The sequence below is a fragment of the Nelumbo nucifera genome, chromosome 5, assembly GCF_055504915.1.
Source record: "Nelumbo nucifera cultivar China Antique chromosome 5, China Antique-T2T, whole genome shotgun sequence".
Taxonomy (NCBI): Eukaryota; Viridiplantae; Streptophyta; class Magnoliopsida; order Proteales; family Nelumbonaceae; genus Nelumbo; species Nelumbo nucifera.
Genome location: NC_142653.1, coordinates 26,556,565 through 26,699,999, shown reverse-complemented (window position 1 = coordinate 26,699,999; position 143,435 = coordinate 26,556,565). Strand labels below are relative to the sequence as shown.

The following is a 143,435-nucleotide window of genomic DNA, read 5'->3' as shown; positions in this document are numbered from 1 at the left end:
ACGGTATACCTCGTAAATGCAATTTATTTGATTTTCAGCTAATTTGCCACGTGGAAAACCAAATTTGTCCAAAGTTCCCTCTCTTAATTTGTCATTTACAATTTGGTGAAAATGATGGAATATGATATTGGAAAAAAAAATAACCAATCAACGGGTATGATAATAACAATCCGGTGGTATTTATCAAAATTGACTGTCGATTTCGGACTTTGAGATCTTCTCTGAAGTTCTGTCAATAAAATAAGTTTCAACCCTCCATCAACTTGATCTAATACGTTCTAACCGCAAGGTTATATTGGTAGGAGATAGGCTTTCATCTGCATAAATTCAACAGCCTTTTGTAATCTTGTATTGAGAATATTTTATGGGAATATTTTCTCATAAAATAAAGCATATAAGTAGATAGATTTTCTCAATGCAATGAAGTAAAGGCTGTTCAAATGGGTTTTGCCCTTAGTGAAGCCAAATTTTGTTAGTAGAGGGTTCGAACGTGTTTTGCCCAAGCCGAACAGGGCGGGTTCGGAGAGAGTTTTGTAAACTTTAGACATACTTCATATCCTTAAACTTCCCAATTCGTACCAGCCCCAAAACCAGAATTGAGTTGGATTTTAAGAATTCAAATCCAGACACATGAAAATGTAAAACTCTCCCCACATTCAAGGATAATGGAGTTTGGGTTTAGAACTCACACATAATTCCCTATTGTTGTTTGTTATATATAATCAATGAATAAGTAAAATAACACAAGCAAACAACAAAATTTTCAATTATTTGATTAAGATAGGTAAAAAACATGTAAACTATCAATTATCTTTCACATAAAATTCAAACACATGATACTAAAATTTATATGTTGCCAACAATATGCATGTTGGTGAGGGTTAGGTTTAACTTACATTTAGTCTAATACCATACCGATCTATACCCATACAGTTTGTAGAATCCCAAAACCAATTATTCAAGCCAAATAAATAAATAAATCTGCTCCATTGGGATGGGTACCCATTGCATATGATAGAAATTGACATCTCTAGATGAAATTAAGCCGCTGATTGGTTAGAGAATGCACATAAGCTCCCACTACTAGTAACAAGTTCATGGATGACAAACTTAAAGGTTATCTGATTGATGATATCAATGATGACTTTGATGCAGAGCTACTGACTATGACGAATGCACTGATTATGTATATGACACCGAAAAATAGACCGATTTGATATCACCCCTCAATTTGAATTAGCAAAAGCAATGTCTCTTTGCATAACATGGATTCCAAACATTCATGATATGTATGTTGAAGCTGACTCTCGTCGTGGCATATCTTTCTTTCTATTGTGTTAAGATATTCTTATTGTATAAAAAAAAAATTGTTCCCACATCCATATCTCCCTCGTCATTCAAGGGGAGATGTTCTCCATACACTATAATAGCGTTTTAGGGACATGGACTTGGGAAACAATTTGTGATAGGAAATATCGAGTGTTTTGAGTAGTAAAAGCTATTCTTGCATCATGTCTTTTTGCCAACATAGTTTTATTCTAAAATGAAATCTTTATTCACTTTTATCTTACACAAAATCAAAGTGCCAATGGTGAGTACGTAGTAGTGAATGTATCATGTATAATTCACTCTTCATGGAGGAAAATATGCAAAGATAGGGGTTATTCCGACATACTCCGAAGTAGTGAAGTTCAGATTTAGGGAGTAAAAAAAAAATAGTCGCAATACAAATGGAGTGAGTTTTTACGATGGATGGATAATTCAATATTTCGGTGATGTTTAGCATCGATGATGATTTCTCAGAAATCGGCGTCACATAGGATTCACATCAGCATTTTGAAGAATCAATTATTTTTTTTTATTGTTTGGTTGGCCAATTATGCTGATTTATGGGAAACCAGCCAAAAATCAATTATTCAAATAAACCCATTTCAAGGACCACATTTTTCTAGGGATTTACTGATTTTTAACTTAGTTTGATTTATTGTGTAGGTACATAGTGATCGTTCAGACCATCAAAGTACAAAGGATATCGAATTGATACCACATGGATGCCTGCGATGAGTTCATAATTCGTCAGTTGCCTGTGATGAGCTTATAACTCATTGGACGACTACGATGAATGTATGACTCGTCGCACAGTCGCAATAAACCCGTAATCAAGATGAATCATGATGAACTTTGGCTAGCGCAAACCCGTGATAAATCCTAGATATGCATAAACATGCAATAAACCTTAGAAGCACGCGGTTCTGCAATGAACTTCAGAAGTGCGCAAAGTTGTGATGAATTCAATATCATTACATAACTGCGGAATCATCGTAGACTGTTAACAAATATCAGTTACATATGCGCCTTTAAATTACACGCGTGATAAGGCGCCACGTGAGTTTAATAAAAGAGCGTCCGTCAAGCGATTATGTCACCCTACCACGTTGGTTAAATAGATCATGAAAGGAATTAGCATACGCAGATTATGAGAATCCCTGGATGAAAGGAAAGTTTGTCCTTAAGAGATCTCATAAAACACGTGGCAAAACCTTATAGTGCTCCTTAATAACCAACAGCAAATCCAATATTCTCTTTCCTAGTGGGAATCGAACACTTATGGCTCATTCCTTTCGGGACCTCAGGATCTCTCCCTATAAATAAGAGTCTGTCTCATGATAGCAAGACTCGTTCAATCATTCTATCTTACCCTTTTATCATTGACATTTGCCCTAGCCTTCTAACTTACCTCCTGCATTCGGTCTTCCTTTGTCTTTCAAAGAGACCCTCGTACACAGCCTAACCACCGTACTTACATCTTGAGGATAACATGGCATCCAACATGTCATTGAATAATAACTCTAATGCAAAAATAACTGGCCCTTGAAAATCAATACCAAACAATATTTTTTTTATGATTTTTCAAAACCACTGATTCAAGAAATCATCGATTTTTGGATAATCGACTAGGAGAAATCATCATCAACGCCAAACATCACCTTCGAGGCTGGTTCCTCCCTCCCTCACGCTTTTTGTTATGACATAAGGGGAAATTTAAATTGTGACATTTAAATTCTACACCAGTGTTTTAAAAAATGACCTGAAGGCCAAACCACTTTTGCCTTCAGGTCATGGGTCACTAGTTCGACCGTTTGGATCAAATGGGCTAAACCATGCCACAACAAAAATATATAAATTCATATATATATATATATATATATATATATATATATATATATATATATATATATATATATATATATATATATATATATATATATATGCATGTACGTATATGTGTATAGGTATGTATAAGTATGTATTTTATCAACATATAATATGTATACTTGTTATTAGTCATGGACCGGGTAGGCCAATAGGTCGGCCCAATATTTTTCAAGCTTGGACAAAAATTCAGGTGCGGGCTCGAGCTCGGGATTTAAATACCAAACCCAACTATTTTTTGGGTTGGACCAAGGCTTTCTCGAATAAGTCTAGCATGATACTATTACATATAACAAAAATATACATTAGTTATAATATATATATATATATATATATTTGTTTATTAAATTATTATCAAATATTAATTTACTACCAAATTAATATATTATTAGTTTATTAAATTACACAAAATATAGGACATTTTATGTATAGATCGGGCTTCAGGCTTTAGGCTCGGGCTCTGGCTTTGGGCTTTATATAAGGGCCAGGCTAGGGCTCAATATATAGGCCTAATGGTTTGGTGGGGCTTGGGCTTGGGCATGGGCATTTTCTATTGAAAAAGAGACAAAGCCCGACCCATGAATAGGTCTATATGTTATACATGTAATATATGTACTATTTTATATTTTGTTTATGTTTTTAATTCAGTTTTTATTATTTTTTTATTTGTAAAAAATTAAAATTTGCGATTTGAGGCCAAAAAATGGGATCTTTTGGCAATAATAGGGGGGCAAGGCATCCACGACACCTCACGACACATAGATCTCGAAAAGTTACCTAAAATCAAAAAGAAAAAAATCACTTCAATCAGACATCGGAGTGCAAAGTTATGGCCTCTCGAAGTTTGCGTGTACATTTAGTGTGCAATCCATGACTTGGTCACCAGGTCAAACAAGTAAACAATTCAACCATTTGGGTCAGATGGTTTTTTTACAAAGTCAACGTTTTTTGTTTTACTATTATTCGAGTTTCACTAAAATTGGACCTAGAATCTTAGCCTGGTGACCATTTAAACAATTAAATCGTTATGATCAATGGCAGGTTGAAAACATGGCTCTTGACAATCGAGGATAAAACAATGAATTAATCATCTAACCAATCCCCTCTCTCTCTCTCTCCCCCTCTACCATAAACCAAACACGACCTTATTTTTTGCAAAACAATATTCTTTGAGCTCCTTATAAATTCATTTATATTGCACAAATGTATAGGGGTGCAAATAAATAATGCTCTCTAAGCTTGTCTATAACTTTGTTTATAATATGAACACATTTACAATAGTAATAATGTAAAGGAGTGCAAATTTCAGTACATTGTTTTTTTTTTTGGCCTTTGCTTTGTATTTTACTCAACTCAATTTTCAATGTAAATGAACAAAACATGCAGGTTCTGTTCACTCATATTCTTTGGGAAGGCAATTCAACAGCCGATGTCCTAGCTAATTATGCATGTGACCATACTAATAACTTTATCTTTAATTGTAAGGCTGACCTTCCAGCCACTTGTAGGCTCTGTCTTTCCAGTGATTGTATTTATTTCCCACGCCTGTATTCGATAATCGCAAGAGGTAGACAGTTTATGAGCTACCCCCCTTGCTTTGTATGTTTCAAGTACAGGCTATTCTCATTCATGTTAAATTAATAAAATTTTAGGTGACCCCTCTTCACTTGGAATAAAGTTTGGGGTTAAAAAAGAGTAAATTAACAAAACAAAATAAAACCTAAAACAAAGAGTATAGGAGAATTTTCTGACAATTTATTTGCACTTTAAATCGCAATGTGACCCAAGTTATGTATATTGATGCATTCAATGTTCGTTTTGATCCATGTTTGCTAACATGAAAATAGAATCATTTCCATTTGTAAAAGTAGGGGTGCCAAATTGGTGGGTTGGGTTGGGTGAGGGTTGAATTCCAATCCACCCAGATTGACCTAGTAACCCATTTGCCACCCATGTTAGTGGGTCCGAGTTGGTCACAACCCACTTTGACCCCGATCCACCCACATGACCCTCTAATTCAAAATATATTTCTTTTAACCTTTTTTTTTCTATTCTAATTGCATAAAAACATAGAATTGCATATTTCAACTAAAAATAATAATTTCTTAAAATAAAATAAAAATGCATAAAAACACATAAAATGGCAATACCCACTGAGACATGACTTCAACTTTCTTGAATAGAAGAGGCAATAATTTGGAACTATTCATTTTTTGTATCAATGTTTGGATGGTTGATAAAGAGAATTAGATGATACTCGGAAGGACATTTGTGTCTTTTCAAATGTCACTTAACAACTAGTTGACGGATTGATTAATGGCAAGTACTAGAGCGGCATGTTTTGAAAGTTCGGGTACTGAATTGTCGCATTTTAAATTTCAGGGACCAAAGTGGCAGTAGGCCCAAATTACATGGTACTAATTGGGAATTTTCCTAATAAATAAATACACAACCAAAGCACCATAAAAATGGAGGAAACAAGAAGGGGAGAAAATTATATTGAAATTAGGGATTTGGAACAAATTTGTTGTGATTTCACTTGTTGGAAAATGAGTTGCCTGGATAGAAAGAATTCTCAAACCAATTTTTTGCAGCCAGTAGAGACAACTATGATCCCAATAACAAATCTTTGTATATTATTTGTTGGAGAAAGAAAAATCCCTTAAAATCCCCTAACTCTGCCCTTTTTATTTCTTTTACAAGAAAGCGATGAAAGGGAAGGAGGTTGCAGGATTTTAGAGAGAGAAAGAGAGGTAGAAACATTTGTGTTTCCTTTTCAATTGTTGGGGTTTCCTCCACCAGTTGGAGAGTCCGTAATGAAGCCAAAAAACACGATTTTTTTTCCTGGTAAAAGACATTCACAACAAAACCACTGCGCACCTTTGGTTGATTATGAGGATGATGAACAATGCCTTATTTTTAAGGGTATTTTTACATTTTCATGTCATCACATGATGGAGATAATTGGACTACTAACGATAAGGGCTAAATTGGCATCTTTTAAAAGTTTAGATACTAGATTGCCACGTTTTGAATTTTGGGAACCAAAATGAGACTAGGCCCAAAATATAGGATACTAATCGTCAAATTTCCCTATTTCATTTTATTTCATATGTGTTTGCAACATACCGATTTTTTGGTAGAAAAGAAACATTCATGAAAAAGAAAGGACTACACAACAGAAGAAAAAAAAAACAACAACAACAACAAATAAGAGAATAAGAAAAGCAAAAAGGTAAACTAAAGATTACAAAAGGGGGGAATTGAGTCTAACACTCCTGTAGGGGGGATTTGGATGGTGGAAAGATCCCTCGAGACAAAAGAAGCCAACCACCTTGGGAATACTTCAAAATAAAAAAGAAACTTGCTATTTAAGCCATGCTTAGTTGTCTCATGAGCAGCCTCATTCACATACCTTGGAGTCCAACTGAAACTAAAGTTTTTCCTTCACCAAGGGAAAGGATCTCTTTACAGATGAAGAGGATATCCTTATGGCAAGAGACACTAAAATTTCTTAAACTATTTATCAACTGCAAGCTATCAGATTCAAACACAACTGAACTTAAGTTATGACTCGCTGCAAAATGAGCGCCTTCTAACGGGCTATTTGCTTTTGCTATCAAAATGGAGGAAGCCAACAAAGGGCCACCTCTAATACACCAACAAAAACCAAAAGAATCCCTTGACAAAAAACCAAAAGAGGCTTTTCCATTATATAAAAAGCCACAATCAACATTGAATTTTAGATATCCCTGGATTGGAGGATGCCAAGAAAATTGAGAGTCTTCATTTGTTATAATCTGCGAACAGCTTGTTGATCTCTTTTGCGTTTTTCCAAAGCTGAGATATCTCTACTATTGATCTACAAATAGAAGAGACCACAAACTAGATGTTAGGGGATTCATTATAAAAAAAGAAAAATATTCCTATCTTTCCACACATGCCAAATACAAATGACAAGGTTTATAACTATTCCCGATTTGACTTCCCTAGGTCTTTGACTGTACTGTTGGACCAACTATGGAAGAGGGTTTTATTTGATAGACCATGAGGTTTGATTTTCACTCCAGCCCCAACCAAATGCACCCAGCTTTGTCACAAAGCAAGAGGGCATGGGAAATGGTCTCAAGATCTCTGTTGCATATACAACAAGAAGGAGAATTAATGTTTTTATCTTTTGAAGAGGTTATCAGCTACAACAATGTCGTTATGAAAACACCACCAGATGATGTGTTTAATTTTTGGTTCCACAGGTAGATGCCAAATTATGTTCCAAACCTCTTTATCAGCTATTGTGTTACCCTCAATTCAGTTGGAACCTTTATTCATCATCACATGCTAGTTAGCCAGGAAGTATGCTGATTTCACCGTAAATCTGCCTTTATCATTTAGAACCCAAATTAATTTATCATCCCATTCAGAGTTAACCATATCTATTTCTATGATCTTATTTTCCTCAAAAGTGGTGAATGAATTGTTGATTTTTCTGACATCCCACATTCTCTCTTGTCGAAGAATCAAATTTGCCACATCAGCAGGACTAACGGGACCAGGCCTCAAACCCATTGGTTTAAAGCCCTATAGGCCAGGAATCCAAGGGTCATCCCAAGGGTCTATTCCAACTCCTTTGTTAACCTTCCAAACCAAACCTTTTTGAAGGACTTCCTTGCCTTTTTGGACGCTTCTCCAACCCCAATATGGTTTTCTCCCAAATTTAGACTGAAGATAGGGCTCTCTTGGAAAGTACTTGGCTTTTAAGGTTCTTGCCCAAAGGCTTGATGAATCTGTACAAAGTCTCCAAGCCAATTGCTAGCAGAGCAAGGTTGAAAGTCATGGGGTCCCTAAACCCCAGTCCACCATTCAGTTTGTTTTTACTAATTGTATCCCAAGAGGCCCATCTAACTTTTTTATTGTTGTCTTGATTTCCCCACCATAATTTTTTTTTGAAGTTTTACAATGTCATACACTTTTTGGGAGGAGAAAGCATGACATACAATGGGTTGCGATTGCTAAAACCACAGATTTCATGAGAACTTCTTTCCTTGCCTGTGAAAGTAGGGTTCCTTTCCAATTCCCGATCTTATTTGCAATTCTTTCCTTCAGAAAGTTAAAAAGGTGACACTCCCTTCATCCTAGTTCAGGAGAGAGACCCAAATAGATGGAGGGATTTTCTACTATCTTTACCCTTAAGAGTCTTATCATTAATCTTTGGAGTCTTGGGTGGAAGTTTGAACTAAAGAAAACTTCAGACATGTTGTAGTTCACTAATTGACCGGAGGCTCTCTCATATAAGGATATAGCATTAAGGATAGCTCTTCTTTCTTCCAGATTTGCTCTATAAATGATGTAGCTGTTGTCAGCAAAGAACAGGTGAGAGAGGATAGGAGCTTGCCTGCAGATTTTGATTTCATAAATAATTGCCCTACTCACAAAATTATTTAGTTTAGTTGACAAAACATCAAAGCATAATAAGAATAAATAGGGGGAAAGGGGGTTTGTCTTAAACCTCTTTGGGGGTAGATTTTTGGCGAATGAGAGCCATTGATCAAAATCTGGTAGGTCATTAAAGAGACACCTTTCATTACCCAACTGATCAATGTATTTCCAAAGCCCATAGTCTCTAAGGTTCTTTGAAGGAAAGATCACTCAACCCTATCATAGGCCTTAATCATATCAAGCTTTAAGGCCATAAACCCTGAAGAAGCTTTTGTGTTTTTCATATAATGCATCACCTCATGAGAAAGGAGGATGTTATTAGTGATAACTCTTATAGGGATAAAAGCACTATGGTTTTCATAAATTATTGACCCCATAATTTGTTTCAGCCTATTTGCAAGGATCTTTGCTATGATTTTATACACAGTATTGCAGAGACTTATAGGCCTAAACTAAGCAGCTGATTCAGGGTTTTTAACCTTTGGGATTAGAGTAATGAATGTGGTGTTTAGGTCTTGGTCCAAGTCTCCATTTTGGAAAAAGTTGCAGACCTATTTTATCACATCCTCTCCCACTATTCCCTAGTATTTATGGAAGAACAAATTAGGAAATCCATCAAGCCCCGAGGCCTTCCTAGGGGCCATTTGGAAGAGAGCTTCAATAATTTCCCTAGAGGTGACACCCTCCTCTAAAATGTAGTTATCCTCACTTGTGATTATAGGTTGAATATGATCAAGAGTTGATTCCAGATCTATAGGATTACCTGGAGTGAATAGATTTTTAAAATGATTTACCAATATTTGTTGATGTTATCTTGACCGGCCATCCACTGGCCATCTTCATCCTTCAGTTTTAAAATTTTAGTTTTTTCTCTCCTTCTGACGGTGGCATTGTGGAAAAATCTGGTGTTCTTATCTCCATAGGAGATCTAGTTAACCCTGGATTTCTAAGCCCAAAGCATTTCCTCTCTTTTCAGAATTAAATCTAATTTTTCTTCAATTTCCTTCACTCTCTGTTGGTTGTAATTTGATCATCCTTTTGCCTATTCATGGCAAAGCTTTGACTTAAGACTTTCTAATTGATCCTTTATGATTCCAAATTCTATCATGTTCCATTTTCTAAGAGTTTGACTAAGTTTCCTACACTTATTGTACACAAGTTGAGAAGTTAGCTGCTCATTCCGGCACTTACTGATGATATCTCCGCACTTCTCATGCGTGATCCACATTTCCTCAAACCTAAAGGGTCGCCTGAGTTTAATCGGAGGAGGATTTGTGGTTAGGCAGATGGGGAGGTGATCAGATCCTTAGAGATAATGGTGGATACCCTTGCCTCTAGGAAAATCTCCTTCCACAAGATATTTCCCAACCCTTGGTCTAACTTTGCTTTTATGTGGCTTTTCCCTTCCCTTTTATTTGACCAAGTGAAAAGAGGTCTATAGTTTTGGATTTCTCCCATTTGTATGGATCTCAAAAAAACATTATTCTTCCTCAAAGTCCCCATTTTTGCTTGTCTTCCTCCCAATTTTTCATGCATGTGGAAAATTAGGTTAAAATCTCCAATGTAGCACCAAGGATCTCAAAATATTATATTATTTATATATTTTATATAATATATAATGTTGAGTCAGGCCGGGCTTTTTTGACAAATCCCGAGCCCGGCCTGAAACACAGTTGGGCTTACTGTGTTAGGCCCGAGGTCAGGCCTGCGGGCCTAATTACATGACCAAGCCCGACCAGGGTGCGGGCCGGGCCATCGGGCTACTTGGCCCATGAATAGGTCTAGTAATGCTACAGGACGTTTTTGATAGGGTTGCAGAAAAAGTAGGACAATATCTGATCCGTTAAGAGGTGGGTCCAAAAATTCCTCACCATCCTAACAAATCGGATCAGATTGGAAAAGCAAATCCGTTAACTTAACAGATCGAATCTGGATATCTCTCATGATCTGCCGCACGGAAGCGTATCGACCATGGTTTCAAAGAATGAAGAAGCACATCACCATAAAAAAGATGGGTAGCGTGACTTCAAACTAAGATGGTTAATACCAAAGTGTGCAAACACCTTTAACCATAAAGTCATTTCTTATTTCATGTCAATAAGTGTAATAAATTAACTTTTCTTATAATTAATGTTTATACAAACAAAACAACATATATTTATTTTCAACAACTCCACTTACAAATTAAAAAGAACAAAATTTAAAATTAGTATTTTACAAATCAATAGAATAAATAATTTATAAAAACCACACACACACACACACACACATAAATGAATTTTAATTTCAAAAAAGTATACAAATAAAACATTAAAAATAAAATAATTATTTATTAAGAGTAATAGTAGAATAATTGTTTTAATACTTACATTTTATAAATTTTCACATGATATATATCTTAAAAGTTTTAAAAATTATTAATTAATATTTTAATTTGCATTAAATAACAATGTCTCTATTATTTACAAAAAATAACAATATTGTTTACAAAGTATTTGAAAATATAATATAAATTGAACCTACCAAATCCATTAATCTACATTATATATATATATATATATTTTTTTTTAATTTCGAAATTTTACAAAAAGAAAATATTAATAATGGAATAATTATCTTAGTAATTAAAATTTATGAATTTAAATATTAAATGCATCTTCAAAATTTTAATAGATTTGATATATTTTTATAAATTATTAATTGATATTTTAATTTACATTTTATAGAAACATATTTATTATTTACAAAAATATAAATATTTTTAGCAAACATTTGAGAATTAAATTTTTAGTTGATTTTTTGTTAATATTAAAAAATAAAAATAGAAAATAGAAAAAATTGATATAATAATTCAAATATAATAGTTGCATATCCTTTATGCCTTACTCTTTAATAGATAATAAAATAATATTGGCTTTTTCATGTATTAATTTGTAAAAATCTATATCATGTGTGCCTTGGAATCTTGATTGATGCATTATTAATAAAATTGTATAATATCCACGTGTCTTGTTATATTAATTATAATATATCATTTAAATATACAATTTCTATGTATTTATACATTATTTGTAATTATTTTGACATTAAACTTAATGCTCTTAATATATTTATGGAATTTGTATGCATTTTTTAGCGTATCTAAGTGTTTCTATGTTTTTTTTGTCTGTATCCATATATTTCCCAAGAGTATTTGTATTCGTATCCAAATTATCTGATACGATATCCCATTCCAATACTTTAATCGTTGATATAAATAATATAATATATTTTTATATTACATAATATAAATATAATTCTAATCGAATCGGATTCGAATCATTATTCGATAATATATTCAAATTCAAATCATGCTCTCAAAAATCCAATGGATCCTTATCAAAATCGGATCAGTCAAGATTTTCTTAACGGATCGGATCGACTTACTGAATCCAATCCGATCTGTTTGCAGCCTTATTACCTCTTTTTTTGGGGCGCAAATTCGTGGGGGACAGATTCGAACTTGAATCCAGCCAACCAAACTTAATCAGTTTTCCCTTTCTTTACCCAATGCATGATTTCACATTCTCATTATATAATGAGGTTGCTTTTGAAAACAAAAACGGCCACATCAGAAAAATAAATTTCCTAATTTTTTAATATTTACGCAACTTGTAGAACAAATGAATGTTGCAAGATGTATGAATCAAGAGGACTACATCTGTTGGGATCTTCTTTTGGTAGAACCGTAGAAACATCTGTCTATCATGACTAACAGAAAATTAGAACGTAATTTTTTGGTAGAAACTTGTCATATATAGGGAATATTATTAACCACCCATAACTTGATAATCTCTTTTACCTATATTTATGGGCAAATTGTAGAACTTCCCTAAGCGTGGTAATTGCAATTATCTCCCTAAACTGTTTTGATATAGTTATAAGTTATAACCTATAAGTAATTTTTTCGGTTCATTCAAAGGGCTACACAACGGGTGGGGAGCCCATCCCTCAACCCATGTGCAGGCGAGATTCGATTGACAACTAGCAAAAAAATACCTTATCAACCAGTTAGTTGGTACCTTACGACATGATTGCAAGTAAAAGAAGCCCTTTATAGAATCCTCAAGGGACTAAAATATCCAAAATACCTATGCAATTACAGTTTTTTTTAATCAACACCCATGCAATTACAAATTTACAATTGAGACTGGTTTTTATATAAAAAATAATACAAACTTTATGAATAACAAAAGAAGAGAGTTTAAAGCTATATAGCTTTATCTCTGAGCAATTAATATAAAAAGTAAAATTGAAAAATAAATCAATTTCAAAAAAGAGATAAAAAGGCTTAGGGTAACTATTGATATGAAGAGAATTTGAAAAATAAACATTTTGGTAAAAAATAACTGCACATGTAATTTAAACATTTTCATCCATCTTGTTAGAGATTTCTAAGAGAGTAGACTACTTGCAACTTTGTTAAAAAGTTTGGGGAGGTGATTGAAACTACCGAAGTTAGGGGGAGGTTTTCGCAATTTACCCTTTATTCAACAAGACAGCAACCTTACCTCTTCCCCTCGAGCCCAAAGCCCCCTAGTAGAGAGGACATATAGCATCCATATCAAGTAAACAAAAAAAGGAAGACGAACTAGATCTCATTTAATTGAAAATCAGTTGACTAAAGCCACCGAAACATAAATGTTACGAACTTCAAAGGAAAATGGCTCAAGATGGCCTATTGGCTATTAGAGAACACAGATAATCCAGACATAAGATACTGCCCATCAAGGTTGCAGGCTAACAGCGGGTTTCTCGTATCAGTACCTTCGAGGTCCACGGTCCAAAAACCTACCAGATGGGCACTCAAACGCCATGTGTCCTCGGCCGCCACAGTTGTGGCAGATCATCAATGGACCCATACAGTCCCTGCTCATGTGACCTATCTGGTGGCAGTTCCTGCATACAACATCTCGGTAACCAACACTGCGAGCCCCAATACCCCTATCTGCAAGAATGTCAGCCTTGGGGCACTGCCTAGCAACATGCCCAGAGATATTACACAAGTTGCATACAGGTTCATTCTGGCAGTCTCGAGCTAGGTGACCTGTCTTCCTGCAGTTATTGCATGCCTTCTCATTTGTGCAATCAGCAGCCGTATGACCTTGCTTATAGCAGTTGTTGCACAGCCTCAGGTCACCAGGTGGCAGCTCAGGAGCTGAACATTCTTTGGCACGATGACCGGCTTTGCCGCAAGTGTGGCAAATGCCCTCATTTGGACAGTGGCTGGCCATATGGCCAGGCTCTCGACAGTTCCAACATAAGGACTTGGTGGTGCACTCTGATGCAATGTGCCTGGCACAGGATTTATGTACATTGTTGACATTAAAAATTTAAGTACAAGTTCAAGATAAAAATGAGAAAAGGGGGAAAAAGTGAAATCTTCTCCAATCATGTATGCTTATATGTCGTGTGTGCTTGTATTTGCAAGTCAATACACAAGCGGTATTCCTTTACCCGGGGAGACCACAATTGTTGCAGATTGCAGCATTGGGGCATTCTCTTGCATAATGACCTGGTCGCTTGCAATTTTTGCACAGATTGCCCTGGCTGGAAGAAGAGGGGATGCCACTAAAGTTAATAGAGGCAGAACAAGAACTTTAGAATAATCACAGATACAAAATGACTTCAATTGGCCATTATCAACTAATATGCTTTAGTTTAATAAGGGCGGTTTCTGCGTAGAAACTTCACATTTAGAAAGGAAGAACTAGTTAAACAGAAGGCTTACAAGCAACCAATAATTCATACACATACATGATGCACCATTATATGACAAGACTGAAACAAATATATCTAGACTTTCCAAAGTTAAAGGATGAGTCTAAAGTAATTTAAACCAGATAGATCTGGGGCTAACTAGAGGCAGTTCTGCAGTTTATGAATGCATTCCACAAATTACACAATTACTTTATCCTATTTGGTTACACATCTTTGTGCATCCTTGCAGAACATTGAGACCTAAACTAAACAAACCAAAGAGTGAAACCAGTCATTGATGGGGAAGACATTAGCTCCTTCCAAAGTTCTTTTTTTTTTTTTGAATAATAGAAGCTAAAATTTATTTATATAAAACCATCCAAAATAACAAAGATGAAGAGAGGATCTCAAAGATACAGCAAGGGACTGTATTCACTCCCTATAAATCCAAGCCAACAAGAACAAAAACTACAAAGAACCCTTAACCATCCCCAAACAGATTTTGCCCACTCAAGTATGTATGCCCAAACATCCCAAACACTTGTTGTCTCCCATCCCAAGAACCTAATCTGTCCAACCACCTTGTTCACCAACTCCTCATCAAGCTTCTTCCAAAGAATTATGAGAGAAAGATACTTGCATGTAACTGAAAATATAGATGTACAAGTTAATCCCTACATCACCATCACCCAAGCCTTTCTCCAACTCTATGGGATCGGCTGCATGAAACTTGTTCCACCATTCCATCCTGTTCAGTACCATATCCAATGTCCTCTTTGCCCTGCCCCTAGCTCTTCTAGCCCCTTCAACTTATAATAGATCATTTCCTTTTACTGGTGCTGTAGATAGTCTTCTCTGTGCATGTACAAATTATTTGAGCCTACTTCCAATCATATTATCACCTATTGCAGTACTCCTAGGTTATTTCAAATAAGTTCATTTCCGACCCTATCATTTCTAGTCTTACCACTCAACACAATTGCATTTCAGACACAATCATTTTTGGCCATGTTTCGTGATTACCTCTTGTCTCCATACAACATTGCTGGCCCTATAACCGTTTTCTAAAATTTTCCTCTTAACCCAAGTGGTATTCTCCCATCATATAAGACTCCAAATGTGCCCCTCCGTTTTGCCCTTATAAATTAATCCTTGCCTAAGATATTGATGTATTGATAAACCACATCTAAATACTGAATTGGATATTTGATGCATGGTCACATCAAACTGGCCGTTAAACATCATGAGTGAAAAGGCACAAAATGGCAACAAAACAAAAACTGTCAAAAAGACGAGGAAGAAATTATTACTATTCCACAAAGAATTATGAGATAATTACCACAATGTTATCACAAATGTACCCATAAACAAAATAAAACCCAATAGATTCAAATCATGATATAAAGAATTGAAATGGACACATAAAAACCCTGCCTTTATCTTCATTGATCACTATTTCTAACAAACTAGTAATTCCTTCAATAGTATGTGGATTAATATTTTAAGGGTTAAGTCAACCCAATCCAGAGACCCAAAAAACTCATGATGTTCCACATATAAAAGATTAACTGGACTCCCCTCGGAGAGAACACTTCAACCAAATTACCTTGTTACTTTCTTTAATTAGGAATACTTTTTTTCCAAATTGTCTTTAAAAGATTTAGTTACAAACATTACACTTGATGCTTGATTCTCATTAAGATCATTTACCAATCCTCATGCTCCATTAGTGGCATGATCTGAATCTCGAATAAAACTTAAATGCAAAACATAACCTCAAAGTATTCCAGGTACTGAGAGAGCACTCCTGGAAGAGTGGCTGGTTCCCATAATGACTAAAAAAGGGAAAGTGTGCTGGTCATCTATTCCACTGACAATCATATGGGCTTTTATGGTTTAAAAGAAATTTGATCAGAAACGCACAACTGAAGCAAAGGTGATCAATTTAGCAGTTGCAACAGTTAGGGACTGGTTGGCTGTTTTTTTTGAGGTTATTGTGTGGGTTACACATGTATAGCAACTAATTGTACAGAGAACCATATGCTTTGAGTAATAGAATATACTTTACCTTCTCTCATAATCTCAAAGTAATCAATTATTCATTGGAACTATAAGTAAAGCTTCAGTTACCAATAAGAAAAACAAGCCATAAGTAAAGCCACAATCTCTGAGATAGTGGAGTCTTAAGTCCATTTATCAATGAACCAGCAATATGCACGGAGTGCATCTATCCCAATTAACACCCCACCAAGGAGACTTCCAACATATCGGCCAACCCAGAGAATATCACAGTTTTACATGTTTATCCCCATGCTTGGTGCTCCTTGTTGGACCATTCCAGCTGATTTCCTGTTATCCTGCCAGAGCATCTGCAAGACCTGGCAAGATAGTTGCTTCTTCAATTCATCTGAGGGGCAAGCAAAATCTACCCTTGAAGAGAGCTAGCCAATCATCAATTGCCATTCTCCTTTCCTCCTAACTCAGTCATTCCCGTACTTAAGATTCAATTCAAAAATTCTAGACCAGAAAAGTTTATTTATTTAAACCCCTCAATTTTTCCATGCTAATTAAGATCCATAATTACAAAGGTGTCCTATGAAGATACTACCTTTTCCTACAAGGTAAAACAAAATAGCCTGCTCTGAAAAGTACTTCTTTTTTCCCTTTACTTTCTTGTCTTCATTCTTCTTAATCATTTTCTTTTTTTCCCCTTTTCATGTAGGTAAATCTATTGAAAGTGACAAAAGAGTACACATCACATAGAGAAAGAGACAGGGATAGGTTCTGTACAGTGTACATAGCTGACTCCACCAAGCAGTAAAATATCAAAAAGCAACATATGGGATTTACATCAGGTTCCACTAGACAAAAAGGTCTCAACAGATTTTTTGGAGGAAAGAGCACCACTGGAGTAAGGACATATTAGCTACTGTCCACTACCAATGATTCAGGGGCGTCAGGGCGTCAGGAGTTTCCTGGTAGAGGGTCAGGAAGCAACAGATGCAGAACAGGAAAGGGGAGGGGAGAGAGGTTCACCCTCAGATCCTGCTAAACCACTTGGGGGTGACACTCTCTTCTTGTTTCGTTGGTTGTTTGGGTGATGTAGGAAATCATGATTGTGCACTTATGGATGTGTCACCTTTGTTTCCTCACCAATGTTCTTTGAAAGAACATTATACCTGAACACATTACCATCCACTCGGCAACTACTGAAACTTACAACCTTCTTTTCTTTATTGGAACCCTATTTCTTTGAGTCCATCATGTGTGATCCTATTGACCAATATAAAAAGTTCTTGAATTAATGTTTTGATGACAAAAAAATATAGCAAAAGAGGGCTGATAAGTGATCAACCTGAGAAAGAATCATCTGATTTCCACTTCCAAATACAAGCATTCTTAAAGAGGGGGAATACCTAGCAACCTTAACGATGGTTGATAAACCAGACTAATGAACAAAATCTCCCAACCATAAAAAATTACAACAAAATTTAATCAAATTGCCAAGACAGCTTGAACCAGCAGAGACTGGCAAGGTAATAGCAACTTTTCCCTTTTTTTTTTATGTGATTGATGAAATTACCTTTCTGAGCCTCAAATATCATTACAACTTACAAGACATAAGCACTCAAGTATTGTTGCCCTTCTTGAATCATAGACTGGCAATGTTTCCCTCTCACCATATTGTCAAGGTGACGCCTAGGCAGGCGCCCTTGGAGGCTGGCCTCGCCCAGTCACCAAGTAGTTTTGTGCACTATGTTATAAAATACTTTTATATTTTTTATTTTTTGGCATTATAATTATAAAATAATGCATTATTAAACTAGAATACTCATTTTATGTGTTTATCTACTAATTTATTTTTATTATTTTCTTATTTGTTAGGGTTTAATCAACACAAACATTGCTAACTGCTATATTGAACACATGGTTCAAAGTATTAGAAGCCTTTGCACAATTCGCTTCTGATCTCAATAAAGCTACTCAGAATCAATTGCCGAGAGGCCAACGATTACGTAAATTACTCAAACAATCCCAATCAGCCCCTCTCACAGTGGATGAGCAGATAGTGACTATTTATACCGAAACGAATGGGTATCTTGATTCGTTAGAAATTGGGCAGGTAAAGAAATCGATACACCTCTGTGTATCGGTAGAGGTGTATCAGTACTTATAACAATACTCCCCTATTTTTTTATTTATTTGGTTTTCATTTTCATTTTTAAATATATATTATTTTAAAAAATGGGTTCCCGAAAACACCTGTAAACATGTGTATTGGGGCGCCAAAGATACAATACAATACACCAGATACGGGGCGTATCGTATCAAAGTTTTGATCCTTGATTGAATCCTCAAAGATTTCAGAACCTGAACCAATAAGCAAGGGAAGAACTTAAAATTGTCTAATCAACACATTTTCTTCTTACAAATCTTCCTCTTCCACCTTTTCTTTTCTTCTTTTCCTTTAACAAAAGTAGGGGGTTCAGCCCCTATATTTTTTGAATTTTCTTTCCTTTGTTCCTTTTTTTCTCATAAAATGATAAAATGTTGATTTTCTAAACTTAAAACATAAAATTTATACTTCTCTTATGAAAATTATGGATAACTATTAAGGAAAGATGGTTACAGAACCTAGGGAACTACCCTAGGATATATGGTTTTACTTAAAAAAATCCATCGCCTAGGCGACTAGGTGACAAGGCACCCCCTGTCATCTAGCCTCACCTTGGCGCCACAAAAACTATTCCTCTCACTTCTGTTCTTTCATGCTGCTGACAAAGTTACACTTATGACTCTAAAATATGAAACTACACAACCGTATGTGCATACATATAGCATGCACATTAATACATATATTTACATAACCTAAGCCTAATCCATGCAATGATGATAATGATGGGGAAGGAAACAATATTACAAAAATATCTAAAACAAAAGCATTAAACAGGGAGGCTACAGGTCTTGACCAAATTATAAGACTGCCACTGCAGTTGTGTGTTGATTCTGGAAGGATGCCATGGGCAACCAAATGAGTTGCTGATTGTAGAAGATCTTAGGGGCTGTTCAAAAACAGCTGAAATGGCAGAACTGGATTACTTATTACTTTGTCTTTTAGTAAATAACATTTTAAGGAGGTTGTGAGCTACCTAAAGGCTCAAGCTGAAGTTTGACAATTATTATGCCACTGTTTTTTATTTAATTATTTTATCCACTAAAATACAAGGCAATAAGCCATTCAGTTCAGCTACTTTGGCTGCTCTCAAATAGCCCATTGAATTCGAACTAATTTCTTTGGGATATGTAGTTTAAGCTCCCGATAGTACCCCCATCTGTGTCAATGAACTGCTGCTCTGGCCCTTATGTCATTGAATTAAAAATTTGCCAAAAGTCATTGTTATAGTACGTTGTCAAAATTTAAGAACGTGTTATCAGCTCGATCTCCCTGAAAGATTGCCTACCACCATCTGCCACATCTCAGTATCTCAGAAATTCTTCTACTTTAGGAACATGAGCAATCCATTTATCTCTCCAACTTCTAACAAAGAAATACATTCAAGAGATCTTGACCTCCAATTTATAATCTTCTCTTTCTCATATTACCATAAATATTTTTTGATTGGTGTACCAAAATAGAAATATAAACTAATGATAATTTGTGCTGGTCTCACACTGAAGTAATGTATATATTAGATTGTGGCTCACTAATGCTTTTTCTCTTCCACTACCACTGCCACTTGGCCAGTCCCCACACACTGCCAACATTGAAACAATGAGCATGTGTTTTTAATGTAAGGCACTGCCCCACGTGTGAAACCTTCTGACATACTCCTCAAAAACAAACAGTACTCAAAAGAAATTGCAAGGACAAATCCAAAGACCAATCCCTTATGCAAGCATTCCCAAAGACATTGTCAACACACATGCATGTTTGTGTTTTTGTGTGTATGCCACTTGCCACTTTCAGACTTGAAGTTCCAAATAAGCTCTAACTGCATTGTAGGATGAATAGTTCAGATGCGCAAAGGGCCTAAAACATTGGATTACGATATTAAATCACTGGACTAATACACTACTACAGAAAGCCCTGGCATACATCCACATGAAGACAACATATCAGAAAAAAACCTTCATTATACTCACCATCCAAATACTACCATAGTTCAATATTGTGCTTGAGATAATATAATAAAAACTAATAGATTCAAAATGCTGCAATCTTTTAGGTATAATAATTTTGTAAGAACAATTCTATTTACAACTGGTATTCTTACTGGTTGCTTTATAAAACTAGGAAATTAACCGAGAATTTAGATTTCTTCCTTGTCAAATTCCATCACTTAGGTACCTAGGAAACTAAGTGCTCCACTGTTGCCTAGAATTGCCTGTATACCTTGAGAACTATCTTAAAACAAAGGCAGCACTTGGAAAAAGAAAAAACAACTATAACAAACATGAATCTTTACACTCGAATCAAAAGTACAAATTCCACCAAAAACCTCAACCAAAACAAAAACAATATTAAAATCAATAGCTAGCAATAAAAAATTATTAAATTCAATATCCATATTGTAGAAAAATATGCATAAACTGCTGTGCCCTTCTTTTCTTCCCTGCTTCATGCAGGGAAGTGACAGAGAAAACAAATATATGTGTTTAGAAACCAAGAAACCTGAACCCCCGACGTGAGTCTCTCCTGTAAGGTGCATCACGGTAGGAAAATCGTTCAGAGCGGATCCTGCGATCCCGTGGACTCCTGCTCCTGCTGCGCTGGCTCATCTTCAAATCTTTCCCTAATCACACCAACCACAAGTGCTTGGCAAAACCACCACCACCACAACCAACACAGTCCACAGCTGCTGCTTGCTCCCTGTCCACATTACAACCATACATCTAAAATCATCTCCATGAATCCACATCAAACCCCCTAGCTTTCTCTTCAAAACAGAAAACGCCAAATTCCAACACTACGAGAAAATCCCTATGTAAAAAGCAAACCACAACTTTCCGTTTCATAAGCAATAACCACCTGCCTTCATTTCACCATTGCATACTACACCTGACACTCAAATAGCCCATTTCTTCAACTATAACACCTCATCATTAGATATCTCCAGCAGACAATCAATTGCCCAAAAACACTAGTCATTACCAGACTTAGACAAATAAGCATAAAGTAATACTGCACAACATCCAGAAAAAGAACATAGCTCTTCAGTATTCCCATTAATTACCCCTTTCTCAATTTCACTGCAAGATCCAGATCCTTCCTACTAAATCCAGAAGATGATTTCAAGACTATGTATATATGCATAGACATAAGAAAGAAGAGAGAGATTATATGACCAAAAAAGGGAAAACTTGTAACTTGTACTATTATTTTCTAATAGAACGTTTTCTCCAACTTCAATTCTTTGTGATAGAAAGGAAATAATAAAACCCTGTAATAAGAAATTAACTAATAAATCTGTAGTTGCATTAGCTACCAATTATTTCTGCTAAAGGCTTTCATCTTGATTCCTTTAAGTATTTGATTGTCTAAATAAATTACAATGTAAAACCTGTACCCATCACTCAACTAAATTCTTGGAAGAAACTAAAATATTCAACAGAAAAGGTTTTTCCTCTTCTTTTTTTTCCTGGGGGAGTAATTAAGAACGATTACATCATATCGTTAACGCACAATGAATTAAATACGATAGTATCTATAAAACTAAATATGAGAGTATAAAGAAGAAATTACATAATATTGCTAACCCACCGTCATTACAGATGTTAGAAAATTTACATTAGGGAGAGGCAATTACATAAATAAATTGTAAGGATTGCATTAAATGGATACCTTAAAAACCTAATCCCATAGCTCTTCCTCAGAAACCCTAAATGTCGGATGAAAGGAAAGGCAAACCCTAAAAAAATGAAATCGGAGAACCCAGCAGCTCACTTATATAACACTCCAAACATTGATCTACAGTTAAAACATTTATGGAGACATGGATCCATGTACCAGGAGTTACCATAAAGTCACTCGAACAATGATACTGAGAACGGGAATATGCAAACGTTGAGAGAAAAAAAAAAAAAAGGATTACCTATTACGGACCTCTGGTGTCAAAGGTGTCTATACCTTCCTCGCAGGTTTATCCACAGAAAACCAATTAGAACTATGAAAAAAAAGGGTCCCTCGCTCTTCAGATATAGATCGAGGTAGAAACAAGCTAGGGTTTCCGCCCTTTTCACCGTTTTTCAAACAATGGAGATAGAAATCGTATCTAAATATCAGCGTAAAGCGGTTTTCTATCCGGTCCGGAACTGCTCGAATTGATCCGTTTAAACCGGTAAGCCGACGACCCAGTAAGCTTTCTGCTTTCCGATACGTCCGATCACGACCTAACAAGTTACAATAATACCGAATCTGCTGCCCAGACTCAGGACGCTGACAAGTGACAACAATGCGTGAACATTTTCGGGATCGTGCGCTTTTTCCTGCACTTCCCAATTCCCATTCATTTTATGACAGGTAGACATGTTTATGGGTCGAGTTTTGCCTCTTTATCAACATGAAATGTGGAGGCCCGAACCTGAGTTCTGGCTGATTATCGGGCCTAGATATGGATTTCGATTCCGGTCTTTATATAAAGTTCGAAACCTGACCTATACATAAAATGTCTTATTTTAATATATTTTTATAAATTAATATTAAATTAATTTAGTAATAATTTAATAAATTAATAAAGTAATTTGTATTTCCTAATAGTAAATTAATATTTATTAATAATTTAAGAAATAAATATTATATATTTACTACATATAACATAAATGCTTCTTATTATATATAATAGTATCGGGCCAAGCCTGAGCCCGGGTCAAGCTTATTTAAGAAAGCCCAACCCAAAAAAAGACTGGGCCTGCCATTTAAAGCCTAAGCCCAAGCCCACAGGCCTGAAGTTTTGTCCAAGTCCAAAAAAATAACAGGTTGGGTCAGGTCGTCGAGCTACCTGCCCATGAACAAGTCTAATGGCAGGTGTGCCATACATGTTCAAATGCATGAGCTGTTCGGAATCCAATGGATTTGGACTCAAATGGACTTTCCTTTTGAATCCAATAAATTTGCAACAGATCTCCACAAAAAGGTTTGAACATTTGGAGATCGGCTTCCATCAGAGCAAGCTCGTGCCCACGCCATTCCAACCACCTTTTTCACCTTGTATTGAGAATATCTCTCTAACAAACAAAGCACATAAGCAGGGAGATACTCTAGATGCAAGGTTGTAAAGGCTGCTCGAATGGGCTTTGCCCTCACCAAAGCCAAACTCAAACATTTGAATAATGCAAACGTGAGTTTAGTTCCGTCGTGTATTGGGAGAGCGTAGATGTGAACTCATCAGTGATGGGCCTAATGCCTTGATGGTAATGGAAATACATAATAGTAAATACATTTTTTATATTTTCCATTGTAACACTATGAACTAATATCATCATAGGCAAGGACTAATGTTTAAATTATATAATTTATAATTTATAATTTATATGAAAAAACAAATGTATTTTAAATACACTATGAACTAATTACATTTATTCCTTGAAGATTATTGATAATTAGTACATATTTTCAAAAAGTAACTTTAATGGTTATATTTTTTAATTTTTGGTAATTGATCATATTTATTAGAAATCATGTTAATCCATTTTTGGTAATTTCTTGTATAATTTTTGTTAATTATGACATAATTATTGATACTTTAATTTAAATATAATTATTTTTAATTATAGTTGGCTAATTAAAAGTAGATTATTGGCTAAATATAAAGGTACTTTTAATTTAAATATAATCCATTATTGGTAATTTCTTTGCTAATTTTTATTCATTGAATGTAATATTCTGCTATTTATAGCTTAAATTTGATTTAAAAATAATTATTTGTAATTACAATTTAAAATTTAATTATGTTACTTATAGTTTCAAATACAATTTAAATTATAACTTACATTTTAACAATTTAATAAAAATACTAATATTTTTTTAATAAATACAGTATTTTAAAAACACTGCTAATTTATAAATATTATAATTAATAATACTGCAAATATTGAAAATACTATAGAAATATGGATAATTATTAATACTATAATTATTAAAAATACTTTTAATAAAAAAACATTATTTTTAATAAATAATGTTATAATTATTAAAAATAATTTTAATAAATAATGTTATAATTATTGAAAATGCTGTAATTATTAAAAAATACTATATTAATTAAAATACTGCTAATTAATAAATTATTTTAATTAATTAAAAATACTGTAATTATTACAAATATTGTATTAATAGTGTGCAGCTTTATTAATCTAATCAAGATAAGCAATGATTACATTTCTTATATTTTCAAACAAAAGAAAATATGAAAAATGCAAAACTTTGAGAAAATATATAAATAGCTACTCAAAAAGTAATTTTAATGGTTATATTTTAAAAATTTTGGTAATTTATCATATTTATTAGAAATCATTTTAATCCATTTTTTGGTCATTTCTTGGATCATTTTTGGTAATTATGATGAAATTATTGGTACTTTGTTTTTCTTATTTTCTTTACTAATTTATTTTCATTAAATGTAATTTTCTGCTATTTATAGCTTAAATTTAATTTAAATATAATTACTTTTAATTACAATTTAAAATTTAATTATATAAATTACAATTTCAAATATAATTTAAATAATATTTAAAATACAAATTAAATTATAACTTACATTAATTTAAATATTATTTAAAATTTGTTAATTAATGAATTAATAAAAATATTAGTATTTTTTAATAAATACAATATTTAAATAAGCATTGTTAATTAATAATACTACAATTATTGAAAATATTGTAAAATCTGGTTAATTATTGATATTGTAATATTAAAAAGACTGTTAATAAAAATATTGTAATTATTAAAAGTACTATATTAATGAAAAATACTGATAATTAATAAATCCAATGTTTTAATAACTACTCTTAATTAATTATTAAAAATATTGTATTAATTAAAAGCATAGTTAATATTGTTAACTAATAAAATACCGTAATTATTTCATTGTTGTTAATTATTACAAATATTGTGATTATTATTAATACTTTAGATTTCATTGTTTTCATGCATAGCATATTGCTTCTTAGTTTGAGTTTTTGTTATCATTCTTCTCTGTCAACATAACCCCTTGAATATCAGAGCCCTCAGTTGTTGCCAATTCTTGCTCTCACTCCCCCATTTGGCATCAAAGTCAATGATCCATTGATCAATTGACCCATTGATCCACCCTTAGTCCATTGTCCTTCCATAACCCTTTATATTCCTATACAATAAGCATAGAATTTGAACCTGCAATCTTGAGAGATATCTTTTAATTGGACATTACCTATAACCTCCTCGAAGAGATTACTTAGCTAGAACCCAAGTTGGATAAACTAGACATCTATCAACGCACCAAGGCTGGGACCCTTGAACTTAGGTCGAAGTCGCATTAGGTCATAAAGAGTTGTTGAAAGGCCGTTGAAGTTGGTTGATTGTTGAAGGTGAAGTAGCAAGATAAGATGGGGAGATTGTTTAGGTCAGCATCTAACTCTAAAGATAATTCTATATAATGTAGCACTAGTTTTCCCCTTACCAAGTCCTTATCCATAAAAAATATGGAAGAGATAAACTTTAGCAATATAGAAAAATCCCTTCAAATTTGGACGATACCCAAGATAGCACCTTTGGAGATATATAAAAAGAGAGTTTTTAGTCTAAAAACATACTTCAGTATTAGAACTATTAGAACTGTAAAAAAAACAATAACACTAGGCAATGAATAAGAAGACTTCCACCTTATAGACCAAAAAATAATAGCGGCCTATAAGAGAAAAGACGAATGTCATTTCATCCATTTTGGCCTAGTACAACTAGCCATCAAACCATTCAACTGCTTTGGCATGTCTAAGAGATTCTATACATAATAAGTTTAGTGATTCCTTAATAGTAGTTGAGAGTAGCCTTAGTCAAGTACCTATATATTTAAATGCATTCCCTAATTTCACGGTGTCTCTAACAGACCCCAAAATACAGGAAGCCTTAACCTTGAGGCTGCAAACCCAAGGTTACAAAATGAAACTAGGATCAAAAAACGTAGCATTAGTTTACAAAATTTACTTCAACACCATGAATACCATTTGTCCTAATACTATGATAACGGGAACAAGAGGAATGATAACTTTGTTCCAAACAAATTTAGGAAAAATGTCACGATTCCTAGACAAATTATGTGGAAAGATATAAAGTTGACAGATAAGTGGCTAATAGCATATGCTGAGCTTCCTAGACCCGTAGAATACATTGAATTAGCTTCGGTTTTCAGTGAGCATGACGGATCTATAGAGCTACGGTTTAGAAGAGCCTCAACTTCATCGAGACCTTCATATACAAAACCATTAGAAGTAAGATCTTCTTATTCAAGAAGGTTGGTGGATCTAGCATAACCACTTCACCCCCCCCCCCTCAAGGTATAATATATGTTGCATATGAAACACCAATAGTTGATGCACCATTGCCGACTTATCACAGAATCAAGTCCCCGCTATAAAGTCCTATGAACCAACAGAGGCTGACTTTGAGATTAATCTTTTAAAAATTGAGGATGAATTCCAAATAGATAAAAACCTTATTAAGTTAGACTTTAATTCCCAATCAATAAGAAAGAAACACTTATTTGAAAATCTATCTAAATCAGAGAGAAATCATACTAGATAACTCTAGTACGAAATTCCTTGTTGTGATTGGTTTATATAACAAAAACAATTTAAAAATATAAAACCCACATAAGAAAAATTAGATTTATGTAAAACAAATAAACTTTCTAAAGCATAGAAGACTACTTCTACATGTAAAATTGTAGAATCAGAACATCCTCCTTTAGAAGCAATAAAAATATGGAAAGATGAGCTAATAGCTAGCCCAATAAAAAATTATTCTATAATAAAAGAAGCTGAAAAGGTAAAAGCAGAACATTGTTCCCAAATAATAGAACAAAAAAACTATACCAACATTTGCTTGAATGTAAAACAAACAAATCAAATTGAAACCCTATTAAGTTCCCTGGAAGTTTATAATAAAAAAACAACAATAATTGAAAAAGAAAAACCGATGGATATGGTAAAAGACACTGAGACATGAGAATCAAGCGAAATGTGCTAGAATTGTCCAAAATGAGCTACAAAGATGTAGCAACAAAGATGATCTCATTCACAATTCCCATCGGAAAGAGGGAAAATCTTCAAAGACAACCTCTAAAAATTAAAAGAAGAAGAGGAAAAAATATCTAACTCACTCCATAAATTTATTAAGCGAGGAATAAAAATTTGAAACGAAATCATAAATAGAAAAAATCTGATGCACCCTCAATAGAACTGAATAAACTCTCATATAAGAGCAAAAGGCCTTATTATCCTAAGCATACGCCAGTAGACTTACTGAGGAACCCGTAAGACCTTAGGTAAATTATGATGGAAATGTGTTCTATGAATGCAATTTGGATGAATTATCCAAATATCAAGTTTATGAATTAATCAATCGAATGACACTATACGTCAGTGCCAACAAGTTGCATATAAATGAAGAAAAAATAATTGCCATTGTAATGACTGAATGCTTTACAAGGCAACTCAAATGATGGTGGGAAAATTATCTTACCATCGAAGAAAAAGATTTCATCCTTAATTCGGTAAAAATATATGAAGATGGATGGAGAAGTTGTATTAACTAAAGCCAACCAATGCAAGATGAAGTCCCTACCTTAGTATTGCATATACTAAATCTTTTCATAGGAAATTATGATGATATGTCAAAAAGAATAAGTGAACAAGTTATAAATTTGAAGTGCAATACTATATGATTTTAAATGGTATAAATATGTCTTATTGTCCAAAATCCATATGTTAACTAATTAAAGACAAGCCTATTGGAAAGAACAATTTATTTCAAGCCTTCATTTGTTGTTTGCCGAAAAGGTAAGAAACCACCTGAAAAATTTAGGTGGAGGAAGATTATTATACCACAACTATACATTTGGGAGTTTAAATTGTCCAACAAGTAGGTTTAGACCCATGTGATGACTTACGCATAAAAAGCGAAAAAAAAAAACTCTAAAAGAGAGTTAGGAGACTTTTGCTACCAGCTTTGAGCAAGTCCTGAGCCTACAATTGCTAAACTAGTACATAAAAAAAGAAAACCTAAATTTCATAAAAAAAAAAACAAATGAGAAGAACGAAGAAAAACAAAATATTTTAATAAGAAAAATAATAAAACTACCACCTGCATTAAATGCGGGAAAATGACTATTTTGCTAATGAATGTTTTAAAACCCCAAAAGGAGTTAATTAATTAAATGAACTAGTTGAAGAAGCCACATATGAAGAAGAAAGAGAAAGGGAAACTTTTGCCTCTTCGGAAGTATGTTGTAACAACCAAGGGCTCTGTACTTGTAGATACAAGACAAGTACACAAGAAGAGTCGAATAGCATCAATATGCTATTATTAGATGAAGAACATTTATTACAAGTATTATAAGATATTCCTGATGAGGAAATTAGGAGAAAACATTTACTGATGGCAATACATGACCATAAAGAAAATGATAAAAAAACAAAAATATTTGCTTAAAAAATAAGATATAATGTCATACAATGAAATTATAAAGAAAGCCCAATGAACCTTCTATTTGACACCTACCTTATCAAACCCAAAGAAAGAGGTCAAAAATTTTAAAAATTAAGTTAGATCTCCAAAGATAACTGAAATATTAGAATCTTATAAAGATTCACCTTACCAAGAAGGATCTAATAGATCCTAAAAATATAAAATGTAGAGCCTGCTGAATTTGTAGGAGATTATGAAGAATTTGTATATTCAATCAAATAAGTCAAGTACCAAAAGTGGTACTCAAAAGTTACAATTAAAATTAAAGATTTTAGTTTCGTGGTAATAGCCCTAATTGATTAATGTGACGATATAAAATGTATTAGATAAGTAATTGTGCATTTTAAATATTTTGAGAAAACCTCACAACAAGTGAATGCGGCTAATGAAAGAAAAATGGGGATTAAATACAAATCCCTATTGCCCATATTTGCAATAAGGGAACTTGCCTAAAGACTACGTTTCTCATGGTAAGAAACTTAAGGCAATATGTTATATTAGGAACTCCCTTCCTACTGGCTAATGCCAATTCTTCTCTGCCAAATAGATTCTATAGGAATTACCGCCACCATAGGTGAAATAGTCACCTACAAGTTATGTCAAAAGCAAAAAATAATGACAATAAGTACTCTAAAATAAAACTTAAAAACTAAGTCAAATTTATCTCTGAATTTCAGTCATAAATAAAATAAGTACAATTAGCTAAATCCTTAAAAGTGCCAAAAACCCAACTAGAAATAGAAAAGTTTCAAATAAAATTAGAAAAGGAAATACGAGCTGAAATTCCCAGTGTATTATGGCACAGAAAAAAGCATACGATAGATCTTCCTCATGAAGAAGGATATAGTGAAACAAGAATTATCACTAAAGTCAGATTAATCCAAATGATTGGTAGATTACTATAAATATACAAAAATGAAATTCAATAATTATTAGCTAAAGGTCTAATTAGACCATATAAGTCTCCTTAGAACTGTAAAACGATTTACGTAGAAAACACAACTCAAATAGAAAGAGGAGTACTAAGGCTAGTGATTAAATATAAACCACTCAACAAAGCCTTGAGACGGATCAAATATCATATCCCTAATAAATAGGTTGTATGATGCCAAAATATTCTCCAACTTTGACCTAAAGCCAAGTTCCAAATAAGTGAGAAAGACAAGTACAAAATAGCCTTCACAGTTCCTTTCGGACATTATGAATGGAATGTTATGCCTTTTGAATTAAAAAATGCTCCTAAATTCCAATCAATTATGAATGAAATATTTAATCCTTACACCCAATTCATCGCTATCCCCGACACGCTAAGACAATCTCCACCCTTGCCCCGCCTAGTAAGGAAAGCTAGATACTTAGTAGGGGATGAGGAAAATTATCATCCCAAGCAGATGATTAGTAATTAATGCATTTTCTCTCCCATAAAAAAAAGGAAAAGTTAGCTCGTGATTATTAGGAACATTAATGAAATTGCATGATAAAACCTCAAAATATGCCTTTCAAACATCAAAGAGATAATTGAATTCTCTCCCATAAAAAAAGGAAAAGTTAGGTTGGATTTGGGTTGAGTTCGGGGCATGGTTCACCTAAATGCATGAAGTTTTGGGCACAAGCCTAGGGCTACAAGTTGGGTCGGGTTAGTTCGGTTAAGGCCAATCCTAAGTTATAAGCCCCAACCCTAACTATACTCCTTCAGCCCTAACCCAACCCAACCTTCTTCCCATTTCTTAAAATATTGTAGAACTTCTCAACATCAGATCTTATAGCTCAAATTTCACTACATATATTAATCATATGCTTTATTAGTATTTGTTTGTTGATGTTTTTAATGTTTCCTTTAGTACATGGGAAATGACAAAATTCTTAAATTACTCATATTGTTTATGACAATTGACTAACTCTACCCCTATCGTAAGTATCTGTTAATGTTCTGTCAAAATCCATACACACACGTGACACCATGTGACGTATATTTTGTTAACCCGATATTACCTTTCGCCCCTCTCCCTGACAACAACTACAACGAACCACTCCTCGATGGCAATTGGCAACGCAACCATTCCACTCCCCGTCTTTCATTGCGGTTGAGTTGAAGAATTGTTGCAATGTTCCTATGCCGACTCTGTTAAGAAAACACCTACTTGAAGAAGAAAACGTCGATTTTTCAATGTTCCAGATTGTTCATTTGCATATTCGACTCCAATCCCGTAGGCTCACTAGAATCTAAAGAATAAAGCGACTACCTCTCTCTCTCTCTCTCTCTGACACCTCCTATCAAATTGACTACGGCGGCCAAACCAACTTCACCAATAGGTTCAATGAGACATGGCTCTCACACTATTTCTTCACCGGTAGCTCAACTTTCCCTGTTGTCGAAACTCATCTCTTCTACATCCGTACTTTTACCATTTACGATAACTATGACGTGACAAGCTGCATTCCCCATCTTTGGTGTCTTCGTCGAGGGGACCCTTGTGTTCAATTGGCGGTTGCCATGGAGGGGCGATGTGAGCATGACTAGGGCTTACTGAGCTTGAGTTGTTGTCACACGCTAGAGATCTAGGTTTGAGATATAAGATATGGACTAAACATCGCAACTCAAACTATAACTTAGTTGGTTTGTATTTGATCGAAGATCTCAGACCTTTGAAGTGGCATGAGTCTGATACAACATATTTTAGACTAATGCTGTACATTGCAACAAATACAATCTAGATCTTAGACCTCCGCTATGGAGATCCAACTCATGTTGCACATCACCGGAGATCTTAGACTCATAACTTAGTTAGCTGATATGCACATCACAACTTAGACATATGCCACTCCATATCTTAAACTCATACTCATATGTGCGAGAAGAATCGACCTCTGACTTGTTCAATATTGAATGTTCAAAACAGGGGAGGACGATAAGAGAGAATACACGAAACATGGAATAAGAGGTTGGGGTATGAGTTTTTCTCTTAACTCAAGTGCAAAAAGGACATTTCATCATTTTTTGTTATGATGAAACAACATGGGTGATTTAAGACAATAGTTAAACAATAAGGGTAGAGTTAGTCAATTAGCTAAATAGTAGGGGTAGTTTAAGAAATTTGCCCATTAGAAAAATAAGTGTTTATAATGACTATGGTTTATTATGAGTTATGACTTATGATAGATCTTTTATGGACAATAAACTTAGGATATGAAGAATAAAATATTAAAAAAAATGTTGTTTAAGGTTTTATTCTTTCATATTAAGATAAGTGAAGCTATTATCTTAAAAGAAAGACATGACAGTATGTGGTGGTGGCTGTACAACTATCATGCTTCTAAACAAATCAATATATATATATATATATATATATATTAGAGTTGGATTGTTCAAGGGTCAACCCTAACTCGAGATGAAGTAAAGTCGGATTCATGAATTTCAACCATAACCTTAACCCGAAAATCAACCCGACCCAACACAACACGACTTTACGAGTTTGGTTTGGGCCAACCTGACCCAAGTTGCAGCCTTTTAGGGGAACAAACCGTGGGCATATTTTTGAAACCGAATCAATACTACCGGTTTATGGAAAACTGGTAATCGAAATCGAAACGAAGCCGACCAATTAACTGGTCCGGTTAATGGTTATCTGGTGGTTTGGTTAGTTGGTTTTTCGTTTTTTTTTTGTTTTCACAATATATATATTATAAAAAGTATAAATATATAATAATAAACTAAAAAAATATATAAAATTTTATATTTAAATAATAAATAATAAATTATATATTATAAGTATATATATTTATATATAATGCATATTTATTAATTTAATATATATATATATACAATATACATAAATACATATAAAATATATAGAAATATATGTATATCCGTTAGTTCGGTTAATCGCCGATTTTCTATATTAGTTAACCAAAACCAAAGTGATACCTTCATTTTTTTAAATACTAAATCGATACTAAACTGACTGATTTGATTAACCACATTTTCGATTCAGTTTCGGTCAATTTTTCGGTTCAGTTCGATTTTCCGTTTTCTCTTGCTTATAGCCTTTGCACAGGCCCAGCAACAAGACCGAAAATGAATGTGGCTAAACCGATCTGCCTTCAAACTAGTCCCAAACAAGCTGCTAGGGGCGTAAATGGACCAGTTTTGGGTTGGACTCCGTCCAAATCAAAATCCATTTGGATCGATTAGACAGACCAATAATACATATTGAATATGAACGGACTGGATGGACTAATATGACATATTGGATTGGACCTGGTCCATCCATAATGAATTTATATTGGATTGAGCCAATATCTAATCCATTGATAGAAGATAAGAAGAACATGGGTGTCAATGAACCATGTTTGAGTTGAAACCAATCTAAATTAACATGAATTTGAACAAATTCAACAATCTTTCAACTGGTCCAACACGGTCCAAAATATCTATCGGACTGGATTGGACCAGGTCCATTTGTAATGGACTCACATTGGACTGAACCGGATTGGACAAAATCCAGTCCAATTAACACCCCTACAAGCTGCATCCCTAGTAGCGACTAGCGAATTCAACTCACAGAGTCACAGTAGACATCATGGGACCCATGCCATGAATCATGCATGATAAGTAACAAGGGTGTACTGGCACGGTTCCGGTGGGCTCGAATTTTGTATTCTGCACTGCAAACACGATAAGAAACACCGTACTTATAACTTGCTTCCGTGTTCGGCGAGCTAATTTCTGAGTTCACGAATCGTTTCGGATACAATACAATTCACATATAAAATATAAACAAGACGTATCAGACACCCCACGAAAGGATCGGAGAAAAGGCAGGCAAGGAGAGAACCGAAGGAGAAGAGATGTTGCAGAGACCCAGACGAAGGTGCGAGGGTACGGCCATGGGAGCCATAATTCTGGATCTCCGTCCAGGTTCTGGAATTGGCCCTTTTGATCTTGGTAATCCTCCATCTTTTCCTAATTACATCTTTCGTCAAATCAATTTATTTGAACTTGTCAAATCTTTTTGTTGATTTGATCTTGGCCAGTTTCCCCTCATCAGTTCGCTGTTTTCATCGGTCAATTGGGGTTGTTTTAGTTTTATCGAGGAATCAATTGTTTTCTATTGATACGCATGAGTCATTGTGGAGTTGCTATTTTATATTCCTAATTTCATTTCCCCCTTTTCTAAAGATTCCTCATCAATTTATTTCCTGCGTCTCTCCTTGCTTTTGTATGTATTCCATGTGTCATCTCCACCGCTGCACTGCATTGATAATCTCTCCTGTTATGCAGGGATGCCAATATCTGAAGCATTTGCTCAAATAGAGCAGCAGCCCAACATATATGACGTTGTCCATGTGAAGTACTTCGACGAGGTGAATTAAGATTTTGAATTTTATTGAAGTTCTTCCATTTACACTGTTTAGCATGTTCACACTAGGCAAGGCATTCCTTATACCCATACAATGAAAACGATTGACAAGTTTGTCTTTACAGGTTCAAATATCTTTGCTAAAGGAACTGATCACTACTTGCAAGTGTTCTGTATATGCATGATAACTAGGGTTTCAACTTGGGCGGGCTCGGCTGAGCATTTGTTAAAATTTGAATGGGCATGGGCCTTCCCTTGCTTTGTAAATTCTTCAAATTGGGTATCCGACTTACACTCCTAATGATAACCAAAATTGTGGACAGTCGGTTGAATCATATTTGAAATATTTTAGTTCAGTGTCAAATTGGCCTGATAAGAACAGTGACATGAATTTAGTGGCTTTGATAAAGGAACAAATCATTTTGTCATCAAGTTCTAAAAATGCTAGAATTTTGACAAGGAGAAACAGTTAGATGATATTATTGACTTTATTAAGGTAAGCGTGGCTCATTGAGCCTTGACAAGGGAGAGATTCAAAGGAGAGGCAATGGATGATACTTGATTCTGGGAGGGTGGTCCACAATTATTGGTTTTGCGTAGACAACAAACAATTCAAGCTTAGGTAGATCCTGATATGGGAAATATAAAATTGAACTTTGATGGATGCATTTTTGGTAATCCAGGACAATCAAGAATTAGATGTGTGTTAAGGAAATGAAACTGGAGTCAAATTTTTGTGCTTTTCAGGTCAAGTTGGAGAAGGCAACTTTTTGAGGGCTGGCCAGCTGGGATTAGGGGTGCAAGTTGGGTGGGCTGGGCCAGGTTTAAGGTCAACCCAGGCCCAACCCTAAATATTGGGCCTACAGTTGGGCCCAATTCCATCCTAGGCCCAGCCTGAATTGAAAATTGGAATACTTGGGTTCGGCTCAGGCTTGGGCTGAACTTGGTTTGGTCAATTGGGCTCAAGTGGGCCTGTTATGCTCAATTTTCTAAAAAGTTGCATGAACCTATTTAATATCACTAATTTAAACATTTAAATAGGAATTTTATATATTTTGCGTTTAAGCATGCATGCATGCATGTGTATATGTATGTGTGTATGTATGCATTTGTGTAGTCAGGCTAGGCTTGAGCTCTGCCCCAAAAATAGAAATGCCTTGGGTGTTGGGCGCAGACCCAGCCTGAGGACTGAAAATCCAATCCTAGCATGTGCAAAAAATGCGGGCTCGGTCAATCCGAGCTTGGGTTGGGCCCACCCAGGTTGCACCTCTAGCTGGGATGTTTTCTTTCCTCAAAGTCCTAAGGATGGGTTTTTTCTTCTAATTCTTCCCATTAGGAGGCGAAGGAGATTACCGGATTGTGATATATTGGTTCTCATGTACAACTACTGGTTTTTGGGTTCCCAGACACTTTATTAGTCTCAAAGACTTTGACATCCAATATGAACTTCTAGTTCAATTGGATTTCTATATATGCCAATGACCTTTCTAATTCTTTGACAAGGGACGAGGATACACGAACCGAGTAGGTTTGGGGCTCCATGCTCGTGGTCTTGTAACGGAATTGTGAACGTGATGATACAACAAAATAGGTTGGTCTTAGGCTGTTCCCCTGCACTAGTTATCCTGTCCTTACAGATGGAGAATTAGGGGTTTTATACTTTTATCTTGTACCTTGATAAATATTAGGTATTATTTTTTTGATAAGTAAAAGTTCATTAATATTTCATTGAAATCAGTAATATTAGGTATTATTACTGATAAAAAGGTTTTTTTTTTTTGGTTTCTTTATAGGCTTATAGCACATTCCTGGTGCCTTAGTATATTACACTCCGACAGGTCCTTGGCTATCCATCAGGGCTATTGGAACTCTTGAATGTGACTACATGAGCACTGCAAATACAATGGGATCTTTACATTAGAAAGATGCACAAGGTCCATGGTTATCCATCAGGGCCATTGGAACTCATCAACATGACTACATGAGCAAACACAAAGGGATCTTTACATTAGAAAGATGCACCGAAAGAAACTACTGTGCCTTGAGCCTTGTTCCTCATATATGACTAGTGAAATTATTTGTGTTTTCACCTGTACATGTTAAAATCTTACGAGGCCCTTCATTGTTTTAGATGTGATTATGTTAGGTAATCTGTTGGTTAGAGATGTAAATCAGTCCTCTAATATCAAGATTAAATTTAGTGATTAGCAGAATAGAACAGATCTGAATAACTGTATAAGAGAGGAAGATGGCGAAGAGAAGAGGTAAGAGAAGAAGAAGTCAAATTATCACCCTTCTCTTCTAACCCTATTTTTTATTAATCTCTAAAAAAATGATGATGACAAGTATACCCTTAAGTGGGCGGCCAACATGGCAGTTACATAAAGAAAGTAAAATAAGAACAAATAACAGGCCCATTAAGTGAGGCCCATCAACATAAAATAAAAGATAAAATAAAGGATATCACATGAGAGGCTGTCAGGGCCCATTCGGCCCAGTCTCTTTACAGTTAGCACCTTATGCAATATAGTTTCTGCAGGTAAAGTGGTAAGCTTCTGCTATTCTGCTACCCATATGTGAATCTTATATTTGATGTGCTTCATTATAATCATAATAGGCTCATCTGATTATTTTGTTCAATGTAAACTTGTTTAGTTTAAGTATGGTATTTAGATTTTCCTTGATTGCCAGTTCTTTTTTTGTTTTAGTGTTGATTGGTACAAGAAATTATTGTTACTGGTAAAATTGCTAATACTGAATCTGATATTCTTAATGGTCATGTTTTATGATATTTACAGAAAATTCTTTAGGTTCAAAATGAGGGGGGCTTCTCATTGTTATTTCCTTTTATTTTTTATTTTTTATTTTGCAGGAGCCACTGAAATTGGACATTGTTATTAGCTTTCCTGATCATGGATTTCATCTTCGATTCGATCCTTGGTCACAGGTATGCTTTCCTCAACATATAGTGAATGTGATGCAGCTCCACATGATCTTTGACTTTCTATCTCTGGAAAAGGGAAGATCATGTAGAGAAAATCTTATCAGGATGGTTAAACCTGTATTGTCTTCTAAACAATTTAAATAAATAAGACCACAAGAGCAGAATGTTTCACCAAGAAATACATAAACAAATCTTTTATTTATTTTTGATTTATAGCAACAAGATCTTTTGACCATGTTTAATTTGGAGCACATTTAAAACGTGTTTCCTGTCCATAAAAAGGTCTACATTATAATAGAATGATTCAATGAGAAATTCATAAACAAATCTTCCATTTTCATGTCTTGGATTTGTATCAAGTTACCAAGACAAGGTTTGGAATTTGGAGGGATTGGTGGCGTTGGTAAATCTGTCTCAGACTGGATTTTGGTGTGGCCTGAATGTGAACAAGTCCAGAAGACTTTGGGGACAGGGTTGGGGAAGTATTGGGGTTATTGTTTTGTATTTCGGATGATTTGTTCTGATTTGTTTTTTTCCTGCCTTGTGATGTTTCAAGGTGTTGCCTTAACACCTGGTCAGTCTGTAATATATTTTCTTTTTAGTGAGATCTTTACTTTTACTATAAAAAAGTTGCTAACATGATCTCTAGATCATTTTTGATTTGGAAGACTTTTTTTTTTTGTCTTTTCTGAAAAAGGGAAATAATGCATTGTTGTATAATCTTACAATGGCAACATGTACAAGTATGGTTGCATTCCATAGTTTAGACCCTGTACAGTAAGGCATTATACAGCAAATGGTTCTATATGACAGGGAATAAAAACCACAATCAGAACGGCATTTAATACATTCTATCTAGAGAAATTGTTTTTTAACTTGCCTAAATTTTCAAAGGGAAGTCTAAAACCCAGACTGTTGTTTGTTTAGGTAAATAGAGTTTTGCTAACAATTGTCACTTCACTGCCAGGAAACAAATGCTAGCCTAAATCTTTGGTCGACACATTTTTTTCATGTAAATAATTCTTTTGTTTTTTGTTTTTTTTTTGATCAGCAAAGGTAAGTTTTATTAAGCATTATATGAAAATTGAGGTTACAAACATTGTGGGTAGTTGACCCACACCCATAGGAGTAAACAAACACAGCTAGAGTTACAATCCCCAAAAACCAGCCTTACAATTTAGCCCAAAATAAATGCTGCCTCTTTGCCTCCTGTTTAGCTATTGTATCTGTCATGCCATTTGCAGTTCTTCTCACTCATTTAAAAGTAACACTTAGTTCCCTTGTTATCCTTTCAATTTCCCTAATCCTTTGCCTGTAATCCCAAGGGGTTCGGCTGTGAAATTTTGTCCAGGAAATCACCACCTGACAGTCCCCTTTCACTTCTTCTAACCTTTGAAAACCAAACTGTTTTGCAAGTTTCAGCCCTTGAAGTAGAGCCATTAATTATATATTATACTTTTATCAGGGAGAGGGGGGGAGAGGGGGAGGAGCTGAGATGGGAGAGGAACTGTGTTTTCATCTGGTGCCATTGTCTGAGATGGTGAGAGGGTGAGAGGGTGAAGCAAAGAGAAGGTTGCTGAGAGGGTGAGAGGGTGAGAGGGAGAGGAACTGTGTTTTCATCTGGTGCCATTGTCTGAGTTGGTGAGAGGGTGAGAGGGTGAAGCAAAGAGAAGGTTGCTGAGAGGGTGAGAGGGGGAGAGGGGGAGGAGCTGAGATGGGAGAGGAACTGTGTTTTCATCTGGTGCCATTGTCTGAGATGGTGAGAGGGTGAGAGGGTGAAGCAAAGAGAAGGTTGCTGAGAGGGTGAGAGGGGGAGGAGCTGAGATGGGAGAATTCGTGGAGGTAGGCCGTTGGAAAAAAGTTTTGAAGATTGAATCTAAGGAACTCCTATTTGAGGAACAGAGATTAAATGGTCAGCTGAGCTTGAAGATCAGGGAATCAAAGAGAGGGATGGTGCTGTTAGAAGGACTGGGGGTAATTGAAGGGCTCAAGGAGTTTGTGGAAGGTGCAAGTAACAAAGGCAAGCAAAATAGTTGGAAAGAACTTTTCTTAGAATCTGGAAGAAGGGTTGTTGTAGAGTGTAAGAGAAACCTTAAAGGTTATTTCATCTCCTTGACAGAATTTTTTGGCAAGGGTAGAAAGCAGATGATCTGCTTTCCAGAAGGAAGGAAGAGTCAGGGCTGGAAGGCAGTTCTTGACGCCTTATGTGAACTGCTGAAACGTATGAGTGTAAAAAGAGAAGCATTAGTAAAAAGGAAGATAAGCAGGTCTAGTAGTATGGTGAACAAGACTAAGCAAGAGACTCCTTTAGTGTTAGCTGGGGCAGGTAATTACAGAATGGGAGTAAACATACAGAGAGGGGATTGGGAAAGTAAATTGATAGTTGAAGCTTCAGCTCCCATTCTTGACTGGAGGAAAGTTGCAGATCTGTTAACAGCAAGGTTAAAGTTGAAGAGCACATTTATTTTAACATCCTTTGAGAAGAACAAGGCTTTGCTGGATTTGCTTGAGAACAGAGTAGAAGTTGAGGCTTTAAACATCCAAGCTAAGCTTGGAAATTTCACAGTATCAAGATGGTGCGGGTTCAAACTCCAAAGATTTCTTTGTTGAAGATGGAGTGGTGGTGCGTCTGCTAGGTCTTCCCTTTCATTTGTGGAAGCAAGAAACTGCTGAAGCCATTGCTTTGATGTGTGGAGGATCACTAGGAGGGGCCTTTTGGGGAGACCTTCGTTCAACTTCCATTTTATTGAATGGAGTAAAACCTGAGGAGATACCTCGGAAGATAGAGGTGCTAGTCGAGAGGCAGTGCTACTCAGTGTGGCTGGCTTCATCCACTGAATCGATGCTCTGGAAAGAGGCTCGTATGGAGGGAGATGAGAAGGTTGAAGAAGAAGAGCTGCGTGGCAAGAAAGGGTTGGAGGATTCAAACAAGAAAAGCACTTTCACTAAAATGGAAAAACATTTGCTGGAGAAACAAAAGGGTAGTAGGCAGGGGGTGGGATTTTCGCGTGTGGAAGAAGCGAGCAGTTTGGAGGGTGGCAGGTCCTTTGCACAGGTTGTAACTGGTGCCAAGACTGTTCTGAACAGGGAAAAGGGGCTGGGCCAAGGAAGATTTGAACTTAAACCTGTTAGAACCAAACCGGGGTCGGGGCTGGACGCGCGTAACCTTCTTAAAAGTCACGTGAGCTCGCGGGTGCTTACAAATGGGCCAAAGCAAAAGCCCATGTGGGCTGCAAAGGGTATTCTTAAAGGCCCAAACAGGCCAGCGAGCCCGACCCAGATTGTTTATAAGGCGCGTGAGCCACTAAAGAAACACGTGACTGGGGTTTTGACTAAGATTTCGGTTTCGGTCTATCATCGTCCCCAACTGCAAGCCAAAAGGGGGAATGCGCGCAGCGTCGGAAACCAGGAAAGAAGAGGGCATTACAGTGGGTCTCCCGGCACAGTTTGAAGGAGCTTAGCCCCGTGCGAGGCTTCTAAGAGAGGCCGGAGCTAAGTTTCACTAGGGGAAGAACTGAAGAGAAGAAAGAGAAGTTTGAAGGGTGGGTGCAGTGCAGTGAAGACGATGGTGAACCGGAGGACCTTTCTGTCGATGGCTCTAGCGTGGGCAGTGTAAATGATGAAGGCAGCTGTGCTGGAGGTGATATGGAAGGGTGGAATATTGCAAGATTATTCCAGGGTGAAGACTGCAATCGGATTATCTCATTCCCAAGACCACAGAGTGCACAAGGTTTATCAGAAGGGGAAAACCGGGAGAACCGGAAGCAGAGCAGGAATATGCTTTCTAGGGGTGACCCAGGAGTAGAGTGGAAAGATCACCTGGTTGACCAAAGGACAGAAGTACTTCCCAACCAACTCAGGAAGATAATTATTTACCAAACTTCGGAACAAGAGAAGGAGGCCGGGAGCAGTCCTATTCTAGCTTGTCCTTCAGTCCTAGGTAACCATGTGATTTCGGTTTGTGCTACTAATGTGTCTCCTGTGTCTTTGGTTCCAGATTTCGTTCCTGTACCATGTCCTGTAGCCCATGAATATGCAGCTGAGCTAGTAGGCGGGCTCTCTAAGGAGGGGGAGAGGGGAAGGAAGGATTGTGGGAAGGTGCGGGAAGAAAGGTATAGAAGTGGACAAGTGTGGGAAATCATTGAAAGAGTGTTTAAGGATGTGGAAGGGCAGCTGATATGGAGGAGGGAAGGGGAGGAAGGAAGAGAGGAGGGATAGGAATGAGGGTAGAGATGGAGAGGTTTACGGGGAGAAAGCAAGGAAGGAGGGAGGTAACAGTAAGGGGAGGAAGGTTGGAGAGGAAAGAATTGAGGTGGGAATAGAGGAGAGGAAGGAAAGGCAGGTGGACAGAGATGAAGGGGATTCTGTAGGAAGGGTAGGGGTGGCGGAATCGGTGAGAGAAGACATGATAGCAGAATCTGTAGGGAAGTTGGGCTGTAGGCTGGAGGATTTGAACGAGTTGAAAGAAAGTTTATAGAAGAGGAAGATGCAGATCATAACAAAGAAGAGGAGGTTGAGTGAAGTAGAGAGACTAAAGAGAGATGTAGAAGGAGACAAGAAGCTCGAGGTAAAAGGAGATAGAAGGAAAGGGGGAAAGTAGCGGGTAGGTGGCAAGGGGTTTGTAAAAGAAGCGGAATGAAGATTCTTAGTTGGAATATGAGGGAAATTGGGAGTGCGAAGAAGAGAGCAACAATAAAAGAGGTAATAAGACGGTATGACCCAGACATTGTGCTGTTGCAAGAGTCTAAGAGAATGGAGTTTAGTGACAAATGGGCAAGGAGTGTATGGAAAGCCAGGGGGATTAGCTGGGTGGCGGCTCCATCGTGGGGTGCTTCCGGGGGGATTGTAACAATGTGGAAGAGGGATGTGGTTGAAGGGATGGAGGAGTTGATCGGAAAGTACTCGGTTTCCATGAAGTTTAAGCAGCAAGAGGATGATTATATGTGGGTGCTAACAAATGTTTACGGACCGAATGATTACATAGAGAGAAAGGAGCTGTGGGAGGAACTGGCTGATGTTAGAGGGTTGTGGGATGGGCCTTGGTGCATGGGTGGGGACTTCAATGTGATAAGGTTCTCGGAAGAGTCAAATAAGATTAACCAGAGGGTGACAAAAAGCATGAGGAAGTTTAACAGTCTTGTGGATACCTTTGAGCTTAAAGAGATTCCCCTAGCGCATAAGGCATTTACATGGTCAAATCTCCAATTTAGACCCATTTGCTCTAAGCTGGATAGATTCCTGTTCTCTTTGGATTGGGAAGAACATTGGGGAACCTTGGATGCTAGAGCTCTCCCAAGGGTGACATCGGATCACTGGCCCATAGTGTTATGCAAGGAGGAAAGAAGGTGTGGAGGTCCTACCCCCTTTAGATTTGAAAATATGTGGTTATTGCATCCAGGGTTTACTAACAAAGTGAGGGAGTGGTGGCATGAGTGTAACCCGTCGGTGGAGTGGGAGGGGATAAAATTCCATAAGAAACTACAATTCTTGAAAGCAAGAATTAAGGAGTAGAACTTGATGGAGTTCGGGAGGACAGTAGAAAGAAAGGGAGACTTGATGAAGAAGATTGAAAGCCTTGACTTTAAAGAGGAAAGTGGAGAATTTGGAGAGGAAGACAATGACCTCAGGAGAGAATTGAGAAGACAGTTAGAGGATTGCCTGCACAAGGAGGAAATTAGCTGGAGGCAAAAATCTCGGTGTAAATGGTTGCAAGAGGGTGATAGAAACACTAGGTATTTCCAACTCTCTAGCAGATGGCAGGAGAAGGAAGAACTTTATCTCCAAACTGGTAGTAGATGGAGTTGAGTTAGTACATCAAGAGGAGATTGCCAGGGCTTGTGTGGAGCATTTCAAATCTATTCTAAGAAGGCCTGTGAGTAGAAGGTTTGGATTGGCCAGATGTAGGGGTGGAGAACAGGAGAAGGATGGAAAGAAGCTTTAATATAGAAGAGATCAAGGAGGCTGTGTTTTCTATGGATAGAACAAAAGCTCCTGGGTTTACAATGACTTTTTATCAGGATTGTTGGGATATTTTGAAAGATGATCTCTTGTGGGTGTTTGAGGAGTTTTTCAGGAGAGGAATTGTCAATCTGGGTGTGAACTCTACATTTATAGCCTTAATTCCCAAAAAGAAAGATGCATCCCACCCGAAGGATTTTAGGCCAATAAGTTTGGTGAATAGCTTGTACAAGATCATTGCAAAAGTGTTGTCTTTGAGGCTGAAGAAGGTAATTCCGGATATCATTGAACACTATCAAGGAGCTTTTGTGAGTGGAAGACAAATTACAGACCAGATTTTAACTGCTAATGAGAGTGTGGAGAACTTTAAGAGGGATAAGAAGAAGGGAGTGGTCTGTAAGCTGGACTTGGAAAAGGCTTATGACTTGGTGGACTGGGAGTTATTGAGGAAAGTTTTAACCAAATTCGGGTTTGGGGCTAGATGGTGTAAGTGGATCATGGGCTGTGTCCGGAATTGTCATTATTCAGTGCTAGTGAATGGGATAGTGGTAGATTTCTTTCCAGCCAGTAGGGGTATAAGACAAGGAGACCCCCTTTCTCCTTTCTTGTTCATTTTAATTGCGGAGGTTTTGGGGAAATTGATTCACAGAGCAGATTCTAGGGGGCTCATTAGAGGCTGGAGGGTTGGGAGGATGGAAACCCCCCTCACACATTTACAGTTTGCTGATGACACGATTCTGTTTTGTGAAGGTGGTAATGTGAGGTTTATCAGGAATTTAAAGTCAGTGATACAACTGTTTGAGCAACTATCCAACTTGAAGGTTAACCTTGGGAAAAGCTGTGTAGTGGGGGTGAATTTGGAGGAGGGAGAGATCAGGGAGAGTGCTGAAGTGCTAGGGTGTGAAGTCACGGGGTGGCCTCTGAACTATTTAGGATTACCATTAGGTGATAATCCCAAGAGAGAGAGAGAGCTTCTGGAACCCGGTGATGGAAAGGTTTGAAAAAAGATTGGTATCTTGGAAAAAGAATTACCTCTCTCTTGGCGAGAGAATTACATTAATTAAGGCCACGCTTGCTAACTTACCCATTTTCTTCATGTCGGTGTTTAAAATCCCAGTGAAGATTGCTAACAGATTAGAGAAGTTAATGAGAGATTTTCTGTGGGAGCTGGGAGAAGAGAAGAGGGATCATAGAGTTAGCTGGGGAATAGTGTGCAGGAGTAAGTCGTGTGGTGGTTTGGGGCTTGGGAGTATTAGGAGAAGGAATATGACTCTGCTGGGGAAGTGGTTGTGGAGGTTTCCTTTGGAGAAGGAGAAGTTATGGGCTAGAATAGTGGCAAGTATTCATGGGCTAGAGCACAACGGATGGGACGCTGAAATCGGAGCTAGGATCACAAGCAATTCTCCTTGGAAAGCCATTCATGACCTGCTACCTTTTTTCATTCCTATTATCAGGTATGACTTGAATTCCGGTAATTCCATAAAATTTTGGGAACAAACCTGGGTGGGGAGCGCCCCTCTAAAGGATCAGTTTCCGTCTTTGTACGCTCTTTCTGATTTGAAAAATGAGCCGATCTCGTCTTTCACCACCCCGTCCTCTTCCACTTCTGGGATTGGGTGGAACTTGGGTCTAAGAAGGGATTTGAGAGATTCAGACTTCGACTGTATTTCGAGCCTTCTTGCAATTCTTGATAACGTTGTCTTAGACCCCACTAGGGTGGATTCTAGAATTTGGACACCTAACGCCAATGGCATTTTCTCTTGTGCTTCTTTCTTCAAAGTCTTAAGTCAGTCCACCAGTCCTACCCTGTCCCCTTTTCCTGTTGGTGAGGTTTGGTGCAGAGCTATACCTCCTAGGGTTGGTAGTTTTTGTTGGGAAGCCTATCTGGAAAGAATCAACACTGGTGATCTACTCCAAAAGAAGAGACCCAATACTTGCTTGTCACCTCAGTGGTGTGTTCTATGCAAAGCAGACGGGGAGACCGGTTTTCACCTAATGGTGTCGTGCCACTTCGCGAGGTCGTTGTGGGTTTGGGCTTTCTCCTTGTTTGGATGCAGCTGGAATCCCCCATCAGACATGCAGGGCCTTTTTGCCCCCTCTTTCTTCAGGTGGCGGTTAAAAAGGGGAAGGACAATGTGGAGAGGGACAACAGATTTGAGGACAACAGATTTGAGGGACAACAGATTTGGACACTGTGGGAAGAAAGGAACTCCAGGATATTCTCAGAAACTCAGAGAGGGACAACAGATTTGAGGACTATCATACAGTTTAGGGCGGTACAGTGGCTGAAATCTCTGGAAATATTCACAGATTACACTGTGGATGACATGTTGAGGAAGTGGGGTGAAATTGCAAGTTGCACGCAGACCAAGTCAGTAATGAGTGTGGCTTGGACCCCCCCACCTAGTGGATTCTTGAAATTAAACTTTGATGGATGCAATAGGGGAAACCCGGGACAATCAGGGATCGGGGGTGTTTTTAGAGATGAAAATGGGGTCATCTCTGCTTTGTTCTCAGGCCCAATTGGAGTGGGTGACTCCCTTAGAGCTGAGATATGTGCAGTTATGGAAGGAGGCCGAAAAGCTAAGGAATTGAACATCAAGAAACTTATAATTGAAGGGGATTCAGAGGTGGTGATAGGGTGGCTGACCAAAGAACAAAATGATCTTTGGAAGTATAACAATGAGAAGAGGAAATTCAAATGGCTGGTGCGGGAGATGGAAGTTAAGACACGTTGGATTAAGAGATCAGCTAAGTCTCTAGCTGACGGTTTAGCAAAACAAGGGGCAGAAAGGGATTCCTTGTTTTGGGCTAAGTTGTAATGTTAGTGTCCTTGTATCTTTGTATTTTCTTCTTTCCTTTCTTGAAGTTCTTTGTGACTCTTGGAAGATAAGTGTGTTTGTCTTCCACTTGTAAATTTTCTACTGATGAATTAATGAAAGTGTTATTGATCAAAAAAAAAAAAAAGTAGAGCCATTAATTCTGCTGTCAGTAGGGCTGTTCATAAGAAGACCCAACCCGATCAAACTGACCAACCCGGACCAACCCAACCCGACCCGAACCGACTTAGTAGTTAGTAGTTAGTTCCTAGTTAGTACTTACAACCTACTTAGTTCCTACTTAACTAAGTTGTCTCTATCCTAGTTACAACCTAACTTAATTTATAGTCTTCTAGTCAGGAATGACATTAATGGCAAGTATTGTAAGACAACTAGACAAGGAATTTTATTGGAAAAGTTTAAAGAAAAGAATCAAAGGATCCTAGTTTTTATGGTCTTTTACACCAAATAGGCAACCAATTACAATTAGAATTAGGTGTCCTTTTTTACTTAGATTAGAAGGTTTCTTGAAATATACAAAATTCAGTCTTCTTTCTCTAATACAGTTTGACTTTCTATTTTCTTGATAACTTCTATTCTAACTTGGTCCGCCCCCTACCAATTTCAGTCTTCTTTCTCCAATCTACCAATTTATTACCATGGTTGAACTTAGAGCCGAAACCGACCCAACCCGACTCAAATCGACCAGGTCAGTTTTGCTTAACACAGGGTCAGTTTCGGTTTCAATTTCAGGTAACCCGACTAGGTCGGGTTGGTTGAAAAAATCTCAGTAAACCGACCCAACCTGACCCGTGAACAGCCCTAGCTGTTAGTGAATCCCCTTGCTGTACAGGACCCGAATAAAGTGCTAGTACCTTCTTCTGTACCTCGAAATACGCCCCCTAAACCAGCCCTTTGTTTCCCAAGAAACTTTCGACAAAATTTAGTTTCACAGAATTAGGTGTTGGCAGTCTCCATTCCATAACCACCCTTTCTTTCTCTTGGCCTGAGTTTGCCACTTCCTTCCATGATCTTAAAATATCATTGAAGGAGAAAACATGGAAGATTTCCAAGGTTTTTACCCAATGTCCAACTTTTATCTTTATGGCTTCTATGATTTCCGACTTAGATCTAGACCTTTCATTGAAACCCTCCCATTCCTTTCTTCCAAAATAGTCCAAATCAGTGCTGCTCTCATTGCTTTCCACAGAATCCTTACTCTCTTCTTTCCCTGCCTCAGGAAGTTTGGATCAAAGAGACCCACCACATCATGGAGAGGAGTCCACCTGCAACCAAAAAGAGAACAGAAATACTGTATAAACAAATGAGATACTTTTTCCACTAGCTTTGCAACGACAACAAACATGAGGGGAAAGGCATTTATTTGGCCTTCTTTTTTTGCAGCAAGTCATAAGTATTAATCTTCCCAAGAAAGACCTCCCATCAAAGGGCCTGAATTTTTGGTGGAATTGGCTTGCTCCAAATCCTTTTTACTGTGAGGTTCAAACCCAAGGTGGTAGACTGAATTAAGTTATTGAAAAAAGAAGTACAAGTGAAGATGCCATCAGTAGAAATTGCCCAAACCCTTGTATCCTCTGTACTTTGGTCCAGGTAGGGCTGTTCACGGGTCGGGTTGGGTCAGTTTACTGAGATTTTTTCAACCGACCCGACCTGGTCGGGTTACCTGAAATTGAAACCGAAACCGACCCTGTGTTAAGCAAAACCGACCTGGTCGATTTGAGTCGGGTTGGGTCGGTTTTGGCTCTAAGTTCAACCATGGTAATAAATTGGTAGATTGGAGAAAGAAGACTGAAATTTGATGTAAAAAAGGACACCTAATTCTATTAGAGAAAGAAGACCGAAATTGGTAGGGGGCAGACCAAGTTAGAATAGAAGTTGTCAAGAAAATAGAAAGTCAAACTGTATTAGAGAAAGAAGACTGAAATTTGTATATTTCAAGAAATCTTCTAATCTAAGTAAAAAAGGACACCTATTTCTAATTGTAATTGGTTGCCTATTTGGTGTAAAAGACCATAAAAACTAGGATCCTTTGATTATTTTCTTTAAACTTTTCCAAAAAAATTCCTTGTCTAGTTGTCTTACAATACTTGCCATTAATGTCATTCCTAACTAGAAGACTAGAAATTAAGTTAGGTTGTAACTAGGATAGAGACAACTTAGTTAAGTAGGAACTAAGTAGGTTGTAAATACTAACTAGGAACTAACTACTAACTACTAAGCCGGTTTGGTTCAGGTCCGTTTCAGTTTTCACATATGAAAACCGACCGGTGCTGAAGAAAACCCGGCCGATTCGGGTTGGGTCGGTCCGGGTTTGTTGGTTTGATCGGGTTGGGTCTTCTTATGAACAGCCCTAGGTCCAGGAAAACGGAGTCTAGCTTGGCCAAAAGGATTATCAGAGACTCACGTTCCAAGTCCTTAAGACCCCTTTTGAAACCACAATCCCAGTTCGGCCTTGAGGCATTGAAAGTCACAAATTTTGAAATGGGCTCAGATTTATAGTTTGACAAAGTAAAAAGTAAGGGGAATTGGGTCTTTAGAGGTTGTTCTCCCAGCCAAAGATCTTTCCAAAATAAGACCTTGATCCTGTTTCTCACGTCAAATCAAATATTCGTTGAGGAAGGAAGGAAACACCTCTTGAATTGCTTCTAGAGAGATGATGATGATGAAGCATTAGGGGCTACTTTTGCATCCCAACTGTTGTATGAATGCCCATGTATACTTACAATCACCCTTTGCCAGAGCCTTTCACGTTTCAGGGGAAACCTCCAAAGCCACTTCCCCAGGAGGGCTGAATTTTTCTTGACTAAGTTACTTATTCCAAGCCCCCTTTATTCTTTTGTCTACATACCAGCTCCCATTTCACCAAATGATCTTTCTTTTCCTCTCTTGGTTCCCGTAGGAAGTCCCTCATTAACTTCTCCAACTTTCTTGCTATTTTGACAGGAATCTTAAAGGTGGAAAAGTAGTAAATTGGAAGGTTAGCCAATGTAGCTTTGGTTAAAGTTATTCTCCCCCTCCCTTCCATGGACATATAATTTCTTTTCCACAAAGCTAGCTTACGAGCAAATCTCTTCACCACTGGTTTCCAAAAGTCTTCCAGATTTTGGGTTTCCTCCCAAGGGGAGACCTAAGTATTCCAAAGGCCTGGTGAATAGACAATGGTAGCAGGGAGACAATGATGCAACACCAACCTGTGTTCTCTCAGTTAGAAAAGGAGCAACAGAAGGATAAAGTGTGTGCTGATGACTCTGCTGCCAGTAAGAGTGCGACAATGCAAAACAACGGTGGCGTTGACAACAAGACAGTGAACGAGACTCTTCAGAACCTGGTGAGTAGAGAGGTCGCGGTTGGTAAGAGCCTGGCTTTATTTTTCTGGGGTGGTGAGGAGTTTGCCATAAGGGCCTTTGAGGAGAGCTTGAAAGAAGGAAAAGGGAAGAGAAGATGAACAAAAAACCTAATCGGGATGGTGACATGCGCTGGGACAAGGATGTTTTAGGCCGGGAGGATGTATTTGTGGTGGAAGATTGAGGCTTGGGTTGTGAGGCAAGGAAGGTTTAAGTTTTCAGCTTAGGGGTGGGTCTGGTTACTTTTGCTCCGTTGGGGATCTCTTGGTTTGTTTTATTGGCTTGCACTCGAGATTGTTTTGAGAAAAGTTGTAAGTTTTTGCCATTTGGTTTTAGGGGTCTTAGTATGGGATCTTTGAGATCTTTGTTGAACTCTTGGGTTTTTTTCCTCTTCAAGTGATGTCTTATCACCTTCCTTTTGTATTCTTTTTCCTTTTTAATGAATTTTAATTTATTCTTCAAAAAAAAAAAGTATTCCAAAGGCCAACTCCTAACTTCACAACCTAAGAGACCTGCAATTGTATAGATTTCCTTCTCTTGTAGATTTAGGCCCACAGCACAGCTTCTTCCTAGGTTAACCTTCAAGTTTGAAACCTTTTCAAAAGAACTAAGAATCTCTTTGAGGTACCCTAAGGAAGAGGGAATACATTTGTTTTCCTATTTTCCCTACCAATAAATAGTAATTTTACTAATCATGCTCCATGCTAATTTACGTTCTTATTGTTAACTACCATACTGTTTTTCATGCTATGACCTGAGGCCTAGTCCTTACATGTCCTTGGTAATAGTAGCCTTGACATTTTCAATTATGCAATAAGAGTTTCAAGTTGAAAATATGTAAAAAACTGGAAAAGAAAATACACGGTGGATGGTATGGATCAGTAGCACTGCAAGAGTGGTTTATCCAATTAGTACACATTTCTCTTGTTGTACAAAAAATTGTTGGGCACCTCAAGTTCCTTCTTTATAATAGTGTTTGTTTAATTAATCTATGGTGGTAAATTATTTATGCAACTTCTTGTATTTGACCATTTACTGAGACAGTTGGATCAATCTAACTCTGGCTTCTTTTTTTAGAGACTACGCCTTATTGAAGTTTTTGACATAAAACGCCTTCAAATGCGCTATGCTGCTTCTCTGATTGGGTGGGTCATAAATTGACTTAGTCTCTAATTTTCAACTTCCTTTCAAAACTTGTTAATTAACTATACTTTGTATTTTCAGGGGACCATCCACTTTAGCTACTTTTGTAGCTGTGTATGCACTTTTTGGCCCAACTTTCCCTGGAATTTATGACAAGGATAGAGGGGTTTACACACTATTCTACCCTGTATGTTAGCTTTATACATGATAGAGGACTTTTTATAAATAACTTTATCCATTAGTTCTTTGGGTTATTTACCCATTATTGTATATTTTTAGGGATTGTCCTTTGCTTTTCCAATTCCTTCCCAGTATACAGATTGCTGCAATGATGGAGAAGGTATGGGGCTTCCCCTTATTCTTTCCAACTGATACATCTACTAAGCACCATGGAATTAGGATCTCTTACTAATTTATTTTGTCTCTTTGCAATAGCGGAGTTACCACTTGAGTTTCCAGATGGGACTACACCAGTTACATGCCGTGTCTCAGTATACGATAGTGCTGCAGATAACAAAGTTGGTGTAGGATCCCTTTTGAATAAAGCTATTGCTCCTCCATTACCTGTTGACAGTCTCTACATGGAAGAAGTGCATGTTAAGGTTTGGCCTATCTATTTTCAGTTTCTACACCACCCATTTTTGGTCAAGTTCTTATCCATATTTGTTTTCAGCTGCCTTCATTTTAGCAAGACTTTTTTTCATGTCAGCATATCTTTCTTATATGCTTTCTTTCCGTTGATATCTGCCTACTTTTCTTCTGGTTAACATCATGTTATATAGATGTATTGCTAACCGTTTTTTTGCTGTATAAAATAATGTAATATTCTTTCGACATTTTGAAGATCATTTCTTGTGGTTGAACTTTTGTAGTTCTAGTTCAAAGTAAGGTAGAAGCTATTGCTTCTTCTGGTGGCAGGGTTTCTGCTTAGAATCTAGCTGCTTGATATAGACTATCTATATTATATAAGGGAGTTTCTCAGATATTTAAGGTATGGATTTCATGCAGCTTGGTGAAGAACTATGGTTTACAGTGGGTGGCCAACATATTCCTTTTGGTGCATCACCACAGGTCTGTTTAATTTTGGGTTTAAATCACTCTTTTGTTTTCTTTCCTAACGCCTCTTGTGCATGATAACTCTTCTGCCTGTTGTTCTGCTCTATCTCTTATCTAAGACAATAAGGCTATGTTTGGTTTGAAGGAAAAGGTAGGGAGATTTATACAAGGTTTGTATAGGATTCCCTACCTTTCCATACTTTTTCCTTCAAACCAAACACAGCCTAAGAGTTTAGTTGTTACATGTAATTCTCTGTTATGAAAATTGCTACTACTGTTTAGCTGCATCCAATTTCTATCCTCACCATCATCAGTGCCATTGTCATTGCATTTTAACTGTATAACTAGGAACAGTTTCCTTAATAAAATGAGTCAAATCATTTATCTTTGAAGAAAGTTCAGCTTTCAAAAATTATGTAGATGCTATTGATAGTTTAGGATGCAAATGCAATGGAAATCTGTGCTAATGACTCAGTTGTTCCATCTTTTGTGAGTACAAATGCTTTACATCTTTTGTGGATGTACATAAAATGTATCAATTTTTTTTGGATTGATTCTAGGCTGATCCTGAGGTTCATCTTTTGAGCTAGTCAGTAATATCTGAATCATCCTAAACATGCCTTGGGATTGCTGTGTTAAAATGTCATTTTTTGATGGTTTAGATGCTAGGGATGTTCTCTCTCTCTCTCTCTCACACACACACACACACACACACACACACACACACACACACACACACACACAGACTCTATACATACTTTGGATAAAATCAAAATATCAGCAGAAGAGATCTGATTCTGTATAAGTCAGGAAAATGGATCCTGACTTGTATAAGCAATACACTGTAAACAGAGGCAATTCTTCCTCAATTTAACTTTTATTGGTCACATTTAAAACAAACAGAAGGAAATGTCCTGATTAACTATTTTTCTCACACAAAACACACCATCTACTTGAAATATGCTTATACTGCATACCTTTTACTTGGTGAACCTCAATTTCGTACAAGGGTATGGTGTTAGAATTAATTATTACGACTTTTGTAGGTTACTGATCACCTGATTCTTGGTCTGCAACTTGGCTTGGGATGGGACTAGGATTTACACATCTAACCCTTAGAGTTGGGCCTGAAGCCTAAGGATATGAAATGAGGAAAAACCCAAGGTTGTCAGCCTGATTCGAATACAACATAAACTCTTAACACAACTTAGTAGGTTGTATCACATTTAAAAGAAAACCTTGGGTTTGGGTTTGCTTGGATTTAGGGCTTTTGGTCTGAATAGAGGTGACAATTTCAGGCTCAACCCATGAGACCCACCCAACCCACCCATTTATACCTCGACATCACCCAATGGGTGGACTTAAATGGGTTGGGTTGGGTCAGGTCGTGGATATTTATTGGGATGGTGCATGAATGATAAAAGTATTCCTAGTCATTATCTCATTAATCCCTTGTAAATAATGCATTAAAGCAGCCTATAATTAATTATCAACCCATAATTTATGCAACTATTGTAATTATTAATTAATTCCATGTAGTAGGGATGCTAATGGGTTGGGTTTTGCTATGGATCTGGATCAACCCATACTGATCCAAATTAACTCCCAACCCAGCCCAACTAAATGCAGGCAGGCTATGAAAGCCGACCTGACCTGCCAAACATATAGTTCGTCCATATTCAACCCATTCCCCACCTGAATTAAAACAAGTCCAATCCATTGCATATATAGCTTGGACCAATCCACACAAAGTCTGAATTAACCTAAGCCGACAAGAAACCCAACTGAGGCTGATAAACCCTTGGTTGATAAGGTTTACCACTTAACCTGACCCATTGACATCCTTAGCCATTATATCTAGATGTATACTCTTGTAATTTTGTTGAGAAAAGATAACAGAGTTCAATCAAGGGACGGATGTACATGGGGGATGTAAAATTCCTTGTCAACAAAAAACAAAAAAACAAAAAACAAAAAAAAAAAAAAACAAAAAAACAAAAAAAACAAAGAACAAAGAAGAATAAAGAACAAAGAACAAAGAACAAAGAACTAAGAACAAAGAACAAAGAACAAAGAACAAAGAACAAAGAATAAAGAACAAAAAACAAAAAACAAAAAGCAAAGCCCGCTATTAGTTTGGCACTGTATGTGCATTATACAAAAAAGTCCCTTCCCAACCCAGATTTTGCTAGGTTATTTGCCAACTGGTTTAACTCTCTGGGAATCCATCTAAAACTGTACTGCAAGCAAGGGGAAATCTCCCAAATTTCTAACAAGAGGTGAGAGAGCTTTCAAGGATCAGTGGTCTGTCCAGGCACCCAATTTTTGACATTCCTCGTGTCCCTTTCCACTGCAATGGAACTAAGCTGCTGCAACTTAGCAATTCTGAGGCTTTAAAGGAAAGCTCGAGACTCTGCTTCCGTTGCATCAGCTGCCTTGGGTGGACCACTAAAAATCCAAGCCAATTCTCCATTTGATCTGCACAACAGGCCTCCTATTCCAGCTGTGGAGGACCCCCCTCCAAAGTCTTCCTGAAACTTCCATCAAAGCTCAGAATGAACTTGCTTTCTTTTCTTTGGGTGATTTTAATGGGAGGCCAAAAAAGAGAGGTCGACAACAGAACTGGCCAATTTCTTTGCAGGTCACTCTGATTGGTACCATCAAAGACTTTACTGTTCACCATCCAGCTATTAAGATTAGCTAAGATACCACCTCTAAGAGTGTCCAAGGAGGAGTATTTCTCTTCGAATATTCTCCTATTTCTTTCCTCCCAAATGTTCCACATGACAGCATGAATAACTGCTTTCCAGAAGCATCTTCCTCTCTTGCCCAAATTGATCTTCAGCCCTTGCCAAAGAGTAGATGAACTCTATAACAGAATTTGGGGGAGTCCAGCTAAAGCTGCCCATTGCTAAAGTGTCAAGGAAAATTTGCCAGACTCCTAGCCACCTTGCAATTAACGAGGAGATGACTGATTTTTTCACCATCACTGTAGCACATGATGGAAACAAAAAGGAGAGATGTAAAGCCTGCCTTGAAGCTTCTTTTGGAGGTTGTCACAAGTATTTAGCTTTTCCAAGTTTCCTCCCAAATGAAGAAAGAAATTCTAGGGCTACTGGGGGTAGCCAAATGTTTTTGCCCGGAAAAGGAGAGGGAATAGGGGTGGTGGTTAGATGTTGAAGGAAAGAAAGGGTAGTAAAGGATCCATTTGGGGTTAAGGACCGGATGAGCTTGTCCATTGTAGAGGGTGAGACAAAGACTTCTGAGAGTGTAGAGTAATTAGTACTCAACATTTGATTAATTGCTGAAATCAACCTGTGGTTAACTACAACAACCATTGTAATTAATTGTCAACCCAAATCATAATTAACTACAACTAATCCTCACTAGTGCAGGGCATTTAACTCCATTTAAATTCCCCATGTAAAAATGGCATGCATGTGAAGTGATTTGAACCCAGAACACTTGGCTGATAAACAACCACTCTTACAATTATGCCATGTCAAATTCGTTAAGAATAAGATGGTTTTAACTTTTAAGCTATTTTCCTTAACTGAATTTAATATTTTTGAGTGTCAATATAATTTATGTTAATTTTATAGAGTTTGTATACATGTTTTAATCAACGTTGTAAATCTCAGGCTGAACATAAAGCCAAAATGCTCTTTGGGCCACAGTTTTATTTACTTATTTTTCTTATTGTAATTTGGTCACGGTTTTATCAATTTTTTTGATCAATAACAGAATTTCATTAGAAATATTAAAAATTTTCAAGATAGGGAGAGGTAAACTCTCCACAGACAAAAAAACTATTACAGCTGAGCCCAAAACAACTTGTTACTCCCCACCCCTTGTTTTGTTAATACATCAGCAAAACCGTTCTGCCCTTTTTACCCAGCTGAACTGCACTTTCATACCTTGAATCATCCACTTGAATCTCTTTTTTTTTTCATTATTGAAAACCCAAAAAGCTTTATCTTCCTTTTGCAATCACTCCAATACCAGCTTTGAATCACCTTCTACAATCAACTTTCTCACATTCAGATCTTTTGCCTTTTGCAATCCTTCCATAACCGCCATAACCTGCCCTTGGGGAGTCACCTATTCCAATCGGGCCTGAATATAGACCAATGATCTTGCCTTCACTGTCCCTAAACACCCCTCCATCAAAGTTCAACTTAATGTAGTCAAACGTTGGAGGAGACCAAGCAGGGCTTATATTAGAATTGTGGCAATCAGAACTAGCCACTTCCTTCCATTTGTTCATGATATCGCCTGTTGAGAAATCAGCAAATATCTTCATAGATTTTACCCAATGAACCACTCTCACCATAATGATTTCAATGACAGCTTCTCTACTTCTTTCCTTGTCTAAGAATTATCTTGCATTTCTTTCTTCCCATAAAGTCCAGCTCACAGCCGCCCTTACACATCTCCATAATACTCATCCCCTTTTCTTTAGCCTTAACACAAAAAGACACCAGTCTGGGGATAAACACCAATTAGCCCTTTTCCTTGTGAGCAAGTCACAAGTATTAATTCTTTCCAGGAAGACTTCCCAACAAAAACCTCCAACTCAAACTGTAAAAACCATGATTTAATGAAGACTCAACCATTCAGTTTGGCCAAACTCTTGCAACACTAATTTTAATTCTTCTACTAGTTTCCAAGTACACCTCATAGTTGACACAATGTTTTAATCCGTAGTTGAACTAGATGATTGGACCAATTATCCACCACCTGGCCACATTTCCATGCCTGTTCTGTTGTAAAAAAATGACTTGGTCAACTACCCGATGGTCCAGTCAGTTGTATCTATTCGTTTCTTGTTTTCTTATATTTTTAGCCAAAAATTCTCATTTATCGCACTTATTTTTGTTTCATATGATGAATATATGATATTAGAGACATGCCCAGTTTTTTTACATATTTTTTATACACTGTGTCTATTTTGTATTTTTATTTTATTTATGACATAATTGGATGACGTAGTTGACCTGGAAGGTTGATCTGTTAACCAGCCCCTGGGACAAAAAATGATTCAGTTTCTAGGTCTGTTTTTAAAATATCAAGTTCACACTTCACGCAATTATCATAGTACTTGTTTATAATGTAAATATATCATATTTATAGTAATATGAAGCTTAGATTTAGTGTTATGATGTATTTGTGGGATTTATTTAAGGGTTGGGGGCAGGCTGGTTTGAGCTTGGGCCTGGGCTATGCCCCTTATTTAAGATAATTATTAGGTTGGGCAGGTTGGATTGGGTCAAGGCGGGTTTGGATTGAACCTTAACCTTTTAGTTTTATTTAAATAGGTTGGCAGGTTAGATAGATGGGTTGAAGCTCAACCGAACCCCAACCCATTCAATTGCCTCTCCTTCTGGAGATTAAAGAGAAGAGATAAGATAAATAGTATTTCTTTCTTTTTTTTTGATAAAAAATAGTATTTCTTTCTTAAAGTCAAACTTAATGCATTGCATTTAAAAATTACCTTTAGAGTAGAGTTGAATGGTGTGTATATAAACACATATACATATATATATATAGTGTACGTAGTCTGTATTATGTTATAGCCTAGTGACATAATGTATTATATACAGTTATACACAAGGGGTTGAGTTGGGTAGGTCAGACTACCTGATGCTTCAACCCAAGCCCAATGTGATGCTGGAACAGGATTGGGCCTAGCTTTTCAGGTTCAGGCCCAGTTAGTGCCCAAAAAATAGCCCAACCTGTGCCAAAGCTTGTAATTGTACCCTGTCTAATTCTTGCTGTGGGTCAATTGGGTTATATTAGTCTATATTGGTGTTTTGGATTTTTAAAGTTTTTTCTTGTTCAATTCTGTTATGTTCTTATTAATTATATTTGATGACCACTCTTTCCAGTTTCTTGGTGCCTTATATTACTTACTGTTCTACAGGATGTGTGGACCGAATTAGGACGTCCTTGTGGAATCCATCAAAAGCAGGTAAAGATTTATGCCACTTTTAGAAGCTGAAACTTGAGACTTGTATGAACTGCTCCCAACATATATGGATTTGGAACAATAAAACTGTGTGTTAGGTCTTTATCCACTCAACCCGTCCCAAAACCCCAGATAGCTGGGACCAACATTGGTTAATGGCTTTTTATTAACAACAAATCTGTGTGTGTTATGTGCTTGTATAGGAGGACGAGAAGAAAATAGATACAAAAGAAGATTGTGTACATTTGATGTTTGATTAACTCCTGTTTGACACCAAAATCAATCTTATACTCCCATTTATTTCTTGAAGTCTTTGTGCACTAGTGTCAGCTGGTGACCTTGCAAACCATATGCATTGCTATTGAGTTGCTTTTGAATATTCTTTTGTCCCCCTCCCTTACAAATATGCCAAAGGTTCTTGCAAGAGTTTGGTTTAAGGAGTTACTGTGGATTTCATTTTGAGAGGATGGTCTATGGTGGCTGGTTTTACTCCTCAAAGAACACAAGTAATCTAAGCATGAGTAGTTCTGGATTTTAAAAATATCAGTGGTACTAATATGGACTCCAGTTTTCTTCAGCAAGGTGTTGGTGTCTTAGTTATATGAGAGTTGGGTAGGGGTTACTGATTTTGGGAAGAGTAAGTGGTTTATCAGATGAGTGAAAGGTCGGGGCTGAAGATTGGATGTGGATGTGGCTGTTGCTAGTTTCGATGCTGATAGGTGACAAAATGATTTTCTACTGTGGAGTTTTTTGCCTTCTGGGTTGGGTGTATGAGTTTTTTATTTGTTTAAGCAGGGGCTGTGTATTTGTTATTGAATAGTTTTGCTTTCTCTTTCAGGTGATTCCTTATTGCCTTTTCTTGTACTTTTTTTTTTCTTTTAATAAATTTTGTTTTACCATAAAAATAGAGTTGTTCTGGATTTGGGTGAGTCATAAAGATGAATTTTGATGGTTGCTCACTTGGAAACCCGTCCTGCAGAAGGGGGTGGGTGTTCTTAAAGACCATTTGGGCAAATATTATCATAAGTTACTTGATTCCAGCAGGTGAAGGTAACTCCATTAGAGCTGAATTCCTTGTTCTACTTTAAGGACTGAAACTGACTTTTTGTCAGGCTGGAGTGGATTTTAACTGGAGGCGGCTATCAAACTGTAGTTGGCTGGATGCCTAGAGTTTCATAAGGTCCTTGGTCATTTAGGCACCTGACTAGAAAAGCTAAATCTTTAGCCTGCAGACTGAACAATGAAAGCTAAATTACTGTAGCCGAAGTAGCAGAAAAGAGAAGAAGAAGAAGAAGAGATGCTGGAATGTTGAACTGAACTGCTCAGTCGACAGTACTATTATTTATATTATGATGTAGTACAATGATACAGGAAGTTACTAGAATGCCCCTGATTAGTGATGGGACACCCAAACAACTTAAAACATTAAACAGGATTAGGCCCATTAACAAAGGCCCAATACAGGACAACTTAAACTTAAGTATAGGCTAATAAGGACTCTTATCAGCCGAATACTCATACATACAAAGACTTCAATCCAACACTCCCCCTCAAGCTAAGCATGGATATCAATCATGTTTAGCTTGCCAAGCATGTCCCTAAACTTTGCTGCTGCTAGCCCTTTAGTCAGTACATCTGCAATTTGCATCTCAGATGGAGTATAAGGCACACAGAGTTCACCCGAGACAATTCTTTCTCTAACAAAGTGTCGATCAATCTCAATATGTTTTGTCCTGTCATGCTGCACGGGATTGTTGGCAATGTTGATGGCAGCTTTATTGTCACAATACAGCCTGAGAGGACCTTCAGCCTTAATGCCAAGTTCATTAAGAAGAGTTCTGAGCCATAAGAGTTCAGCAACCCCGTGGGCCATAGCTCGATACTCTGCTTCTGCACTTGATCTAGCCACTACATTCTGCTTCTTACTGCGCCATGTGACCAGGTTTCCTCCCACAAATGTATAGTAACCCGAGGTTGACTTCCTGTCTCCAACAGACCCAACCCAATCTGCATCAGTGTAGGCTTCAATTTCAATTCTATTGTTTTTCCTGAAGAGAATTTCCTTCCCTGGGCAAGTCTTCAAGTACCTGAGAATCCTTTCAACTGCTTTCATATGAGGGATCTTTGGAGAGTGCATAAATTATCTGACAACATGCACAGCATAAGCAATATCTGGCCGAGTGAGGGATAAGTATATCAGCTTCCCTACCAATTTTTGCTATCTCTCTCTATCATAGTAGTCCTCTCCTACTGATTCCTGCAGGCCATGATTCTGTTCCATTGGAGTATCTGCTGGCCTGCACCCCATCATGCCTGTTTCCTCTAGGAGGTCAAGAACATACTTCCGCTGACATATGTAGATTCCCTCTCTTGACCTGACAACTTCAATCCCAAGAAAATATCTCAAATGACCCAAGTCTTTGATCTCAAATTCAGAAGCTAGAAACTCCTTCAGTCTTTTTATCTCTTCCAAGTCATTCCCGGTAATTACCATATCATCCACATAAACAATGAGTGTAGTAAGTTTGCTATCCTGTCTCCTTATGAACAAGGTATGGTCTGCACCACTCTGAGTATACCCCACTTTCTTCATGGCCCCACAGAGCCTCTCAAACCATGCACGGGGAGATTGCTTCAACCCATATAATGCTTTCCTCAGTTTGCACACCTTTCTACTAAAGTCATAGCCTGGTGGAGGTTCCATAAATACCTCTTCATGAAGGTCACCATTTAAGAAGGCATTCTTCACATCCAGCTGATGAAGTTCCTATGAAAAATTTGCTGCTAGTGACAATAGAACCCGAATTGTGTTGAGCTTTGCTACTGGGGCAAAGGTTTCTTTGTAGTCAATCCCTTCTTTCTGAGTAAACCCCTTTGCCACAAGTCTGGCCTTGTACCTTTCAATGGACCCGTCCTCCCTGTGCTTTACAGTAAACACTCACTTGCACCCAACAATGGTATTTCCCTTTGGCAGATCTACTAATTCCCAAGTTCTTGCTTTCATTAGGGCTTTCATCTCTTCATTCATAGCTTCTTTCCACCTTGGATCAGACACAGCCTCTGAGTACCTAGAAGGAACACGCACAGAGGAAAGAGCAGGCACAAATGAGTGATAGGCAGGAGATAAATGTGAGTAAGAAACAAAATCAGCAATGGGGTGCCGGGTGGTGCAAGAGCGGATAGGCTTACGGAGAGCAATAGGAAGATCCAAATCAGAAGTATGAGAGTTGGAATTACCTTGGATTGTAGAGACAGATTGATCCGAGTCCAACTGGTTGCTGTCATGAGGTTGAGGGCCCCTTTTTCTTCTGTTGTATGTAAGTATCTCTTTTTGTTGCCTACTGGAGCCTTCAGGAACATCTGCAGCATTAGGAGAGGTAACCGGCACAGTAGGAGCCTCACTGGGTTGACCCGGAATGTCACAACAAGGAGTAGGAGGAGAGGATGGAAGACCCGAGGCAGATAGGGGAACAAAAAGGGAGGGAGAATGAGAATCCTCTTCCATCCCACTAGTCTCCCCCTGAAGAGGATTCTGAGAAGACTGAAAATAGGGTTGAGACTCAAAGAAGACCACATCTCTGGTGACATACTTTCTCTTGGAGACAGGGTCATAACACTTGTAACCCTTTTGTGTAGGAGAGTACCCCAAGAATATTCCCTTTGTAGCCTTATGATCCAACTTGGTCTTCTTTGGATCCTTCACATGTATGAAACATATACAGCCAAAGACCCGAGGAGGAAGGGGAAAGTCTGGAAGAGTGGGGCACAAAACAGAGAAAGGGGTTTTCTTACCCAACACCTTAGATGGCATCCGGTTTATCAGATATGATGCAGAAAGTACAGCTTGAGACCAGTATTGCTTGGGGACTTTGTGCTGGAATAGTAAGGCTCGAGCTGTCTCCAATATATGTCTATTCTTGCGCTTAGCAACCCCATTCTGCTGAGGAGTATAAGTACAGGATGACTGATGTAGTATGCCAACATCTTCCATGAATAAGTTCAAGGATTTTTCAAAGTATTCACCAGCATTGTCTGACCTGAATTGCTTAATCTTCTTATTAAATTGTGTTTCAATCATCTTGCAAAATGCCATGGTTATCCGTGGTACTTCATCCCGTCCTTTTAACAGGTAGATCCATGTACAACGAGAGTAGTGGTCAATAAAACTGATAAAGTACCGGAAGCCATCAAAGGAAACAATGGGTGAAGGGCCCCAGACATCAGAATGAACCAAATCAAAAGGAGCACAAATTTCATTGCTGGAAATTGGATACATAGTTCTACATTGTTTTGACATTTGACATACTTCACAGGTTAGACTCTGACTTGGAATGCCCTTAAACAATTCGGGAAACAACATTTCTAATGAGGAGAAAGACACATGACCTAGCCTAGCATGCCAAAGATGTAGCTTAGCTATTGACTCCACACTTTCCGGATTACTAGCAGCAGATGCTTGTAAGGCTGAGCCGATGTCTGCATCAAGGTAGTAGAGGCCTCCATACTCATGACCACACTCAATCGTTCTCCTTGTCAATCTGTCCTGGAAGACACAATGAGTAGGAAAAAAGGTTATACTACAGTTCAAATTTTTGGTAAGTTTTGAAACAGACAAAAGATTTAAGGTAAGACTGGGAACATGTAAAACTGATTTAAGAGAGAGGTCCTTGCTTAGGTCAACAATTCCCTTTCCAGAGATAGTGGAGAAAGACCCGTCAGCAACTCTCATCTTATCCTGACCAGACAACAAATGATATGAAGAGAATAGGGAAGACATATGTGTCATATGGTCAGTAACACCGGAATCAATAACCCAAGAAGTAGAGTCAATAGAGCTTGTGGCACTGAAGGCAGAGGCTGTACCTGATCTAGCAAGAGATGTAGAAGCAAAAGAATTATTTCTTAGACGGGCTAATGCCCTGCTAAGGACCTCAACCTCACTAGCAGTGAAGCCCAAAGTACCAGTTCCAGAGGAATCAGCAACCTGTCCCATAGGAGAAGAAGACACTGTTGGTGTATTTTGTGAGTTGTCATCATTGTTGCTGGTGACAAAATTCCCACTTGCCGCAGGCCTGTTATCTCTAGAAGAAACATCTCTGGGTATTGAAGACATCTTGACTGCAGCCACTGTGTAGGTGACACTGATTAAGACTAGCCGAAGCAGTTCTGAAGGTTCTGAACCAGTTCTGGAGCAGATCTGATTAGCTGAAATGATCACAGCAGGTTCTGACAGCACTTGACACAATTTCAGACTTGCCGAGACTGTCACAGTTCTGAAGCAGTTCAGTTACAACAGCAAGCAAGGAGTTCTGGGCTGGTAACCGACCTGAAGCTAAGGGTTCTCAACTATTGTGCTATGCAAACTCCACTTGAACTTCGAGTACTGCAACTGTAAAGAGAGTGCCCTTCCTTGCGGCCAATACTAGGACTGATGACATCAGTCCTCAACTAGGGTTCACAGTGCTGAACAATCTGGAGTTGGCAGCTCCCTAGGTAATCTCACAGCAGTGGTGAGGGGTTTCGGACTGATAACCACCCTGAACTTGGAGCTGTTTGCCACATTGCTATGCTGGTAGAAGTGTTCACAGTGCTGGTAGAACACTAGATTGACTTCACTTGGGCTGAACCAAAAACTGCAACAGTTCGGGTACAGTAGCGAGTGAACAGTTCGAGGCTGCAACAGTAGCAAGTGAACAGTGACTCTGTAGAAGAAGCTAAGTCTGTGCGAGTCTTGCTGGAGCACCGGAGCTGCAACTGTAGAAGTAGCTAAGCCCCTTTCGGCTAGTGCTAGGACTGCTGAAATCAGTCCTCAACTAGGTCTGTCCTACACAGACCTCTCTTAGTAGCCAAATAGCTACTATTTGCTGGAAATAACCTAGTAGGACATCTACTTCTGGGTCTTACTTCCCTTGAGTCCTACAACCAAGAGAAACCCTAGGTTCGAACTTGCTTTACTCTCTTACACCCCTAGGTCTTCACTGTAGCAACCCAGAAAAGGAAGAGAGAAGATGAAAAGACAGCAAGAGAAGAGAGTGTGTGCCGGCTGAAACCAGGAAGAAGCTAATGCTCTGATGCCATGAAAGCTAAATTATTGTAGCCGAAGTAGCAGAAAAGAGAAGAAGAAGAAGAAGAGATGCTGGAATGTCGAACTGAACTGCTCAGTCGACAGTACTATTTATTATATGATGTAGTACAATGATACAGGAAGTTACTAGAATGCCCCTGATTAGTGATGGGACACCCAGACAACTTAAAACATTAAACAGGATTAGGTCCATTAACAAAGGCCCAGTACAGGACAACTTAAACTTAAGTATAGGCTAATAAGGACTCTCATCAGCCGAATACTCATACATACAAAGACTTCAATCCAACAAACAACTTGTTCAGAACTTCAGATGGGCTTCAGGATTGGTTTATGACTTAGCTGACTTTTGGCAACAGCATGGTAAGGGTCTAAGACTCTAATTGATCATCTTTGGTGGTGGTGGGTCACCAGGCCAGGACTCAGGAGCCATGTTGTAAAACAGCTCTCTATTGCTGTTTGCAGCTTTTTGTGAATGCAGCTATATCTGTATGCTAATTCCTTACAGTCTAAAGTCTTTAGGCTATAAGAGCTTACTCTCTCACATCACATGAATAAAATTCTTTTATTTGTACTTTTTCATTGCTGACAAAGTGGGATAGAAACTCTCAGGCTAGCTAATGGTCTTATCCTCCTTGAGATCACTTCAGAGGAAATAGATAGCGAAGATTGTTGAGGCACATGGTTTAGAATCTTTAATTTTCTGTTGGCAGGGTTGTATTTTGAGACTTATGCTGGCCTTGAGTATGTATCTTTGTAATAGCCACTAACCAAGTGAGTGCCTTCACTCCAAGAGGGATTGGGCTGTTCCAAATCTCTGTCAAATCGAAAGTTGTGTCAGTCACCCCTCTAATTAGCTTTTTATTTGGAGTCACTCAATTTGTGATCATTAATCCTTGCAAATGGACATTCAAAATCTGGCTCAGTTAGTTTATCCTCTATGATCAATGGTAATCTTGTGCATTCTTCCAATTCCAAATCCAATACCTTGTAACAATCATTACTTTTACAAATTCTAGATGTATTCCAGTTGTACAGTTGAGGGCAAGTGTTGCATAGTTTTATGTCCCAGTACTGAGCTTTTTCCCATAACCTGATCTAGTTCTGTTCCTCCAATTTAACAGCACTGCATAAAACAAAATCTGAAGTAACTTACCACACTAAACTCGTGAAGAACATTTTAGCAGTAATGTTTCTTGTTTTCTAAAAACTAAATTTGTGATATTTGGAAAGTTCAAAAGAACTATCTAGTAAAATGTTAAGAATTTAGCAAGTGCTCATTACTGCTGCAATACTATCTCAAGAATAAGATTGAGGTTCCTTGTTGAAAACATAGTCCAGGACCTCCAGGTACATGATGCTCTTACGAGTTATTGTCAAAAGTTATACTTTAGCCAATCAAGCATTCAGATTCAACTTGATGGGCTTACATTCAGTCAGCAATGAAAGTTACCCTACTAGCTTTTACAAGGTATGTTTGTAAACCCAACTGTTATTTTATGCGAAGGCTTCTCTATGCAGTACATGGATAACCCAACTGTTATTTTTTTTTTCATTCTGGTTCAAGGGAGCTCAAGGTCAAGGGTTAAAAGATTTTAGACCAATGAGTCTCCTTGGCAGAATTTACAAGATAGTTGCAAAAAATCTGGCTATTAGATTGAAGAGGGTCATGGCTCATATCATTTCAGCTTCTAAGGGGGTTTTGGTTGAAGGCAGGCAGGTTTTGGACCAAGTGGTGGTCACAGACGAATGTGTAGACTCACAAAGGAAAGAAAGTAAATTGGGTGTATTGTGCAAAATTGATATTTAGGAAGCATTTTTTTGAGCAAAAGTAACCGAGATTAATAAAAATTGATATTTAGGAAGCATTTGTTCCCTGGGGATCTAACTCAGCTTCAAATTCATTGAGCCCGTGTTGTCTCTAGCTTCTGCCAGAAAATGATCCAATCTCCAAGGCCCACCATCAGTTTTCTTTAGCCATTTTATGGTATTAGCAGAATCACCCTCAATGGATAGAGAGGAAAAACCAAGCATTTTACCACAATGAAGTTCCGCCTTTGTAAAATCAGCAATTCCTATCAGATTACTAAAAAGCCCAACAAATATTCCCATCTCTATGATCATCACTAAATTACTGGACCCTTGGGCGCTCCCATCAAAACTTAATCTCGTCATCCCATCCTCCCTTGAAAAGCAGTGATATGAGAGCCCGACTAGGGGAAGAGTATAGGACTTGCACCAAATTTCTTTGGAGATCATTCTATTAACAGCCGAACAGAGGAGAAGAGAGGTAGGAGAAGAGAAGAGGAAGAGATGAGAGAAGAGAGAAGAGAGGAGAGAAGAGAGGAGAGAAGATAAGAGAAAGATTTGGAGTCTGCTACAGTGCTGGCGGCGCCAACTTATATTAATATGTATAGGGTAACCATAATTAGAAGGGAAAGGACCCTTATGCCCCTACTTAAGTTACAACATAAAAAACAAAAGAAAAAACTGCTTTAATTTGTCCAAACGGATCCTAACTTAGTAGAATACAAACATAATAAATAAAGCTAACATTCCAACACTCCCCTCAAGTTGGGACATGGATGTCAATCATGCCCAACTTGTCACACAAATTATTATGCCGCACGTGTTGAAGGCCCTTGGTGAAGATGTCTGCAAGTTGTTCCTCTGAACTAACATAAGGAGTGCACACTTCTCCGCTCACAGGTTTTTCTCTAATAAAATGCTTGTCCACTTCAATATGTTTTGTTTTATCATGGAGGACTGGGTTAGCAACAATGTTGATAGCAGTCTTATTGTCACAGTAGAGTGACATAGGTTTATTAACTGCAAAACCCAACTCTCCTAACAAATTTTTTATCCACATCATTTCATCAACTCTATGAGACATGGCTTTGTATTCTGCCTCAGCACTGGATCTAGCCACCACACTTTGCTTCTTACTTCTCCAGGTGACTAGGTTTCCTCCCACAAAGGTACAATACCCATTGGTAGATTTTCTGTCATCGATTGCCCCTGCCCAATCAACATCTGTATACACTTCCACTTTCAAATGCCCATGTTTCTAGAAAAGCAAACCAGCTCCTGGGAACTTCTTGAGGTATCTAAGGATTCTTTCTGCAACTTCAAAGTGAGTTGTCTTAGGATTATGCATGAACTGACTAAGAACACCCACTGCATAGGCAATATCAGGTCTGGTCATAGATAAATATAAGAGTCTCCCTACAAATCTCTGGAACTTCTTTACATCTTTCAAACACTCCCCTTGACTGTCTCCTAGCTGATGGTTGGGTTCAATGGGTGAATCAATTGGTTTCAATCCCAACTTGCCTGTATCCTCTAATAGATCTAGTACATATTTTCTTTGGGAAATAAAGATGTTCCTTTTTGAGCGGGCAACTTTAATTCCAAGAAAATAAAGTAAGGGGCCTAGATCTTTCACCTCAAATTGAGTGGCTAGGAATTTCTTCAGCTTCTGTATTTCAGTCTTCCAGTCTTCTGTGATTAGTATGTCATCAACATAGACAATTAAAGCTGCAATTTTCCCTTCATCTTTTTTCATAAATAAAGTATGATCTGACTGGCATTGTTTGAATCCCATTTGTTGCATTGTTAAATGAAACCTACTAAATCAGGCCCGAGGTGATTGCTTCAACCCATATAAAGATTTTTTTAACTTGCACACCATCTACTCACTACCTTTGGCACAGAAACCTGGAGGTTGAGTCATGTAAACCTCTTCCTCTAGGTCACCATTCAAGAATGCATTCTTGATATCCAACTGATGAAGTTCCCAATCAAGGTTAGCTGCCAATGAGAGGAGGATTCTGATTGAATTCATCTTGGCTACTGGAGCAAAGGTTTCTGTATAGTTTACTCCATACACTTGTGTAAACCCTTTGGCCACCGATCTAGCTTTGTATCTTTCTACTGAACCATCAACTCTATGCTTTACTGTGAATACCCACTTGCAACCCACTGGTTCCTTCCCTTCAGGAAGATCCCCTAACTCCCAGGTGGCATTTTTGTGTAAGGCATCAATTTCTTCCTTCATTGCATCTGTCCATTCAGGTTTGGATAAAATCTTCTGCCACATTCTTAGGAATAGAGACACTGTCAATAGAGGAAATGAATGCACAGTATGGTGAAATATGATCATAGGACACAAAGTGAGAGATAAGATGATTAGTAGTACAAGACCTAACACCCTTTCTCTTAGCAATGGGAACATCAAGATCATTAACAACAGGAGGATCAATGTTAAGAGATTCAGACATATCAATGGGAACAAGTGTACCTGGGTGATGAGGAGGATCTACTTCTGGAGAGTCCGATGATATTGGTTGCATAGTTTCAGGTTCCATGGCTCTTGAACTTTGCTGGCTCTTATGGCAGCGAAGAGAGACTTGAAATGGAGAAGGGTTGGGAAGATGAGGTAGTTGAACTTGAGTGTGTTTCTCCTCAACCCTACTCTCCCCTTGAGGAGAAACCAAGAAGAAAGGTTGACTCTCAAAGAATGCTACATCCATGGAGACATAGTACTTGCATGAAACAGGATCATAGCAGCGGTAACCCTTTTGAGATAACGGATAACCAAGAAAAACACAAGGAATGGCACGGAGATCGAGTTTACCACGAGTAGGAGACAAGTCATGGACAAAGCAACGACACCCAAAGACACGCATTGGAATGGGGGGACAACAGAACTGTAGGAAACAAGAGTTGATGTGGGGCCTTATACTCTAGTAACCGAGATGGCATACGGTTGATGGTATATGCAGCACACATAACAACATCCATCCAAAAACGTTTCAGAACATTCATATGAAGTAATAAACCACGAGCTACCTCAAGTAGATGACGATTTTTCCTTTCAGCAACACCATTTTGTTGAGGTGTCCTGACACAAGAGCTTCGATGAAAAGATCCACACGAAGAAAAGAACTCCGTGAGATCACTATGAAAGTATTCTTTTGCATTGTCTGACTGGAAAATGTGGATTTCAGTTTGAAATTGAGTGAAAACCATTTGTTGAAAGTTTTTCACAATCTTTGGCACTTCATCTCCAGATCGCATAGGATACACCCAAGTATATCTAGAGTAGTCATTGATCAAAGTAATGAAATATTTATATCCAGCCTCAGTAGGTAGAGAAATAGGGCCCCAAACATCAGAATAGACAATATGAAAAGGAAATTCATATATTTTATTTCTTAAAGGAAAGGAATTTCTACAATGTTTGCTCAATTGGCATGTATGACACTGCAATTTACTAATTAACAAAGACTTAAACAATTCAGGAAACATAAGTTTTAAAGACTCAAACGAAAGGTGACCAAGACGATTATGCCACAAAGGCATGACTCTCACTAGAAGAACTTAAAGACTCTGTAGCCACAAGACTAGCTTTATTCTCTAACACGTAGAGGCCATCCACCATGCTTCCTCTACCAATCGTCTCTCCTGAGGTCAAATCCTGAAACACACACGAAGAAGGAAAGAAGGTCACTGAACAATTCAAGGAATGAGTAATACTGCTAATGGAAAGTAAATTGATATGTAATTTAGGAACATGCAACACATTAGAGAGGGTAAGACCAAGAGGAAGGGAGATGGTTCTTTGACCGGCTATGGTGGAATAAGACCCATAAGCCAGTCTCACCTTATCTCTCCTAGAGAGGAGGTTATATGCTTGAAATAAATTTGACTTACCAGTCATGTGGTTTGAGGCTCCCGAGTCAATTATCCAAGGGAAATCAGATGTATGAGATGGCACATGGAAGGCAGTGGCAGTGTTACCTGATGTAGATGCAAAGGAGGTAGAAGGAGTAGGGTCAGAATCCATCTGGCGAAGTGTCCTACCATATAATTCCAAGTGGTCACGAAAGGAGTTGATGATCCCTTCCTTGGGGTCAGAACCAGAGTGTCGCTCTTGGGGTACCATGGGACTAGTCTCTTGAGATGCCACATTTGTTGAGTTATATTTCTTCTGACTCTGCTGGGTTGGTTTCTTACTCGGATCAAACTTCTTACTCAATTCTTGAGCCCATTTCGGCTTGCCATGAAGATCCCAACATGTGTCTCTAGTGTGCCTGGACTTTTGACAATGAGTGCACCAAAGTTTGTCTTTGTCATCCACTCTCTTCTGTGAATCTCCCTTTTTAAAAGAACCTCCAACATTTGAACTTGTACCCCCTCGGACAGCTAGTGCAATCGGTTCCCCTTCTGTACAATTCATCACTCTTCTTCAACTCTCTTTAGACTGAACTAGGGCATAAACTTCTTGGACTGAAGTTAGGTTCTTACTTCCTAAGATTTGTACCCTCATGGATTCATATGTAGGATTCAGACCCAAAAGAAAGGCAAATACCCGTTGCTGGGAAACAAGTGATTTGTAGGCCTTTGCATCCTCATCGCACTTCCAATTCACATTTTGATAATGATCCAGTTCCTTCCAAATTGATGTCAAGTCTGAATAGTACACCGAGAGACTCCTCTCCCCTTGCTTGCAAGTGGAGGATTCTGCTTGTAATTGATATATCTTTGCATAGTGTCTCTGTTCTGAATGGGTAGATTTTGCTTGTTCCCATATTTCACAAGCTGTTTCAGCCCACATAAAGGTTTTCCTTACTTGTGGCAGCATGGAAACCAAGAGCCATGACATCACCATGCTATTTTTTGGTCCCATCTGTCATGTTCAGCACTACCAATCTTTGGTTCCTTGATTTTACCATTAATATACCCAATTTTTCCTCTAGCAGTAATATAAAGTTTAATTCCCCTAGACCATTCAAGATAGTTCAGTCCATCAAAGGGGATTACAGCTATGGGGAAACTCATATCCATCCCCCCACTCATTCCATTTTGACCTCTTGAAATTCCTGAAGTTGCAGAATTCTCAGAGGACATGATTCAAACACCTTTTAGACCTTACACACACCTTATGATCCCTCCTATCACCAAACAAACAGTCTTAGAAACACCAAGGATGAAGCCCACATGCACACACTGCAATCTAGACACAATCTGATCACAAACCAGCCTAGATTGTCCAAAAAAGGCAAGATTTTAGGGTGATCTCAGAGCTGATCTGACCTAGCAGTCACACTTCACCAACTTCCAGACACCCCAAACACATCGACTGCTAGGAGGGGTCATAGACCAGTATGGTTACACCACAAGGGTTAAAAGATCAGGTCATCCACGACCTACAGATCTAATTCTCATACATGGGATCACACGATCCATAAAAAAAGAGCTTCGAACCTCACAGCTTCTCAAAAACCATTCAGCAGTCTGGAGTCATATAGTTTCTTCTTGGTACATGACCAAGGAAAAGGAAAAAAACACTAAAAAAAATCTGCACCAGTCGTAGGTCTGCACTTTTTTGATCTCAGTTGAAGAAGACAGCAGGTTGAAGCCTATTCGATCTGCTCATAGGCCTAGCAGAACCGCTCTGATACCATATTAACAACCGAACAGAGGAGAAGAGAAGAGGAAGAGAGGAGAGAAGAGAAGAGAGAGATTTGGAGTCTGCTGCAGTGCTGCTACAGTGCTGGCGGCGTCAGCTTATATTAATATATATAGGGCAACCATAATTAGAAGGGAAAGGACCCTTATGCCCCTACTTAAGTTACAGCATAAAAAACAAGAAAAAAACTGCTTTAATTTGTCCAAACGGACCCTAACTCAGCAGAATACAAACATAATAAATAAAGCTAACATTCCAACACATTCAAAGAGATACCAGCAAACTCTTTTGAATTAACTGCCCATAGATTGCAAAGAAAGATGATAGAGGAGATCAGGTCTTCAACTGTTCTGGCTTTATTCTCAAAAACCCTGTTGTTTCTTTCTTCCCACACCCCCACATAACTGCTTGAACTACTGGACTCCAAAACAGCTTGCCTCTTCTTCCTAATCCTCTACTTTCCATTGCGACATAAACTCTATGGCCTACTTAGGGAACACCCAATTGAGACCAACTAACCTGAATAAGTGACACCAAATCCTCCTTGTTACAGAACAATGTAGAAAAAGGTGGTGCTCAGTTGACTCCCCATCACTTAGGCACAGAGGGTACACATATGGAGAGATACACCATCTACCTTTGTTTTTCTTTTCTAACAGTAACCACAGTAACCATGACACACCACGGTAGTTTAGTGTTTTCTAATATTGGTTACCGCACGTGGAGGCACCACAGTAACCACAGTAACCATGACACACCACGGTAGTTTAGTGTTTTCTAATATTGGTCACCGCACGTGGAGGCACCACAGTAACCACTTGCACCATGACACACCACGGTAGTTTAGTGTTTTCTAATATTGGTCACCGCACGTGGAGGCACCACAGTAACCACTTGCACCATGACACACCACGGTAGTTTAGTGTTTTCTAATATTGGTCACCGCACATGGAGGCACCACAGTAACCACTTGCACCATGACACATCACGGTAGTTTAGTGTTTTCTAATATTGGTCACCGCACATGGAGGCACCACATTAACCACTTGCACCATGACACCACGGGGGCACCACAGCACATCCACACTTGGCAGTTCACGCATGCACATGCCCGCACATGCACACGCCAGCGCACGCACACGCCCGCCAGCGCACGCCCACGCCCACGCACGCCTGCCAGTGCACGCACACGCCCGCCCGCACATGCCCGCCAGCGCACGCACGCCCGCACACACACGCCCGCAAACGCAGGCCTGCGCTCGCACACCCGCGCACAGCCAACGCTCGCTAACAGGTCACACATATTTATTTTCTTTAGGCATGCCTCCCATACAAAGAAAGAAACTTTCTGAGGAATTTGGGAACTCCATACTTTCTTAAACGGGAAGCTATGTCCAGTTCATTCGACACTAGGGCTTTGGAAATGGAATTCGTTGAAAACTTTCCAGCAGGGTTAGGTGTCCAAACTCTTTGATCAGGGGTATTAGGAGATAGGTAAACCTCTCTAAGGGAATGTAAAATGTTTGCAATCTTGACAATTTCATCTCAAGGGCCTTCTGAAGTTTAGGTTCTAATTAATTTCTGGGGGTGAAGGGGGTAAGGCAAGAGGAGATCGTAGCTTCTTGGTTTTGAGATAGGTTGAAGATTCGAGAGTATGCAATGGCTAAGGAACTCTCACCCCACTGAACATCTGTCCAAAATTTTATCTTATTCCCATATCCCACCTTATATCTAATAAAAGCAATGAATAAATCATAGGTTGAAGAGATACCTTTCTAGGGATTGTTTACTGTCACTTGGTTCAAGTGGATTTTGCATTCTTGCTATCCCGTCCATTTGCATTCCTCCCATACTTGCTGCTAATGATGGAAGTCCAAATAGATCCTGTCTCAATAGGAAATCTCCACAGCCATTTCACAAGAAGGGCTAAATTGCTCTCTTTAATATGACCAATGCCTAGCCCACTGACCTCCTTAGGTTTACAAATCTGATTCCACCTTACTAAATGACAATTCTTTTCACTTCCTCCATCCCACGACAAATCACGTTGGAATTTCTCGATCTTGTTTTTTATTTTAACCGGGACTCGGAACACAGAAAGGAAATAAGTTGGTAAGTTGGCAAGAGATGCTTTTATTAAAGTAAGCATGCCCCCTTTTGAGTGATAACATTTCTTCCAAGTAGCCAATCTTTTTTCACACTTCTTGACCATTGGATTCCAAAGATTCTGGCTTCTCAGGTTTCTGCCAAGAGGCATCCTTAAATAGGAAATGGGAAGCCTTTCCACTTTGCACCCTAGCACCTCCTTATACCTGTCCAGAATAACATTACTTACATTTATGCCCACAAAACTACTTTTTGAAAAATTCACCTAAAGCCCGGTCACCTTTTCAAAGCAATTAATCACCCACTTCAAGCTGTAGATGCTATCCCAGTCTGCTTCCAAGAAAATAATAACGTCATTTGTGAAAAGTAGGTGGGAACTTGGTTTTCTTCTCTCCCCACCTCAAAGCCTTTCAACAAATTTTGGTCCTTTGCCTTCTCAATCAAATAATTGAAGATGTTAGCTACCACTGTAAAAAGTTAAGGGGGAGAGAGCGCAGCCTTGCCTTAGGCCCCTACTAGCCTTGAAACAGCCTTTAGGTTCCCATTTTTCAATATTGAAAACAAGCAGAACCTATTGTTATTGATCATGACATGTTTAGGGAGCATATTTCCATGCTAATTGTTATTGACCATCTTATTTGAAGTATGGGTTTGCATTAAGTAGATAAAATGAATAAATGTTCCTTGCCCTTTTTGTGTCTTAATTATGGAGCTTCAGAAGGATTCTTTGATGGTGAGAATAGGAGTCCTTCAAAAAAATAGTGAGAATAGGAGACAACACAATAATCATCTTCCCCTTTTTGTTCGTAATTTTGGTGGAAGCTCTTAGCAGACTGGTACAAAAGGCTGATGTAGTTAAAATTATTTATCAAATAGCTCCTGGATCCGCCGTAGTTTCTCATCTACACTTGATAAATGATGCTATACTTGTGTTTGTCATGCCGAACATGAATCACTTTGACACCTGAGGTGTACCTTGGGTTGCTTTGAGGTAGTTCTGAGGCCTAATATGAGATATTTTTCCACTAGGAACTAACAACTGATCAAGGGCTATGTTTGTTTTAGTTTCTCATCTACACTTGATAAATGATGCTATACTTGTGTTTGTCATGCCAAACATGAATCACTTTGACACCTGAGGTGTACCTTGGGTTGCTTTGAGGTAGTTCTGAGGCCTAATATGGGATATTTTTTCCACTAGGAACTAACAACTGATCAAGGGCTATGTTTGTTTTTTTGGTTGGGGGGGGGGCTCCGAGTCATAGTAATCATATTGCAATTTGTCTACTCTTTTATCCCTATTTCCTGCTTAGGATTTGGTGGATGAAAGAAAATGACTTGCTTTGAGATGGTCAATATGATGAGAAGAATATCATCTAGTGGAATGAAAAGGTGTACACTTCCAAGGATAGAGATGACATGGGATTAGGTTGGTGAATAAAGGAGATAGGGAAGTTTTGCAATATAGAGATGTGTAACTGTTACCTGGTACTTCTGTGTAGAGCATGGATAGGAATCAATGCCAACCTCAGATCCATATGGACTATGGCTTTAATGCTTGGTGTAGAATCCTTAAGCAAGCACCTGATTTCACCAACAACATCTCCTTATGGTGCGGAATGAGCATGGCTTGGTTTTGGGAGGTTAGGTTATGAACATGATTTGATTGAAATACTACATCAGAAACTTTTGAAACAATTTAAAGACTGTTTAAATGATCTAATTAACCTTTTGATGGATGATTGGATTATAGCCTTGAAGGACATTAATGGCCTTGACCAAGTGGTTTTGTATTTCATCAGGATGTTGTTTTCTCTGTGGAGTTTGGTAAGCTATAAGGATCTTTCGTAGGTGTAATATCTTCTATAAATATTTTCATATATATACTAAATAATTTTTTTATTACAAATCAAAGAAAAATTTAGATTTAGTTATTAAGGTATATTGATGATTATAGGTACAGTGGAAGGCACCCACAGGTTGAATCTGACATAAGAAAAGGCTAAGTTCTAGGTTAATTCCTTAGTTTTAAATGCCAACCACAAGTATATAAATTTAAAAATAGAAATGCTATTTACTACATAATGACGCTTCTTATAAAAACATTTTTTAATGGATCAATTTCATATGAAAAAGTAAATAATGATAGCATCATCCATGCCTTATCCCAACTATAGATTTCAGAAGACCGCACTTGAAATCTATTAAATTTATTAATTTTCCAGAATCCAGACACAACATTGCAACTTTTTATTTAATAGATCAATTTCATATAAAAAAACTACTAGCAAGTGAAGAAAATTGTAAACTTTACAAATAAGAATTACACGTAGTTGGAATTTCTAGATGCTATTGCTGCTGTACTGTAATAGCTACATACCTTGATTTATTACTGTAAATACGAGGAATTACAAAAATTCCTTCTATTTTATCTTTATTTTTCCTTCTTTCTTCTTCTCTCTTCAATATTTGGGTCTTTTTACATTTCAACAGTAGAACAGTAAAACCAACCATAGGTAAATATATAGTATATTGTAGGATGTAACAATAGACACATTAACATGAATTCATAGCATTAATATTACAATAAGGTGTCAACCTTGTAATTTTTTCATCTACTTGGTGTCTTGAAATATATTAGAGTCCCTACCATGGTGGAGAAAAAAAATTTGCCACACCATAAAGCCAAAATTGAGCCAATCATCTTTGAGAACCGTGGGTTAAGCTTGCTTGTGACAGCCAATTTTTTTGGCTGCACTATAGTATTTTCCAAGATATTGTAAGTGAATGAATGAAACATTCTTTTTTTAATATAAAATAAAAAAAGTTCATTAAAAGGAAAAAAAGGCAAAGAAGGAAAATCTAGTAGGCTTTGTGACCTGAGAATTTACAAAAATATTAAACCTGCAGAATAAATTGTTACCCACTCAAAGAACTTCCTTACTAACACCACACAATCTACATTCTAGCATCACCAGCAACTGCCTCCTTTCCCCACTCACTTCGTTTCCTAACATGCACATACTGCCAGTCATTACAATTTTTGCTGCTTTCCTCTTCTCCCCTTCTCCCTCTTATAATCTTAGGATTGCTTCTGTCTTGTTTTGGTTTTGAAGATAGGCTTCACTTCTCCTCTATGTCTCACCCTCTCTTGGTCTCAAAATCACCCACTCTGTACTCAATCCTTGGTCTTATTCTGCACCTCCTCCTCATCTGTTCCCCATACAGTTCAATGATTAATCTTTCCTTTTGGTTACCCTCTGGTTTCCTGGTTTTCTGCACTCCCTTTTCTCCAACACCTTGAATGCTCTCTCAGCATACTCCTTCCCGTCAATAAAGAACCTCCTATCTAGAATTGGAAATCCTCCACCTATCTGGAATTACATTAAACTTAGAGCTGAATTAAGAAGAAAAGTTAGATCCTTGGGGTTAAAACAACAAAAACTATAGTAGTGCTGAGGTCAAGGCATGAAGATTTTGAAATCATCATTTGAAGTGCACCACTTTCCTGACTTATTTTCAATAGTCTTTACTATTGGGCATTTTAAGCCATGTGAATGGGATGAGAACATGGGGTTCACACATGGTAACATGAGAGGTTCCTTCTAAATGGTTTATGTTCTTATGATTTCGTGGCCCACAAGATGGTGACCATTTATGTCATGCAGGTTGACCAAATGGTGATTCACTCTGCATCAGACCCTCGTCCGCGAACAACTCTTTGTGGTGATTACTTTTACAATTATTTCAACCGTGGCCTGGACATATTATTTGATGGGCAGGTATTCTTTTCTCTTCTTCTAGTGATGCTATTTTTAGTTATAATCATGCATGTTATATATCTTTCCTTGCAAATTTTCAGACTGTTTTGCTAAATGTGCAGACTCATAAAATCAAGAAGTTTGTTTTGCATACAAACTATCCTGGTCATGCAGATTTCAATTCATATATCAAATGCAACTTTGTCATATATGGTTCTGGTGGGAGTCAATCTCAGGAAGACAATGCTTCTAAGCATTGTATTACACCAAGCACAAAGTGGGAACAAGTAAAGGTAAACATTTTTCTCATCAAATACATACTTCTTCTGTGGTACACATGCAGAGGAGATTGCGCCTACAATGATGAATATTGGAATTTGAACCTTAATTTCATGATTATCATCATTTTTAACTTATTTTGTGGAGCGCGTGCCTCATCTTTCTCATTATAATGTCATTTCTTTGATGGAGAAGAATCTCAGATCTTACTAACTCTTTTGTTTTTGAGAGAAAGGTAATGCATTATAAAAGGCAAAAATAAAATATACAAAGCCCTTCTCAAAAAGAAATCGACACTGAGAAGCTGATTACAACCTGTCTATGCATTGCAGCTCATGAGTAGATTCTGCTCCATAAGCTTTTTTCAAATTTTATTCTCTGTATTGTATTTATTTTCAAAAGTTCTCCTATTTCTCTCCAATCAAATAGACCAAATCACTGCTGCTGGAATTACTCCCCACAATACTCTCCCTCTCTTGGACAGACCCTTGAGCTGCCAGCACTACAAAAGGGATTTCAGGTCTTTTGGGAAACAGAAACTAACATCGAACAGCCCCCAAAGCTTTCCACCAGATCTTTCTAGCAAGCTTACAGTGAATGAATAAATGCTCTGCATCTTCTGAAGCTGTCCTGCATAAACTACATCTGCTTGGCTCCACCACCAGTCCCCTTTTTGCAAGTAAATCTTCTGTCAGGCATTTTCCGAGAGTGACTGCCCATGACAGGAAGGCTACTTTAGGAGGTGCAACAGGCTTCCAAACTCTCTTCTCCGGGAAATTCTCCTCCCTGTTTAATTTTTATAGAACAGAGAAAACCCGAGTAATCTTCCAACCAAATTCTTCTAATCAGGGTCTTAGATTCTTAATTCCCACATAAAAAATATTGATTTTATAACTTTAATTGCTTTTTGAGAAGATATTTTATTAGAATAAATGAATGAATGAACAACATTAGCAAATAGGGGGTTCTCGGAACTTTGGTGAGCAAGTGAAGCGAGCGAACCAGAACAGAGTTATTATGTAAATGTGTTCATATGTTTACATAGTGGCACCTTCAATAATAGCTGAGCTTTGGCATTGGTTAACTACATAATGGAAAAAGTTATTCTGTAAATATGTTCATATATTTCTGCCTTTTTTTTGATAAATTCATATGTTTCTGCCTATTGAAAGGGCATCTTTGATCTTGACATGTCTGGTTGATTATTCACAAACATCAATTTATGAATTTGTTTGTAATTCTGTTTTCACAAAAATGTATTTCTATGACCTAGATTTTTAACTCTGTTTTTAGTCTGGTCATATTTATTTTAGAACATTTGTTGGTTAGATCATTAAATCTGTATCTAATTGACTATTCTTTTATTAATGATTGTGTGACATGCATTTATGATTGTGTAGCATCTGGTTTTTGTTTTGGTGTCTGTTTTTCAATGCTTCCATACTCTCATAATGACAACTGGAATTGCACTTGATTTTAGGAGATCCTTGGGGAGTGTGGGAGAGCTGCAATCCAAACGCAAGGGTCCACAAGCAACCCCTTTGGATCTACTTTTGTATATGGATATCAAAATGTTGCATTTGAGGTAAAAATTAGGTTTACACCTGCAATCTTGTATTGCCAATTGATTTTATTCTTCTTCGTCCAAATAAAAAAGGTGTTCTTTTTTGAGGTTTATACTTTTTTTAAGAAAAGAAAAAGAAATATATAATCGTTGTTCTATTCTTTTCCATGTGACTGGTGAAAGATTTAAATAACATTTTTATTCCATTAATTTACCCAGGTTATGAAGAATGGGTATATTGCCACTGTAACACTCTTCAAGTCATGATGAAAACCTATTGGGTATGTCCGCTATTCCACATTCATTTTTTGCTGACTATTAGCCACTGTTTATCTTTCTTTTTATCATTCAACTGTTTCTCTGCAAGAAGGGAAGTGTATTTTTTAGACTCCGCTTCTCAGATTTGTTCGTTAATTGGGTTATTTCAAGCAATTATTTATCCTACAAAAAAGTTGCCCTTTCGATATTGAGCTGTGTGTGGGGGGGGAGTGTTTTGGTTCACTCAAGTAGAAAAGCGAAAGCATATGTTTGGTTTCTCATCCATAAAATACCTTTGCTGAGTATGTTTAAATAAATTAGGCTTGCTGGCTATTTGATAACAGCTGAATGGCTGAACTGAATGACTTATTATTCTTTAGTTTTTATTGAAAATTATTAAAGAGGCTGTAAGGCTCCGAATGACTGAAGCTGAAGTTGGATTGATTACTCTACCATTGTATATTTAAATATTTAATTATTTTGTGCACTAAGAGACAGAGCAATAAGTCATTCAGTTCAGCCACTTGCTGTGGTATCGAATAACCCCTAGCATAATGAACTTACTTATGACTGATAATAAATCACTAATGTGATAAGTGTTACATTTTGATGAGTAACCTATGATAAAATCTATGAAGGATCACCATGAAGAACTCTTGTGCATTTTTAATATTCCGCTGAAGTTGTAGCTTATGTTTCCAATTTTATTACTCTATTTTGGCATAGACTACGTTGTGATCATATCAGACTTGCAATTTGCTCTGTAATATAGATATTGGGATTTCTTGAAAGCAAAAATGGTGCAATGTCCTGAGAGCATGGCGTCCAGCCACACATTGAGAATAGCCCATGAATTTAACGTACAATTATGGGAGATATTGCTGATGTGTGGTTGTATGATGTGCTCTCAGAGTGTGAGCATAAATTTTGCTTTCAGGAGATCCAGGCTTGTAAAATAGCTGAAAGGTTTGCTTTCCTGGCTATTTAGCTAAAGCTTGAAACTTCCTTTTCTGCTAACCATGTGCAACATGCATAATATTGATTAGCTTACACGTTCTACACCAAGATATTATACATCACTAATACCTTAGATGAGCTCATTTCTCAACCTTTCTCATTGTGTTGTATCTGTTCAGGACGAAATTTTGGTATGCTTGGGTATTTGTTAAACTAGTTGGGTTAAGATTTCCTTTTTTACAGGTAGGTGGGAACACTTGCAGACAAACTGGTTTCACTGGATTGTGCTTCCACCATTCGCCAAGCAGTTAAGTAAAGCTGCTCAAGAGGGAGCCCTTGCATTGCTGGTGTGATCGGATTGTACTGCTGCTGGCAACAACAAAAACTGTACAGAAAATGTAATAATAAGTTGTACAGGTGCACTACATTCTAGTGAAGTGTTCTTGATTTATTCTGTAACTAAATATAGGTCAAAGATTTCTTCTGTAAATAAATTTATAATGGTAATTTTATGCTCCCCTTGGATTCTTGAATACTTGTTATCTTCGCAGCAACTTCTCTGTAACAACTAACAACAGTTGGGCTTGTGCATATCTACCAAAATAACATATTGTGGTAGTATTTTAGGAATAGATTGCAACCAGTGGAATGTGAAAGATGTATCTCTTTAAGCCGGGGTGCAATTTGGTGGGTTCGGGCTGAAGATTTGTTAAAATTTGAATGGGCCTGGCCCGAAAGACCGGTCCAGTACTGTATAAATTGCTCATATCGAAATGGTTCCTTTTTTTTTTTTTTGGATAAGACCAGAAGGGGTTACACAAGTGACAAGACGGGGGTAGCACGTCCCCACGGATCAAAAATAGTTCCTGTCATCTTATAGAGTCGGCTTGTCTTAAGAGTGTCCTGGTTGAGTAGTACCCGTCCTGTCTTTTTAAGGCTCAACCCAACTACAATCTCCCTGGGAATGAGGGAGAAGGCACCACTGACTCTGAGGAATAACAATGCTGGCACAGTCTGACTTGGTCGGTGCATGTCAAGGAAGTATTAATCAACTGTCTCATCCAGTGGCGTGTGGAGCTTAATATAGTTAGTACTTGATGCTTACTACCCTACCAAGGTGGGGGGCCTTGGCACATGTATGAAGTGGGTTCATACATGATACATGGATATGGACAATTCACCGGATGGGACTCTCAACGTGGACAAATTAGGCTGCTGCATTTGTCATTCTACGTTCATGAATATGGCAGAGAAGTAAATGAACCGATCGTGATTAGTTTCCCTAAAAATAATTATAGTTCACTCCACATATTGTGACGGATTAATGGAGTAAAGAAATTGAATTATATATCCTAAATTGATGAAAATGAAGGAGTAAGCTTGCAATTTGGTTAATGATGGATCGGACACCTAAAGAAAGCTTATCGACTTTTGAGCAATCGTATCCACCACCACCACATGGCCATCCAATTGAATCAAATCAAAGTATGGATAAGCAGTTGGGTAACCGAAAAGCTTCCCAACTCCCGATAAGAATGTGTCACATCCGTGCTGGTGAGATCCTAATAAAAAAATACAAAACCAAAAGAATAGAGAACCAAAAAATGAGAAAAGGGGCGTTAATTCGTTAAAGGATATGCACGATAGTTTGCTGCTTGCTCCCGATTATGACGTTTTGAGATCACATTTGCGCCCCACAAAAGTTCCACATGCACATCTCAGCCTGCAATGAAGTTGTCAGTGTGAGATATTTTCAACAAACGGTTGGGATATGCTGTGGGGGCGTTTGTGGGGTGCCCTCTGTGGGGCGCAGATGTGAATTCTGACGTTTTGCTTTCATCCCAGATTCAGCAGAGAGCAGAGTGATGCGTACGAACTCAGAATGGCGTTTGGATCATCATTTTGTGGCTGATGCACGTATACCACTACTTATTATGGGTTGGCACCGTTTGGGGTGGCCTAGATAGTTACACTTTGTGGCTTCCCACTTGACATTGGTTGAGCTTCATTTATATTGTATTTTACACGTTTCTTCTGCCTTATAGGGTCCCACTTCCATCAAATTGGGCTTTTAGCACGCTGTCACGTGGTGTGACAATCAGACTGAAAAGCAGTAGGTCTCAGGCTGGTTGAAGGTTTATTCGTTCAGGTTGACAAGCCTCCTGATGTGTAATTTGTATGGCGCGACCATCTTCATCTTGGCGTAATGGCGTAGACTGAAATAATAAAGGGAAAGGGAGAAAAAAGGAAAAAAAAAAAAAAAGATTAGCTAGATTGTGTTGGGAGACAAGCTGGTTGGTCTTTCCTTGTAACACATCCACAACTTCCTCAAACATTTCTAACTTTTCTCACTTTCAACCAGAGCTTGTGCTTCGATATATCCTTCACTTACCTCACAAGGATAACCGACCACCATTTGCCTTCACACTCCACCACTCAACATTGTCCATGACATTTTCTTCAGGTTTGGGGTCCCACCTCTCTCTCTCTCTCTCTCTTACTGTGCTGTTGTGTGTGGATTATAAAAATGTAGGGGAATAATAAGCTTTGTCTTTTAATTTGGCTTTTGAGTGTGAGATAAGTTTTGGGATTGATTCGGAGAGAGAGAGAGAGAGAGAGAAGACAAAAAGGGCTCAAAGGGCGTATTGCAATCTGCAAATTGGTAACTGGGGGACCCACCACGTGCCTAACTTAGCCCATCCCGTTTCCTAACAAGCAATGCTAATGCTAATTACTTGGTCCACCCGTCTCGACGACCATCATTTTTGGGCCGACCCCAGCATCTAAACCAACTCCAACCGGCTCCTAGCTGCTAGCTAGTTTGAAACTTGATTAGCCAATGGCTAATTTGGCTTCAGTCAGTGCAAGGCCGTATTTATACCGTTTAATACAAAATTATTCTCAATGTAAAGCTATAAAGACTGTTTGCATGGACTGTGCACTGACGGAAGCTGAACTCAACCAGGACCGGCTTAGCATTTTTTGTGACAGCTAAGCACAAACGGTGGTCAATCAAACTCAAGGTTTTTCTATAAAAAAATCTCAAGATTTTTCTATCAAGAAAAAAAAGAAAAACTCAAGGTTAACAAATTATTCCTACCAAAACAGACATAGTAAGGAAAAAAAAATTCAAACTATTTTATCGTGAGGCTGAAAGCCCTTGATCACAAGATTCCATCAGCATCTTAAATCCGCAGAACGTCCAGAATTCACATTGTATCGTAAATACCGACACCTCATGAATTACATTATCATCATGTACCAATTATTTGTCCCCTGTCAACACAAATCTTATTCGGTTTTTTATCAACCCGGTCGGCCCGGACTGAAACAAGGAAAGTACGTGGGTCACTTCACCTTGTCGTCCCAGCCCCAGCCCCAACCCTAATGCCAATGCTTAATTAATTTCTCATTTTGACTGATTATTATCGTATGCTTGGGCCGTTGAAGAGACTTTTTTGTAGACGATAGACACGTGAAAGTTGAAACCGCAATAAAGCTGGGGAAATGGACCAAAAACTGGTTCTAACTTCCAACTTCTAACGCCCAAAAAAAGAAAAAAACAAAAAAAAAGTCGATCAGAACAAGCTCGATCGACGGGTTATTCCAATTTCCAACTGCTTTTAGGTTATGTTCACCCGATACAAAACTCATTTTGATTTATACTTTTATTTGATACAAAATTTGTATTCTTTTTCTCATTTGCTTTTACTAGTAATGTAAATTTTGCATCTCAAAAATTGATGTAAAATTTACACTATCTTCCTCCTATAGTCCTATTCCTACCTCGATTCTCTCTCAAATAAAAAAAAAAACCTTATAATCTTACTCCCTATCCTACTCCCAAGCAAATAATCCTTGTCCTATCTCTGGTATATCAGGTGGAGGCAAACCATTTTACTTTTCACAAACAAACAAGATAAATGCCAAATCTGAAACAAAAAGAAACCAGAATTTACATTTAAACCGTTTGTACCTCCCATGTATTTATACAAACGCAAAGCAATTAGATGTAGCCTTAAGATCAAGGGATTAGTAAACTACACTCTACCTCAAAAATCTGCAATTACAGTCCCCTCCCCCCTCCCCCCTCCCCCCTCCCGATCTACTAATAGCAGCCTCCCTATAAATCGCATTCTGCTATGAACTTGGCACTGATCCACACGGTCAAAATTCATCCCATATGTACAGTGAAGCTGAAATTTCTAAGGATGGACTGAACATTAAAAACCCTGACGATCAAATCATCAAACAATTAGACCCGTCAGCAATTTTATCCATCAATCGACCTAAATTCAAATTTAACATATGTATAAAATATATTTCCAATATGTAGATGTGATGCATTGGTTCAAACTGTGAAGTAAGGCAAAGTGGACCCTACATTCAGATTGAAAATTCATCGTGAAGTATTGGACAGTTCAGGGGCTGATAAGTGATAACATTTTTGAAGGTATCCTTCTGCTACAATCAATTGCTTTGATCCATCTGTTTTATTACCAAAAAAAAAAAAGGGAAAAGCAAAAAATTCCTAGATACCCCTTCTTTTTTTCTCTCTTTTATTGTTGGCAACCCAAATGAAATGGGTAATAGAAAGTTAAGTGCAGTGCCATTGTGCCAAGTGGTGGGCCGATGGGTTGTGGCTTGAGTGGTGGTGGGGTTCACGTTAGCGTTGCAAATGCATGTGAAGTTAACTGACAGTCCCAAGTGGTGTCGGCGCTTGTACGCTGTACGCACCCCCCTCGGCCTTCCCTCCGTCCCTTAATCCCAAGTACGCAACTCTTCCCTTTTCATATTTCTCGTGATCACCTCCTCTCTCTCTCTCTCTAATCCATACACACACAGGTCTCTTTCTCTCTAAAGCCAACTCTCAATTCTTTAATTTATTAAATTCTACTAACTGAACCTCAGCCTTTATGTATATATACCACCAAATCCAAACGACGTTGTATTAAACAACGAAACAAAGCAACAAAAACAGAGGAGGGGAAGAAGAAGGAGAATAAGCAAAACCAAAAGAGTCGAGTGAGAGAGCAGCATCCTACCCCATTAAGATGAGGTTCTCCTTTCCGTCTCTTGGCTACCATAATCTTCTTCTCTTTCTTCTTGTTCTTGTCCTTTTTCTGGGATCGCCTCCGGTTGTTCAGTCCGGTAGTCATGACTATCAGGACGCATTATCCAAGTGTATCTTGTTCTTTGAGGGACAAAGGTCCGGTAAGCTTCCGGCGGACCAGAGGGTCTCATGGCGGGCAGATTCTGGCCTAGGCGATGGTTCGGCGAATGGGGTGGACTTGACTGGCGGGTACTACGACGCCGGAGATAACATCAAATTCGGTTTCCCCATGGCTTTCACCACCACAATGCTAGCATGGAGCGTCATCGAGTTCGGAGACATGATGCCCCCCGCCGAGCTAAGGAATGCTCTGGCTGCAATCCGATGGGCCACGGATTACCTTCTCAAGACCATCTCGCAACCTGACCGGATCTTCGTTCAGGTAACGGCAGTGGCATTTTCTGTAAATTGTTGAGGATCGTGGGCCGGTAATATTCAATTGGGGTAAAACCAATAATATTAATGTGGGCCTGGGTTGTGTTTGGGCTTTGGGGCGTAGCCAAACCAACCCGTGAGAGGAGAGGAGGGGCTACGTGTTGCTATTCTTTGCCACCGGTTGTCGCTTATTGACTGTGGGTCCCGTGGTCTCTTTGATCAAAGATTTATGATCGTTTTAATCGGCTTTCCAGCGAAAAAGGGCAAGGGTAGTACTAGTGACGTCATATTTTCTAATTAACAGAAGATGATCTTCATCTTCCTCGTGTTTTAAATTTTAAATTTTAATAGCCTGTCTCTCCTTCCCAGTCCCAGAGTCCCAGCTCATAGCATCAATACCATTCAGTTGATAGTCGATACCTGAACCAAACCCGATGGAACCGGGCCAGAAAGGACCCTCTCTCCCTCATAAGAAGAAGTGGGCCTGGCCGGAAGTTGTACCATGATTTACAGAAGACGAACAGTTGCCTTTCTTCTTGCCTATGCTTGCCACCTGGCAAGGAAAAGACAGGCAGTGGCGGGACTAGGACCCACATCTTGATTGCTAATTTCATCATGATTAGTGGTGGGATTTATTAATTTAGGGCAGCAGTCACGCGTACCTCTGAAAACTGCGGATTCACTTCACAGATTCAGAATCCACTTCTCCGGATGAGCGGAGCGGTCCGGCCTACGAGGCCCAGACCGGCAGAGAGTTTTAATGTAACTAATTTGGTTAAATCTTTTCTCTTGGGATGTTTTTCTTTTTTAGGTGGGGGATCCGCTCGTGGATCATAACTGCTGGGAAAGACCGGAGGACATGGACACGGCTCGAACTGTCTACAGTGTCGATTCGGTAAACCCTGGTTCGGATGTGGCGGGTGAGACTGCCGCAGCTCTGGCCGCCTCTTCCATGGCGTTCCGGTCATCTGACCCTGCTTACGCCGAGACGCTCTTGAGGAATGCCATCAGAGTCTTTGAATTCGCAGACAACTACAAGGGAGCTTACAGTGACAACGAGAATATTCGATCCGGGGTCTGCCCCTTCTACTGCGACTTCGATGGATATCAGGCAAGAAGCCATTCCCTACCTCTCCAATCACACATGCACTGCCACGCACAAAAAGTAATAGAATTACTTGGACTTAGGTGCTTATATTTGTTGGGTCGGATGGGCTGAATTGGATACAACCCGGCCGGAAATTAAATCTTATTCTCAACCAAAAAACTCAGTCGGGTCAATCGATATAAGGATTGTTTCACAAGTACCAAAAGCATCCCCCAGCTCCATTAATGAGCAATGAGTGAGTGATATGGGGGTGTTTGCAGGATGAATTGCTGTGGGGAGCAGCGTGGCTGAGGAGAGCCTCTCAAAGTGATTCCTATCTCAACTACATAACCAACAATGGCAAGACCCTCGGCGCTGAGGACAATATCAACGAGTTCGGGTGGGACAACAAGCACGCTGGCCTTAATGTGCTCGTGTCCAAGGTGAGTCTCAGCACTCAGCAGCTCCAAATATTGATTCTGTGCAACGCACCTACAAATAGGTAAGCCTATGCAAGGTTCTGATTTTAAGCTTTTTCGCGATTGCCCCATCAATCTAGGAATTCCTTGAAGGGAGCGCATACTCTCTTCAATCATACAAGGTATCCGCAGACAGTTTCATGTGCACGCTCATACCGGAGTCATCGTCGTCGCACATCCAATACACTCCAGGTGGGCTCATCTACAAGCCTGGAGGGAGCAACATGCAGCACGTGACCTCCATCGCTTTCCTCCTCCTCGTCTACGCTAATTACCTGTCCCGAACATCACAGACCGTTAATTGCGGGAGTATATCCGTCGGGCCCACTTCTCTCCACCAGCAGGCCAAGAAGCAGGTAAATAAAGTAGGGGTTTGCATTATCGGGTCGGGTCACTGGAAGTACCAACCAAAAGGCCCATCATCATTTATTGCTTGTTTATTGTGTTTAATGTGATTGTGCAGGTTGATTACATACTAGGTGATAACCCGATGGGCATGTCGTACATGGTAGGGTACGGCGACAAGTACCCGCAACGTATCCATCATCGCGGCTCATCGTTACCGTCCGTGAGGGATCATCCTGAGTTCATCGCGTGTAAGGAGGGATCCGTCTACTTCAATTCGACCAACCCAAACCCGAACGTTCTCGTAGGCGGCGTGGTAGGGGGACCCGGAGAAGATGACGTCTATGAAGATGATCGGGCTGATTTCCGAAAGTCCGAACCGACTACCTACATCAACGCTCCATTGGTGGGGGTGCTCGCTTACTTTGTTGCTAACCCGAATTAAAGTGCCTGGTCTATACTTTATAGTCTACATTAATGTACATAGCTGATCAAATCGGACAGAAAAGCACAGCAAAGAGAGAAGAATAAAAAGAAGTCAGAAGACAGTCTCTCATCTTGTGAGAAACAAAGAAGGAAGAGGCTTGTTACGTTAGCGGAAGTGGAAACCGACATGCATGTATAACTTACAAAATATATGTTATTGGTTGTTTGGTTGGTTGGTTGGAAGAAAAAAACATTAAAGAAAAAAAAAAAAGAAACAGAGAGTTACAAAGGTTTGTTGTGACTTGTGAGTGAAAAGGGAGGTTGGGTTGTCAAATGCCGGATATACCCTTGGTGTCATTTGGGGTATTATAATTTTGTGCAGTTTTTATGTGATTAATAGAAAGGCTGTTTGTGTCATTTGGTTTAGTGGGGACAGATTTTCATTCCCGTTCTGATTTGACTACTCTTTATCTTGGCAAAAGAATGGTCAAATTGGGAATTTGGTGTGATTGTTCTATGGCTGTTTTTTCTTTGTCGAAAGACTCGTGTCGGTATTGTGACAGGTCACAGAACAATAAGCATCTGCACGAGAGCCACTAATGGGCTAATGGCGTTGGACGGTTCTACCCTTTCATCTTCATGTATATATATGTATTGAGCGTTGGGCTTTCTAAGAGGTGGAACAAGGAAAAACTTTGGCTGTATTGGTCCATCAACCAGAAGTCCAAATCTGTGTCCGCACATTTCATACACAGTGGTTATCAGTTTATGGTGAGATGTAGTGGAGTTTGTTGGAATTAATGTTGTTCCTGCCAAATGCGAGTCGAGGGTAATAACATAATTTCCGGTGTTTGAGGTCAACGGGTCTAAACTGTTGAGAGAGAAGGAGATGTCAAAGGCACCGGAGGTATATCAGGGGCAGAGGCTCCTATAGTAAAGTTTAGTCGAGAGTTATGAGGGGTCAGATCAAGATAGAAAGGTGATTTAAAGATCAAGATAGAAAGGTGATTTAAAGTTTAAGTTTTAGCGTTTGACTTCAATGTGGGAGCCTTTTTTATAGTTGGAGTTGCTTAAAAGGAGTAATTGGGTGTAGGTGGTGGTGGTTGGCAGTGGTTAGTGATGGATGGTTAGGATGGGTTTGGCTGACGCCATGTGTCAGGGTCTGTGGGATGGTCGGGATGCATCTAATCGATGCCACATGTTGAGATCTACAGGTCGGCTAGATACCCTACATCACTTACCCCCACTCTCGAGGCCGTATCGATCGAGGTTAGCTGGTGGATTACGTTGAGGCCTCAGCTTCGACCGAAGAGAGTATAGTATTTGTGTTGAGGCCTCATCTTTGGTCGAAGAGCTATTCTAAGCGGCTTATGCGGCACTTGCTCCTCCGTTCACCATTTGTGTCATTGAAGGACCATCTCAGGTCGAGGGGACGTGATCGTGGCCCATGCGGGCATAGGATGTCCGTGTCCGTTGTCTGTGCCTCGCACGGGCGTTGATGTCACTTGTCATATGTTCGTACACAAGACGGACGTCGTGTGCCCGTATGCAGGACGGGTGTTGGGGTTGACTGAATGAGGTCATGCACGAGACGATGCATGGGGTTCGGTTCGGCATATTCTTAAGCTAGAGTCAATGGGCAAATTGGCCCCATCTCTTGGCATCGCTTCGTCTCCCGAGGTTGGTGCCACATGGAGCCCATCAGTTCGAGTTGTTAGATTGACAGGTTCGTGGCCGTTGGATCAATTGGATCTGAGTCGTACATTTTTCTTTAACCAGGGTGGTTGGTTGAGCAACTCCCCACCATTTGCTCGAAACCTTATGCCTGAGAGCTACTGAGGACACTTAAGTTATCAATAATCAACCCTTTAAACTTTCTTTAACAAACATCTTTAGGTAAAGGATTCATGTCCTCAACATGTTGGCCTCGGATTCTGGTTATGAGACTTATAACCTCTTGCCCTCGGAGGGGGACTATGGTAGGCTAAGCGCCCGCCGTTGTCCTAGTTGGTCGCAGCGCGACGGTGTGGATGATCGTGATTCTTGCGATCAGAATGGGACCCTTGGTTGGGGAGCCGAGGTGTTTTGGAATGATGCTTGCTAGCTCGTCAGCTGCTACTGTCAAAATCCTAGGGGTTGACCCCTTCCGGGCCCCCAAGCATTGGCTTAGCGGGGTTTGGGCGGATCGCCACTGCATTGTCCATGGCTTCTATTGGGGTGGCCACCCTATGGGTCGCTTCTTTCTGGACACCCTATATAGTCCAATTGCTGGGCTAAGTTGTCCAGCCTGTTCAGGACCAGCTCGAACTGGTCGATTGTGACTAAGTTCCAGACATCAAGGACAGGGTCTTGTTAGTGATTTCAGGGACACTAGTCAATTAAATTAGGTTTGTTTTTTTTCTTTAGGCCACGTTTGCTTGGGGTGGAAAATCGAATTGGAGTAAACTTTACACCCGGTTCAATTTTCCACATGTTTGGAAAGCGTATAGTTTTACACCGTAAATTGATGTAAAACTGATTTTTGAATTTTTTTTACATCGATAATCGATGTAAAATATACATCGAAATTATCGGTGTAGTTTTACAATGTCTCTTTTTCTCTCTCTCTCTCTCTTCTCCTTCTCTCTTCTTCTTCTTCCCCCTTTTTTTTCTTTCTCTGTTCTGTCACCGCGCTGCAACTAGCGGTGGATCTGAACCCACCTCCCATGTGTCTCTCTTTCTCTCTTCTCCTCCTCCTTTTTCTTCTTCTTCTTCCTTTGCTTCCCTCATTTGTGTAAATTTTCACGGAATTTACACCTTGACAACCAAACATGGTCGGTGTAAATTTTCAAAATCTACCGGTCCCAATTTCCACCGATAACTAAACCGGTTCACATTTTCCATTGGTGTAAAACTGAATTTACACCTAAAACAAGTGCATCCTAAGGGAAAGTCTTGAAGATGTTTCTATGGACAACGCCAATTGTTGTTGCCAAATGTGGAGCCGAGGGCAACAACTTAATTTCCAGTGTCTGAGGCTGATGGGTCCAACCTGTTGAGAGAAAGAAAGATGTCAGAGGCTCCGGGAGGTATCCCAGGGCAGAGATTCTGATGGTCAAATCAGCCGAGAGTTGTGAGGGGTCGGATCAAGCTAGAGAGGAGAGTTAAAGCTTAAGTTCTAGCGTCTCTTTACCTCAATATGGGAGATCTTTTTATAGTCAGAATTGCCTAAGAGGAAGAATAATTGGGAGCAGGCGGCGGCGGGTGACAGTGGTTGGTGATGGGTGGTTAGGATGCATCCAACTAACGCCACATGTCAGGATCCACGGGATGGTCAGTATGCATCCGACTGGCATCACATGTCAAAATCTATAGGTCGGCCAGATACCCCTATATCAAATGTCTTATTTTTTGTTGGGAGGGAATCCCGACTCGAATTGATGGCTTTATCTGGTTGTTCTTAACTTCCAATTAATTCCTATAACATTTAGGATCTGCTGCTCTTATCATAATCTACGAAACCACAACCCCTTATTCAATGAAGGGGATACCGTATATAAAGCTGACAATGCATCACATTAATTTCATTATTTTGAACTCTCTATGGTGCACGGGTGTTGTTAAAAGAAATTGTGAAAAGAACTTTATGATAATACCAATTGAGTCAAGTGGTATCAAGTCCAGCCCAAACTATTTTTAAGTTACATGTTACAAAAATTTGTGTTAATTTTTATTATTTATCCTAATTTTTACATTTAGAGAGGAGTGTTTAGGATATTTCTAATTGGGCCAAGTCGACCCTTATTCATCTTAGCATTATTCCTGTATTATGTGTTTTTTAATAAATTAGAAAAAAAACAAAAAATTTATAAGGGATTAGGGAGAGGGAGAATTAGTTTTTTATTAAGCTAAATTAAAAATATTTTTATTTAGTTTAATTAAATTATGTTTTTATTAATTTGTATCAATTTTAAATAATAAAATACTTTTATTAAATATTAAATTTTATTTTTTATAAAATTAATTTTACTAAATTTAGAGTAAGTTAAATTATTTAATTTATTCTAATTAATAAGTTAATCATGTAAAGTAAGTTGATGTTTTGTTATTTTCCCTTATTTATATTTTTGTTACTTTTTGATTTTTTTAATAATTTAATAAATATTACTTTTAATATATTAAAAAAATTGTTATTATTAATGAAATTTTCTTTTCTTTTATTAATTAATTAAAAAGTTAAGTTTCTAATTTTTCTTGTTGTCTACCATTTTTTAGAAAATTTCCCTTACTTTATCAAAATTTTCTATTAATTAATTAACAAAATTGTTAGTAAAATTTTCTACTATCTTCCCTTAACTTTTTTATTTTTATTTTGAATGATATTTTTAATTAATAAAATTATTTTTAGTGAAAAAAATTCTTATTTGCTCTTTTTGTTTTCAAAATTGCATAATTGGGTTGAAATGATCAAATTAGATCGGCTAGTTTAGTTTGAATTGATAACTGAAGCTAGTGAGTCAGACAGTTTTAGGTATTCAAATAACTCAACCTATGAACTTCATATTCCGAATGTGAGTGATTTTTTTCCCCTAGTTCATTTGTTATTTTGCTTTTTTCTTCTCTTAGGAAATTGACAAGGTCGGGGAAACAACCTAATCCTTTTGATCTATCACTAAATGTTTCCAAAATTTATAGTAGTGGAATGTAAGACAAAAGAGACAATTCGTGTTGACAGAAATATTTTTATAAATGTAGTAGTGAAATTTTCACATAATTTATGTAAAAAAAATTGTTTAAATTTAATTAATAGTAGAATTAATATTTTAATAAAAACATATTTATTAATAGTGTTTCTAATATTTATTTTGAAGACATATTTTGTCAAAATTTACATAGCAGATTTGGCATACCAAACTTGATCAATCAAGATTGTTTAAATTGGTGACTAAAAATTTATATTTTCTTGACCTATCTTCTTAATATTGTGTTCTCCAAATTTTAGTATAAATACAAATAGTGATGTATGGGACCCAAAACATCCCATAGAGAGAGATAGATTTTATAATGATAATATTAAAATATTATTTATAATTAGAATCAGATGGTTTATTGGCATATGAGATAAATTAGGAGATGTTTTAAGAGGAAGATAGATTAGGGAAACTTTTAGAGAGGAGATGATTTAGGTGGTTGGGAACATGAGAGAGAGAGAGAGATTTCGGGAAAAATTTTAAGATGTAGATTCTTAATATTTGAATTATTGAAAGGAAGGAAGACAGGGTAAACCCCTAGTGACTTAGCTTAATGAAAGGGCTGGGATGAGGGAATAGAGGAATGATAGAAAGTTAAAGGAAAGGGAAAACGGAGAACAAGGGTAACGTGGACAATCTTGCTTTATATATAGTATAGATTCAGATGATATATTGAATAAAAAAAGGATAACCCATTTACATAATCCGATTGAATACCATTATACTAATTTGATTAAAATCCAAAATTAGAATAATTTTTTGAAGCCTTAATAAAATTTATAATATACATTTTATATCATTATATTTATACATTTATACATGGATTATAATTATATTTATATAAAATATTTAATTAATAAATCCAGCATTTTTATATTTATATAAATTTAAAAATAGTTTTTTTTATCATCACAGAAGTGTGCAAAGAAGATTCAACAAAGCATGTGAAAGGGAAGCAATAGGGGGTTAGACCTTGGAATGGAACTCCTTATCGAATCTAATGTCTTTTGTGATTGGAAGTTGTGGAAGTTAATTTTTGCTTTTTCTTTTTTTTTTTTTCTTCTCTCCCCGAAAATGCCACGCAATAACGTACCCAATTTAAATGCAATTGCTTAGGAGATGGATAGATATCTGCGTTAATTGTCATCAACCATCCACGCACCAATATCAAATGGTCCCCACGGGCTCGGCCCCTCTATGCGTATGATCCCTTGAGCCACAGTTTCGAAGTTGTCTCACATGAAGGTTCCTTTTCGTTTGATTATGCATTAAAAAAAAGGTAAAAGTAAATATATCTTGAATTTTCATAAATTGACTTAAATATATTCTGATTTTTTTAAATAGACTTAAATATATTCTGATTTTCATTAGTAAAAATTTCATTTTGTTTATATGTAACGTTATCTCACCCGTTTAAATTTTGAAAAACCCTATTTTGCCCTTTTTTCTTGAATTGAAGCAGATCATTTGTACATTGACAGAGACGCTGCCAAAATGCTCCCTTGCTGGTACGTTTCCTCCTCTACTATTCTTGCAATGCTGTCGTTGGTGTCCCATTGAATTAAGGAATTATTTTACAATGGATCATGGTGGATTGAACATTTTACGAAAGTATTTTTATCAAATTACTTTTATGAAAACACTTTTATAAAAATAATTTTATTGAAGTATTTTTATAAAAACACTTTTACAAAAGTAATTTTATAAAAGTATTTTATAGAAATAATTTTATAAAAGTATTTTATAGAAATTTCTATAAAATTTCTATAAAAGTATTTTATAGAAATAATTTTATAAAAATACTTCAATAAAAATAATTTTATTGAAGTATTTTTATAAAACACTTTTATAAAAGTAATTTTATAAAAGTATTTTATAGAAATACTTTTATACTTTTATAAAAACACCTCTATCAAAAGTATTTTTATTCATTCACTTTGGATTAGATGTTTTAAAAATTTGAAAGAAAATGATGGACAAAAGAATCACAATTGCTTATTTAAAAACTTATTGGAGAAAAAGACCACCAAACACCCAATATAAAATAAGTACTTATTTTTTATAATAAGCACTTGAAAAAGTTGGGTGCCAAATACAAATAAGTGCTTATTTAAATAAACAATTATTTTTAAGTACTTATTCAATAAGTAGTTATTTTTAATATAAGCACTCCCAAACATGGCCTTATTGCAATGAGTTCTTATCTTATTATTTTCTTTCATATCCTTTGAATTGGTATAAGGCAACAATTGACCCTACATTGGATGCATTTCGTTCATCTCTTGATATCAGTTTATATCAGAACTCTCTCTCTCTCTCTCTCAACTCCCCCATTAAGACAAGAAATAAGCTGCAAACAGCTTGGGCTGCCACTGTTATCAATATCATGGAGGCTCAAGATTATTCATTGAATGCCTGAAAGGAAGGCCGAACCTCCCTGGAGAATCAGAAATATCATAGAGAAATGCTTCAACATATGTGGGATGCTCATGTGGAATATTGTCTACTCTCACATCTCTAGAGAAGCTAATCAAGTAACAAATTATTTGGCTAATTCCAGAGAGAGAGAGGGATGCGTCTTTGAAAATAAAGAAAATAATTTATAAGATTACGTTCTGTTAAGATTGAAATGGAAAAGGTTTTCCGAGGCAACTTCCCCCCTTATTATTCAGCAGTTGGAAAGGAGAAATTGTGATCTTCCTACCTACAATTAAAAAGAGTCACTTATCATAAATTTCCCTTTTTAATTAGGCAACTCCCAGAGCAAAAAAACAAAGGGAATGCATTGTTTGGCCTGAGAACCACTTAGGCAGAATTTGGCATTTCTTATTTTAAGGACTTATCTCCATTTTGCAGTTAAAATGCCCTTAATAAAAGTTGAGTTTTTCACTGCAAAAAGGAAATAAGTCCTTAAAATAAGGAATGTCAAATGCAGCCTTAGTGCCTTGGTGGCACACTAGAAGTACATTTTACAATTGAAAGTAACACTTCTAAGAAAAATCAGTTTATTAATTTTCATTTTAAAAGGGAGAAAAAAGGTCTTCCATTTATTACAGTGGTATTTTCTTCAAGATTTGACTAGTCTACTAATAGGGCTGTTCATAAGAATGCCCAACCCGACCAAACCGACCAATCCGGACCGATCCAATCCAAGTTGGCCGGGTTTTCATCTGTACTGGTCGGTTTTGGGTTGGGCACATACATAAACCGAAATCTCGGGTCGATTTTGGTTTTCTTGTGTGAAAACTGAAACCAACCCGACCCAAACCGAACTAGTCTTCTACTAGTTTGGTAGTTCCTACTTCCTAGTTTGAGTAGTTTCCTAATTCCTAATAGTCTTCTACTTTTAGATTTCTACTAGAACTAGAACTCTAGAAGGCCCATTAGACAATTACAATTAGAATTCAACTAGATGTCATTTTTTAGTTTTTTACCTAGATTAGAATTTAGAAGGTTCTAAATTTTTATTTTATTGATTTACCTACTTAGATTTACCTAGTTTTTTACTCTAGAAGGCCCATTATTGACACTTGTTTTTACATGAAGAATTTTTTAATTTTATTCTTTACCTGAATTAAATTTAGATTTATCTTAGACTCTTGAATATCAAATTATCAACTAATTCAGATTTTATTTGGCTTTGTACAGGAGCAAAACCGAAACCGACCCAACCCAACTCAAACCGACCAGGTCGGTTTGGCTTGTCAGTGGGTCGGTTTCGGTTCCCACCTTAGCTAACCCGACCAGGTCGGGCCGGTTGGGAAAATCCCAAGAAACTGACCCAACCCGACCCGTGAACACCCCTATCTACTAAGAATAAGAATGTGTTATTCTCATGAATAAAATTGCCCTCTTGTTTTTGTTCTTATTTGTGTCTTTGGGTGGGGATTTAAATTAGGGCTTATTTCTCTTAAATCCTTCTCCACCGTCCAAACAACTAGTTATATTGTTTCTCGTTTTCTTTGTCAAATTTCGGAAGGAACCAAACAGAGCCTCTTTCCCTAACAAAATTTTTGAAACAACCAAACAGAATCTAAGGTTCTGTTTGGTTTACATATCAGAGGGGCAGAAAGCAGTTTGGGCTTTAAAAGGACAAAAAAATAAAACATAATTTTTTTTTTATTTTACATATTGAATAACAGCCTACCCCTTTTGTGCGGAAACAAACGGAGCCTCAAAAAGAAAGAACCAGACTCTAGGAACTGCAATTGGTTAGGTTGATTGGATGATTCATTCTACATTTCCACCTTATGTCTATCATAGTATGGTTCCAATGTGTGGGTCACACTGAAATATAAAAAATCAAATTATTTTGCATAGGCTCCCACCTTGCAAATTGACACCTTAGACCTTAGTCCTTACGCATCAATTTGGCAAGTTGGTCTGTGTGTTCAAAAGTTATGTTGTATTCTATGGCTTTGGTGAGAGAAAGATTCCAAGCACAAGAGAAACTCAAGTAGAAAAAAAAATAATATCATTATTGTTATGAAACAAGCTAAATTTATTACTATCATCATCATCATCGTCACCATCATCTAATCTCTAAATATTTCAACTATATGGGGTTTCCAATTTATTCAATGTCTTATTTGGGGCCTACCATCGGTTTAGTAATTCTTGAAGCATCTAGACTGGTTTTTTTTAGTAGAAGACTAAATTATGTTTGATTTTGTAAATAAAATTCAATTTGAAAAAAATACAAATACACACAAAATAATACAAAATACATGTTTTTGCACTCTCTTTCCAAACAGAACCTAAACAATATGGCCATGTTTAGTACCAAAAATTTTTCAGGTAATGATTATGCCTTAGAATTCGGTGAAGTTATTTTGGGTTGTGTGCAAATTTTGAATTGATATTTAGTGCCGTCACATAAGCAAAAGGAGAAAATGTTGTCTCCATTGCAAGAAAGTCACATTGATGTTTTCTTCAAAAATAACTCTTACAAAATCAAAGATGCTTAAGCTATATTTGGTTTGAAGAAAAAAAGTAGGGAAAAGAAGGGAAGGATACGAAAACCTAAAAAAGTGAGAAAAATGAAAAAACGAATATAACACTAACATGGTGGAAATACATTGGAGAAATGGTGTTGATACGAAACACATGCATACTTTATCAAGAAGATGGGATGCATGTATACCAATGTAACGTTTTAATGTCTTTGTGCTGGATAATTTTTTGTTCAAATTAGAAAGTAATTTAGATTATATTTGATTTTTGGTTAAAGGATACGAACTAACTTTCTAACCTTAATTAAAAAACAACTTTCATATTATTAGAGTCGGACCCATGTGTTTGAACAAGAAGCCTTATACAAACTAGTTTGGTGGTAGATGCAAGAGATATGGGTAGAATGGGTTAGTGGTTCCGGCTGTTCCTTTCAATTAATTTAAAAAAATTAAATAAAAAATATTAAAGTAAGGAAATGATAAAAAACTGTTATTTGGATTGACGGTTTGACCATTTGGATCAGTAAGTTATTAATTAAATCGACGATTTTTGATAAAAGACTGGGTCAGGAGTGAAACAGAACTGATTGTCTGAACAGTTCTGAACCAAATGGTTCAACCATCCAGATTAACGACAATTCAAAAACCATGATTCGAATCAACTGACCACTGGGTTAATTAGCAAAACTGTGACCTAGTTCTATATCCGGTCTGAGCCTTACATTCAACATTCAATCAATGGACTGAAACGTTGGCATGACACCCTCAGTATATTGTACCTGAAGAAAGAAAAGAAAAAAAAAAAAAAGAGAGAGAGAATATCATATAGCATAACCAGATTATATATGATAATACATTAAGGAAGCCATTCATAACCATCAATAAAACTAAGGGAAATGAATGGTTTGGCCTCTTGTTGTGTGAGTTCTCTCGACCATGATACTCTCCCGCCGAAATCAGCACCTGGTCCAGAGCACTTGTATTGTCCATAAAACACAGTCCTAGTGCACACAAGATTCATGTAGAATCAGAATGTCAGCATAAAATGAACTTATCCCAGAAGCAAAATATCAGGCATTTAGCACACTTAGGCAAGGGTCATGGTTGTGCAGTTAAAATTTTGCATCCGATTCACTTATCATAGTCCTATATCGACTATGGACTATGGACTATGTGTTTGTTATCATAGACTCCACCTCAGAAATCTGAAATTACAGCTCCCTCCTATTCTATTAGTAATCCCGTGCATCCTGTATGTGGATTTGGCATTTATCCACAGTTAGGATTCATCCCACCTGTATGATGGGGCTCAGATTTATAATATTAACAAGAATTGCCCACATCCTTTACTTGACTCTGTTTTTGAACATTTGGGCTGTGGGAGTCAAAATTGAGCCAAAACATGTTTTGAGCATTTGATAAGAGTTAACTTTTATAAACATTATTAATCTAAACCCAAACCCATTTTAAGCCCTAAAATACAAAGGTTAGGGTCTGTTTGGGATGGCTAATGCTTCGGTTGAGTTATTGAGCTAAGGTAAAAGCCACCATGGGAAAGCCCTCCAAAAATTGGGGCTCTTGTGCTTTTGGGTTTTAAAAGCTAAAATCCGGATGCTTATGCAAGCACAACCTAAATTCTACGAACTCAAGAAGCAGCACACAATTTGTCAAACTGAACAAACATCTACTTTTCACCACACCCCTACTCGGGGGGTGGGGGGATCAAATTCTTTGGAATCGAAATCAGAATAGTCTATTTGGTTCAGACATGAATTGGAATAACCTGAAATGGGATTTCATTTCCAAAGAGAAAAACAGGAATGAGAATGAAATTCCTATTTCACCGGTACCAAACAGTTGGAATTGGAATTGAAATGCCCATTAGAATTCCACTATTCCTGTACCAAACAAGGCCCCAGATTTTCAAGTTCTGCGATTGAATCTCAGAATAATAAGGAGGTTTAATCGAGGCCTAGTCAATCAGCCAAATCGAATGGGCTAGGCCTAACCACATACTAGTGCCGGACTATGTGACACATGCAGAAAGATCTAGGTCATCAGTCGTCACTCATTATAACATGAGACCCAACCCCATCTTGGCGAGTCTAGATCTGCTCCTCATGAAGTGCATCTCACACCGATCTTACAACATGTCCTGGCCTTGGGAAATATCTCTCCTACTTGTATTTATTATTTATGGGAAAATGTTTCCAATACAGGTGGAATGTGGGTGTAAGGTGAGTGTGGAGGTTGGATCTGCTCCTCACACCTGGCGCCTCCTAGGCGATTCACACGCACATCCTATCATGTATTGGGAACATCTCCCATATTTATTAATTATTATTCATGGGAGATATTTTCAATGCACGGTGGATGTGAATGTGAGGCGTCCAGTTGTGAGGAACAGATCCCAATTCCACCTCAGCACCTTTCTTCATTGACCAATGACCCTTACTCGGAGAGAGAGAGAGAGAGGTACATACAATTCCCTGTTCTTATCTCCCCAGTTATACCATCCCTTGGGGGTGATGATCTTGTCCATATAAGTGTAGGCAAAGACCACCCTAGAGAAGCTTCCCCACGCCCTCCCCAAGTACAAGGCTCCCGACCCCGTCACCCTGCAGTTCACAAACGAGAATCCCGTCTCCTCTAGCATGTTGTCCCTCTTCTGAGCGGTCAGCGCTCCATAGCTGTTTGTTATGGCATGCAAGTGACACCCCTCATACAGCGACAGCCCATCTCCAAATATGAAGTCCACCGACCCTTGGATATAACAGTCCTTGAAGTAGTGTCTCCCTATATGGTCATATAATGTGTCTTGCGCCCCTATGAAGTTACACGAGAAGAAGGCCGCTGTATCACCAGATATCCTCAGCGCCACCGCTTGCTTTCCAAGTGCTCCTGAAGGTGGCAATGGCGCTGTATTCTGCATCCAAATTTGTACTCTCAAGTCATTATCTATTTACTTTTACTCTGTATGTAGTGGTTATTTATTGGAGCCCATTTGGTTTGCAGTCGAAATCCATAGTCTGTTTGATTCAAAAAAGAATGAGAATGAGAATCAACAGGAATGGGATATCATTTCTAAGAAAGGGGCAGGGAATGCCAGAATGGCCATTCTCTCAAATGGGGAATGTCATTCTAATGGAAATGGAATTTCATTTCTGTTTAATCAAACAGTTGGAATCAGAATAACCATTTCAGACCCCTATTCCCGCCAACTAAAAGGGACTATACAATATAAAACAGCCATTCAATTCCATTAGCTTAATCATATCTGGTCATTCTTGTTTCCTAACCTACTCCCCACAGTTGAGCAGTGACCTAGGCACTGTTTGGAAACTTTTTGGGTGTATGCTTTTTTTTTTTCCAGATTTTGCAATGGGCCTGCTCAACCACAGTCCATTAATTACACAATGTGCCAGTTTGTGTCAGAGTTCTATTCAGGCCCAACTAAGCATTCACTTTCAGGGCCGGCCACGGCCTACCTTTGCTCTATAGACTACTTGTAAAAAAATCCTACCTAGATTCCTACTTCATTGAGTTTGGGCCCAATTGATACCTGGGTATCGAATCAAATCATATTATGGTTTGCTACAGGCGGATGAGATGATATGCACAAAGTGATTTTCTCTTCCATTGTAAGTTTATTCTATTAGAGCCAGCGCTAATCAGCAGCATAAATTGATTCGAAGAAGCAAAAGCAAGAAGTGTTTATCCAAGGAGTTTGTGCTGACCTTGAAGGTGATGTTCTTGGCGACAAAGTAAGGAGAATTAATAGCAAATGTCGCAGAAGCAAAGGTTCCCAATGGCCGCCGGTCGGACCCCATTCGATCTGCGGTGTCGCCCCACTGCAGAATCGTCCTGTCTGCACCGGCACCCTCTAAGGTAACAAATGCCTTCGTTGCAGGAATATCAACCTTCTCCCTACATTCCCATCAAGTCATTAAGTGGAGATTTATCCCTGAACAGAAACCCTGTAAATAACAAAACGAGCAAAGGTAGGTAAACTCATTCTTACCTGTAAATTCCTGCGTGAATTTTGATAAGCACTCTACATTGATTGACAATTGGTAAAGAATCAACCGCCTTTTGAACCGTAACAAAATCTCCCTTTTTTGGGTCTTTGTCTACTGTTATTGTCAAGCAAGGCTTGAGCTTATTCTCTGCTTTGTTGTACAAAGAGTGGGTCAATGAACCCATCTGTTTGATCCAGTTCAGGTAGCCTTCCTGAATTATCACTGTCCCGTTGGTCCCATTCAGACTAACAGATGAAGGCGCACCTTCAAACAGCAAGATAAGCAGAAACAGACTCGATAACATAGGAAGACGAATATCGACTCGAAGTTTTGAAAATGCAGGACGTGAAACAAGTCCGGTGATGACTGAAGAGGAGGAAAAAGAGAAGAGAGAGTTGGGATTAGCAGCCATAGAGTTTCGGGTTCTACCTGTATGTGAGTTGTTACGGTTGAGAAGGGGAGAAGTGTGGCTGTTGAAACTTGAAAGCAACAAATCTATGGGTGTGGGAGCAGCAACAGTGACTGTGTGAGTTGAGAAAGGTAAAGTAAAAAGAAAAGCTGGTGAAACGAGAGGTTCAAGAACAGAGAAAGGGAATGAAGGGAGCTGGGGTGAAGAATCCAGCAGGAGTGGCCGTATTTAGTTATCTCTTCCTGCAAGGTTACAATACAGCCATTTGACCATTCTGTCAAACTGTTTATTTGTGTTTGTTTGGTTTTGTGGTCATGGGTGTAAGCACTATTTTAGATGAGCTGGTCCACAACTACAGACAACTTCACTATATTATATTAGATAGTGCACTCTGCAGAGCGTGCCTATGTCCGCCTATGCATAATACCAGAGAAAGATACCTTAGTTCATACTTAGTTTAATGGTCCAAATCTGGAATTGTGGTGTGTTGTCCCAGTCTAACCTGGCCTGGTTCTTAAGGTAATAAATAAATAAGGCCCTGTTTGGTTTGCGGGAATAGGGTCTGGAATCACAACCTTTTTTCGCCCAACTGTTTGGTTGGATGGAATCGGAATCTCATTTTCATTCCTGCTGAAATGACATTCCCCCATTTGAGGGAATAGCCATTCCCTGCCCCTCCCTTGAGAATGAAATCCCATTTCTGTTTATTTTAATTCTCATTCCCATTCCTGTCTGAATTAAACAAACTATGGGAATGAACCATTCTGATTCCAATTCCAACTATAAACCAAACAGACCCTAAATAATGTCACATTTTTCTTTCTTTTAATTAGGGTTTCACACTAATGGCAACCCTTTCTTAGATTATATGGCAGGATCCGGATTTTGCTCATGAACTCTATTTGTTTGCATTGCAAATTCACTTGCACTGGTACAAAAATAAACCTAATTTTGCTCTCAACCCATTTGAACTCTCATACTTTTATTTCAATGCAAATGAAATTGCACTACAAACAATCAAATATTGAGGGGAATTTTATTTTAATAGGTTGAATACGGCCAGGTAAAGCTGTGCCAACTCAACTTTCAACCAAGCCTCAAACATGAAAGTGTGGACCATCAGGCTTGGCCTTGAATATCAAATTCTATAAAGTTAAAGCTCCAACCAGTTCTAAAATTGGCTTCCAGCCTACCATAAACTTTAATACTTGAATGTGTATATTAATATATATATATATATATATATATATTAAATTAACTAAGAAGGAATAGGAATACTGGATCAATAGGTAAGGCCGGCAGACGGCAGAATATTCATATATTGATTGTATAATTCAATAATTTATTATTATAAGGTTGTTACTTCTCTTCATTTCCCAATCTATTTTATTTTATTGTTAAAACTCAAAAGTGAATAAAATAAAAAGTTGGGAATGTTTGGTGAGAGGCGTGAGTAGAAGATGACAAAGAAGATATGAACCATGAAGTACCATGATGAGGCTCGCTGGATACATGGATTTGGCAAAAAGGAGATTGTGTCTGTACCAGCACCATTCTTGTGGAGTGGAGAGAGACCAACCAGGCAAATCGGACGCATCTCTTCGGGTATGACAAGAAGCTACACCAATTCCTTTTATTCGTTGGGCCCACAGGGGTGGAGTGAAGATGATCAACTCTGCAAACGGCCATTTGGGTTCTTAAGTTTCCCAATTTTAATTTATTTGGTTCGTTTGAGCCCTTTTCAGCGTGGCAATAGCAAACTTTAGTCCATAAAATCAGGATTGCAATATGTATACAATTAAAGAGCTGTGCCCAAAAGAATGTAAATCCGTTGTAGTCTAGTTGGTTAGGATACTCGGCTCTCACCCGAGAGACCCGGGTTCGAGTCTTGGCAACGGAAGTGTAATATTTTGATTTTTAACTTCTTTAGGATTAATATTAGTCAACATTTAATTGTTTATTTATTTATTTTTTATTTTTCTCTTTGGAATGGACTGAATAAATTGGATCTGATTAAATAAATAACTAATATATATATATATATATATATATATATATATATATATGAGCATTAAATAAATGAGTTCAAGTCAGTCCCCCACAAGATAGTTCTCCACAATGTCCCACAACATATTCTTGCCGTGATTTGAGAACATCTCCTGATTTTAGGGCTGTTCATAAGAAGACCCAACCCGACCAAACCGACCAACCCGGACCGAACCAACCTGAATCGGTCGGGTTTTCTTCAGCACTGGTCGGTTTCGGGTTGTAAAAAATCATAAACCGATGGTTCAGATCGGTTTCGATTTTCATATTAGTATTTACAACCTACTTAGTTCCTACTTAACTAAGTTGTGTCTATCATAGTTACAACCTAACTTAATTTGTAGTCTTCTAGTTAGGAATGACATTAATGGCAAGTATTGTAAGACAATTAGACAAGGAATTTTTTTGAAAAAATTTAAAGAAAAGAATCAAAGGATCCTAGTTTTTATGGTCTTTTACACCAAATAGGCAACCAATTACAATTAGAATTAGGTGTCCTTTTTTACTTAGATTAGAAGGTTTCTTGAAATATACAAATTTCAGTCTTCTTTCTCTAATATAGTTTGGCTTTCTATTTTCTTGGTAACTTCTATTCTAACTTGGTCCCCGCCCTACCAATTTCAGTCTTCTTTCTCTAATAGAATTAGGTGTCATTTTTTACATCAAATTTCAGTCTTCTTTCTCCAATCTACCAATTTATTACCATGGTTGAACTTAGAATTGAAACCAACCCAAATGGACCCAACTTGACTCAAATCGACCAGGTCGATTTTGCTTAACACAGGGTCGGTTTCGGTTTCAATTTCAAGTAACCCGACCAAGTCGAGTCGGTTGAAAAAATCTCAGTAAACCGACCCAACCCGACCCGTGAATAGCCCTATCCTGATTGAAGTGAGCCCCTCTTCTTTATGAAAGGTAATTAGAGTCAACCAAATATCTAGTCAATCAAAGCACATTTTCCCATATATGGAAACTGGTCAATGATTGAAGTGAGAATAGTGGATGATAAATTATTCTCTCCAAAAATGACAATAATTACAATATTTCACTCTCTAAAAAGGGTAAGAAAAGCTAATTAAATCCTTAATCAAGGGGACTAAGAGATGAGACTAAGAAATCTATAAATACGGATTCCCATCAAGAGGGAGGGACTTTTGAAGTCAAGGATAAACTAAGTATATGTGTGGTTCCGTGGGAGTTTCTTGAGTTTAGATAAATGTTTATCCAAAAAAATGATACTTTAAACGATTTTTGCCTTTTCTATTTGGTTGGATGTTTTATGGGCATTTTAACCCCATCAAGTTGTTTTTCACCTCAGATAAAGAGTGCCACATCAACATTTAATTTTAGGAAATGCCTAGGCAAAGCATTGGGGAAAACATGAATTAGATGTTTCCCTAAATGCATCATGCATATAAATCAAAGCGTTTCAATTTTCTAGTGTTTATTTGATAAATGATAAAACCAAACAGTGGTTTCATATGCAATAAACACCAACACCTATGTGGTGCTGATGTGGCAATGTTTTTTCAATAAACGCCCACATAACTAAACATATACTAAATAAAGTAAGAAAGCTCTTGGAGAAGGAGGAAACACATCCACAACTTTATGAAGAGTAAAGTTACAATACTCTTGGAGTTCTTGTAGAATCCTTCTTTTGGTCAAGCTTTCAAAGCCCAATTGAAGGAAGTAATTTCCATCATTTTTTGAAATACAGGAGCATGCCATTTGACCCTTGGCTTCAATTCAATCCAAATTGTTAAGTTGCAAGAAATACATCACCAAGAGAGAATTAGAGGTTCTATCTCTTTTGTAAGAGAGTTTCAAATCGAAAGAGTTTGTATCCCATTTATTTCAAATATATAAAAAGTTTTTCTTGTATTTGGATTTATATAAGAAATTTGTGTTAACATATATATACATTACATGTATGATGTATGTATGTATGTTTAAATACCGTTTGTTTCTAAAACATGATAATGTCATTTCATATACAACACTACTAAATTGAATTGACCTCAACCCATAATTTTATAGGAAATAAGAAACATTTGGTGAACAGAAGTAGAGGAATCTGGCTAATTTGAATAACCTAATGAGCTATCAATGGTTAATTTGAAACACTACAAATAGGTATGTACCCCCTGAATTGTCCATATCGGAGTGACACACATCCAAACCGTATTGTATCGTATCGGTCAATATATGCCGATACGGATGGATACACAAGTGGTTCACGTTTTCACACTTTTACACGTTTAATTTAAAAAAATTGTAACTGATGCAATTTGAACCCAAGTCACTCTGCACATCAAACTTCACGTTTGTATGCCACTAAGACAACCATTAGCTTTGGTTAGTAAGTGAAATAAAATAATTCTTTATTTAATGCCTATATGTAGTCCTAACAAATAACATATATTGTTCAACAATTCTAAGTAAAGATTAAATAATATTATTCAAAATTAATATTTTATCAACTAATGGAGTAAATAATTATCTCAAATCCACATTCATATCAAAAAGAGGATTTTAATCTCAAAAAAGTTATACAAATAAAAATATTAGTAATAGAATAATAATTTTAGTACTTAAAATTTATAAATTTGAATGTGAAATGTAGCTTAAAATTTTTATAAATTATTAATTAATATTTTAATTTTAATTAAATAAAAATATATTTATTATTTACAAAAATGATAATTTATTTCATAAAAATATTAATAATAATATAATAATTTTAGTAATTAAAGATTATGAATTTGCATACGATATGTATCTTAGAAATTTTAGTATCTTTGAGATGGTTTACGTTAAGATTATATGTTTTTATAAATTATTAATTGATATTTTAATTACATTTTATAATAACATTTTTATTGTTTACAAAAATAAAAATATTGTTTACCAAACATTTGAGAATTAATTTTTAGTTGATTATTTTGTTAATGTTAAAATGTAAAGATATAAAAATAAAAATAATTGATATAATAATATAATAATAATTGCATATAATAGTTGCTTGTGCTTTTGTGACATGAACTTCAATTGAAAATAAATAATAGCTTTGTACATGTATTAATTTGTGAAAATTTATATAATATACTTTAGGACTCTAGTTGTCAATAAAAATTGTATGATTTCTATGCATCCAGCTATATTAATTGTAATATATTTATTTACAAATACCATTAGAATATACATTTCCTATGCATTTATACATTTAGCTATTTTAACCTTAAATGTAATGTTGTTAATATATTCAAGGAATTTATATGCATTCTCTAATGTATCCAAGTGTCTTCATGTTTTTTCATCTGTATCTATACATTTCCAAAGTGTATATGTATCCGTATTCATATCTGTATCCAAGTGGTCGAATACGATACTCAATACCAATACTTTAATCATTGAATTTATTCTAGTTTTTATGGTCTTTTGTAAGATCTATGTAAAATATTGCAACCAAAATAGTCTTTGGTCTTCTAAGATCTATTTGCAAAAGTTCACCCTGTCTTTTAACCATCAGATCTTTTGGAAAAGACTTGCCAAACAGGCACTTAGTGATGAATAATGTAGACTTTAAAATCTTATTGGGTTCCTTTCATAGAGTGTTATCTTCTGAAAATCTTCCCTGATAACAATAAAGACTGAAGATAAATTGAAGTATTAAGGAGAACAAAAAAAGTTGAAAGTAAAGTCAAGAATATGCAGTTTATGAAACTTACCAGCCTGTGCAATGGGATTATAAGAAATCAAGATTTACTTCATTCCAGGAGGCATGAAAGATTCAAGTGAGGAAGATACTGGATACCATGCAAACTACTATTCCTGGAGAAGATATGGATTTGAGATCGACTCCATTCCAGGCGGTATGAAAGATTCAAATGAAGAAGATAGTGGATACTATGCAAATAACATTCCTGGAGCTAGAAGTTCCACCTTTCAAGGGGAACGGACCAAGGTCTTTTATTTGAGCAATGCCAAGGATACACTTTTTGCGTCTTACACTGCACATTTTGAATATTGTCTGGGGGTTCCACCTGGACTGACACGACATTCCAAATGTGTGGTTTGTTATGCACTTATAAGCAGTATACACAAACACAAACGAATTATATATGGTTTTCTTTCTGCATTTTTTTTTCATTAATAGCTGTATATGAGCTGTCTGACTAGATGGAAGTTGTAGAAGCAATGCTTTAGGATTGACGAGTTATGAAGAAATGAAAGGATCACCGTCCTAATTATCTCTCAATTTGTACTTATCATGCTACTCTGGTGTGAACTTACTTTCTTTGTTGCTTCTCTATTGTTGAAATAGGTAACTGTGGGATTGATAGGCTTAGAAGATGGTGCAACCAAGCCAAGGGATCAAACTGAGTTACTGAGGTTGTTCTGAGTTTCCTGGTCAAAGATATTTATTGTCTTGAAGGGTAACTTTTAGAATTTCCGAATTGAAGGAAAAGGGAAACAACACATGGCTGTGGCATCAAATGTTTTGTGCATTAGCACAGAGCAACAGGTGAAAAAAATTGAATGATATGATTTATTGCAATATTACTGGTAGAATATGGGTTCTTGGATCAACAAGCGGTAATATTTAAGAGTATCGATCCTCTGTTTAAATGTGTGTTTATAGAATGTAATGCAAAGTTATTTGTTATAGCATGGCGACAATGCTAAAACATTCGTGGATATGAATATCTATTGAATGCGTGGATATCTCATCCCCTACATTTGGTTGATTTCCATATGATATCTGACAAGGAATTTTTGATTGTCAGATGACTTGAAGGAGGGAAGAGATGATTCCATCATCAAAATGTAATATGGCAATTGATCGCCTGCTGCTGCTTATGCTTAGATTGATTGGCAAATGGCAATTTGGTATACCTTAGATAGAAGCGTCTGAAAATATTACTGTTTCCATTTTTTGGTTGTATATTGATTGTTTTTTGCTGTAAGTAATAGTTACCTACTTACCAAGTTACCATATCCTATAACTTTGATCCTTGTTTTCACAGAGTCCATTTTTTTATTTGCCACTTTGCACTTTGTGACAGGAGGCATCTTCGCTAGATGTCCATGTCCTTCAGTCAGTTGAGGATAAAAGGGCTATTTTCAACATCAGAAACTTGGCTGCTCTTTTTTCTTCTAGGAAGAGTTTGATTTGTTTTATGGGTGTAAATGTGTAATGACCAACAGTTTGGACATGAAGGAATTTTACTTCGAGTCCACACCGAAATGGGTCATAGCAGACGTGGTTGACCGTCACTCGATCCTACATGCAAATACAAAAACCTATTTTATTTTATAAAAATAATTCAAGAAAAAAGGGTTAATTCATATTGAAGTGGGAAGACGCTTTAAAAAGGAAAAATTGCAAATTAATACCTGAACTTTGGGCCCCCCGAACTTTAAAATGTGCTAATTCATTATCTAAATCTCCAAATTGTATCGATTTAGTACCTACCATTAATCATCGTCAATTACATATGACACCATGTGCAACTTTGAACTTTTGAAAATGTTAAAATTATCCTTTGAAATAAAAACACTGTTCATCAAGAAGATGAAATGAATGTATAAATATAATCCTATCTGATTTCCTGCCCAAGTTCTTTCCTAAAGGCTCCTTGTTGGAATCACTTCAAGTATGGAGAACGCATGTTTCGGTGTTGTAACCATGATGTGGGTCATGTGATTGCTGTTGTCGCCAATCGCCATGGCCGCAGGTGGGTTTAGATGGGGTGTGAAGCTCCTCAATGGTTTGGGTTATTCTGATCTGGAGAAACTTATGGGATTGGAGTTTTTCCCCCATCAAAATTCCGTCTCGTCCGGTGAAGGGTAAGATGCCCGAGATTGAATTCGAACACCCTGATTGTGTTGACTGTGTTCTTGTTGTTTTTCCAAATGGAAGAAATGGTGAATTTTCTGTGGATTATAAGGGTCCGAGTTCTTCGTAAAGAACACGTGTGTTGGGACATATTTTATAGAACTGCAGAAGACATGGAGAAGCCTCTAATAGCCGGAGATCAATTTACAGTCCACTGTCCACGGAGTGCATAAATATGAAAAACAGGGGAGGAGTGCAGTTGATAATGGTACAAGATCTGAAATTGAATGGGAGAAGCTGGAGGGCTGCCCTGCTGATCTTCCTCCATATTTGTTGGAGGCGATTTTCAACAGCTTGCCAAGTGTCTTTCATGTCATCAGGTGGGTCACCTCTGTCACCGTTTTTTAGTCCTCTTCGAAACGTTGATTTTTGGACTGGGGAAAATTCTGCTCGAAGAGATCAATCAGATGACATTAACAAATTCAAGAGCATAAAGCCACAAATATGAAAAACATGTGAGCTCTAGGATTATACTGACAACCCGTCAATGACACAAGTAAATTCATCTAGAGTGCTTTCTAATACATCTTGAGTTATCTATAGATTCTTTAATAACAGAAATTCAACTCACATAATTGTGAAATCCCGAAGTGCATTTATCTTGGAACTAGGATTTTATCAAAAATATAAGTTTGCACCCTGTATATTGCCTTCTATTACTGTCAAATAGAATCTTGTTTGACTGCGGCAAAAATAACAGCAACCACAATTGAAGCAGAAAATCCTTTACAGTCGCTGTCTACTTGTTCTTCAAGCCTTTCTTGAAAACACCGCCACTTTTTAGTTTGTAGGGCCTGGCATATTCAATATTAGTTGAGAAACAGAGATGGAGAAAGAGAGAAGAGAGAAGAAGAGACCAAAGGGTATTTGGATGGTTGGTAAAGAAAAATTACATGATACCCAAAAGGCATTTGTATCTTTTCAAATGCCATTTAATAGCTAGTTAATGGTAGGTAGCTAAATTGACACATTTTGAAGATTGAGGACCAAAGTGAGACTAAGCCCAAAATATAGGGTATTAATCTGCAATTTTTCCTTTTCAAGGAGGAAGCTGATCACAGCTCCAACGATAATGAGACTATAAACCCAGGCACCTTGCACTCCACTGAACTCGCCTCACTCTCATGGTAGGGCGCAAAAAAACCCAACTGCCACCTGTCCCTGTCGAACTCAAACAAAAACCCTTGTTGCATTAAATTCTCTATTATTGAGAAGCACGACGGGGTGGTGACAGGTTGCATAGCCAGGCACTCAACGCCGATGAAGTAGTTCCTTGCTAGTGGGGAGAATACCGAGTCACCCTCAGGTTGCAATTGATATCTTTTTCACCTTGTGTGCCACAAGTATCCATTTGTGTGTCATTGGTTTCAACTTGTGTGCCATCATCTATGTAAGGAGATCCATCAACTTTGATGCCATCAAATGCCACAAATGATTGCTTAGTGGTTGCTTGTTTTAAACACATTGTCACTTCTTCTAAAATCTTTTCTCCTAATTGCATAGCTATCTTGTAAGCATCATCATTAGGTGCAGCTTGATTAACTATTTGGGTGAACAAATGAAATAGCTCTTTCTTGTGGATTGCCATTTTTCTAGCTTGGTCCAAATGTCCATGTGATGCTTCACTCCCAGATTTTTTTGCATTGATAGTCCACCTTCTCAATACATGGCATGAGGGCAAAACCTCTACATGTCTATATTCAAGTATTTTCAAAGCATGCCTGCACAAGATTCCAACAAACTCGAAGTTCCTACAACTGCAATTGACTGAATTGTTTCTTGGATCAAAAGTGACCTTATATTGACGGTTCACACCATACAAATGAATTGTATATTCAATTGATGTTTCAGACACAACACACTCATCTTCAATCCTACAATTTAACTGTTGCAATACCTCATTCTGGAATATGGAAAAAATAGGTGGTGTGTACACACGAGAAGCAAAATCTAAAATTGCCATATTTGCTACCATGAATGGAGTGCTTTGTGTTGCTGCAAATTCAGCTTTTGACTCCTCATATTGTTTATCAGCAACTACCCTCTCGAAGTGTTGAAGGAACCTTGACAAGTCATGCTTAATATTGAGGTATTTCTTCAGACAGTTATTCAAACTCTCACTTCTCTGTGTTATGCTCATGCCGGCAGAAAATGTTTGTCGTCCATACACTAAAGCCCATTTGTGCTTTTTATTGTACAATTTTTGCAACCATTCATTCTCCTGAAGTCTATATTTATCAATCATGTTCTTCCATGCACTTTCAAATTCATCAACATCATCATACTCATACACACATCTTTTAAAATCTTGTGAGAATAACTTGAACTTCTCAAAAACACCGCTAAGGTGTTTTGCAGCATTTTGGAACATGTGCCAAACACATAACCGATGATGTGATTTAGGTAATACCAAATTAATTGCTTTTTCTATAGTTGCATCATCATCAGTGAGAATTGTCAGAGGTTGTTTTCCTCCCATTGTTTTGAGAAACACCTCAAATAACCATACAAATGAAGCCATTGTTTCATCATATAATAATGCAGCACCAAAAATTATTGTTTGTCTATAATTATTTACTCCCACAAAAACTGCAAGTGGCCTATTCTCCTTGTTTGTTCTATATGTCGTGTCAAAACTTACCACATCACCAAAATGAAAATAATCCACTATCATTTGTGCATCTGCCCAAAACATATTTGTGACTAACTCAGCTTGGTCAAGTTGTATTGCATAGACAAATGATGGATCCTGAGATTGCCTGTCTTCAAAATACTGCAAAATACCACTTGCCTCCCCCTTCTCCATATTCCGAGTTCGGTGTGAATGCAAATAATTCTTTAAATCAACCGAAGTAAGCCCAACATTTTCATGACCATCAACTTCTCTTTCCATAATTGCTTTTGGAGCTATTCCCACATCATTTGCCATTTTAGCTTGCATGTCATTAACCCTTCTTTGTGATCTCAACATATGTGATTTCATAGGGGTCGCAAACATATGGTTGTGAGTCTCATTGAAACCAATGACACGATAACCATCTTTCACACGACTTATCGTCATAGCTGCCATACAACCACATCTTGTTTCTGGTCGATGAATCTTGGCATTCAAAGATCCATTTGCCTTACGCTTTCCTTCTCTGGAACAACAAAACTTACTATATCTTACTTGATTGGACCGTTTGCATAATGACCTACTTGCTTTCCGAATGCTGAATCCCACTTTTCCAGCATACGTATTATAAAAGTCATATGCCTCCACCACTGTTGGAAATATCATACCAATTTTTGGTGTCCACTTTTCAGGAATGAGACTTAATTTTTCTCTAACCTTATTTTGTATGCTTGTATCAATGCCTACAGTTTCTTTAGATGTAGGCAAATCATCATTCCGATTGGATGGTCCACTTATGTCAAGAGAAGGTTGTACATCATTCGGCTCAAATGTGGTGTTGAGTGAAGGGTTTGCTTTTCCACTTATGCCTTCATCCAATTCAAAGTCTAGTTTCTGCATGGAGTGGGGGATACCATCCATTTACTGTTTCACACATCAAATTTTAACCAATTATTAAACGCAACAACAAAAAGTGATAGAGAAATAAAAATCATCCTTTGAAAATCAAAGTTGCAGAAGTCTAGTTTCCTTTTGCTTATTAATAGGGACAGGTGAAGAAAAAATCCATGATTAAGCATGTTTCTTAGAGGACAACAATTAGTTGATTGGAACAAACTTGCAGAAGGCTATAATGATGATTTGCAGAAATGTAGCTTAGTTCTCAGCAGATCATGTGGACGTTTTTTTATAATTAGGGACTTTTCCTATGGCCCCATGGATAATGTCCATAGTATAAAAGATGCAAGATTATTGGATCCAGATTGAACTTCTTTTCTAGTCTGTTCCAATGTATGCTAATTTGATTGTTGATAATCTTGCAAGGGTTCTTTACTGTTTTCTAGGGGGAGCAAGGATTTTTTCCTCCAAGTAAAGGACACAAGAAGATCTGTATTTTTCTTTGATCATAGATTCCTTCTTAAAGAAAGGATATTGATAATCTAACTACCCTGTTTCAAATGCAGTATAGGCACCAAACAGCAAGGAAACAATGGGGTGGAACCCCTGCAAGACAGAATAAATTGTTCCTCTAAAATAAAATAAGAATAAGATTTGAAGAAAAAAACATTGCAACCGTGCAGAATAGCTTTTCTTTTATTAAATAAAAATAGAGTATAAGTCTTTTTTATGGAATAGGAATCTCTGCCTTTTCAGGCAAGATACCCTATAGAAAACAAATCCCTCCCCAGTTAAGGCAAGACACTCTTGTTTACTTCTTGTAGCATCCCAATGATGCTTCAAGCTGAAATCAGGAAAAAAAAGCCGTTGGCACCTAGCACTCAACAAGCAAGATGCAGCAGGAAAAGATACCCCAAATAAGAAGCCCAGAGAATCTAGATATTGTTTTTTTTTTTTTACTATGAGATTACCTAGGTTTGGACATTCACATTATCATAATGGGTCCAGATTAGCTACATATACATCAGATGGCCTTGAACACATTTCTGCACTAATAAATCGATTGGAAACTCATTCATGGACCTTCATCAATCTTAAGGCCTTGATCAAATGGCCTTGAACCACTACTCTCTTCTCTTACTATTCTCTTCTCTTACACCTAATAGCTGTAATCTATTCTACATTCTACCCTAAACCATTGGACATAAAATCCTACAAAGAATTTAAAAAATTGCTGATGTTAAATTACAAAACTAGAAAAACTAAGGTAAATGGAATAAACCCATCTTTTCTGTTGTTGGAGGGGCCAGCAAGAAATCCTATCCATTTTGTACATTAAAAAAAGACAAAAAAACAAATGCTGGAGCATAGATCTATCCATTTTGTACATTAAAAAAATAATAATAACAAAGACAAAAAACTCACCTGAAACTGATGTTAAATTAAATGGAATAAACCCCTCTTTTCATGGAAGAAGAAGAGATGCAAAGAAATGTTTGTTAAGTCGCCGCCGGGTGGATAGCTACCATCCAAAACGATTAGGGTTAGTTTTTATGGAAGAATAAGAGATGCAAAGAAGACAATACCTGAAGTTGATCCCGCCGCCGGTGATGGCTTTTTGTCGCCAGCGGTAATGGTTGTTAAATCGCCGTCGGGTGGATGGCTGCCATCCAAAACGATTAGGGTTAGTTTTCATGTAAGAAGAAGATATGCAAAGAAAAAGAGATGCAAAGAAGATAATAACTGAGGTTGATCCGTCCGCCGGTGATGATTATTTGTCGCCGGTGGTAATAGATGTTAAGTCGCCGGCGGGTGAATGAGGGGAGAGAGAGAGAGAAGAGAACGAGTGTGTCGTGTGCGACATTCAAGGAGAGGAGAGGAGGGTATTCGAAAATAGGTTTGGCTTAACCAACGGCGTGAAGCATCCTCGCATGCTTCAACCGTTTACACGAATTGGAGGACACGTGGCGCATCCCTCACTGTGGATGCCTGGACTGAAGCCACGAGAGAGAGAAAACGCTTGTATGTAATGGAGTGAAGCTCATCATTTGCTTCCTCGTAATGGGTTGCGTTTCTCCGATCAAAAGATAGCTCGTCGGAGGCGGAGATATCGTATAATCCATGAGACAGTAAGAGAACTTGTAGCCGAACCGCTTACCCACTTGGGAGGAGAAGGAGGTGGGCCCTCGCCCAAGTCCCATAACTGCATGGGCGCCATTGAAGCTTGCACCTGAAACACTCGGACCAGAGAGGTGAAATCCACAACCAAAAGCGAGCTTTTTCAGTCGAGCAACTCGTCCAAAGCTCGTGTTCAACGTCACCGTCTCCTTGGAGAAAACCCACTTATTCTAGACTCATCTGCGTAGGAGTAATCGTAGCGGCAAGTACTGTGATGGAGAGTATGGTTGCAGCGGGCTGGTGTTTAACAGGGTGAGGGACGAGTTGACACGCTAGGTCATACCAATGAATCAGAGCAAATGTCATCGAATGGCGGGTCAGAAAGGCCGAGCCTGGAGTGTGTTAAGTACAGTTCCGACAAGCAGAGCACTTGACCCAGACGAGATAGCTATCTGTATTGGCCGGAGCTTCCCTCCTGAATCCTGATTCAAAGTTGAAGCAACAAATTTGGCAGGGCGAGTGCCCATTGCCCAAATCGGAAGGAGCAGGGGTATTTATCACCGTCGCTCTGCTCTTCTTCTCAAGATTGAGGACAATGAACAGTTCACAGAAGGGGCCATTGCTAGCATCGCTACTTCTGTGGAAGGGCCATTTGCTGCCGTACTAGAGGTGGTGGCTACTGGTTAGGGGTTCTTACACATTAATGAATTGATTCTTGTTTGTTTCTTTTCTTCTCTTTTTTTAGGAGAAGAAGAAAAGATTATTAAGCTTATAATAAATAATAATTCCGTTGCCGGACTCGAACCCGAGTCCCAAAAGCTTACATTGCAAAGAGACGGTCTTCGTTTTTTTTGTTCGTCCCTCAGAGTTTCTTTCGTTAATGCCTACCACTTTCACTCCTCTCTCAGTCGGATGAATGGAAAACTGTTGATGGTGTAACTGAGGTGAGAGGAGGAGGTGACCCAATAATTGAATTAATCTAACAATGAATCGGACCAAGGATGACACAAGGTGCAATAGTAGTTGATATTACTGAATTGAGAAAGTTTATGATATCATGCAAAGACGTATTGATAAACTGTTATTTTAGGCATTGAAGTCCAAACTCAAGAAATGCAAGTTAAATTTATTGAATGAAGTCCTGGTAGTATTCAAGTAGAGGCTGGCCCAACGCACCAAGGTTTTATTACAGTACTGAGGAGTATTTTTTTTTTTTTTTTTTAAGGAAAAAGATGGGTCGTAAAGCTGAAGAAGAACAAGAGGCAGCCACTTAACCAGATCCAGTCCTTAGATATTCAAGGATCTTGGGTCATGACAATCTTTGAGGAACATAAGCCCTCATTGTCTTTTATCCTCAAATCATTCCTAAACCAAGCAATGGCAGCCCCAAAACCATTTCTATACAACTTTGGAGAAGAGTGTTTGTTGAGGTTCTGACAAACCCAAGATAAGATAACGATTGGCAAGTGGAGAAATACGAAACAAAATACAAAAACAAAGCACACGAAATCAACCCACCAGACTCACTAGTCACAAGCGACTGGTGTTAATTGATATTTGGGTCTGGTGAGACCGAAGAGAAGAGATTCAAGTAGAATTAAATTAGTGAGGTTGGAGTGCGACACGGAAATAAAATAATCAGGGATCTTGGTGTCCCTCTAAGTCTAACTAGGCTGACCTTACCATCGATCCTAACATTTTGCAAAATTCTGATGTTATCTCTCTTAAGAGTGTCAGTTAAACCGGTTTTATGTTCACTTAAGCCTTAGTTTGACATGCACTAAAATGTTTTAATCAGTTTGCAGTCTTATTTTTTCATTAAATTGCAGTTTGCCCCCTGATAGGAAAATCACTTATGGCTTCTGTATCTGTATATTATTTTCTTTTGGCTGCAGGGGAAATTTGGGTTGTGTTCAGGAGCCTATTGAATCTGAACTGGGAACTTATTTCAAGGCTATTTCTTTTGCAAAGGCCCAAGGATGGAATTCTGTACTCTGTAGTGGTTTACGTAGACTCATAGATAGCGATTAAGACTCTTCAAGGGAGTGAAACTTTACTAACCCTGGAAATTTGCTAGAAATATAAATAGGATTTTGTCTTTAGTTAAGACTTTCAGTTTGGTAAAATAAAATTTGTATATAAATCTAGATCGTTGACTAAAGCTGCTCATGTTTTAGCGCTAAATGATGCTTGTTAGTTGTTACTGGTGGCATAAGCCGCCGGTCTAGCTTGAACCGGCTTCCCTCAGGGCAAGCCCGTGCCCACACCATTCCATGAAATAAAGCATATAAGCAGGGAGATATTCTCAATGCAAGGCTATAAAGGCTTGAACGGACTTTGCCCTGACTGAAGCGAATTCAGCTTGAACCTTATATTTGTATTTTTCTTTCTTTGTTAATGTGCATTCTTAATTATCAAAAAAAAAAAAAAATCAGTGACAAGTCACAAGTGACGGAGACTTCTCTGTTAGAACGAAGACTACACACTGCATAGAAGCCCATATGTTTTTCTCCCCTGTTTAGAGGGAATGGCGAGCAGGCCCATAGCATGGATACATGCATCAGTTGAATGATGTGTATGATTTTTGATTTATGCAAGCAGTTGAGATGTACATGAGGAACAAAGATAAAAGAAAACGTATTGATCACTCAACACTCAACAAAACAGAATGATGCGTTTCCCACGCTCAACAGTTGGTAAGAACTCCAGTCATGGTCATGGGGGCCACACTCCAACGAGCATCAACGAAATACAACATCATTGACTCTCCAGAAGCAAAAGATACTTTCATCACCTCCCTGTAGCTGTAGGTATCAAAATATGGTGACTGTTCCAGGTACGAAACTGCAAACTGAATGGATATAACTAAGAATATATATGAATAAAAATGTAAAGTTCATAACGATGAATGTACATAACGAATGGCTTGGGAAGCATTGCTGTTGCTGGCATTGAAACATTGTGCAACCCCATCTGTCATTGTCAATTAAACATATGGTTTTTAGGTGCTACAATTTTCAAATGTCTACTTAAAGGTTGTATAAAAACCACCACAGATGGCTTTTGATTCAAAACTTTCAGCTTGCTTGATGTTTTGCTAGCTATTCTTTCTCTTATTCTACATATCTTGCCTGATGTCAACTCAAGTATATCCCAGTTAAAGGGGAAGCAGCCTTATCCATGGTCGAACTCACTCAAACCTTGTGACTCTAGGTAATCTGATTATTTGACCTATCTGCTTATATCACATAATGGTAATTGAAGCGTGAGAATATCAATTATTCTGTATCTACTATTAAAAGGGAAAAAATGGAAAATGGAAGATCTCATTATTCAAGAATCTTGTAGTCATTCTATTCATAGAAGGAAATATAATTTAAGGTAAAAAAGTAAGAATTAATAAATGCTAAAAAACAATTCATGAAGCCCAGTTGGTAAGAAGATACATATGTAGAAACAACTATGTCAGTGATGTTATAGTTCTTGCTGAAAGTCAATGCAAGAGTAAAAAAGGAGCAGGCGTGACATGAGTCTGATGCAATTCCTCCATCAGTTTCTATCCAACGTGCTCTTCAAGCTAAGCTATGAGGAACTTTCCCTCCAATGAACTTCAAACATCCATCCATGAATTCCTTGAGCAACTTTCAAGTCACAGCATGACAGCACCAAGCCTACTTTGGCAAAAAATTGTCATGTATGTCCAATCACTTCCAACATCAGAACCAAATCACCATGTGACTTGTATCTGCCTCAATTTTTTTTATTATTATCATTAACATGATCAAAGAGATTTTGTTCATGATGAATAGAAAAGAAAATAAAGCTGGACCCCCACATCTGGATGCTAATCAAGAAGGAACAAGTAAGAATCACTGACAAGCAAAAACAGGGGAAAAAACAATGCTATCTCTTAAATGAGGTATGCTAACTAACCAAGTTGTTAGACCCATAGCACAGCCGCTCCAACCTCCCTCTCTTGCTAGACATTTTCTGCTGTATTTACAAATCTAGAGATCCATATGAACAAACTATTCAGATTGGACGTGAGGGCATCCAACTCAGCATTGCCTTTAAATCACCTTCCACCAAAGGTCCCTGAAATCTAAGGAGAAAAATAAGGGTCCATGTAATAATGAGAGGATTTGAGTTTTTAAGAATCCCCCTCGATAATATGGCCTAAATACACAAAGAAAATCAGCTAATTTGCTCCTATAAACAAAGTGATGTAGCATTAAAGCAATTAAAAATTGTTCTGGATCCGTTTTCTAGTCCAGATTAGAATTTGTAAAGGGACTTCTGAGTTCCATGAATCTATAAATAGTCATTGCAATTGCAATTATGGAGAGTTTATTTGATGAAGTAAAGTTTGGTATATTGCACTCTGGTTGTTCCTCTCTCTCTCTCTCTCTCCACCCCACAAAACCCACCAAAATATCTTAAATTAGTAGGATCCCTACCCCGCTCTACGTCACAGAGTGTCATCCTAAACAGTTTTTTTATTGGTAACATCTCAGATTGCACTTAAAGAATTTAAGAATGATATAGTACAAGAGGGAGTAGTGCCATGCACCCCCAAGACACATTTAGGCTAGCCCTTGCTGTCTAACCCAAGTTTGTTCACTTTACCATTAAATTACACTTGATCATCACTCAGTTCTTCCCCTCCCCAGCTCTTGTATCTCTTTCATCACATTCCAATACTGCCACGTGACCAACCCAAAACTTTTAAGACATTGAAGGCTCTCACAACCGCACACATTGTCATGGATTGTGTCTCCATGATCATCCTTATTCCTTTCTTATATGGTTTTCAATCTACTTTCCTAATGTACCATTGAACACTAGATCACTAGGAAGTGACCCCTCATATGGCATGCAAGAAACAAGACAGTCCCATGTTTCTATAAGTTGCTTCAACAAACATATCATCCACTCTCACTTATCAAAGAGCTTTAGAAGATAATGATTTCAAATCACAAACTACAATTATGGTGCCTACAACAAGCGCTTTTTTCCCTTGATAGGTTATATTAGATAAGCTCCTAAATACCGTTGAATTTTGCAACAAACAAAAATATTTAAGTACTCAATTGACTAGGAGCAAGGACTCTTGGTTGATGTTGCCCAATGATATCTACCATGCCCCCTCCCCCACCCCCAAAAAACAAGAAAAGAAAAAACGGAACAATGTTCAGACATCCCAGCTGCACAAATTAGCCCACATAATTGCATATTGAAGGATACCAAAAATTCAGAAGGCCAATACCCCATTCTCCATCCATGTCACACATGGCACAAGTTCAGGGGGACTGGGAAGCAGAAGCCTGAAATCCAACCGCTCCTGCCAAAATTAAACCAGGATGATACAAATGACCTGATGTCCAAACATGTATCATGTATGAGGAACTATTCATAGGAAAAAAGAAACTTTCAACCAGATTATTTAAACAGTGTTTGACTGTATCACCATGATCATCATCCATGCCTTATCGCAACTCTATGGGTCCACTACATGAATCCTGTTTTGCCAATCCATTCCATTTAAAGCCATATATCCACTTGTTAATTATTAGTGATTAAATCATTTCTTACTACTTCTACCCATGTCCTTTTTGGTCTACCCCTATCTCTCATTTTATAAACATGTTGTTTCTTGACTGTTCAACACTCTCCTCCATACAACATAGCTGGCCTTACAACTGTTTTGTAGAATTTTTAAGCAGTATTCTCTTATCACACAAAAGTCCTAATCTAAGTGGTATTCTCTTACCATACAAAAGTCCAGATGCACCCCTCCATTTTGCCCAACCTGCATGAGAAACAAAAAAGGGAGGACAAAGAAAGAAATCAAAAGGAATCTTTTCTTAAATTTCACAACCAGGAGGAGTTCCAGTACTCCTTTTAGTGATGTTGGATGCACCTGATTTGCAATCAATGAATCGTAACTGTAATTTAGAAAAAGAAAATGTACCATTTGTATTCTCTGATATTGGTTTGGGCAAGAAAACTTGAACTGAAACTTGGGAAAACTTATTCCCCCAGTCAGAGAACATGAGACTGGCCTGCAAGCTTTCTTGGCCAATCAAACAACCTCAAATTAATTTTCTGTAGAAAACTTTTTTCTAGATTCACAATTTTTCCTTTATTTTCTAGGCAACTAAACATGACCTTAGTTTCATTTCCTAGACAGCTCTCCCTTCCACCCAAAAAAAGAAAAAAAAAAAAAAACCATCCAAATGTGTATTATGGCAAAAGCAGAACAGACAACTTCTTCCAAATTGCTCAACCCAGTAAGGGAAAAGAAAAGACCTACCATGCAGGAAGTTTTAAAATGAGTCCAAGACATGTTATGGGTACATAATTGACAATGTTGTAAGATGCCTGTAACAGTACAGAAGTCATGTCTGAAACCATCAAAATTTTGTAATAAAGTAATCCAACCACCCATCTCCATTTTCACTCTTGCTGATTAAGAGTGATAGTTGACACCTCATGGCTAGAATTCTTTAACAGAGAATGAGAGGAATCAGCCTGAAAGATCAAATGGATACTCATAGGAAAAAAATGAACTCCATGCTACAAAATTGAATAATTCACGTCACTCTATCATACTAAAACTAATACAAAAAAACTATCTTCCTTTGGATCTTTGTATGCCTATTATGAATTAGTTTGCTCTATAAGCATTTCAATATATTCTGTTTTCTATGGTATACTGATTTTAATTTGAAGACACCAAGCATTAAGAACAATGTAGCTGGGTTGGTGTTTCCCCAGCTGGAACTGGAAGTGTGGTAAATGTTTAGTGGGTCCTCAGGTTGTTGTTGGGTTCACCTGATATTAGAGCTCAAAAGGCAGCAAGTTTGAACTCTCAATGAATCATCTAGAAATAGGAAGAAATTGAGTTTCTGAGTAATCAGCTATGAGATTATTGAAATTTAAAGGCATATTCTTCTCAAGTTTACTTACTCATGATATAATATTGTGATTTATAATTTCCCATGTAATATACCTGTAGTATTGGAATTATTTCATGACAGTAGAGTTGAATCTCATAGGTCAGTAATAGTAGTGCCATGAAATTGGAGCCAGATGTTCCTAATCTTATGTTCTTAATTTCATTATTAATCATGAAAATCAATAATATCAGATATTATGGAGCTTGTAAGTTTTTCAAACAGCATACACTCACTGCTTAGTATAGTGAATTCATAGTGATTCAAAACTTTGCTTTCACATGTCAAAGGTTTGTGGGAAATCAATGACCTTGCAAAATTAGAGGCAAATAATACTGTTGATCAGCCTCAGAAACTATATTTCCATACCAAATAGCCCAAGTCACTCAAAAACAATGTGGATAGATTAAATTAACTTTGTCTTCAGCAGTATCTGTCACATCTATTTTTACTTCTCCACTTGACCACATTTGGTCAAAAAGCGCATCATGCATTGTTAGTGTGTTTTCCTCTGAGCAGTCACTTAATTGATTCCATTGCCTGCTACTTTGCACTATGCCAATTTTATTTTCAAATCCTTAAGGTGGATATACCAGTGATTAGAAAAAAGAAAAAAAAAATAGAAGCACCAAAGTCTCAGAATGGAACAAGACCCCAATTATGGAATTATAGAAAAATAGTATACACAAGAATGATTTTTTTCTTACACTTAACCATGGACAAAATAAAAGAAAAAAGGACAAAATAAATAATTACTTCAGAGAGAATTCTGAGCTGCTGCTTCAAAGGATATTTATTATACATGGGCACAAGCTGATGATAAAACACATCTATAACCTATATTTCACACTGAACAATTACAGCAGTTTTGTGGGATATCACAAAGTTTTCAATCACTTCATACAGACTAGCTATGAATCATTTCTGGAGGAGCTTTTGGAATGCAAACTAAAGAACAAGCACTTATCTCTTGTGGCTTCAGACTCACTTCCATACTCTTTAAATCTGTATTCTTCCTGCTTTAAGGATGATGGAACCTTTCCTTCACTGTAGCATTCATTACAGAGGTTGAAACGCAATTTCATTTCCTTGAAGCGGGAGCCAATAATGGGGTATCGGCAAACAGTGCATGTATGGTGACCATGGCGGGTCCTGTCACCATTTTCAAGCTTCACCAGAGTGGCCATGATTCCAAAACCCCATTCTGGATCATCAAACATCTGAAGGAACTCAGGAAAAGAGATCATTGAAACATCTGCTTCTCCATGGATTTCCAGCATTTCACTGACCCCATGGGATGGTATATAGATGGCCCTCAACAACTTGATATATCTCATAGCATCAGCTTTCTTAATCTGAGCACTACCTTCATTCACTGGTCGCCATAAAAGTGCATCAAATACAACCCGTTTACGCTTGTCAGGAGGACCACTACAAATGGGAGCAAGCACAGCATAGAAAATACCCAAATCGACCCTACCTGAGCCTGAAACATCCATGACAGACAGAACCCTCTCATTGATGGCTTTTACAGATCCTTGGAAAGTCTCTGGCTTCAGAAAATTAAGCAATTTGCGAAGAATCCCCTCCAGTGCAGCTTTGCGGATGGACTTTTCAGGAGCACCACCACCAGAATAGGATACTGGTACCTCTGTTTCATTCATTTCCTTCTTCAGATTATCCACATTGCAACGAATCAACCTGGTGAGCCTTTGGAAAGCCCTGATTTCAAGAGCATTGGCCAAGTCCTGCCTCAGCGTAGTCTTCTGGCCTACTCCCTTAAATTTTGATGGTTCCACAACAAGAAAAGTACCCTCTCCTTCAGCACCCCCATTGCCCTTCAGCTTCTTTTTTTGCAGCTGCTTCAAATGAGCGATTGCATCGTGCAATTCAACCCTGTTAGTCATCTTGAAAGCCTCCTTTAGGGCTTTCTTGGCTTCCTCAGCCTCTCCAGCCCCCAATAAGGATACAGCTTTGTTGAGCTGCGCCTGCCAATGGTTAGGCCATACAGCTAGTACCCTGGTATACATCTCCGAGGCCCTGTGGAACCTGCCCATATCCATATAAAGCCCACCCAAATTGTACAGAGCATCCAAATGCCCTGGTTTCAAATCAATGGCCTTTTGAAACTCCTGAATTGCTTTCTCATCCTCTCCCATCGCATGCAATGCAGAACCCAGATCGCAATGTGCATCAGCATAATCTGGTTTCAAGAATATAGCCTCTTCCAATGCCTTCTCAGCGGCCCTATGCTCTCCTACCCCAAAAAGCGCACTACCCAGAAGCTTCAGAGCTCTAAAATGTGTCGGACAAAGAATGGCAGCCTCTCTATAATGCTCGCAAGCACTTAAAACCATGCCTTCCCCCTCGAGACAAATTCCTAGATTAACATGAATTTGAGGGAGAAGATTAGCCCATTGGTTTCCACCCACTTCGGCAGCATCAAGAGCCAACAAGAATTCCTCTTTGGCCTCCCCATACCTGCCAGTAGCATAAAGACAATTCCCAGCCCTGAAATGCGACTTCACATCAGTCGGTTGAAGCTCGCAAGCCCGCTTGAAATCTACCAAAGACTCCTTAAACAGCTGGTGCTCGTAGAGGACCCGACCTATCGCCATGTGCCTGTCGAAAGCTTCTTCCCTCGACCTGGCCCCATCCGCTTTGCTTCTCAAGGTCGCCAATTCCCTAGCGAATGCAGCATAATCGTGCCCAGACTCATCCCACGAGACTTTCTTCTCCGAAAGCTCCGAAGAGGGTCCCAATTCCCTAGACCAACCGGGGTCGGAGCATACATCAGAATTCTCCCCCTTCATCTTCCCATCCTTGGCCTGCTTCGCTTTCAACCTTTTTATCAGAGTCTCCAAATCATCGACAATCTTCCAAGTATAATCAAAGACGATTCCGTGATTTGGAGACGTTGCCCATGCAGCAGTCCTTTGCTTCTTGTTTGACTCCACCATCCGCTCATCGGCAATTGAAGAGGAAGAGGCCTCAGAAGCCCGGGAAGCTTTACCAACGTCATTATTGAGGTCCAAACCCAGGGCATCAAAGTCGCGATCAACATCACCAGCACCATCGTCGTAGGTCCGAAGAAGACCTTCATAGGAGAGACCCTTTTCGCCGTTAATGAAGTCCCCGTAGGTTTTGAAGACCTCGTCAAGGATTGCATTGATCTGATCGTCGCTGAACTTAACCCTAGGGTTTACTGCGACGACGAGAAACGACATTTCTTGCCTACTGAGACATCCGTCTTTATTCATGTCGAATTGCTGGAAAATTCTTTTAACCTTCTCTGCTCTGGAACCCCTTGAATCCATTTTTAGGTGTTTTTGTTCCTATTGGTTGGAGCTCTCTGCTTTGTTTTCTTGAGAATAACAGCGAAGAGAAGATGAAGAAAGACAAATAAGATGAGAAAGCTTTATGGGTCTTGCTCTAAAGGAGAAAAGCTTAATGGATTTCTCTTTCAGCGTCAGAAATCCAAAACCGATTTGATACTCTCTCTAATATGTTCTAATATGTTATTAGTGTCGTCAGTTTTCTTTCCGGGGGGGTGGGGGGGGGGGGGGGGTGGTTCAAGTTTCAATTCGAAATGGATCCGTGAAGAGGAGAAAAAGAAGAGGTGAGGAGGATGAATGGCGACGGCTTTGCTTTCTCTTTTTTTTTTTTTTTTTTTCTTCTTCTTTTGAGAGGCTCTGTCCTTCTGTGCAGGCGTGAAGGAGGAAGATTAAAGGAACAGCAGAAGGGGTCACTGGTGAATTTGGGTGTGGTGGGGCTGGGATGACGAGGAAGCTCCTGCTCCTGCTGCTTCTCTCGTCTCGTGGGGCTCAAGTGTTTGGTTGGCTGGGCCTGCCCATCTACTCTCAGCCTTGCCTGCAGCCCTGCCGGAGCCGGGCTCTGTTGTCACAAGTCACTGCATGGATCGTCAACAAAGCAGTAAATCTTATGTGCATTCTCCATTCTTGGTGCAGACTCCAGATTCCAGTCCAGGCAGGTATAGACGATGATCATTCTTCTTCTGTAGTCCGCTACGTGGAAATATTACCTGATGTGATCAAGAAGAAAGCAATCGAATGAGGCTGGTAAAGTTGTATTACAGAAATAAACTGTTTGCGACACAATACTCATCTCACGTATTACATTTACATGGATTCAAATTCAAAGCCTGAACATCATCAACGGAAGTCTACTTGCCAAAAAAAGGTTAAACAGAACCTGAACTAATGGAGGTGGCTTCTATGATTATAATGACTGTGACACCATAAGCTTTTTAGGCTTTGTCTCCGTGAAGGAGTAAGATCATCTCTGCTTGACCATACCGTATCCATCTTGCTAGGTCTCTGATGGCACGTATTTCGGAATAGCTCTTCACATAGGGCGCTCACACGCACATCCTATCATTCATTAGGAACATCTCCCGTAATTATAAAGTTATTATTGATGTGTTCCGGCGCCCAAATGAGAGGAGCAGATCCCGTTCCGCATAGATGCGTATGAGGTGCTTCTACTTTTATCAATGACACAGATACACAATTAATTAACTTTTTTTAGCTTTTTTGCTTTTTTGGGCATTAGGCTTTCTTTTTTACAACCTCTCTGGCAAAGCAAAAGCAGTCAAGAGCCAGCCTAGCACAAGCGTAAGGAGCTTGGAACGTGGGACCACTTCATTTGTGCTACGGGGGAACTGTTCTGTTCTGGGCACCTAATGATCTGAGACCACATCTCCGCCCCACAATGCCTCGTATCACATATCCGCTGTGTATTGAAAACATTTCCTATCCTGTGATATGCCACGTCAGCAATGCTTCTTTCTCGTCAACGTATGGACATAAATTTATGACGTGTATAGACTGATACATTCGGATTCTCTTCCCTCGTTTTGGGAAATTTTCCAATTAATTACTTTGGGCTTAGTGCCATTTTTTTTTCTTAAACTTTCAAAATGTGCAATATAGTATGTATCGTTAAACACCCGTTAATACAAATGCCTTGAGCAAATTTCTTAAAGTGCCTTAATGGTTTAGGAAATTAACTGACCTGTCAGGATGGGGACATGTGGAGAGATAATTAAATGACAACTTAGCATTTTTGAATACCTCAACATGATAGGTCAGATCGGGCACCTCGGTCACCTCGACTAAGAAACTAGCCACCGTCTTCGATTTCTCCGGATCACATTGCATGTTAGCAAGTTGTATCCTTATCCCGCCCGGATCGGACGGACTCGATAAGCCTTATCAGCTCACACAAAATCTATCTCCAGGTGCAAAACAAACTCTTGGTTACGCGGGCTGGAGATCTCGGATAAGTTTCGTGAGACCTATGACAACTCGCTTATATACGAGCATCACCTCAAACCTCACAAGGTATGCGTGATTTGGCTCTCATATTATCATACTTAAGCATCGGAGTGCCCACATTGACGCGTTAAACCGACGTTCAAACAGCCTTCCAACTAGGAACAACCAGATCATGCATCATCAATGGCATCCTCAAGCAATGTTAATAACAACGAAAACAACATGCAAGTCATTGGGGGAAAGAGCATCCTGCCATCCAACTAGAATTGGCTATAAAAAAGAGATATGAGTGGAAATCTAAATTAAACAAGAAACAGCAAGGACTCGGTGGGTGGCTACGATTCCGGCCACCCGCTAGAGACATAGGAAACACGGTGGGAGGCCTCAAGATTCAAACCTTTGGCACTCATACCATGATAAAAGACAAGGAAAGCTAGAAAAATTGCATTAATGACTGTTATAATTACATCATATTTATAGATTGAAACAGATATCAAACCTATTCAAATTCAAACTCTTAGACTCTATTTAGGACTGTATGTAGTCTATCTTAATCCATCTCAAACTCTATCCTAACAGAACAAATTCTATCTTATTAAGAACTCTTAATCACCCTTATCATAACAGCCCATACATATATCCGGACTGCGGCTAACCAAAAGATAGTAGCTTGGTATATTAACGCCTGAGTCAAGAGACGCTACTTCCGAGTTGATAATCTTGGACATTAGAAAGTTATGGTGCTTGATACCGATCTAGGTAAGTTGGGACCGAATTGGTAAGGTCCTTATAGAGTATGACAAGTGCTCGGTGAAGGGACGCACGAGCTCGAGACGTTGGAAGGGAGGTAGGTACCCCGCGCCTAATACGTTGACAACCTAAGAAGGTACTATTTATGAGTTCGGGATTGATGATGTCCTCAATAATGTTTGAAGTGATGATGCTTTTGGAGAGGATGAACCAGAAGAGTGCATGTCCAACATCATACTCTTGAACTCTTCAAAACTTACCAATCCATCTCCATCGGAATCGACCCCACGATGATCTTTTTATAATCTGTGATCAAACACTTATCGTCCCCCAGACTTCTGAGTACCTCCTCTAACTCTTCAAGTGATATGGACCCGTTCCCATCTACGTTAAATATCATAGACGCGTGTCTCGGATTCTCTACAACCTTTTCTGAATGAACCCTATTCGTGTTCAAGTCAATAAACTTGTTTAAATCAATAAACCAATTACCGTCCAAATCAACCACCTTCGCCATCTTCTACAACTCTTCTTCCATCGCCGGGTTTCCCAAGTTCTCCATTATCGAACCCAAGTAAAAGCTAAACTACAATTGGCTATAAAAAAGAGATATGAGTGGAAATCTAAATTAAACAAGAAACAGCAAGGACCCGGGGGGTGGGTACGATTCCGACCACCCGCTAGAGAGATAGGAAGCACGGTGGGAGGCCTCTAGATTCAAACCTTTGGCTCTCATACCATGATAGAAGAGAAGGAAAGTTTGAAAATTTGCATTAATGAGTGTTATAATTACATAATATTTATAAATTGAAACAGAAATCAAACCTATTCAAATTCAAACTCTTAGACTCTATGTAGGATTCTAGGTAGTCTATCTTAATCCATCTCAAACTTTATCCTAACATAAAAAATTCTATCTTATTAAGAACTCCTAATCACCCTTATCATAACAACCCATACATATATCCGGACTGCGGCTTAACAAAAGCTAGTAGCCTAGTATTATAATGCCCGAGTCAAGAAATGCCACTTCCGAATTGACAATCTTGGACTTTGGAAAGTTATGGTGCTTGAGACCGATCTAGGTAAGTTGGGACCGAATTGGGAAGGTCCTTATAGACTATGACAACTACTCGGTGAAGGGACGCACGAGCTCGAGACGTTGGAAGGGAGGTAGGTACCCCGCGCCTAGCACGTTGGCAACCTAAAACAGTACTATTTATGAGTACGGGATTGATGATGTCCTCAAGAATGTTTGAAGTGATGATGTTATTGGAGAGGAGGAACCACGAGAGCGCGTGTTCATCCTCATACTATTGAACTCTTCAAAATTTACCAACCCATCTCAATCAGAATCAACCCCACGAATGATCTTATAGTCTGCGATCAAACACTTATCGTCCTCCAGACTTCTGAGTACCTCCTCCAACTCTTCTAGTGATATGGACCCGTTTGCATCTACATTAACTATCATAGACGTGTGTCTCAGATTCGCCACAACTTTTTCCGAATCAACGCTATTCGTGTTCAAGTTAATAAACTTGTTTAAATCATCAAACTCATTGTCATCCAATTCAACCACCTTCGCCATGTTCTACAAATCTTCTTCCGGTGCCAGGTTTCCCAAATTCTCCATTATCTAACCCAAGTAAAAGCTAAACTAGAAATGACTATAAAAAAGAGATATGAATGAAAATCTAAATTAAACAAGAAACAACGATAACCCGTCGGGTGGCTACGAATCCGGCCACCCGCTATAGACATAGGATGCACGATGGGATGCCTCTAGATTCAAACCTTTGGCTCTCATACCATGATAAAGACAAGGAAAGCTTGAAAATTTGCATTCATGAGTGTTATAATTACTTCATATTTATTGATTGAAACAGATAACAAACCAATTCAAACTCAAACTCTTAGACTCTATGTAGTCCATCGTAATCCATCTCAAACTCTATCCTAACATAACAAATTCTATTTTATTAAGAACTCCTAATCACCCTTATCATTACTGCCCAAAAATATATCAAGACTGCGGTTTGCCAAAAGCTAATAGCTTGGTATTATAATGCCCGAGTCAAGATACGCTATTTCCGAGTTGACAATCTTGGACTTTAGAAAGTTATGGTGCTTGAGACCGATCTAGGTAAGTTGGGAATGAATTGGGAAGGTCCTTGTAGAGTATGACAAGTGCTCAGTGAAAGGACGCACGAGCTCGGGACGTTGGAAGGGAGGTAGGTGCCCCGCGCCTAGAACGTTGGCAACTTAACAAAAGTCCTATTTATGAGTTCGGGATTGATGATGTCCTCAATTATATTTGAAGTGATGACGTTATTTGAGAGGACGAACCTGGAGAGCGCGTGTCCATCATCATACTCTTGAACTCTTCTAAACATACCCACCCAATCAACCCAATTTGTGTTCAAGTCAATAAACATGTTTAAATCAATAACCCATAGCAGTCCAAATCAATCACCTTCGTCATCTTCTACAATTCTTCTTCCGTCGCCGGGTTTCCCATGTTCTGCATTATCCAACCCAAATAAAAGCTAAAAAAGAATTAGCTAAAAAAAGCATATGAATGGAGAGCTAAATTAAACAGGAGGCTACGGGATCCCGACGAGTGGCTACGATTCCGACCACCAACTGGAGACATAGGAAGCACAGTGGGAGGCCTCTAGATTCAAGCTTTGGCTCTCATACCATGATAGAAGACAAGGAAAGTTTGAAAAATTGCATTAATTAATGTTATAATTACATCATATTTATAGATTGAAACAGATATCAAACTTATTCAAACTCAAATTCATAGATTCTATGTAGGAATTTATGTAGTCTATCTTAATCCATCTCAAAATCTATCCTAACATAACAAATTCTATCTTATTAAGAACTCCTAATCACCATTTTCATAACAGTCCATACATATATCCGGACTACAATTTACCAAAAGCTAATAGTGTGGCATTATAACGCCTGAGTCAAGATACGCTACTTCCGACTTGACAATCTTGGACTTTAGAAAGTTATGGTGTTTGAGGCCGATCTAGGTAAGTTGGAACCGAATTGGGAAGGTCCTTATAAAGTTTGACAAGTGCTCAGAGAAGGGACGCACGAGGTTGGGACATTGGAAGGGAGGTAGGTACCCCGCGCCTAAAACGTTGGCAACCTAAGAAAATACTATTTATGAGTTCGGGATTGATGATGTCCTCAATAATGTTTGAAGTGATGATGTTATTGGAGAGGTCGAACCAGGGGAGCGCGTGTGCTTCATCACACTCTGTAATTTTTCAAAATTTACAAACCCATCTCCATCGGAATCAACCCCACGAATGGTCTTCTTATAGTTTGTGATCAAACACTTATTGTCCCCCAGACTTCTGAGTACCTACTCCAACTCTTCTAGTGATATGGACCCGTTCCCATTTACGTTAAATATCATAGACGTGTGTCTCGGATCCTCTACATCCTTTTCCGAATGAACTCTATTCGTGTTCAAGTCAATGAACTTGTTTAAATCAATAAACCAAATGCCGTGCAAATCAACCACCTTCGCCATGTTCTACAAATCTTTTTCTGGTGCCGGGTTTCCCAAATTTTCCATTATCGAACCCAAGTAAAAAGCTAAACTAGAATTGGCTATAAAAAAGAGATATGAATGGAAATCTAAATTAAACAAGAAACAACGATGACCCGGCGGGTGGCTACGATTCCGGCCACCCGCTAGGGACATAGGAACCACGGTGGGAGGCCTCTAGCTTCAAACCTTTGTCTCTCATACCATCAGAATCAACCCCACGAATGAATTTTTATAGTCTCCGATCAAACACTTATCGTCCCCCAGACTTGTGAGTACGTCCTCCAACTCTTCTAGTGATATAGACCCGTTCCCATCTACGTTAACTATCTTAGACGCGTGTCTCGGATCCTTTACAAATTTTTTCGAATGAACCCTATTCGTGTACAACTCAATAAACATGTTTAAATCAATAACCCATTGCCGTCCAAATCAATCACATTCGCCATCTTCTACAATTCTTCTTCGTCGCCAGGTTTCCCATGTTCAGCATTATCCAACCCAAGTAAAAGCTAAAATAGAATTGGCTGAAAAAAAAGGCATATGAATGGAAAGTTAAATTAAACAAGAGGCAGTAGGGACCCGATGGTTGGCTGCGGTTCCAACCACTAGCTGGAGACATAGGAAGCACGATGGGAGGCTTTTAGATTCAAACCTTTGGCTATCATACCATGATAGAAGAGAAGGAATGTTTGTCAGATTGCATTAATTAATCTTATAATTACATCATATTTATAGATTGAAACAGATATTAAACCTATTCAAACACAAACTCTTAAACTCTATGAGGACACTATGTAGTCTATTTTAATCAATCTCTAACTCTATCAAAACATAACAAATTCTATCTTATAAAGAACTGTTAATCACCCTAATCACAACAGCCCATACATATATGCGGATTGCGACTTACCAAAAGCTAGTAGCCTGGTATTATAATGCTCGAGTCAAGAGACGCTACTTCCGACTTGACAATCTTGGACTTTAGAAAGTTATGGTGCTTGAGACCGATCTAGGAAAATTGGGACCAACTTGGGAAGGTACTTATAGAGTATGACAAGTGCTCGGTGAAGGGACGCACGAGCTCGAGACGTTGGAAGGGAGGTAGGTACCCCGCGCCTAGAATGTTGGCAACCTAAGAAAGCATTATTTATGAGTTCGGGATTGATGATGTCCTCAATATTGTTTGAAGTGATGATGTTATTGGAGAGGACGAACCCAAAGAGCGCGTGTCCATCATCATATTATTGAACTTTTAAAAATTTACCAACCCATCTCCATCGGAATCAACCCCACGAATGATCTTCTTATATTTGCGATCAAACAATTATCGTCCCCCAGACTTCTGAGTACCTCCTCCAACTCTTCTAGTGATATGGACCCATTCGCATCTACGTTAAATATCATAGGCGCGTTTCTCAGATTCTCTACAATCTTTTCCGAATCAACGCTATTCGTGTTCAAGTCAATAATCTTGTTTAAATCAATAAACCCATTGCCGTCCAAATCAACCACCTTCGTCATGTTCTACAAATCTTCTTCCGTCACCGCGTTTCCCAAATTCTCCATTATCAAACCCAAATTAAAGATTAACTATAATTGGCTATGAAAAATATATATGAATGAAAATCTAAATTAAACAAGAAACAGCGATGACCCAGTGTGTGGCAACTATTCCGGCCACCCGCTATAGACATTGGAAGCACGGTGGGAGTCCTCTTGATTCAAACCTTTGGCTCTCATACCATGATAGAAGACAAGGAAAGCTGGAAAATTTGCATTAATGAGTATTATAATTACATCATATTTATAGATTGAAACAGATATCAAATCTATTCAAACTCAAACTCTTAGACTCTATGTAGGACTCTATGTAGTTTTTCTTAATCCATCTCAAACTCTATGTTAACATAACAAATTCTATCTTATTAAGAACTCCTATTCGCCCTTATCATAACAGCTCATACATATATCCAGACTACGGCTTACCAAAAGCTAGTAGCCTGGTATTATAATGCCCGAGTCAAGAGGCGCTACTTCCGAGTTGACAATCTTGGACTTTAGAAGTTATGGTGTTTCAGAACGATCTAGGTAAGTTGGGACCGAATTGGGAAGGTACTTATAAAGTATGACAAGTGCTCGGTGAAAGGACGCACGAGCTCGAGACGTTGGAAGGGAGGTAGGAACCCCGTGCCTAGAACGTTGGCAACCTAAGAAAATATTATTTATGAGTTCGGGATTGATGATGTCCTCAATAATGTATGAAGTGATGACGTTATTTGAGAGGACGAACCTGGAGAGCATGTGTCCATCATCATACTCTTGAACTCTTCAAAACTTACCAACCCATCTCCATCGGAATCAACCCCACGAATGATCTTTTATAGTCTGCGATCAAACACTTATCATCCCCCAGACTTCTGAGTACCTCTCCAACTCTTTTAGTGATATGGCCCCGTTCCCATCTACGTTAAATATCATAGACGCGTGTCTCGGATTCTCTACAACCTTTTCCGAATGAACCCTATTCATGTTCAAGTCAATGAACTTGTTTAAATCAATAAACCAATTGCTGTCCAAATCAACCACCTTCGCCATCTTCTACAACTCTTCTTCCATCGCCGGGTATCCCAAGTTCTCCATTATCGAACCCAAGTAAAAGCTAAACTACAATTGGCTATAAAAAAGACATATGAGTGGAAATCTAAATTAAACAAGAAATAGCAAAGACCCGGGGGGTGGCTATGATTCCGACCACCCGCTAGAGACATAGGAAGCACGGTGGGAGGCCTCTAGATTCAAACCTCTGGCTCTCATACCATGATAGAAGAGAAGGAAAGTTTGAAAATTTGCATTAATGAGTGTTATAATTACATAATATTTATAGATTGAAACAGAAATCAAACCTATTCAAACTCAAACTCTTAGACTCTATGTAGGATTCTATGTAGTCTATCTTAATCCATCTCAAACTCTATCTTAACAAAAAAAATTCTATCTTATTAAGAACTCCTAATCACCCTTATCATAACAACCCATACATATATCCGGACCGCGGCTTACGAAAAGCTAGTAGCCTAGTATTATAATGCCCGAGTCAAGAAATGCTACTTCCGAGTTGACAATCTTGGACTTTGGAAAGTTATGGTGCTTAAGACCGATCTAGGTAAGTTGGGACCGAATTGGGAAGGTCCTTATAGAGTATGACAAGTGCTCGGTGAAGGGAAGCACGAGCTCGAGATGTTGGAAGGGAGGTAGGTACCCCGCGCCTAGAACGTTGGCAACCTAAGAAAGTATTATTTATGAGTTTTGGATTGATGATGTCCTCAATAATGTTTGAAGTGATGATGTTATAGGAGAGAACGAACCAGGAGAGCGCATGTCCATCATCATATTCTTGAACTCTTCAAAACATACCAACCCATCTCCATCGGAATCAACCCGACAGGTGGCTAAGATTCCGACCACCAGCTGGAGACACAGGAAGCACGGTGGGAGGCCTCTAGATTCAAACCTTTGGCTCTCATACCAAGATAGAAGACAAGGAAAGTTTGGAAAATTGCATTAATTAATGTTATAATTACATCATATTTATAGATTGAACAGATATCAAACCTATTCAAACTCAAACTCTTAGACTCTATGTAAGACTCCATGTAGTATATCTTAATCCATCTCAAACTCTATCCTAACATAACAAAATCTATCGTATTAAGAACTCCTAATCACCCTTAAAATAACAACCCATACATATATCCGGACTGCGGTTTACCAAAAGGTAGTCACCTGGTGTTATAATGCCCGAATCAAGAGACGTTACTTCCGAGTTGACAATCTTGGAATTTAGAAAGTTATGGTGCTTGAGACCGATCTAGGTAAGATGGAACCGAAATGGGAAGGTCTTTATAGAGTATGACAAGTGCTCGTTGAAAGGATGCAGGAGCTCGAGACGTTGGAAGGGAGGTCGGTACCCCACGCCTAGAACGTTGGCAACCTAAGAAAGTACTATTTTTGAGTTCGGGATCGATGATGTCCTCAATAATGTTTGAAATGATGATATTATTGGAGAGGACAAACCAGGAGAGCGTGTGTCCATTGTCATACTATTGAACTCTTCAAAATTTACCAACCCATCTCCATTGGAATAACTCCAGGAATGATCTTCTTATAATCTCCGATCAAACACTTATCGTCCCCCAGACTTCTGAGTACCTCCTCCAACTCTTCTAGTGATATGGACCCATTCACATCTACGTTAAATATCATAGACGCGTGTCTCAGATTCTCTACAACCTTTTCCGAATCAACGCTATTCGTGTTCAAGTCAATAAACTTGTCTAAATCATCAAACCCAATGTCGTCCAAATCAACCACCTTTGCCATGTTCCACAAATCTTCTTCTGGCGCCGGATTTCCCAAATTCTCCATTACCGAACCCAAGTAAAAGCTAAACTAGAATTGGTTATAAAAAAGAGATATGAATGGAAATCTAAATTAAACAAGAAACAGCGATGACCCGGTGGGTGGCTACGATTCCGGTCACCTGCTAGAGACATTGGAAGCACGGTGGGAGGCCTCTAGATTCAAACCTTTGGCTCTCATACCATGATAGAAGACAAGGAAAGCTTGAAAATTTGCATTCATGAGTGTTATAATGCCCGAATTATAATGCAGTCCATACATAAATGTGGATTCAAACCTCTAGATTCAAACCTTATCATAGCAGTCCATACATAAATCTGGACTGTGGCTTACCAAAAGACAGTAGCCTGGAATTATAATGCCCGAGTGAAGAGTCGCTACTTCTGAGTTGACAATCTTGGAATTTTGAAAGTTATGGTGCTTGAGACTGATTTTTGTAAGTTGGGACCGAATTGGGAAGGTCTTTATAGAGTATGGCAAGTGCTCGGTGTTGGGACGCATGAGCTCGAGACGTTGGAAGGGAGGTAGGTACCCCGCGCCTAGAACGTTGGTAACCTAAGAAAGTACTATTTATGAGTTGGGATTGATGATGTCGTCAATAATGTTTGAAGTGATGATGTTATTGGAGAGGACGAACCAGGAGAGCGCGTGTCCATCATCATACTAATGAACTCCTCAAAATTTACCAACCCATCTCCATCGGAGTCAACACCACGAATGATCTTCTTATAGTCTGCAATCAAACACTTATCGTCCCCCAGATTTCTGAGTACCTCCTCCAACTCTTCTAGTGCTATGGACACGTTCCCATCTAAGTTAAATATCATAGATGCATGTCTCGGATCCTCTACAACCTTTTCCAAATGAACCCTATTCATTTTCAAGTCAATAAACATGTTTAAATCAATATCCCATAGCCGTCCAAATCAATCACCTTCACCATCTTCCACTATTCTTCTTCCGTCGTCGGGTTTCCCCTGTTCTGCATTATCCAACCCAAGTAAAAGCAAAAATAGATTTGGCTAGAAAAAGGCATATGAATGGAAAGCTAAATTAAACAAGAGGCAGCGGGGACCCGACAGGTGGCTAAGAACTCCTAATCACCCTTATCATTACTGCCTGAAAATATATCCAGACTGCGGTTTGCCAAAAGCTAGTAGCCTGGTATTATAATGCCCGAGTCAAGATACGCTACTTCCGAGTTGACAATCTTGGACTTTAGAAAGTTATGGTGCTTGAGACCGATGTAGGTAAGTTGGGAATGAATTGGGAAGGTCCTTATAGAGTATGACAAGTGCTCAGTGAAAGGACGCACGAGCTCGGGACGTTGGAAGGGAGGTAGGTGCCCCGCGCCTAGAACGTTGGCAACATAAAAAAAGTACTATTTATGAGTTCGGGATTGATGATGTCCTCAATTATATTTGAAGTGATGACGTTATTTGAGAGGACAAACCTGGATAGCGCACGTCCATCATCATACTCTTGAACTCTTCTAAACATACCCACCGAATCAACCCAATTTGTGTTCAAGTCAATAAACATGTTTAAATCAATAACCCATAGCAGTCCAAATCAATCACCTTCGCCATCTTCTACAATTCTTCTTCCGTCGCCGGGTTTCCCATGTTCTGCATTATCCAACCCAAATAAAAGCTAAAATAGAATTTGCTAAAAAAAAGCATATGAATGGAGAGCTAAATTAAACAAGAGGCTGCGGGGTCCCGACGGGTGGCTACGATTCCGACCACCAACTGGAGACATAGGAAGCACGGTGAGAGGCCTCTAGATTCAAACCTTTGGCTCTCATACCATGATAGAAGACAAGGAAAGTTTGAAAAATTGCATTAATTAATGTTATAATTACATCATATTTATAGATTGAAACAGATATCAAACTTATTCAAACTCAAATTCATAGGCTCTATGTAGGAATTTATGTAGTCTATCTTAATCCATCTCAAAATCTATCCTAACATAACAAATTCTATCTTATTAAGAACTCCCAATCACCCTTTTCATAACAGTCCATACATATATCCGGACTACAATTTACCAAAAGCTAATAGTGTGGTATTATAATGACTAGTCAAGATACGCTACATCCGACTTGACAATCTTGGACTTTAGAAAGTTATGGTGTTTGAGACCGATCTAGGTAAGTTGGAACCAAATTGGGAAGGTCCTTATAAAGAATGACAAGTGCTCGGAGAAGGGACGCACGAGCTTGGGACGTTGGAAGGGAGGTGGCTACCCCGCGCCTAAAACGTTGGCAACCTAAGAAAATACTATTTATGAGTTCGGGATTGATGATGTCCTCAATAATGTTTGAAGTGATGATGTTATTGGAGAGGACGAACCAGGGGAGCACGTGTCCTTCATCACACTCTGTAATTTTTCAAAATTTACAAACCCATCTCCATCGGAATCAACCCCACGAATGATATTCTTATAGTTTGTGATCAAACACTTATTGTCCCCTAGACTTCTGAGTACCTACTCCAACTCTTCTAGTGATATGGACCCGTTCCCATTTACGTTGAATAGCATAGACGTGTGTCTCGGATTGAAAGAATGGTAGGATCCATCTAATGGACGCCATAAAGGTTGCGGAATGGGTGGGGCAAATTTCAAAAATTTCCTACCTTCTCCCAACTGGGAATCATATTCCCTGAATTTAGAATACAATATTCAAGGATCTACTTGAACCCTAATCAAACCAGATCTGTACCAAAAGATAAATGGGAGGATTATACCTGATCCGGAGAAGCAGTATCTCCCAAAGTTGGTGTTCACGCCCAAAGAATGCTCCAAGATCTGTTCCTGCTGAAGATGACACAGCTGTGGATGGAATAGAACCAGCAGGGTGCGTCCTACACACTGGATCCTTCACAAGAATCCCCTGGATGTACTAAACACTGAATTCTCTCAGTCTTTCTTGCAAGACTGATGTCAAGAACTGGTTTCTTGACTTTCTTTTCTGCAAAGATCAAGTCTTGCAACAATGCAGATGGCGACGGTAGGAGGAGATTTCCAGAAACGAAAAGGCTGAACTGTTTTCTTTTCTGGAGAGAATGAGATCTAATCTCAATTCGCAGGAACCCTTCTTGCTTACCAAAACCTCTTGGATCGAAATCTGATTTCTCTCTCTTGGTTCATTCGAAAATCTCCTCCATTTCTTCTTGATTAAGAAATCTCCTAATTAGGAGTTATCCCAATCCAAATCAGTATTTGGATAGGGGATAATCTTAATCCCTTTCCCAGATAGAGTTAGCTTACTCCTGATCTTATCAGGAGGTTACCAGATTCAAATCTGATTTGAATTTGGTCTCTAAGAGTGGATAAGGCTAAGAGCCCAATCCTTTTTGCTAACTTCAATCTCAAATTCGCCCCATTGATGGGTGATCATATCAGCCCACCTCGAAATGGGCTTTTGGCCCATTAAGTATTCAGTGTTTAATTAGTTTCCAATCTGCTGCCCAGTTGGGCTTCTTTGTATGGCGTGGGACCCAAGCATTGATCTACACACCAGCCACATGGGTTCGGCCCAGCCTTTAATACAAGGCCCAGCCGAATTCACTGAAAATCTCAATGAACCCCTTGAGTCCATCGTATGAACCCTATGGGCCCAACACTTACATTAAGTGGTCCCTGGGCCAAGCCATCTTATAAAAACCCAGGGACTGTGGGCAGGTGCAAGATTAGCCCATCAGGTATTATCCTAAATGGTCTTACACTTAACCTCTCAGCCCTTAATGATCAAGCACTGCCCGACAAGAGAGGACCTCTCCCTCGGCTGCAAGGAACAGTGCCGCACTCTCCTCTCACATGGATCCCGGGAATTAAAACCATTTGCAAACATTTTGAAACCGTACATATATATGTAAATATATTAATTTTGCAAAAAAAACAAAATTCCAACGATTGAAATCAACTGCCGGCAGTTTGGTTTCCATCAGAGAGAGTGCATTCCCGATCATTACCCTTTGTCCGACAAAGTGGCTGATTCTGTCACTATGACCACCCACTCAGATGAATTCTCAAACTGCCCCAACATACCCAGGTTTTGATCCCCACTAAGGATCTCACTGATTGGCATATCAAAGGCAGCCTGATCCAGCACCTAGTGAAGTGTCATAATCGAGTCTAGGGGTCAGGTGTAACTTTCCAGTTTTGCCCATCTATCTCCAAGGTCCAGGGCAAGACTGGAAATCTGGTCCGGTTCAAGGATTCAAGTAATCCCATGCTGTATGTGCCTCGGGTCTTACCCTGATGGCTGAGACAGGCCATCCCAACACTTGGTGGCACACCAGTATCAGCCTTGGCAGGATAAATCTCCCCAGACTTATCCAACGGCTGTGAACATTTAAAACTAACATGAGTCTCTACAAATGTCCAGTTTTAGGGTTTTACACAGAATTAAACCAAACAACATGAATCAAACATGCACTTTATTTATTTCCACTAAATAACAAAAGTACATCAAAATGATTGAAGCTAAGGGCATACAAAACTGTCTAACACGGATCCTCTACATCCTTTTCCGAATGAACTCTATTCGTGTTCAAGTCAATAAACTTGTTTAAATCAATAAACCAAATGCCGTGCAAATCAACCACCTTCGCCATGTTCTACAAATCTTTTTCTGGTGCCGGGTTTCCCAAATTTTCCATTATCGAACCCAAGTAAAAAGCTAAACTAGAATTGGCTATAAAAAAGAGATATGAATGGAAATCTAAATTAAACAAGAAACAGCGATGACCCAGCGGGTGGCTACGATTCCGGCCACCCGCTAGGGACATAGGAACCACGGTGGGAGGCCTCTAGCTTCAAACCTTTGTCTCTCATACCATCAGAATCAACCCCACGAATGATTTTTTATTGTCTCGGATCAAACACTTATCGTCCCCCAGACTTCTGAGTACGTCCTCCAACTCTTCTAGGGATATAGACCCATTCCCATCTACGTTAACTATCTTAGACGCGTGTCTCGGATCCTTTACAACTTTTTCCGAATGAACCCTATTCGTGTACAACTCAACAAACATGTCTAAATCAATAACCCATTGCCGTCCAAATCAATCACATTCGCCATCTTCTACAATTCTTCTTCGTCACCAGGTTTCCCATGTTCAGCATTATCCAACCCAAGTAAAATCTAAAATAGAATTGAATAAAAGAAAAAACATATGAATGGAAAGTTAAATTAAACAAGAGGCAGTGGGGACCCGACGGTTGGCTACGATTCCGACCACCATCTGGAGACATAGGAAGCACGATGGGAGGCTTTTAGATTCAAACCTTTGGCTCTCATACCATGATAGAAGAGAAGGAAAGTTTGTCAGATTGCATTAATTAATCTTATAATTACATCATATTTATAGATTGAAACAGATATTAAACCTATTCAAACACAAACTCTTAAACTCTATGAGGACACTATGTAGTCCATTTTAATCCATCTCTAACTCTATCAAAACATAACAAATTATATCTTATAAAGAACTGCTAATCACCCTATTCACAACAGCCCATACATATATGCGGACTGCGACTTACCAAAAGATAGTAGCCTGGTATTATAATGCCCGAGTCAAGAGACGCTACTTCCGTGTTGACAATCTTGGACTTTAGAAAGTTATGGTGTTTCGGAACGATCTCGGTAAGTTGGGACCGAATTGGGAAGGTACTTATAAAGTATGAAAAGTGCTCGGTGAAAGGACGCACGAGCTCGAGACGTTGGAAGGGAGGTAGGTACCCCGTGCCTAGAACGTTGGCAACCTAAGAAAATATTATTTATGAGTTCAGGATTGATGATGTCCTCAATACTGTTTGAAGTGATGACGTTATTGGAGAGCACGTGTCCATCATCATACTCATGAACTCTTCAAAACTTACCAACCCATCTCCATCGGAATCAACCCCACGAATGATTTTCTTATAGTTTGCGATCAAACAATTATCGTCTCCCAGACTTCTGAGTACCTCATCGAACTCTTCTAGTGATATGGACCCATTTGCATCTACGTTAAATATCCTCGGCGCGTTTCTCAAATTCTCTACAATGTTTTCCAAATCAACGCTATTCGTGTTCAAGTCAATAATCATGTTTAAATCAATAAACCCATTGCCGTCCAAATCAACCACCTTCGCCATGTTCTACAAATCTTCTTCCATCACCGCGTTTCCCAAATTCTCCATTATCAAACCCAAATAAAAGATTAACTATAATTGGCTATAAAAAAGAGATATGAATGGAAATCTAAATTAAACAAGAAACAGCGATGACCCGGCGTGTGGCTACTATTCCGGCCACCCGCTATAGACATTGGTAGCACGGTGGGAGTCCTTTAGATTCAAACCTTTGGCTCTCATACCATGATAGAAGACAAGGAAAGCTGGAAAATTTGCATTAATGAGTATCATAATTACATCATATTTATAGATTGAAACATATATCAAATCTATTCAAACTCAAACTCTTAGACTCTATGTAGGACTCTATGTAGTTTTTTTAATCCATCTCAAACTCTATCCTAACATACAAAATTCTATCCTATTAAGAACTCCTAATCACCCTTATCATAACAACCCATACATATATCCGGACTGCGGCTTACCAAAAGCTAGTAGCCTAGTATTATAATGCCCGAGTCAAGAAATGCTACTTCCGAGTTGACAATCTTGGACTTTGGAAAGTTATGGTGCTTAAGA

General features: G+C 38.2%; 6 protein-coding genes, 1 non-coding gene and 1 pseudogene across 12 annotated transcripts; 3 read left to right on the top strand and 5 right to left on the bottom strand.

Annotated features, from left to right (window-relative positions):
* Positions 1 to 13,270: 13,270 nt before the first annotated feature.
* Positions 13,271 to 22,819, bottom strand: LOC104607525 (uncharacterized). Of its 3 annotated transcripts, none has more exons than XM_010273187.3 (4): positions 22,493 to 22,819; positions 21,062 to 21,259; positions 14,146 to 14,238; positions 13,271 to 13,983 (listed from the first exon to the last, which is right to left on the bottom strand). In XM_010273187.3, exons 2-4 carry the CDS (start codon positions 21,166 to 21,168, stop codon positions 13,449 to 13,451), a joined length of 735 nt encoding a protein of 244 aa, XP_010271489.1. In that variant the 5' UTR covers positions 21,169 to 21,259; positions 22,493 to 22,819; the 3' UTR covers positions 13,271 to 13,448. The 3 variants fall into 3 exon arrangements, with proteins under 3 accessions (XP_010271489.1, XP_010271487.1, XP_010271488.1); XM_010273185.3 differs by having other exon boundaries at positions 22,482 to 22,815; XM_010273186.3 differs by lacking the exon at positions 22,493 to 22,819 and adding an exon at positions 22,232 to 22,304.
* Positions 22,820 to 33,755: 10,936 nt separating this feature from the next.
* Positions 33,756 to 80,745, top strand: LOC104607524 (PHAF1 protein At3g51130). Its single transcript, XM_010273184.2, has 14 exons — positions 33,756 to 34,058; positions 34,395 to 34,477; positions 37,346 to 37,420; positions 50,637 to 50,704; positions 50,784 to 50,889; positions 50,982 to 51,042; positions 51,138 to 51,304; positions 51,711 to 51,773; positions 57,682 to 57,729; positions 77,060 to 77,173; positions 77,275 to 77,445; positions 78,912 to 79,016; positions 79,215 to 79,276; positions 80,454 to 80,745. The coding sequence occupies exons 1-13, from the start codon at positions 33,962 to 33,964 to the stop codon at positions 79,260 to 79,262; spliced, it is 1,206 nt and encodes a 401-aa protein (XP_010271486.1). The 5' UTR covers positions 33,756 to 33,961; the 3' UTR covers positions 79,263 to 79,276; positions 80,454 to 80,745.
* Positions 80,746 to 84,925: 4,180 nt separating this feature from the next.
* On the top strand, positions 84,926 to 88,452 carry LOC104607523 (endoglucanase 23-like). The gene is made up of 5 exons (XM_010273183.3): positions 84,926 to 85,705; positions 86,510 to 86,809; positions 87,067 to 87,228; positions 87,345 to 87,620; positions 87,728 to 88,452. Exons 1-5 carry the CDS (start codon positions 85,265 to 85,267, stop codon positions 88,052 to 88,054), a joined length of 1,506 nt encoding a protein of 501 aa, XP_010271485.1. The 5' UTR covers positions 84,926 to 85,264; the 3' UTR covers positions 88,055 to 88,452.
* A 9,986-nt stretch (positions 88,453 to 98,438) lies between these two features.
* LOC104607522 (putative pectinesterase 53) lies at positions 98,439 to 102,784 on the bottom strand. Its single transcript, XM_010273181.3, has 4 exons — positions 101,739 to 102,784; positions 101,455 to 101,644; positions 100,201 to 100,643; positions 98,439 to 98,718 (listed from the first exon to the last, which is right to left on the bottom strand). The coding sequence occupies exons 1-4, from the start codon at positions 102,146 to 102,148 to the stop codon at positions 98,574 to 98,576; spliced, it is 1,188 nt and encodes a 395-aa protein (XP_010271483.1). The 5' UTR covers positions 102,149 to 102,784; the 3' UTR covers positions 98,439 to 98,573.
* A 1,188-nt stretch (positions 102,785 to 103,972) lies between these two features.
* TRNAE-CUC (transfer RNA glutamic acid (anticodon CUC)) lies at positions 103,973 to 104,045 on the top strand. The gene has a single exon. It is a non-coding gene; the product is annotated as a tRNA-Glu (tRNA).
* Positions 104,046 to 109,628: 5,583 nt separating this feature from the next.
* LOC104607521 (protein FAR1-RELATED SEQUENCE 5-like) lies at positions 109,629 to 115,507 on the bottom strand. Of its 2 annotated transcripts, none has more exons than XR_016076757.1 (4): positions 115,349 to 115,507; positions 115,030 to 115,267; positions 110,665 to 113,631; positions 109,629 to 110,479 (listed from the first exon to the last, which is right to left on the bottom strand). XR_016076757.1 is itself a non-coding variant. In XM_010273179.3 (4 exons), the coding sequence occupies exon 4, from the start codon at positions 113,626 to 113,628 to the stop codon at positions 111,370 to 111,372; it is 2,259 nt and encodes a 752-aa protein (XP_010271481.1). In that variant the 5' UTR covers positions 113,629 to 113,631; positions 115,030 to 115,126; positions 115,191 to 115,267; positions 115,349 to 115,507; the 3' UTR covers positions 109,629 to 111,369. The 2 variants fall into 2 exon arrangements, 1 of the variants encoding a protein (XP_010271481.1); XM_010273179.3 differs by having other exon boundaries at positions 109,629 to 113,631; positions 115,030 to 115,126; positions 115,191 to 115,267.
* A 7,813-nt stretch (positions 115,508 to 123,320) lies between these two features.
* LOC104607519 (putative TPR repeat-containing protein At1g05150 pseudogene) lies at positions 123,321 to 127,312 on the bottom strand (annotated as a pseudogene). 2 transcript variants are annotated; one of them, XR_736971.3, is made up of 2 exons: positions 126,816 to 127,312; positions 123,321 to 126,720 (listed from the first exon to the last, which is right to left on the bottom strand). The product of XR_736971.3 is annotated as a putative TPR repeat-containing protein At1g05150 pseudogene, transcript variant X2 (transcript). The 2 variants fall into 2 exon arrangements; XR_016076655.1 differs by having other exon boundaries at positions 126,891 to 127,312.
* Positions 127,313 to 136,424: 9,112 nt separating this feature from the next.
* Positions 136,425 to 142,877, bottom strand: LOC148791336 (calmodulin-like protein 12). Its single transcript, XM_088888154.1, has 4 exons — positions 142,620 to 142,877; positions 141,824 to 141,879; positions 137,411 to 137,594; positions 136,425 to 136,754 (listed from the first exon to the last, which is right to left on the bottom strand). Exons 1-4 carry the CDS (start codon positions 142,875 to 142,877, stop codon positions 136,425 to 136,427), a joined length of 828 nt encoding a protein of 275 aa, XP_088744280.1.
* Positions 142,878 to 143,435: the final 558 nt, after the last annotated feature.

What these genes read in the sequence shown, in the direction of transcription:
- LOC104607525 (XM_010273187.3), bottom strand. Translation starts at nt 21,168, where the DNA reads ATGAGCCAGCGCAGCAGGAGCAGGAGTCCACGGGATCGCAGGATCCGC. An exon ending in GACTCACGTCGGGGGTTCAG is followed by an intron (nt 14,239 to 21,061) that starts GTTTCTTGGTTT and finishes CTCTTCTTCCAG; the next exon opens with CCAGGGCAATCTGTGCAAAA. An exon ending in AACAATTGTGGTCTCCCCGG is followed by an intron (nt 13,984 to 14,145) that starts GTAAAGGAATAC and finishes ATCCTGTGCCAG; the next exon opens with GCACATTGCATCAGAGTGCA.
- LOC104607521 (XM_010273179.3), bottom strand. Translation starts at nt 113,628, where the DNA reads ATGGATGGTATCCCCCACTCCATGCAGAAACTAGACTTTGAATTGGAT.
- LOC104607522 (XM_010273181.3), bottom strand. Translation starts at nt 102,148, where the DNA reads ATGGCTGCTAATCCCAACTCTCTCTTCTCTTTTTCCTCCTCTTCAGTC. An exon ending in CCAAGAACATCACCTTCAAG is followed by an intron (nt 100,644 to 101,454) that starts GTCAGCACAAAC and finishes ATTTGGATGCAG; the next exon opens with AATACAGCGCCATTGCCACC. An exon ending in GGAGATAAGAACAGGGAATT is followed by an intron (nt 98,719 to 100,200) that starts GTATGTACCTCT and finishes TGTGTGCACTAG; the next exon opens with GACTGTGTTTTATGGACAAT.
- LOC148791336 (XM_088888154.1), bottom strand. Translation starts at nt 142,877, where the DNA reads ATGGCGAAGGTGGTTGATTTGGACGGCAATGGGTTTATTGATTTAAAC. An exon ending in CCTGGTGACGAAGAAGAATT is followed by an intron (nt 137,595 to 141,823) that starts GTAGAAGATGGC and finishes GAAAATGAATAG; the next exon opens with GGTTCATTTGGAAAAGGTTG. An exon ending in ACTCCGATGGAGATGGGTTG is followed by an intron (nt 136,755 to 137,410) that starts GTAAATTTTGAG and finishes AACCAATTCTAG; the next exon opens with TTTAGCTTTTACTTGGGTTC.
- LOC104607523 (XM_010273183.3), top strand. Translation starts at nt 85,265, where the DNA reads ATGAGGTTCTCCTTTCCGTCTCTTGGCTACCATAATCTTCTTCTCTTT. An exon ending in GCGACTTCGATGGATATCAG is followed by an intron (nt 86,810 to 87,066) that starts GCAAGAAGCCAT and finishes GGGTGTTTGCAG; the next exon opens with GATGAATTGCTGTGGGGAGC. An exon ending in ACCAGCAGGCCAAGAAGCAG is followed by an intron (nt 87,621 to 87,727) that starts GTAAATAAAGTA and finishes GTGATTGTGCAG; the next exon opens with GTTGATTACATACTAGGTGA.
- LOC104607524 (XM_010273184.2), top strand. Translation starts at nt 33,962, where the DNA reads ATGTTGCAGAGACCCAGACGAAGGTGCGAGGGTACGGCCATGGGAGCC. An exon ending in AATTGGCCCTTTTGATCTTG is followed by an intron (nt 34,059 to 34,394) that starts GTAATCCTCCAT and finishes CCTGTTATGCAG; the next exon opens with GGATGCCAATATCTGAAGCA. An exon ending in CAAAGTGGGAACAAGTAAAG is followed by an intron (nt 77,446 to 78,911) that starts GTAAACATTTTT and finishes ACTTGATTTTAG; the next exon opens with GAGATCCTTGGGGAGTGTGG.